The sequence below is a fragment of the Ceratotherium simum genome, chromosome 4 (genome assembly GCF_057802395.1).
Source record: "Ceratotherium simum simum isolate JZ-2026a chromosome 4, ASM5780239v1, whole genome shotgun sequence".
Classification (NCBI taxonomy): Eukaryota; Metazoa; Chordata; class Mammalia; order Perissodactyla; family Rhinocerotidae; genus Ceratotherium; species Ceratotherium simum.
In genome coordinates, this window is record NC_141903.1 from 34,238,143 (window position 1) to 34,378,926 (window position 140,784).

Genomic DNA, 140,784 nt, shown 5'->3' on the forward strand with positions numbered 1-140,784 from the left:
CTATTTCATGGATGAAGCAATTAGGGCACAAAGAAATAAAGTGGCTTACAAGAAGCTACCCAATCAGTAAGTGGCAGAGCTGGAGCTCAAAGCCAGTGTGGTTCCGGAGTCCACTCCTGGATATGCCACTATGTCTGTGCAGCTCTGCTCCACGAAGCTGTCTCAGGGCTCTGACCTGCTTTCCCATTTAATGTTTGAACCACACGATCATGCAGTTTATTATATTTTTTCCCTCATGAAGAAGCCTAAAATTACTAAATTTTTTCTCATTTCCCCCTTTAAAAGGAATTCTGCAATAGCCAAGAGGTGCAAGCAACCCAAGTGTCCATGGACAGATGAATGGATAAACAAAATATGGTATATATACCATGGAATAATTTTCAGCCTTTAAAAGGAAGGAAATTCTGACACATGCTACAACATGGATGAACCCTGAGGACATTATGGTAAGTGAAATAAACCAGTCACAAAAAGACAAATATTGTATGATTCCATATAGATGAGCTATCTAGAGTAATCAAATTCAGAGACAGAAAGCAGAATGCTGGTTGCCAGTGGCTGGGGGAAGGAGGAAATGGGGAGTTGTTGTTTAATGGGTATAGAGTTTCAGTTTTGCAAGATGAAAAAGTTCTGGAGATTGGCTGCACAACAATGTGAATGTACTTAACACTTCTGAACTGTACACTTAAAAATGGTTAGGATGGTAAACTTTATGTTATGTGCTTTTTACCAAATTAAAAATTTTAATAAGAAAAAAGGAATTTTGCCTTTGCGTTCTTAGCTTCTCCCCTCTCTTCTGCTAAGAAGCCAGTTTTCTGTCTGAGTTTTTGAGATGAGAGGAAGAGAGAGGCAACCGAGAAGCCAAACTGAGGTATCTGCATCAAAAAAGACTGAGAGAAATTTACTATAAGGAGGAGGAGAACAGAGGTAAAGTGAAGGCAAGGCAAGGCAGGTACCCACTTTGGCTGGTTATGGGGGATAGGGTGTTGGGGCAAAGAGATTTTTTTGTTAGGAGTTTCGAATGAGCAGTGGAGAAAGGTTTCCTGGTGGCAATCAAAGGAATGAGGCGAGGAGAATTTTAAGAGGTGCTCTGAGATCTGATGTGGATCCTCTGTGACATTCTTCTAGAGACATCCATAAAGATTTTAATTGTTTTTGGTTGCTGGACTTTCTTCATCTTTTTAAATATAACTCTGGTGAAAGAATAATAATAGTAATATTAGGTTAAACTATGTGGAATTGTCAATATTTAAGTTTTTGACCCATAAAAACTGCAATTTCATATGGTTCAGTGTAATAACTGATATGTATTGAGCACTTGCTGTGTGTGTCAGGCACAGTTCCAAATGCTTTACCTGTGTCAACTTACTTAATTCTCACAACAAGCCCATGAAGTAGCTGCTATTATTATCCCCTTTTTACAGTTGAGGAAACAGGCACAGAGAGGTTAAGAAAAGTGTCCCAGCTAATAAGTGGTTGACCTAGAATCTGGACCCACTGGGCTCCAGAGCCAATGATCTGAAACAGGTGGGATCTGGTTGTTATGTGCAAGTACTGAGCCAGGTGGTATGGGAATTGCAAAGACCAGTGAAATGCAGCTACCATTAATGGAGGTAAGACACAGCCTCAGATAATTAGAAGGCAGAAGACAGCAAGTAACAGGAATAATCTCAGCGAAAGCCTTGGCAAGAGATTCCACAAACATGGCGGAGGGAGGGCAGCACAACCTGGGAGTGTGGTGGTGAGGAGTGGAGTGTCTCTGGTGGGTCAGATGATGCACCTTCAGGCACAAGGGAGAGAGAAAAGTGTTGAATCCCCTGCCCACCACCCACCCCACTTGTGGAATTCGTCTGAGTGTATTAGATATCTATTGCTGCATAACCAAATACTCCACAATTTAGCAGCTTAAAACAACAAATGTTTTTCATCTCATAGCTTCTGTGGATCAGGAATCCAGAGGTGACTTAGCTGAGTGATTCTGTTTCAGGGTCTCTCATGAGTTTTCACTCAAGACACTGACCAGGGCTGCAGTCATCTGAAGGCTTGATGGGGTCTGAAGGATCCACTTCCAAGATGGCTCACTCACATGGCTATTGGAAGGAGACTTCATTTGCATAAGGCTGCTTGAGCATCCCCACAACATGGCAGCCGGCTTCTCCAGAGCAAGTGATCCCAGAGAGAGAGCAAGGAGGAAGCTGCAGTGTCTTTTATGACCTAACTTCAGAAGACACAGTCATCATTTTCACAATACCCTGTTGGTTACACAGGTCATCCCTATCCATTGCAGCAGGGGACTGCATAAGGGTGTGAATCATTAGGGGCCACCTTGGAGGCTGGCTACCATACTGAATTACTAAAATTCATTAAAATTTAATCATTAGAGCCTGGAGGTGCATGAGGGCATGGACTTTGTTTTATTCACTGCTGTTTTGCCAGAACCTAAAATAATGCCCTGCACATAATACAGACTCAATAAATAGTTTATAAATTAATGAAAAAGACAACCACGAGGAACAGGTGGCATTTGACTTGGCCCAGATGGAAGCATAAGATTGCTTGATTAAAGTCTGTAAAGTTTTGGTGTATTTTTTTTCTTCAAGGCAGATATCATTCATTTCACATAAATATTAAGCAGAAAGTGAACATTCCCCCATAATCCCACCTCACAAAGGAAACTAAAGTAAAAATGTCTGTAAAATTGAGATAAACTCAGCATCTACTTCAAAATGTATTACAAAGAGTCAATGAGATAATACTTGAAAAACCTTTAGCACAGTGGCTGGCACAGAATAGGTAATCAATTAAGTTGATCAAATCCTAATTATAGTTTAGTGTATGTCTGTGGCAGATTGCATTTTCTAAAGATGGCCATATTTATATATTTATTCCATCTCACATGGTCTTCTTATAATGGTACTGACACTCCTCACACAGAAAGATGGGGTCTATGTTCTCTCTCTTTAAATCTGGGTGGGGGCTTGTGACTGCCTCAATACACAGGGCTCAGCAGAAGTGATGCTATGTGACTTCTGAGGCTAGGTCATAAAAAGGATGCAACCTCAGCCCATCTTTATCTTTCACTATACTTGCCCTGGGAACCCAGCCACCATGTTGTGAGGAAGCCCAGGCCACAAGGAGAGGCCATATGTGTGTTCCAGCTGACAGCCAGTATCAATTGCCAGACATGTGAATAAATGAGTCTTCCTCTGATTCCAGCCCCAGCCTTTGAGTCTTCCATTTGAGACTCCAGACATCATCCCCACTGTACCTTCTCTGAATATCTAGCACACAGAAATCATGAGAGAGAAAAAAAGATTATTGTTGTTTTGTTTTTTAAGACTTTTTTTAAGAGCAGTTTTAGATTCACAGCAAAATTGAGAGGAAGGTACAGAGATTTCCCATATACCTCCTGTCCCCACACTTGCACAGCCTCCCCCATTATCACCATCTCCCATCAGAGTGGTACATTTGTTATAACACATCATAATGCATCATAATCCCCCCTAGTCCATAGGTTACATTAGAGTTCACTCTTGTGCATTCCATGGGTTTAGACAAATGTATAACGACATGTATCCATCATTTTAGCATCATACAGAATAGTTTCACTGCCCTAAAAATCCTCTGTGCTCCACCCATTCATCTCTCCCTCCTCTCTAACTCCTGGCAACCACTGATCTTTTTACTGTCTCTCTAGTGTTACCTTTCCCAGAATGTCAAATAGTTGAAATATCACATTATATAGCCTTTTAAGATTGGCTTCTCACTTAGTGATACACATTTAAGTTTCCTTCCATGTCTTTTCGTGGCTTGATAGCACTATTTCTTTCTAGCCCTTATTGTAATTACTGTTTTCAGATATTAAACTTTGGGGCAATCTGTTATGCAACAATAGATAACTAAGTATTCTTCTAGAATTTTCTCTAACTAGCCTCAGGGAAAAAAATGATATTTATTTATGTTTTCACTCATTCTTTCACCCACCTGTTAAACCCAACAGGGTAAATATTTGGCTTCAGACATGGCTAGATCTGGGTGGCCCAAATGACGTCATCAGGGCTCTGGATCTCTTTTCTGTTGGTTCTACTTTTCTCACTGGCAGCTCTAAGCTTTTGTGATTTTACAGCTGAAGATCCCAGTAAAAGACATGTATCTCCCCAAAATAGCAGCATAAACCCTGAGGAATATCTGAGTTATCTGCTGCAACAGTAAGTCATATTTTCAAATTCAAGTCACAGAGAACTCTACTAACAGTGGCTTAAAGTTTAAAACATAAGGATATTTACTATTTACTTAGAAGAAATCCAGAAGTAGGAAGCCCAGTGCCGGTCAAATATCAAAGACTTGAGTTCTTTCTGTCCTCCACTCTAACCTTATGCTTGTTGTCTCATGGTTATAACATGGCTTCCCCAGCTCCAGGCATCACATCTGCCTTCAAGGCAGGAAGGAAAGGGAGGAACAGAGAGAGTTTGTTTCTCAAACATGTCACTTTTCTCAGAAAGTAAAATATCTTCCCAGAAGCCATCCTTTTACTTCACTGGCCAGAACTAGTCTACCTGGCCACACCCTAACTGAGAGAAACTGGGAGAGTAGTTGATTTTCCAGCGTCTACAGAGAGAAGCAGCAAGTGAAAAGGGAGGCTGTGAATGGCTGTTGGGTTAGTATCTTCCATGTCTGCCCAGCCCTGAAACAATCATGGGCAGGGGCATGGAGGTCTTTAATTGGTTAGATCCTAGGTCAAAGGGTAGGGCCAGCTCCACCAAACCCACAGGAACCCCCTGGACTGAGCAAGACTTTTTGGGTATGCGGGCAGGGTGTTTGCCCAAAGCAAGAGCATATTCAAGAGTACAAAAACATCTGTTCACACCAGAGCTGCAGAGTGTTTCACTATATTGGATGAATTCATAATAATTCTTTTTTTTTTTTTGTGAGGAAGATCAGCCCTGAGCTAACATCTATTGCCAATCCTCCTCTTTTTCTTCCCTTTTTCTCCCCAAAGCCCCAGTAGATATTTGTGTTATAGTTGCACATCCTTCTAGTTGCTGTATGTGGGACGCTGCCTCAGCATGGCGGAACAAGAGGTGCATCGGTGTGCGCCCGGGATCCGAACCCGGGCTGCCAGTGGCAGAGAGCACGCACTTAACCGCAAAGCCACGGGGCCGGCCCCTAATTCACAATTCTTTTAATTAGCCAATTTTATTTCCAAAACAAGATGGGAGGATGGGTGTGGGTAACAGTTCAAACCCAGGCATGCAGCTGAGGAGCAAGAGGGGGCAGGTGGTTAGGGGAGGAGCATTTCCAGGTTAGAGAGTGGGCTGTAAGGAGGGTGGGAGAAAATAAGGGGTAATCATGGCTGGCCTAATAGTTCATCTAATGTTCGTAACAGCCACAAGAGGTCAGTATTACTGAATTTCCATTCAATTCCCGTGTTCCCGATACAAAAATTGAGAGCTGAAGAAGTTGAGTCATTTGCTTGAGTCACTCACTCAAGAACCCAGGATTGGTGGGACCAGAAGTCAAACCCAGGCCTTTCTGATTAGCCCCCCAGGCTGCCTGACTTCAGTGCTTCCAGGCCTCACAGAGGCCCTGCACTGGTTCCCTGCAGAAAGGGTAACTCAGAGGCGGCCAAAAAGGCCCAGTTAAAGTCACACGAGGTCACTCTTCCTGGAAAGATCGGAATGCAGCTGCTGCAGAGCAGGCCCACGTTATCTGATGTGTTTGGAGACTGGGGGTTGCAACTGTATCGTGAAACACCTGCAATCCCCATGCTGGGGTGAGATTTCTGACTTTAAAAAAAAACCACCCCACACACAAAATCACAACACTGAGGCCAAAGAACGTCCCTCCACTGTGAAGGTATTAGCTCCACCGCCCTGTCTGTCTCATCAGGGTCTCACTAGACTAAGCCCACCTCCATCCAACTGGTCTGGAGCTGCGGCTGGGCCCGAGGGGACAGGTGAGCCAGCCCCGGGAACTGCAGAATGTGGCTGTCCAGCTGTGGACGCAGATGGGGTATTTTCCCATTTCTGTAGAATACAACGTAAGTGTATGCAAGGAAGAACGATCTAGAATGTAGTCTAAACTGTTACCAATGGTCATCCTGGGGTGGGGAGTTGGGGAGACCAGGGACGTACCTTTTTCTCTAGTACATACTGCTGCAAAGGTTGATCTTTAAAAAAAAAAAAAAGGCAGAAAAAATCCAATTATATTTAAAACAAAAAAGTTGTAATATCTAGGTAAATAAATGACATCTAAAAAAGTAAAGAAACTGAAGGCAGAGCCAGGCCCAACCCGGGGAGGCTCCGTGGCGGCGTTTCTACGCCTCCACCCCCGCCCCACCTCCAGCACTAAGAACCCAGCCCGAGCCCCGGGCCTGGGGACTGCACTCCTGGGGGCGACCTGGGACCACCAGGTCTCCCTCCTCCTCCACGAAGCCAGTCTCCGAGCCCGTCTCCCACGGGCTGTTCTCCGGCCGCACGCCCTGGAGAAGAGACGAGGGTATGGGTGACCCCCGGCCGGGCAGAGTCCGCCCCGCCGAGTGGGCCCGCGGGAGGCGAGCGGCGCCGCGTGACCCGCCGCCATGTGACCCGCGCGGGGCGGGGCCGCCAGCGCCTTCTCCGCAGCCGCCGCGGGAGGTGTCCGCGTAAGTGGGGAGCGGGGCGAGAGGGGCTGGCGGGGACCCTCCTCGCGGGCGGGCGCGGGCAGGAGTCCGGTCGCTGCCCCACCCTCCGGCACCCCCGAGCCGGGACCCTGGCGAGCCGCTCGGACGCCCTCCCCAGGCGGGGCCGGAGGGGCGATGGGATGATCGCCATCGGGGTGGGGGAAACGCTCCTGTACCCCACGGACGGCCGACCCGGGCCCCTCCGCCTCGGGCCTTCCCACTTTGACTGACCAGTGCCGGGGGAGCAAACGGCCTCCTTCCGGAGCGATTACCTTGACCCCGTGTGCTTTGGGGAAACTGAGGATCCACAAAGCAAGGCCGGCCTGTGGGAGCACCCCTCTCTAGTACTGAAAGAGAACACACCTCTCCGGGCAGAGCCTACGGCCCCCACCTGCTCCGGTGGCCCAAGACGATCCCACACACGCTGAGGATCATCTACTGAGGAAGAGTCCATGGGTCGAGAATAGGGGGCGCGGGGAGGGCTGGGTCGAGCTACACGATACTAGCCAACATATTGAATCTAACTGTGGTTTACATGCATTCTCTCATTTAATGTTCACCATCGTGAAACTTGTCAGGTGGGTACTATTGCCCCTATTTTCACGTAGGAGAAAACAGGCTAGAGAACTTGGGTCCTTTGACCGAGGTCCTGCAGTTGGGAAATGGAGGAACCGAAATTAGAACCCGCTTTGGTCCCGCAGCAGCGCCTCCTGGTGGGCGGGGGAGGCACCTGGCCCAGCCTAATTCCTCTGTGAACTGCGAGTTACGGCCTCCCTCCTCCTGGCTCAGACAGCTTGGGGAGAGGGTGTTGCTGGGTGAGAAGGGCTTCTCCCCTCTCCGCCAACACCTGCACCCCCTTCTCCCTGCCCCTTACCACTGATTCCTTTTGTCACCGGCCCCCTGCAGGACAAGATGAAGCTCATCATCCTGGACCACTATTCTCAGGCCAGCGAGTGGGCCGCCAAATACATCAGGAATCGCATCATCCAGTTTAATCCAGGGCCAGACAAGTACTTCACCCTGGGGCTCCCTACTGGTGCGTTGTGGGGTGGAGAGGGTGCCATGCATGGGGGAGGGGGGGGTGGGGAGTGAGCCTTAGGGGCTTCTAAGGGGCCCAGTAGGTGGGCTCACTCAGCCAAGGGACTTCAAGGAGGCCTCTGAGGTACTGGTACTATGAGTGGAAAACTTCCCTTTCCCTGCCGTACAAAACAGAGGACCCCGTTTCCTTACGGGTTGGTTTAGCTGCTGCCTGCTCCTGAAGAATCCTGGAGTGGAAGGGATCTTGGTTAGGAGAAAGACCTGGATTTTTAGGCTACATCCTAAGTCAGCCCTGGCAGCCAGGGCTCCTTAACAAAATTAAGTCCTGATGCCTTAAGGCATACCTTTTATGTAATGAATTAATTTCTCTGCTGTCATTTGAGTGCTACTGGCTAAGCACCATCCTTGGGAGAATTGAGAAGATAATCACTCAAAGCATTTTCTGTAAGGCTTAATTAAACATGGGCCCTAAGTGAAAAACAGGCTTGGTTTTTTTGGGGAGAAAGTGAGAATGTTGCCTATAGGGAGGATATTTTGACCTCAGCTCCTCAAGGCAAATGTCCTGATAATTTCTTTCAGAAGTTGGGTGGATTTGTCCCAATGGCCTGTCCACTAGAGCAGGGGTTTTCATACTTTTTCTGTAAATGGCCAAATAGAATTTTACACTTCACTGGCCCTGCAGCCTCTGTTGCAACTACTTAACTCTGCCCTCGTAGCTCGAAAGCAGCCATGGACAATGCATAAATGAGTGAGCATGGCCATCTGCCAATAAAACTTTATTTATGGACGCTGAAGTTTAAATTTATATAATTCTCACATGTCACAAAATAATATTCTTTTGATTTTTAAAAACTTAAGAAATGTAAAGACCATTCTTAACTCAGGAGCTCTCCAAAAATAGGCCGCAGGCTTGATCTGGCCTGTGAGGTGAAGTTTGTGACCTTCACTCTAGAGGTTTGTGGGATCAGCATCTGCACGTACCTGTGAAACCACCGCCGTCTCAGGCCACGTGGGGGCTGCACTAACATCCTGTTTTCTGACTGTGGAGTGACCTTGGGTAAGAGTCTGAGCCTCTGCTGAAACCCCTCCCTAGTTCCCCATCATCTGCAGAGTCAGATGCAAGCTCCTCAGAGTGGCGTTAGGGGCCTCCAAGACCTGGCCCCTTCCTGAATGTCCTACTTGAACCGGCATAGCATTTCCATTTGGGTTCCTTGGAACATTCCTTCTGTGAGATGAAGCACCAGTCAGGATTCTGGGTGGAAACCACAGAAACCAACTCTGCCTAACTTAAGCAGAAAAGGAATTTATTGTCCAGATACTGGGGTGCTCACGGAATTGATGGGAAGCCTAGAAATTTGGAAAATGGACAATATGAAGCTCAAGGGGACAGGGAAGCTGTGTGGCTCAGGCCTGGCTAAGGCCATGTCACAGGGACAAGCTGATTATTTGGGGATGGGGCCTGCCACTGTCATTCATTCAGCAGATATTTATTGAATGCCCGCTGTATGCCAAGCTGTTCTAGGTGCTGGGGATGCAACCATGAACAAAAAGGACATAAATTCCCACCTTCCTGAAGATTTAATTGTAGTAGGAGAGAGATAATAAACAAATTAATTAGCAAAATATGGAGTATATTAGATGGTGATAAGAGGGAAGGAGGAAAATAAAGCAGGGAAGGAGGATAGGGAGTGTTTGGGCAGGGGTGGGGGGGCTTGCAGTGTTGGATGTGGTGGCAGGGAAGGTCTCTCTGAGCAAGGGACATTTGAGTAAAGGCCTAAAGAGGCAAGAGTGAGCTGTGCAGATACCTGAAGGAAGAACATTGCTGGCAAAGCTAACAGCATGTGCAAAAGGCCTGAGGTGGAATTGCCTGGAGCAGGATGAGTAAGGGGGAGAGAGGTAGCCAGGGGCTAGGTTATATAGAGCCTTTGTTATAACTGGTTATTACTCAGAGTGAAATGAGAACCTGTTGGTGGGTTGTGAAAAGAGTGACCTGATCTGAGTGAGTCTTTTTTCTTTCCATGTTTTTATTTTGAAAAATTTCAAATATTCAGAAAAGCTGAAAGAGTAGTACATTTACCTAGACTTGCCAGTTGGTAACATTTTGCAACAATTTGCCTTCATCTCTCCTGGCTCATGTTCTCTCTCTATATACACTCACACACACACACACATTTTTTTTTTCTGAACCACCTGAAAGTAAGTTCCAGACATCCTGATACTTTACCTCTAAATCCTTCAGCACCATCTCCTCAGAGTAAGGACATTCTCTTACATAACCACAATACCCTTATCATACCTAAGAAAATTAAAAATCATTCCACAATATCATATATATAATAGACTATATTAAAAAATTTTTCCTAATTGTTCACATTTATCTTTTATAGCTTTTTAAGGAAAATTAATACAGTGTCCAGTCAGGCTTCATGCATCTTTAGTCTTTAGTGGTCCTACCTTTTTTATGTGTTTTCTGACATTGACTTTTTTTTTTTTTTTTTGTGAGGAGATCAGCCCTGTGCTAACATCCGCCAATCCTCCTCTTTTTTTGCTGAGGAAGACGGCCCTGGGCTAACATTCGTGCCCATCTTCCTCCACTTTATATGGGACGCCGCCACAGCATGGTCGGTGCGCGCCCGGGATCCAAACCAGCAAACCCCGGGCCGCCGCAGCGGAGCGCGCACTTAACCGCTTGCGCCACCGGGCCGGCCCCATGACATTGACTTTTTAATGAGACTCAGCCGGGGAGTTTGCTAGCCCCTGGGGGGGGGGCGATCCTCCCTGAACCTGTGCTTACCCCCATCACAGCTGATGTTACTGCTTCCTGTCCCCACTCCTAGACAGGGAGCTCTTCCAGGGTGGCTGCTCTGTCTCTCTCTCCTCTGCATCCCCATCACGTGGCCCTGTGCCTCGCACATAGTAGTTTCTCAGGGAAAATCATGTCAGTAATTAAGTCTGACGTTCACTCAGGTCCTATCACAGTCATTTCAGTGTGCTGGCGCTGGGCACTCAGCGGTGAATGAGAGAAACACAGCCTGTCCTCCTGGAGCTTCCAGTCACTGGGGAAACAGGCTTAAACCAGCAATGATGGCAGTTAGGATTGCAGCATTGGGGTAGGACTTCAGATCTGACTTGTTTCTCCCAGATCTGACAGGTTCTCCTTGTGGAGCAGCCCTGCCTCATTCCTGGGCGCCCTCTGGGCTTCCAGGAGCTGGGGGGCTGAAGGGCATTCATGGCTGTGTCCTCTCTTGCAGGGAGCACCCCACTTGGCTGCTACAAGAAGCTCATTGAGTACTATAAGAATGGAGACCTGTCCTTCAAATACGTCAAGACTTTCAACATGGACGAGTATGTGGGTGAGTCTTTCTCTCTCAAGGTCCTTACCTGATTCCAGGAGAGTCGTACTCCTCCCCTCAGAGGCTCGGCCCTGGAGAGGAATGGGGACGTGTCAGGGAACCAGTGATGCTTGGTGATAGGCTCAATTAGCAATACCTGTCTCTTCCACGCCTTGGGGCTATAAAATGGGGCTAATGAAGCTGATCTCACAGGCTGTAAGCATTAAATGATGTAGCAGATGTGGAAGCCTCTCGTAGAGAGCAAGCAGTTAATACTCGAGTACCTCCTTCTCCTCTGCCTCCCCCTTAACTCCATGTAGTTTCTTTCTGGAACAAATGGTTGCAAATGGTGTCGTGGCTGGGGTGTGTCCCCCAGTGTCTGTGTCTGGACTTGCTCTCCAGTGCTCATCCTCCAGTGCCCTTTTCTGCTGGGTACACTGGGAGGGGCACTGAGACCCGTGTCCTTTCCACTGCTGAAAAGCTACACCTGGGTCTTCTGTCACCTCCCCCCTTCCACCGTCATTGTGTAACGGCTTCACTTTAAACATTCTTTTTTTAAAAAAATTGTAAAATACACATAACATAAAATTTATCACTTTAACCATTTTTACATGTACAGTTCAGCAGCACTAAATACACTCACATTGTTGTGCGACCAATCTCCAGAATTCTTTTCATCTTGCAAAACTGAAATTCTCTATGCATTAAACACCAACCCCCATTCCCATACCCGCAACTGCTGGAAACCACCATTTTTTTAAATTTTTTTTTTATGAATTTGATACTTTAGATACCTCATATAGGTGGAATCATATAGTATTTGTCTTCTTGTGACTGGCTATTTCACTTAACAAAATGCCCTCAGGATTCATCCATGTTGTAGCATGTGTCAGAATTTCCTTCCTTTTTAAGGCTGACATTAAACATTTTTTTTTTTGGTGAGGAAGATCAGTCCTGAGCTAACATCCATGCCAATCCTCCTCTTTTTGCTGAGGATGACTGTCCCTGAGCTAACATCTGTGCCCATCTTCCTCCACTTTATATGGGACGCTGCCACAGCATGGCCTGACAGACAGTGCGTCGGTGCATGCCCGGGATCCGAACCCGGGGCCACCAGCAGCGGAGCGCGTGCTCTTAACTGCTATGCCACGGGGCCGGCCCCTGACATTAAACATTCACTTTAAACATTCTTTTTCTTCTTGGCTGAAAAAAATTCTTTTTGGGAAGCCCTGAGATAATTCTCTCCAACCACCTGGTGTTCAATTTGGGGTTCAGGCTGAGTGGGGGTATAACTGGGGGTGAATGGTGGGGTTGGAGGCACAGGGTAAGGAGTGTGCTTGCTTCCTTTCCCAGATGGGCCCAGCCCTACTGACAGGTAGCTAGGCCACCTCCAGAGGCCCAGAGTGACCCCGGCCTCCAGCTTATGGTGATTCCCTTGTGAAAAGGAGATCAGAATGAGGGGATTCCTCAGGCCTGTGGTGTGAAGCTCTCTGGCTCAGTCCCGTGGTCATAGGTGGTGGTGGTGGACACTTAGGGACGCCAGCTCAGCCTATCCCGAGTGGCTGGGAGTCAGAGGGCTGGTGCCCAAGACTCCCTGATGAGCATTCCCCTGCGAGTATCTCTGGGGGTCTGGGGGTATCATGGCATCCTCCTTGAGAGGAAGGCTCTGGCTCAGCCTGGGAATGACTGAGCATGGCCATGGCCCCACAGGCCTTCCTCGAGACCACCCGGAGAGTTACCATTCTTTCATGTGGAACAACTTCTTCAAGCACATTGACATTCACCCAGAAAACACCCACATTCTGGATGGGAATGCAGCTGACCTGCAGGCTGAGTGTGACGCCTTTGAAGAGAAGATCAAGGCTGCGGGCGGGATTGAGCTGTTTGTTGGAGGTGAGCTTGACACTCTGCAGCATGTGTCCAAGCCAGACTCGGGGTGGTCAGAACACATAGGAAGCAGGACAAGACCCATGTCTGTCTCCCGACAGCTTCCTCTCTCTGTGCTATGATGTGGTGGTCATTTATTATCCTGGAAAGGCAGAGAGTGGGAGCCCTAGCTCCCTGCCCTGCCTCTGCTGCTCAGTAACTGTATGGTCTTGGACATCTCTTCCTGCACTTTGATGTGTTGTCTGTAAATTGAGAGGTTTGGATTTGGACTCTGAGGTTCTCTCTGTTCCGCAGTCTTAAGCTTTTATGGAACTTATCTAAACATTTACAATCACAGACTCGTATAGTTGAGAAGATTCCACAGTCAGCCCCTGCACACCATAGGTAGCCCGTTGAACCCCAGAGAAGTTTTGTGACTTGCCCAAGGTCAGCGGGCTGGAGCAGCAGAAAGAGGGTGGGGACCTAGGTGTCTCCCTCTCGGATTTGTGCTCTTGTTCCTACCTGGTCTGGTAGGTAGGAGGTCACCCAAAGGAGGTGAAATTGGACTGTCTTTTACTGCTCTAGATTTAACTCCTCTCTACTTCAACGTGGCGAGGAGGCAGCTCGGAGCACTTGTGTTCTGAGATTTTATGACCTTAGCAGCCCCATCCAGGCCCTGTGTGTGTTTTATTCACTGCAACTCTGTCCCAGCAGCAGGACCCTGATACAGGCAGGAGAGAGAGAAGTTAGACTTCGATGATCTGGGGAGGCAGAAGCTATTTGGTGGCCTTCTTACTTAGCTTTTTGAGGGTGGTAGCAAGTTAACAGTGGCTGTGTGTGCCTCAGACAGCAATGGGCAGGAGCTGAGGAGAGGGGAAGATCATATGCTCAAAGTGTACCTACCCAGGGGTGACTGAGAAAAGAGACACAGTTTTCAAGGATTTGACAGACCCCAGGTGGGGAAAGAGAGAGTGTCCATTCTTGAAGTTGGACCCCTGGGACTGACAGGGCTGCCCTGGCTCTCTCTCCTGGGCAGGCATTGGCCCTGACGGACACATTGCCTTCAACGAGCCGGGCTCCAGTCTGGTGTCCAGGACCCGTGTGAAGACGCTGGCCATGGACACCATCCTGGCCAATGCCCGGTTCTTCAACGGGGATCTTGCCAAGGTGCCCACCATGGCCCTGACGGTGGGCGTGGGCACTGTCATGGATGCTAGAGAGGTAAGTGCACAAGGGGTCCAAAGGCCTTCAGTGGGAGCTTGGACTTGTCTTTTTGTTGTTAATTTTAAATATACAGGTACCACCTGAATACATTTTTATTAAATATGAAGACATTATAAATAAGGCTAAAATCCCAACTGACCCTATCACTGTTCCTCCTTGCTTTTGGAGGTAACCATTGTCCCCAGGGTGAGATGACTCCTTTGAGCGCTGACTGCCCGGGAGGCCGCAGGCTCCCTGGCCTCTGCTTACGTACGCCTTTGGAGCTTCTCATAGGCAGAGAGGAGCCCCACACCACTAATGCCAGACTGTGAATTTGCACCTCCCCAGGCTCTGAGAGGGACCCTCTGGTTCCCCGCAGTTGGTAGAGGTCACTGTTTGAAGGGAATCCCCCTGCAGCCCCAGGATACTTGTGGTTATAGCCCTGTGCTCAGGCATTCATGAATGTGGAGAAGTGTGATTGAAATATAAGTCTCTTGACTGAATTTAGTAAGTTTTTCCCTAGAAAGTTGGGTATCATGAATTTTTTGTGGTTCCAATTTTCTTACTTTCATTAGAAGCATTTTCTCTTCCTTTCTGGAGTATATCCAATGGGAAGCAGCCACAGACATTTTAGCTTCAAATTTCTTTGCCCAAGTCTGTCAACAAACAGTGAAAACGGTTCCCTTTCTTTCTTTTTTTTTTTTGTGAGGAGGACCGGCCCTGAGCTTACATCCAAGCCAATCTTCTTCTTCTTCTTCTTCTTTTTTTTTTTTTTTTTTGCTGAGGAAGACTGGCCCTGGGCTAACATCCATGCCTATCTTCCTCTACTTTATATGGGACGCCACCACAGCATGGCTTAACAAGCGGTGCGTCGGTGCGCGCCGGGATCTGAACCGGTGAACCCCGGGCTGCCGCAGTGGAGCGCGTGCACTTAACCGCTTGCACCACCGGGCCGCCCCATGGTTCCCTTTCTAAAGTGAGCTTTTGTGAAATGAGCGATGGCACCAGCCTTCTGTTGGGTAACCTTGTATCAGGACTAGGGAGGCTGCTCTGCTGCTCTTGGCCTTGCAGCTTGTGAACACTAGGGTCCGAGGGCCCTCCCTGTGGTGTGAGGGTATCGTGATCTGGGAAAGGACCTGGGGCTGGAAATCAGGAAATTCTCTTTTCTAGAATGAGTTCTGGGGTCCTGAACAAAGAGTCACATTCTCTCTCTGCCTGTTTTCTCATCTTTTAAGAAAGGACCAGTAAATCCTGTTCACAGCTCTATGGTACAAGTGAATTACAGTGAAAGGAAATCTTCAGAGCTGAGTTCTTTACGGTCACTTTCCAGCACTTATGTTCTTGAAAATTTTAATTGTTGAAGGGAGTCTGTGCCTTTGTTTTATTTAAACAAAAAAACATTACCCCAAGTCACATTAGTAGGTTTAATACTCTGCACTGAAAGCGACCAGACTGTGGGGCACCCTTGTTGGGATCGACCTTAGGGGCCACACAGAGAACTCGCACCATTGCTTCCAAGGCCTCCTTGTAGGTAGTGCAGATTGGGACCCCTCTTTTTCAGATTGTGATTATGAAAACTCACCCAGCCTAGGACCCCCTGGGACCCAGTGTTAGAACTGTTGGGATAAGAGGTGTGGGCCTTTACATGGCACGTCTGTTGACAGGGCACTTTCACAGCCATCATCAAAGGTGCTGGGAGGCACTACCATGGGGTGGTCAGGAGCATGGACTTTCGGTCAGAAACAACCTGGAGCAAGTTACTTCACCACCACCCTCCCCCCGCCAGCCTGTTTCTTTATCATAGAACATGGGGATAATGATGCTTCCTAGCTCAGGCTGTTCATGGGATAAACCACACAGAGCACAGTATGTCACATGCTGACGACTTACAATGGTACATAAAAACAATAGTCCTTAGAATCGTTTGGGGTGGCCAGACTCGAAATCAATTGTCTGCACTCTCAGTTCTGCCCCTCCTTCCCCTCCGTCACGGGCTTGTTTTCTGATCCCCAGGTGATGATCCTCATCACAGGTGCTCACAAGGCGTTTGCTCTGTACAAGGCCATCGAGGAGGGAGTGAACCACATGTGGACTGTGTCTGCCTTCCAGCAGCATCCCTGCACGGTGTTTGTGTGTGACGAGGATGCCACCCTGGAGCTGAAAGTGAAGACCGTCAAGTATTTCAGAGGTGAGGGAGGGTGGCTCTGGGAGTAGGTGGCCAAGGTCAGGGTGTGCCAGGAGTGAGAAGTGAATCTAGCTTGCATGCTCGGGCCATTTTAATAAAAATCAAACCCTCCTATCTCAGAACACAGTCATTTCTCTTCCATCCATGACTGCAAGGGTCCATTTCTAGAGACCTGTTTGTTCTCAGGAAGAGGAAAGAAAATGAAACAAGTTGTAGCCCAAGGGCTATGTGCTGATCTCGCAGTGATACTGAGCCTCAGGTTTTTTCTTTCCAGATCTCATACAGGCCTTTCCTCTCTAGGCAAGGCCCTGAACCCACATGAGGATCTTATTTTCTTCTACTTAAAAAGGACACACACTGGGGCCGGCCCGGTGGCGCAAGCGGTTGGGTGCGCGCGCTCCGCTGCGGCGGCCCGGGGTTCGCTGGTTCGGATCCCGGGCGCGCACCGACGCACTGCTTTGGCAAGCCATGCTGTGGCGGCATCCCATATAAAGTGGAGGAGGATGGGCACGGATGTTAGCCCAGGGCCGTCTTCCTCGGCAAAAAAAGAGGAGGATTGGCGGATGTTAGCACAGGGCTGATCTCCTCACAAAAAAACAAAAGGACACACACTGCTTTATGCAAACCTATGTGAAAATCCTCCTTTACTGAGCAGGCCAATCAGGAATTTATTCTTTGCTGAAAAGATTAACCTTTTAATGGGCAACTCTCCTAGAGATTGAATTTATAGAAGTCCCATGGATTCTAGCATTCATTGGGAATAACAAATTCTTTTTCTGCTCTTAGGGTGTTTATCATTTGGGGCCACAGAGAAAAAGTGATGAGTATCAGTTCTAGGACAAAATTTGAGAGCTCCTGAATGTTATTGTTGATAATCATGGAACTTTGCCTCTACCTGCATTAACTACTTTGTGTTTTTAATGTTTTGTAGGTTTAATGCTTGTTCATAACAAGTTGGTGGACCCCTTGTACAGTATCAAAGAGAAAGAAACAGAGAAAAGCCAGTCTTCCAAGAAACCATACAGTGATTAGCCTGTGCTAATCCTAGTGTCAAGTACCTCATTGGGACAGGTCGGTCTCTCTGGAAATTGTCTTTAGGAGGACAGAATTGTATTTCTTTAATCCAGTATGGTTACTCCAGATAAATGGGTGAACTTACTGTTCTTGGCTATGCAGTGTGGAGCCTAGTCATAGAGTTTAGCTACAGGGAGAATGACTTAACTCTTAATCAGAAAAAAAAAAAATCACTCCATAATTTGGATGTCTGCCCCAGACAGATTAGGCGTTTTAACTTTTTGTTCTGCCTCTGACACTGTTCACGTGTACAACACACTCCCGTGAGGAATTTCTATTATTACATGCACTGATTCTCAATTGGGAGGGAGTTAGGGGCTGTGTATATCGGACAAAACCGTTTTGGAGTGGCTTGAGAGCCCCTCTTGAGCAGGCCTGCCCCTTATCTGAGAATCACTTCTTAATAAGGAACAAACTCTCTCAGTGTCTACAATCAATGTAATTAAGCAGCCCCTCTGGTCAGTAACCAGTGCTATGGAAAGAAAACTATCCCTTACTTTCCCCGATTGTTTTTTTTCTGCTCTCTTAGTTGACCTTTCTGTGAACTCAGAGGACTCCTTGGGGGAGGATTTGGGCGGGTGGAGCTAGAGCTTTTGCTGATAAACTCAGAGCCTCCAGGGGGACCTGGCACGTCAAACTCCTCTCCCTCAGGGACCCTCTGGCACTGGGAGGAAGGCGGAAACCCTTGTCCCACCAGAGCCCTGTGTTTTTGTTCTAAGGTCTCCCTGTGGCTCCTCTCTTTTACATACTCATTAATAAGTAGGAGGTCCACTGGGGCAGCAGCCGCGATTTCAGTGTTGTGTTCAGCCAAGGTGATGGGGGCCAAGGCAGGCAGCTCAATTATGAGTTTAGTCACAATACATGAGCTTCTGAAGTTGCCTCAACTTTCCCCACTTAAAGTACCCTGCCTTCTGACCCTCTCAGGTTCATGTGGTGTGGTCTGTTGTTCCCAGAACATCAGGAAATACAGCCCTTTTGCACCTTCGTCCTTCCCACCTTGTTCACAAGATGAGTCTATTGCTCTGGGTCCCTTTTACTCTCCTAAGCCTTCGTGGAGTGGATGCTGCCTCCTCCCTGTTTTTGTGCCTATTGGAAGCTGCTGCTGCCTCTGTTTCTGGGAAAGATCTTTCAGAGTCTGGCTCAGGCCTCTCTTTAAGTGCTGTGTTTGGTACCAGTGTTTTGTCTTTAGCTTTTATACATGATTGTGCCGTCATTCTGTTTTAAGCTAACGGATCAGTGGACTTGTTTACAATGTGATATTTTCTATTAAATCTAATATTTTCAAATAAAATGTGTCATTTGTGGACTTCCACCCCCAAAGGTCAGACAGTGGCCTGGGCTGACAGTTATATATTTTGGGAATAGCTAGTGAGCAAAGCTTCACACTCCTCACAACGGCTCTGCAGGAGGTCACGATCGGAGCATCTGCTGATCTGTCTTCAGTCACCAGGGGGAAAAATAATCAAAATGTTTCATGAACATGAAGTGCCTGTGTGACAAATGGTAGGAATAAACAGATGAGCAACAAATTATTGTGTTCTGGCTGTACTTGGGATCCAAACGAGGATACAGCTATTAAACAGAATAAGGCAGATTTGTGACCAGGAGGGATATAAAAACTGCAAGCTATGGAAAATAGGTTTAGTTTTTTGTTTTAGTTAAAAAAGTCAATATAATGGAACATCTTTGGTCAACGTAACCAAGTGAGGTACAAGTCTAAGTTGGAAGAAGGGTTAAATTTTTTAACAATTGTACTGAGATATAATTTACATACCTATAAAATCCACTTATTTTAAATATAAATTCAATGATTTTTTATTAAGTTTATGGAGTTGTACAAGTCCTCACCACAATCCATTTCTGTCATCCCAAAAAGCTCCCTACTCCTACCCTAGACCAGGTGATCACTGAGCTGCTACAGTTACCTTTTCTGGACATTTCATATAAATGCACTCATACAGCATGACATCTTTTGGGTCTGGCTTTCACTAAGCATAATGTTTCTGAGGTTCACCCATATAGCATGTAGCAATAGTTCATTCCTTTTTATTGCTGAAGAGTATTCCATTGTATGGATATACCGCATTTTGTTTATCTGGTAAAGAAGGGATTAAATCTTAAGTAGGTAATGTTAGAAAAAACTTTTATTAGAATGAAATGAAAAAGGATTTAGTGACGACAGCTAAACTGGAGATGCCTGTATGAACTCGGGACTTTAAAAAGATCTGTTTTTCCCAGGCCTGTGTTTCCCTGGTGGCCCAACAGCAGTGTTGTCCTGCTACAACCAGTTCTTAGGCAGATCAAGTGGGATGTACACTCCTGGACCAGATTGGGCCTCTGATACCACTCAGGGCTCCTTGGAGGGGAGCTAATTGTATGTTTTGGGGCAGGGATCACAGTGGGCCTGGAATATCTTGTTGCCAGAAAACAAGGGTGCTTTAAAAAATGTCTGAGGCAGTACTGAGAGGACAAAGGAGCCAGTTGAATGAGGCTCCCACTGGCAAGGGTGTGACAATTTGATCAACAAAGAAATATTAAATACAGCCAAGTGGAACAAGTTGAATCTATAAAACCTCAAGTCTGATACTCAAAAAGGAAAAAGATTAAGTATACATGGAGTTGTATTTCAGGAAGAGTGGATGGAATGTGCTTAAAGTTTTATTACATTTAGTAAAAAGTGGCAGCATGTTGATGTAAATGGGTGTTACCTCTTCTATTAAAAGTAGAGATGTCTGTTTATAAAAGTAGAGATGGATACAAGATCCTGGCCCAGCATTCCTCCCAGATATATCTACAGCTTACTTCCTTACTTCCTCAGGTCTCTGCTCAAATGTCATTTAGCAGAGAGATCTTTCCTGACCCTCCAATATAAAGCAGCAATCCTGATTTCCTATTCCCTTACCCTGCTCTATTTTCTCAGAAACATTTACTGTCTGACATGTATTTTGTTTCCCACTAAATGTAAGTTTCATGAAGGCAGACTTTTATTTATTTTTTTTTTTTAAAGATTTTATTTATTTATTTTTTTCCCCCAAAGCCCCAGTAGATAGTTGTATGTCATAGCTGCACATCCTTCTAGTTGCTGTATGTGGGATGCGGCCTCAGCATGGCCGGAGAAGTGGTGTGTCGGTGCGCGCCTGGGATCCGAACCCGGGCTGCCAGCAGCAGAGCGCGCGCACTTAACCGCTAAGCCACGGGGCCGGCCCCAAGGCAGACTTTTAAATACTGCTCTATCCTGTCCCTATCATTGCCTTGATATCTAGAAGGCACTCATTATTTGTTGAACTATAAGCCTGATAGATCCCCCCATGAGTAGTGATCATACACAATAACCAGGGGGAAATAACAGCATATGATAATGGGTTAGCCAATTGACCTACTGAGAAAAACTGACGTTGCAAAACTGATGCCTCTTTCCTGCGAACCAAAATCCTTACTGTGATGAGACGCTGGTGCAGCATGCATAAGTTTCCAATAAGATATATTGTGACAGAATACTGAGTTATGTAATAATAGGTAAGTAAAACAGAACACAGTAATTTGGACCTCAAGGGTGCCCTTAACACCAAATGGCAATCACACCATATTCCCCTAGTCTACTCAGTCTCCTCAAGGACTAACTGAAGGTCTCAAGCCTCCAGTCCCTCTTGCCCCAGCTTTTCTCTCAGCTGATGACCTTGAAAATAGAAGCAATCAGCAAGGAATTTTCACAAGCTCCCACCATCACACGTACCCACCTGCCAGCCCTGCCCTCATACTCTCTCTGCCTTCTTCCTGTTACTTGCTCCTTGGCCAGTTCCTCTGCTTGTGCACTAGATCCCATCTTCTCTTGCCTCCTTGAGGGCATTCTTCCAGCAAGACTCTCCTCTCTCATCTGTAGCATCAAATTTTCCTGGATCACTCCTATCAGCATACCAAACAAACTTTAAAAACAAAACTCGACCTCATCTTCCCCCTCCTGTAACAGCCTCATTCTCTGATCCCCTTCATAGCAAACTTTCCGAAGTCACCTATACTCTGGCTCTAATCTCTCTCCTCCATTCTCTTTCTTCTGGTATTCCCATTATGCATATGTTATACCGTTTGTAATTGTCTCACAGTTCTTGGATATTCTGTACCTTTTCATTTCTTTTTCTCTTTAAATGTCAGTTTGGGAAGCTTCTATTGATATACCTTCAAGCTCACTGATTCTTTCCTTAGCTGTGTTCAGTCTGCTGAAGAGCCCATCGAAAGCATTCATTTCTGTTAACAATGATTTTATTTCTAGCCTTTTTTTTTGCTGAGGAAGATTCGCCCCAAGCTAACACCTGTTGCCAGTCTTCCTCTGTTTTTTATGTGGGTCAAGACCACAGCATGGCCGGACAAGTGGTGTAGGTCTGCGCCCAGGAACTGAACCCAGGCCGCCCAAGTGGAGCGTTGCTGAACTTAACCACTAGGCCACAGGGCTAGCCCCTTATTTCTAGCATTTTTTGATTCTTTCTTAAGAGTTTCCTTCTCTTGCTTACATTACCCATCTGTTTTTGCATGTCATCCACTTTTTCCATCAGAGACCTTAGCATATTAATCATAGTTATTTTAAATTCCCAGTCTGATAATCTAAAATCTCTGCCACATCGGAGCCTGGTTCTGATGCTTGCTTTGTCTCTTCACTTCCTGCCTTTTAGCATCCTTGTAATTTTTTATTGAAAGCCGGACTTGATGTATTGGAGAACAGGAATTGAGGTAAACAGGCGCTTAGTATGAGGTTTTATGTTTATGTGGCTAGCAGCTAGGCTGTGTTTAACATCTGCTGTAAGTGTCAGAGGCTTCAATTCCCTTCAGTGTCCTTATTTTTGTCTCCTCGTCTTTGGGTTTCCCTAGAAACTCCTCCTTAAAATAGAGTTGGTGTTTTGCAGCTCTCTCAAGAGCTGTAATCCACTGTTAAAATCCTGGAGCCCTACTGATGGTATGGTATTAGGAAGAAGAGGCATTCTATAATCTTATGATTAAATCTGTTTTGTTTTTTGTTAGTAGGCTAGAGTCCCTGGGCTGAGACCTTCAGAAGCTTCTTAGCCTTTTTTTCCCCTCTTATGTGAGACAGGAAGGCTAGACCAGGGTCAAGCCATCCCATTGCCCTTCCCCTCTAGGTCAGAGAAGGCATCAGCCATGTAGTTTGCCCGAGGGCAAGCTCCTGCCATGGAAACAGAAAGCTCTAGGTGTGTTGCAAAATGGCTACTCTTCCCCTCCGCCTCACCTGAAGCACAAGGGGCTTTTTCTGCCATCTTCACTGTGAGAACCTGGGGGAACTCCTGGAGGTAAAACCCACGAAAGTGTGGGGCCCCTTAGACTAGCTCCCAGGTGTTTTTAACTCTCCAGCTAGTCCACACTAAGCCCCCAGCAACTCATTTAAATCCTGATTACTGGCTCTAGCAACTTCTGCTTTAGGTGAGCTGATCTGTATTTTCTACATTTTCCCGTCTCTCTAGTTTTTGTGGTGGTTTGCCCTGTGACCTCAATTCTCTGATGGATCTAGATGTAAGAAAAGCTGATTTTCAGTTTGTTCAGCTTTTTCTTGTAACGATGCCCCATTCTTTCTCACACGCCAGATTTTCACCTCACCTCCACCGAAACAGCACTTGTCAAAGTCACCAATGCCCTCTGCACTGATTGCTAATTCTTAGAGCTAATATTACTTGACCTATTTGCAGTATCTGACACAGCTGACCACTCCTTCCTTCAACTTAGGGAGGCTTCCAGGACATCACACTCTGCTGGGTTTCTTACCTTACTGGCCACTCTCTGTTTCCTTTCCTGGTTCCTCCTCATTGCCCTGACCTCTTAACATTTGGAGCACCCTGAGTCTCAGTCTTTGGACCTCTTCTCTCTATACAACACACTCCCTTGGTAATTTCATGCAGTCTCATGGCTTTAAATACCATCTATATGTTGACTCTTACATTTACTCCAGCCTGAGTCTCTCCCTTAAACTCCAGACTAGAATATCCAACTGCCAACCTAACATCTCCACTGAGATGACTACGGGGCATCTCAAACTAAACTCTTATAACTAAGTTCTTAATCTTCACTCGCAAACCTGTGCTACCTGCAGGTTTCTCTATTTTAACTACTCAGACAAAAAGACGTAGAAATCAACTCTGATGCCTCACTTCTCACATTATACATCCAATCTCTCAGCAAGTCCTATTAGTTTTATCTTCAAGGTAAGTACAGAATCTAACCACTTCTCAAGATTCCAAGTGCTGGCACACTGGTCCAAGCCACCTGCACTTCTTACCTGAGTTACTGCAGTAGTCTCCTAACTGGTCTGTTTCTACCCTTGCTCACCCTGCTCCCCTAAAACATAAGTCAGACCCTATCACACTTCTGCTCCAAGCCCTCCACAGGCTATCATCTCAGAGTGGAAGCCAAAGTTCACATAAGGCCCTAGGCAGTCTGCAGCACCGCCCAATCCCATCCAGCTCATACTATTCTCCCTTCCTTGGTCTGCTTCAGCCCTTACTGGCTACCACACTGTTCCTGGAGCCCCTAACATGCTCCTATCTCAAGGGCCATTGCCCTTGCTGTTCCCTCTACCTGGACTCTCTTCTCCCAGGTGTCCACAAGGTTCACTCCCACACTGCCAAGCCCCTGTTCAAGTGCTATCTTGATGAAGTCTTCTCCACTCTATAAAATTCCAACATCACTCTGCCTCCCCTAACTCTCTATTCCCTCTCCTAACCTCTCTCCATAGCACTTATCTTCTGATGAACCATATAATTTTCTTAGTGTCTATCTCCTTTCACCAGAATTTAAGTTCCACAAAGGCTGGGAGATTTATGTCTGTTTTATTCACTGCTACATTCTCAGCACCTAGATAAATGGTAAGGCGCATTGTGAAGTGCTCAATAAATATTTGTTAAATAAGTGAATGGATACTAGGAAATACAATAGGTTGCAAGAAATGGAATGGGATTGAGGGTTAAGACACACAATCACCTTTTAAATTTATATACATTTATGTTGTATTAATATTAGTTTTGTTCATTTGTTGATTCAAGGAAGGGGGAAAAAAAAAAGAGAGCCAAGTAAGGAAAAGAAGTAACTGTGCTGACTTTGTACTTAGCAACTTTGGCATCAGAATTTAAAGTTTTAAATGTGCACAATCTTCTCCAAAGAATCCTCTGGCTCAGAAAAATATGGGAATACTTGGAGTGGTAAATGTTTAGGTGACCTGAGTGATTGAGCAAAGACTAGACTGTGGATGCTGAAAGTCAATAACTATCATAAACATTTGTTAAGAACATCCTCAAAGCCAGCTTTCTGACCACAAACCCTCAGCCTGGTCTTGCTACCATCAGGAGTGACACTTTCTTACATAACAACTGGATGTCAACTATGGTGCAAGTACAGTTGTAAGTGGCCTCACAGTTTTGGTAACACTGCTGTTCTTGCCTTGCTAGTATCATTAGATACCATCCTACCCACCAATGTATATAACAGACTATAATGAAACACAATGAGGAAAATTAAAATCCCAGAAATAAACCTGCTTCTGGAATAAACTACTACTGTCAACCATTTACTGAATTTTTATAACATGAGAAATGCCGCCATCTGCTGGTGATGCTTATGATAGAGTTAATACTTGGTGGGAATCTCCAAAATTCCAGTCAAAATTTAAAAATTCCCTTTCAAAGCAGGCAGCCACATGAATGGCTTTATGATTATCATATATGATTAACTCTAATTTTCTCTTAACAAAAAAAATAAATAGTAAGTATATTAATAGATTTCTAATGTAAACTAGAACCCTCTACTACTAAAAATGACCTTGCTGACAATGCTATAAGTCTGGGAAAATGGTGGCCAAGTCTTTTCTCTGTATTTAAAAAATAAATGGAAAAAATAAATAAATAAATGGGACAAGATGCACCTTAATTGACAAAGGCAGGCCCTTAGGTTAGTACAGTCACAAGCTTAAAACAGTCACAAAAATCTCTATTTAAAAAGTTATTTAGTAGCTTATTCTCATTTAGCAGTTCTAAACCCAAACATTTTATATAAAATCAAGAGACACAGCCTCTTCAAACTACAGTTTTGGGCAGAATGAACTAGTAGTCTGCAAAGGGACCCTCTGCTCTCTTGTGCCTACCTAAAGGACCCGAGGTTCATGTCAATTTATGGCAAATTTCAGCCAACCTGTAAAAAAGGCCTTCATGAAATTAAGCTAGGTACAAAGTTCTTTGTTCTATCATATACTTTCTTGATACGCCAATCTTCCACAAGCTCATTTATTTCACAGGGCATTTGGGGCGTTACCCCAATCTTTCATTTTACTCAGAGACAAGAGTACTCCACCCAAAACTATACCATCTTAAAATCAGTTCATAACTCATGCCTCAAAAGTAAGCCTTTACTAGTCCTACTGTCTTTGTGAAAACTGAGGGGTGGAGATTTTGCACTGAAGGAACAACACTCAGATGAACAAACAAGTCTCTAAGACTAACACCTGTTGTGTTTTTTAAACTCATAAAGAGAGAAAACCCCTCCCATTTCTTTCATGAAACTGCATCAAGGCTTTTTTCCTACTTCCAGTACATTATCAACATAATGTGCAACAGCCTGAAATAAAAGAATCTCTAGCAAATATCAACTAGCTCATGAACTAAAGAACTTCTAAATGGCTACTACTGAAACAATATGAATTGAACTCCTATTTAATCACAGAGCCACTCTTCTCAGGTGTGTACTATACAATTAATTGTTTTGACTTCCATTTCTTATCTTAAACTTATTCTTTTTTTTTTTTTTGAGAGGAGATCAGCCCTGTGCTAACATCTGCCAATCCTCCTCTTTTTTGCTGAGGAAGACTGGCCCTGGGCTAACATCCATGCCCATCTTCCTCCACTTTATATGGGACGCCGCCACAGCACGGCTTGCCAAGCGGTGCGACAGTGTGCGCCCGGGATCCGACCCAGCAAACCCCGGACCGCTGCAGCAGAGCGCACCCACTTAACTGCTTGCACCACCGGGCTGGCCCCTTAAACTTATTCTTTTTGTGTGTGTGTGAGGAAGATTAGCCCTGAGCTAACATCCGATGCCAATCCTCCTCTTTTTGCTGAGGAAGATTGGCCCTGAGCTAACATCCGATGCCAATCCTCCTCTTTTTGCTGAGGAAGATTGGCCCTGGGTTAACATCCATGCCCATCTTCCGCTACTTTATATGGGACACAGCCACAGCATGGCTTGACAAGCGGTGTGTCGGTCCACACCCGGGATCCGAACCTGCGAACCCTGGCCGCCAAAGCGGGGCACGCAAACTTAACCATTACGCCACTGGGCCAGCCCCTCAACTTATTCTTTAAGTTAACTGTAGTTCTTATATAAAATGTGCTGAATGGAAGTCCATGAAACTACGTGGTTTAAACAAAATATGGGCCCTAAAACCTAAGTTCAGTTACGAGCCCAGGTAGAAGAGGAGGTGCTGTTCCATGCCTTTTTCCTGCTCACTTTAAGAATACGTGTTATACTCCAAATAAAGTTTTTATATGTGATCAGTTGCCTTGATGGCAGAACACATAGCAGCAGCAACTCTGCTCTAATTATAAGGCAATTTTTAAATTATTTTTATTTTTTAGATTAAGCATCCTCATTGACAATCCATAAATAGTCCTTGCTGACTCTTTGGATATACACACATAAAATGGTTAAAAGTGATTCCCCAATTTTCAATGAAAAGGTAGGAAAGAACATGTTCACGGCTGCAGCTGAATTCCTCTGTCTTCTTTTTCAAAAAATCTTATTTTGCTACCAAGCCACTCACCAAACCATAAAAAAAAGACAATTTTTCAAAAAGCCAACAAAACCCAGAAACAGGGATCTAGGTATCAAGCCAAAATTATCCCCCAAAACAGCACTGTTGCAAAAAAGGGTAGGAAGCCAAATTTCCATAACTCATTAGAGAAGACATTTAAAAGGAATTCAGAAAGTTAGGATTGGAACTACAGTGGTATGGAGTTCAAAAAACAGATAATTAAAGAAAGTTCATCTTGTTCAGTTTGGGAATATATTAGGCTTTCTCCTATTCCAGCAGAGGAAACAAAAATATGAGCTGCTGGAGTTAATATTAAAATTGTTCTTACCAGTGGAAGATAGGGTGAGAGTAAAGGGAGAGAATATAGAACAAAAGGTAGCAAAGACAAGTCGTTTTGAATTTACGCTAAACTGCCCAGGAAAGTTGAATAGGGCTGAAATTCTTCTGAACCAGTATCACTAAATTCTAGACTTGGCTCAAAACCAGTGGACTATACACCACTAATAAATATCAGGTGACCCACAGTGTTTGTGGTATTAACATTTTAAAAAAAATTATCTATAAATTTCTATTCTGAAAAGCAATAGAACAAAATGACACTGGGCCATCCAATCAGTTAGAGAGTAAAAGGCTTCCTCCAAAAAGAACTTAGCAGAAATTTAGGTTGGAAGGAAGGTAACATGGAGTAAATGAGATCAGGCTCTCGGTACAATTTTAATAAGGCTTCTACCCACCTCAGTTGTAAGGAGTAGTACTGAGGGGCCTCCCATAGAATGTCTAAGAGGGATGCTTCTCAGAGATAAAAAGGTGTATAAGTTTAACCCTTGACTCCTCACCTAAAACTTGGGGAAGAAAATAAATATTTAATTTTTAACTATTCAGAGCTTTGGGCACACTGTAATATTTAATATTCTCTAGTTTTCATTTTCTAAACCTTTGGCTTATAATTTTCTCAATTATGTTACATTGAAAAATGTATGAATGGCCTTAATCAGTAGTACACCACATGAAAATACAAACATTGTTCTTTCATATCTCCTACACAGAGTACCATATCTCCACAGTACTCTAAACATCCTGCAAAGTTAACTTTGTGTACTCGACAAAAGATTAGGGCAAACCATTCCACTTCCATATCTTGAGCAGTAGGAGTTAACTAGTCTTCAGTCTCATCTTCCTAAATATCTCCATTAACATCCACAACATGGAATAACCTGGAAGCATAAAATAAGGTACATTTTTATGCACTTGGAAGAAACTTAATATAATTTCTTTCCTTCTCTCAAAAATAGTTTCTGCACTCTTCTGATAACATCTTTGTATATCTTTTCCTCTCATTCCACTGAGGAGGGCTGAAATATGTGTCCCTCTGAACAAGCTGCCTTAAAGTTTATAAGAATAGCCCCTTTAGGATCCAGATAAACTCTCTAGGGCCAAGGATTAACAATAATGGGAAATGGGTATCACAGAACTGATACTCAAGGTATACAATATACAGAATAGGCCAAGATTGCGGAAGTCAGGCAATCTAGAAGAAATTGAACTCTTTCAAAACACTATAATTCTATTACGTGCGAATCACTCCATTCTATCTTCACCATCCTTGTACTCTCCATTGGTAGAATGTTTTATAGCTGCCAATTTGTTTCCCTTTCCTTATGTTATCTAAAATTTATAGTTTTCAACACTAGATTTCCAATGGTTCATGGGCAAAGCTTGTTTCTTCAATTTCTCTTATAGTTTGATAACACTGATGATTGTAGGTACTCTACAGATGCCATCAATTAACGCTGAAATTGGAGCTAATGGAGAACAGGATATTCACATTGTGCCAGGGAATCACCCCACAGATTACTTACTAATAACAAAAAAGAAAACTTACCTTTAAAATGGAACAAATGATAGAACTGAGCATTGTACTAATAGTGGGACAGTCTGACATTATGGTTCTAATGGGATACCCATCACTCCTCATGAAGTATTCTTGTCAAAAATGTCACTCTAAATCTAGTCAAACTTCAGTCTAGACTTAACTTCTAGTTTACAGCAAATAGAGAGGATACAGAAACAAGTTAAAAAGACACCACGGAGAAATAAAACTCTAGAAGGTAAGACGTTAAATAGGACAACTGGCCATGACTCTTCAAAAAGTCAACAATTTCCCTCGACATACAAAAAAAAGGTGGGCAAAAGAGACTAAAGAGACAGAACCAAATAAAATGAACTTGATTAGATTCTGATTCAATAAATCAGCTTTAAAAGATATTTTTGGGGATAATCGGGAAGTTTTAAATATATTTATTAGAGGATAATATGCCATTATCATTAAATTTTTAAAAGTGTTGTTATGTAGAAGAATTTTCTTGTCTTAGGAGATACATGCGGAAGTATTTAGAGATGAAGCATCATATCTCTAACTTAGGGTCAAGAAGTTCAGGAAAAAAGTTAGAAAACAAATAGAGCAAAATGTTATTAATTGTTCATTTTGATGGAAGGCATACTACTAATCATAGTCTTATCCTTTCAACTCTTGTGTATGTTTGAAACTTTTCACTATAAAAAGTTGAGAAGGATAAAAAAAGGAAATTTCCAGATAGTGTATTTTCATCATAAAACTCATTTTCAAGAAAATAATATGAGAATTCATATATGTGGGAAAATACATAAGGGAATTTTATAAACAAGCAAAGTACTTCTGTCTGTCTGCCTCCAAGCAAAACACTGGACTTTTGGTCTGCAAATCAAATACCAAAAACTGCTGCTGAGACCAGGGGATTACGTATACATACCGGTTAAAACACGGGGAAGCAGGATCATTGAAATGTTTATAAGGGCTTGCTCTGGAGAGAGAACTCATGCAAATCCAGCAGAAATACTGCATACAGCCAGTACATGTCATCTTGTTACATCCATCTAATTTCTGATGGGAAAGATAGAAAGAGTAAAATATCAATGGTGTAAAGCAAAAGAGAAATGCACACGCCAAAAGATTCAGTACAACATTCTCCTAGTCTTCTCCCTTTTCTCATGCAGAGTTGAGATAAACAAGTAACACACTGATAACTATTAAATGCTTACTCTTTTGCATTACAAGTAAAATACAGAGAATATTTAGCAAGTGTTCCTACAACTAGATACTTTTGCAAAATCTCTTTTGATAAAGAGTAGATACAAACCAAACATGTATAAGTGGAACATTTAGTTAGATTAATATTAAAATATTTGGATTTAATATGCGTGATTTTAAACTTTTTACATAAATCTAAGTAAATTTGGTATCAAGTCCTCCACTCTATCATGGGGCTGAAGCATGTCAGAAGTGGTTAAAGAAAATATCAGTTTCCTTAATGGAGTAAGTGGGGACTCACCACCAGGTTCAGTTCAGATATAATGGATTGAAACAGCAGAATCAAATGCAAAGATATATTTCCATTTTAAAACATATTAAGATTTTGTCACGAAGCAATAAATTTATCTGTTTATTTTGGCTCAGATTAATGGGAAAATGTCTCCATTTCCTAAGTGTATACTTGTTAAACAGATGTGTTAATTCCAGGATAAACAGTCCTGAGGAGTCAGGCTTAACTTTTCTTTATCATGCAGATGAGTTAAGAGTTGATTGTAACTCTAGAATGGCCTCCTCATAACCATTCAATTTTGAGGTGGATTATATAACATAAGAACAATTGTTACTGTATGAAAGCACTCTGAAAAGAGAAGTCTACATACATTTAAGGTCAATAACAATCTTTAGTAGTGAATTTGCATTTTCAAGTAAGAAGGTTTAATAAATACCAAAATGAGTTTTCTTAATTAGTCATAAAATTAATAGGCTTCTTGAGGCAATTGTAACATGCTTGCAAGTCTGTCTGCCTCCAAGTCTGCCCCAAACCTTTACCTCTATGGGAGTCCCACAACACGGGCAGCTCTTTGAGTTCTTGTCTAGCCACTCCTTACTTTCCATCTCTTCCAGTGCCTTCTGAATCACCCTCTTACCATACCTCTGTTCCAAAAATCTTTTAGTGTCCTCATCCGCTTGAAGGTACTCATTTTGTAAATCTATTAATTTCTCTGGAAAACGAAATGGAAAATTAACTTTTACACAACTTTGCAATGCTGACTAAAAACCATTAAAAATGGCCATAACCTTTGACTACTCAATAATGCTATTCCTGGGACTTTATCATAAGGAAATAATCCAAAGTAAAGTTATATGCATGGAGATGCATATAACAAAGGCAAACAAATTAAATGTCCAAGAGAATAATTATGTTGAAAGAGCCATTTAATGACATAATATTCAGCTATTAAAAACTTATAAATAGGGCCGGCCCCGTGGCGTAGCGGTCAAGTGCGTGGGCTCCGCTGCTGGCGGCCCGGGTTCGGATCCTGGGCGCGCACCGACGCACCGCTTCTCCGGCCATGCTGAGGCCGCGTCCCACATACAGCAACTAGAAGGATGTGCAGCTATGACGTACAACTATCTACTGGGGCTTTGGGGGAAAAATAAATAAAAAATTAAAAAAAAAAAAAAATTAAAAAAAAAAACAACTTATAAATAGGATGGCTACAACTAAATTAAAATACTCATTATAGAATCCAGTAAAAAGCATATTTAGGTTATAACTAGGTAAAAATTACACATGCACAGATGACAACAGAAAGGAATCCTCCAACTAGAAAAGTTGGACTTGGTAAAGGTGGTAGAATAATAAGTTATCCTTTTCCTTTGATTTTGACTTATTAATGTTGATATGTTTGTGTAACTAGTAGTATGCAGTTAAAAACTGACTTATCTAAGACACAAAGGTTGAAACAGACACAGATTTTCCACTAAGTCAGCATCATTCACCATTTGGTAGTAACAAGGCCTATCAAATAAACAAAAGCACCTTTGGCTTAAGGGCAAAGATGAACTGTTCAATTCTGCATATTAAAAAAAGCCAGTGAGGGGCCGCCTGGTGACATAGCAGTCAAGTTCGTGTGCTCTGCTTCAGCAGCCCGGGGTTCGCAAGTTTGGATCCTGGGCACGGACCTTCTCACTGCTCATCAAGCCAGGCTGAGGTGGCGTCCCACATAAAGGAACTGGAAAGACCTACAACTAGGATATACAACTACGTACTGGGGCTTTGGGGAGAAAAAAAGAAAAAGAGGAAGACTGGCAACAAATGTTAGCTCAGGGCGAATCTTCCCCCCAAAAAAAAAAAAAAAGCCAGTAAATAAAATTTACCACCCATAGGTATTGAAAAGTGCCTCCAGTCAACTGTTCCGCTTGATACTCTTCAATCTGACTGTTATTGTTCTATCACTTAACTCAAATGGAACAGGCAGCCATTCCCAAAGGCTTTACTTATAGACAAAAGGCTTTTGTTCACATTTTATCACCTTAATTTTTCAACACAATTAATTAGAGACCTCTCTCAACAATGTTCTAGTTATTTTATTAGTTTACCTTCCTCATATTATTTAGAAGTCTGTCTCCCTTTTTATGCAGTGGACATCTTCTGAGGGAGAATCCTATCTGCACTCCTTCCTTCACTGCTGAATCCTTTCTCTTCATCGGGCATTCCCATGCTCCATCATCTCTACTTAGGTGTAGCAGATATGTATCTTTTTATCCTGTCATTTTTGTGTGTGTGTGTGAGGAAGATTAGCCCTGAGCTAATCTGTTGCCAATCCTCTTTTTGCTAAGGAAGACTGGCCCTGGGCTAACATCCGTGCCCATCTTCCTCTACTTTATATGTGGGACGCCTGCCACAGCATGGTTTGATAAGTAGTGCATAGGTCCGCACCTGGGACCCGAACCTGCGAACCCGGGCCACCAAAGCGGAGCATGCGAACTTAACCACCACACAACCAGACCGGCCCCATCCTGTCATTTTTATACCTCTAATAATCAAAGCATTTTTGTGTTCTTAGACGTCTTAAGGAAAAAGATTATTGCTCTAATGTTCTCAAAACAATAAAATCGTTAGTATTTCATATATTTTACATGGTAATACCTAATATATACAGATATACAGATATAGGTAAACCTATATATAGGAGAGATTCCTTAATTTTTCTGAAGCCCCCCAAGTCTATCTTAGATTTCTTCTACAAACGCTGTGAAACACCTGAAACGTACTTCAGTCTCTCAATGATAAGGTTACAGAAGTCTAAAGTAAAGGCTTTTGTTATACTCTGGTGAGTTCTCCATCCCATCTGCCTGTATTTACTACAAGATTCTGCTCTAGGCAGCTGGAAATATCTACTCATTCTCCTCTCAGGGTACTTTCTTGGAGACAATGACACTGCTAACAGCAGCAATTAGTAACTACAGTAATAATGGTATTAATAATTACAATTTTGCATTTTATGTGTATTAACTTGCTGTTCTCAAACTATCTATGGTGAACGACCAGTTTTTATTCCCCACTCTGTCCAGGACCAATACGTTTGCAAAACAGAAAAATGAAAGTAAAAAGACAAAAAATATAAGCCTGAATTTTTATTAGATTTGACTGACAAAAACTTACTTCGTGAAATTGCTATAAAGGTTTCTAACCCTGACTCTCAATTTCTACATTAATCTTGTCACAGACCAGGATAACAACTGTAACAACTTTGAGTAGCATTCCAATAGTTCATTTCATCCTTACAATAACCCTATGAAGTAGCGATTATCGCATCCCTACTAGTCTGAGAAAAACTAAGCCACTGAAGTCCAGTTAAATTGATGTCGAGGGCCTGATTTCTCAATCCTTATCTAGATCGGGAATGGCAAACAGGTTTCACCTCCTGTGCCTACTTCAACAGACGGTGGCTTTCTGAAGCGTTATGTTGAGGAAGATTCTGAGGCCTCCGTGAGCTCAATGATAAAGCCCTTGATGACTGATCAGACATATGTGCCATGAAACAAGAGTGACAGCTTAGATGCTCTGCATTTGCCAACTGGGATCTACGTTATTCCACGTTCATAGGTAGACATTACCTTGCCATTCCTTCCCTGGAATGTTCCCCCCTGATATCTGCATGGCTTGTTTCCTTACTTCTTCAAGTCTTTACTCAAACCACTTTGCCAGTGAGGCCTCCTCTGGTTCCCCTAAGTAAAATCGCAAGCCCTTTCCGCCTTCAGAACATTTCAGATCTTGTCTCTGCTTTATTTTTTTTTCCTCCTTAAGCACTTAGCACCATCTGATATCCTTATTTATTTTGTTTGCCTGTCTCCCACATTAAAATATAAGTTCCATGAGGGCATTTGGCTACTACTATATCCCCAGAGCCTAGGACAGTAACTGACACAAAAATATCTGTTGAATGAACACTTCCAAATTGAACGATTGAGGTGATAAGTTTTTGCAGGGGGGGATAAGGAAGACAGTATTGAATTCACAGTTACAACGTACCTGCAGTCACCTTACATGGAGAGACCCCATGGTAGGTCAGTCTGCACAAGGTACAGAAGGCAAAATTGCAGCTGGAGCAGATGCCCATGGTGCAGCCAGGCTCCTGCATCACAGGCAACTGGCAGCATGGGCGGGGGCAGTACACCACATCTGCCATCAGGTCCAAGGTGGACTGGAGGAGAAGGCGGTCATAACGGGCAAATAACTCTGCTTCCACTAGCTCTTTGACCTGGAGGGAAATATAAAACACATAAGTTTGACAAATCCCCAACCAGTTCTGATCCTGAAGCGATCCTTAGAATGCTGGTACAAACCAGATGTACATGAATTAAAATCCTCTGTCTCACTTCAAAATCAAACCAAGTATGCCAAGTCTCCATCTTAACTGAGATGGTGGTTACATGGGTCTACACATTTGCCAAAATCAAGAAAACTGAACACTTTAAATGGGTACATTCATGCCTTAATAAAACTGATTTTTTTAAAAAAACCAAACCAAGCAGGCTGTCCTTGTGTTAAAATCTATAAATGATTTTGTTAACCATTCCAAGGACTATCCCTTCAGATCCCAACCTCACACAAAGACAGGCTAGTGATTCCCCAAGGTTGATGGGATCCTAGCAGATATATAAAGTAAATCACCAGAATTACTTTATAGTTACTTTTCTAACACTCATCCCTGCTGAGGACCACCCACTCCAAGGCCAGCAAAGGAAGTATTTACATTTGCTTAAACAGTAAAGTAAGACCATGGCATTCTTGATGGATACAGTGAAACAGCTTGTTGGCTGGTTCCAAGGCCTCAGAGTGCCCTATCAAGGAAGTTCCTGACATGGCTCCCTTTGTGAAAGAGAATTAGGAGGCAGCTGTCAGCAAAGTAAAGGGTTACCTGACCAGGAGTGGCCACTGAAGGACACTTGGGTTCTGGGCAGTTGAGGCATTGAACTTGGCCATCTCTGATCTGGATTTCAAAGTAGTCCTTCAGACAGGCTTTGCAGTACACATGCCTGCACTCCAAAAAGTACATGCATTCACTACCCAGCTTCTCACAGAAACATATACTGCACAGGAACAATTTACTATTAAAGCATTTTATCTGCTGAGCTTGATCAAAGTCCAAGATTTCCTGGATCAGACTTGACAATGATTCCACATCCTGCACAGCTCTCTCATCCACAACTTCCTCTTGATCTAAATCAGATCCAGCAGCTCCTCCAAAATCTAGCTCTGTGCTGGGAGAGGCTTGAGCTGTCCTTCTCTGCACTTTTTTCTGAGAACCCATCTTGAGCTCAAAAGGAGAGACAATATTCAGGTATGCTAGGGTCTCTTCCTTAAGAAACTGCATCCAGGCAAACAGGACCACGCTGCCACGGTGTTCTTCCCACAGGTTGTCTAAGTGTTTGCAGAGAGCAGATAGCTAGGAAAAAACACATGAGGATGCTGGTGAGTTTGGAAAGATGATGATGCGGTGAACTCTTGATTCCTCTTGAAATCTTTTTAACTTGTAAGTTAGGCCATTACACTTCCTAACAAAATGTTTTACTGCTGTGATAAACTGTGGGGCAAAAAAGCACCAATATTCTTATCAGAGCACTTCTTAAACTATTCAGCAACACCAACCACAGCAGAACACAAAGTCAGAAGCTAAGAGGAGTACCATGAAAACAAGAGAAATGGCAAGACTCCACAAGATGCAGAACTAGGTTTACATGTGAGCTACTGAAATGGAGGATTCTTTCTGTTCTTTATTTGTTCTTTGTTTCAGTATTGCTATATATCTCATGTAGGAGAAAGGGACCTAGTTCTAAAATGAACTATTTCTGTTCCTTTGGAGTTCTAACTCTGTAGGTACCCTGCAATAATGCTTAGAAAGAGAACAGTTAAAAAATACCATCCAAGTTTTAAAATTAATTCTAACTTTCAGTCCTATCAAAAAGCCAATTCATGGGAAAGAATCACTAACAGAATCCAACCTCAGAGTCCTTATTATTCACATTTAGAAGCTGGTTTTAACAAGCAATCTGGGCTTAGACCAGATCCTGGTCAATGGAGACAGGCTGACATTGAATCTGGTCATGATTACAAACCTTCAACGTGGTTTGGCAGCCACAGGGAAAGCTCATATTTCCTAAGCTAAGCAACCAAAGTTTAAACTATTGCAACTTTTCCTCCTTAAAAGTGGTCTGTTCAATTTGAAAGACAAATATAAGAAGATTTTCCACTAGAAATGTAAAATATTTGTAAGTAGAGCTCAGGAATTATAAGCAGCTTTTCTTTTTAGGTAAATATAAAAAATAAACCTTCCAGAGGCCAACAAATTTTGTAAATTTTAAATAAGTGAAAAAAGACCACCTTTTCTGCCCCTTGCTCTGCATAGTACTGTTCACTAAATCCTACATGGTCACAAACTTAAACACTTATTGAACTTAAACACTTATTGTGTTAAACAGTTCAAGACTGGACACCTTTTTCACACTTGCATGAATATGCTGATAAGATCAACCATGCTTCTGAGAAACCTGCTGAAATCTGTAAAATGTAATAAATACTAAAATGGAAGTTCTGAGTGCTGTTTGAGCCATGAAGTCCAATGAAAAAGCCATTCTCCTCCCTCTTTTCTTCTCCAGCCCCTTTTCAAAAGAGGCAGCTGGGATGCACATAAATGTGAGCGAAGGGGAAAGAGAAAGAGGAAAAGAGCAAGAGAGAGACTGTGTATGTATATATATTGGGGGAGAAATAATGGAAAATACTAGAAAACTAAACCCACTTCCCTTCTATCTACCAATCCCAATTCAGTGAAAGACAGGTCCATGTAGCAACTTTATTATCAACAGGTGAAATTCATAATGCCAAGGACTCAGGGCCCAGCAACAAACGAGAATTGAACCAACAAGGAACATAAAAGACCAATTAAAATGTCAATTATATGTACACAAATTTATTTGATAAAGAATCCTACTGTAATTTCACAAATGATGAAATGTAACACATAAAATAATAAACACCTCTCCTCTCCTCATACCCCCCAAAAGCTAGCAGTAAGTAGATGCTATTTGCCTGGAATCTGAAACTGCAACCACACACCCAGTTAATCCGTCTTTGTTTTGTGCATGTATGTGTGTGTTTGCACATATCCATGGACATAAAGTATCAACAGCTCTCTGGAGAAAGGGGACTATAAATATCTAAATAATTCAGGCAACTCTCGATGATCTAAATGTCAAGCAGCCTTGATAATTTTGGGCAAATAATGCACTATCTTGTATGTCTTGCCTCTGGCACAGATATTAGAATGTAAGGTAATATTCCTTTTTACTCTACTTGTATTATCCTCTTTTAAAGTTTAATTTTGTTTTTAAATCATAAGCTCAATTTTACAAAAGCACTCTCATCTAAATTACTGGACTGGGGGAGGAGAATGAAAACTACATGATCAAAAAGGAAAAACTGACGAGCTGTTCCTTGAGGTCAAGTAACTGACAGCTTTTGTCTTAATATACATCAGCCTATCAATCTTCATCATGACTTCCTGGAAAGCAGCTACTATTGATCCATTATCTATCGCAGAATAATAATTTATATTCAAGTTATATTTATGTCTCAATCAAGAGTTGAGGTTGTTACTAGAAAAGAATATATAACCCGCAGGAAATGACGGTTTATAATATAAGGTCTCAAGCTTTCATGAGATATCTACAAGAATCACACATATTTCTATTGTGTGCATTTATATCTGTGTAAGACCAGTCAACAGTTACTGTTATTAACATATACAGATCTTTAAAAATAAAAGCACTTATTATGTTTACTTAAAAATTATATTTTACTTAGGAAATTATTATAACCACATTAGCTCAATTTTAGTCCTCCTAATTACAATTAAATCTTTCATTTGAGGAATGGATAAGAAACTAAGGAAAAAAAAGTAATACCAACATCTAAGAAAAATGAGGACGACCCTATAGTCTCCATTATAATACAGATTAAATGGGAAAATGGTAAGAAACAATATACTTGATTAAAAATTACTCCTACTGCAATTCATAATGATTAATCATTCTAATTATTGCCATTCCTTTCTAAAACACATTTTCAATTCATTAACATTAGGATTCATGAAGGGAAAAAAATTACAAAATCAAAGCAATTTGTTCTTCATGCACTGAATTCAAGATCATCAAGGTAGTCTTCAATTAAAGATGATTTTTTAAGTTTTTAAAAATGGATAGGAGAAATTAAGTTTCGGGTCTAACCTGAGTTGGTGACAGCCATTTGCCACTAAGTGTGAATGAAGGTGGGGAGGAGGATGGATAATCTGGTGGCAGTTCAAAGTTCAGCACAAGTGGAGGCAGAAAGCAAATGGTGTATTCAAAGCCACTATTCGGGAGACACTCATTTGAATTGCCTGAACCAAAAACAAAGATGAGAAAGGATCAGCTGGTCAACACTTGAGTGTCCATTACTGTTGAGCAGTGCTCAAGAGAGACTTAATGCTTTAGCTGAGGGGATAAAAACCCTCCCCCAAAGCACTTTCTATTCTCTAATTTTAATTTTGTAGCCACCAGCTTAAAAAAAATCTTGTAAGCCTTTGAAAAATCTACTAAGCACCATGAAATTTATAATGAAGATACACAACTTACCTTTGTATACACTTTTGAGTACAATTCCTAACACTAATGAGCAAGTAATATACAATGTTTTCTGTTGTTGTTGTTTTATAGTAGATGATTAAAGACACAATCCAGAGAAAAGGATGTTTATTTCTATCAAAGTGCCATGACCTACTTAGACCAGTATGTGCCAACTACCCATGAATCATAGCTGAGAGAATTTGTGCCAACACAATGATCTCAGGATTGAGGGCAAGGTACAACACACAACACTTTCAAAATCAAAGTTTCATTTTAAATGATCACACTTACTTTCCTTACTCAATGCCTTTATAGCAGAAACATTTTGAGAAAGTGTGCATCAGTCTTCTGTGAACATTTGTATCAAAAGTGGCAGTTTTTTGTTTTTTTCTGAAGGAAAAGGTCACAGAGTAACAGCACGTTATGTGTTTGTGGTAGCTGAAATGATTCTGGAAACCAAATACTATTAACAACCACCACGGTACTTGAAAGCTTTCTAAGTGTTTTCACATATATTATTTCGTTTTCTCTTTTATTATCCCTATTTAATAGCCAATGACTCATGGCTAATGAACTGCTAGTTAGAAGACGATTAGGATGCATGAAATATGCAGGATAATATCCAAATTCAGTGGTCAAAAAGCCAAATCATACTGAAAACTGTTTATCCCCCCATCCAATTTTCAATTAAAACAGAAACATGCATTAAATCTGTAATACTACCATCTATCACTAATGCATATAAACACAAGATGATAAATAATTTAGCATACACTAAGAAATTGAGAATAACCTTTATTTAGAAAAATCTGTTTAAGAGAATATTATTAACTAACCGCTCACAAATATCTTGAAATTTTGTGGCAAGTCCAAATAGATCCTGGTTTCTCCACCTTGGACAGACTCTGCTTTTCTAAATTCATCTCCGTCATAAATACTCGCCAGGGCCAGCAATTCATCCTCCTGAGCTTCTCGGTCTTCTGACGACATTTAACTTTCTGAGGAGCTGAAGACAATCATTTCAATCAGTTAAGAATAGAAAAGGCACAGTTTGGAAAAATCTAGTGGCACCAAAAAAGAAAAAAATTTTTCCTCACAAACAACTACAAAGGATTAATCAATATTCTCACTTTTCTGCTAAACTAAAAATGACAGGCATATCTAATATTACAGTAGCTTTGCAATAGTAACAGCTTTTTCAAAAAGGATGGTTGTGCTGCTTCTAATTGCTGACTTTAGCAGTTAGGTATAGCTGTTTAAAAAAAAGCAAAATTAAAAACATTTTTAAAAAACAGGACAAATCACATATTACTTTGACTTGCCCACTAAACCTAGCAAAGTGCCTTGCCCACAAAAGGAGTCAAAGTATATTTGATACACTTCTTAAAAACAAATGAAGTTTAAAAATCCACAGGAATCTCTAGGGCAGGTTTTCTCTACCTCAGCACTATTGACATTTTGGAACAAACAATTCTTTGTTGTGGGAGGCTGTCCTGTGCATTTTAGGATATGTAACAGCATCCCTGGCTTCAACCTACTAGATGCCAATAGGGTATCTTTCCCTCAAGAGTTGTGACAATCAACAATATCTCCAGACATAGCCAAATCTCCCCTCCCTTATGGGGTGGGGGGGACATAAAATTGCTCCCCATTGAGAACACCCCGTTCTAGAGAATGTTACAGGGACAGATACTATTTAAGACAGTTAGACTACGGAGGAAGCAGCAAAATAACATTAAATTTTTGAAATACCACCAGATTTTATCAAATCAATTTTAAGATTTACTGTTATTTTGGGGAATGCTAAGAATAAAAATATGCTACAATTAAAGTGTGAATCAATGCTTTTTTTTTTTGGTGAGGAAGATTGTCCCTGAGCTAATATCTGTGCCAATCCTCCTCTATTTTGTATGTAGGACGCTGCCACAGCATGGCTTGATGAGAGGTGTGTATGTCCGTGCCTGGGATCTGAACCCGTGAACCCCAGGCCACCAAAGCAGAGCATGGGAACTTAACCACTACGCCACGGGGCCGGCCCTGAATCAGTGCTTTTTAATCACAGCAACTGAAAGATGCACTATAATTTCAGATAATTTAAATATGGAAAAAATATGTAATGAGAATCTATAAAAAATTACTTTAATAAAACAACAACAAAAAATTACCACTCTGTCAATTAAAATATTGGGCTATAATTGCACTTGCAAATATGCTCCCACTTGACTATTTTTTTTAATTGAAATGTGTAAAATTGAAAAGTTATGACACAGTTTTTCACATTATATAAGGTGACACTACAAAATTTAGACAAATTCATTTAAAATGATTCCATTTTCAAAAAACAATTTTTGTCAGCAGATGATAATGGTTCAGCTTAAGCTGCATCCCTATCCCAAATAGAACACAGTGACAGGTTCTATTCGAGGTCAGTTAGTACCTGTTAATAACAACTAGAAGAAAAGGATATTAACACTGTAGTCTGTAATTCAGTTCAGAATTTGGAATTCATGGAAATCCCATTTATTCTCCAGGCGGTGGAGATGAGATTGCTGAAGGTGGATAAGAGGCCAAGATGTGGAACTCATACTAGATATACTATAGAAATCTTGCCATCTGCAGAAAAAAAATACAAAAGATGGTGTTAGGACCCTCTCCAAATTTAAATTCTGAATTTCCATTATCACACTTAAACACATCCTAACACACAGTCAATGCTAATCTACAGCTGCATATTACTCTCCTAGGACAGCCCAACTGAGCCACGTGGTTATAGAGGCATCTGCAGGTCCCCAGCAATGAGAGGCCTTCTTATCTGACTGCCTTCAGCCCTGGGAGGAGCTTAGGAGGAACACCAAGCTCATATGAGAGGACAGCACACTGTGCCCCAAAACAAACATCATCTTGGGTTGTTTTTTTCCTCCTTTCCTCTTCTGCTTCTTCTACTCCTTCATTTCCTATCCCCCTCCAGTTTTCCCTCTCGCCTATTAGCAGTATACTTCAAAACAAAACAAAACAACAAAAGCACTTGCACAACACACACACACAAACTTTTAAGTTCTATTCTAAAGGCTTTAGAGGCAGGCTTCTTCACTGGGAGTGAGGGGGATGGGGTGGGTGGTCCATAGACGGGTTATGGAGAATCCTATGAACACTCTGAAATTGTATGCAAAAATATTATGTGAAACCATAATTTTTAAACCAGATTCCCAGATGTGTGACTCCCAAATGAGCTAAGAATGAAATACAGACTCAATTTACATTTATTGAGCACCTACTATGTACTGTATTTAGGTCCTTTCACATTACCTTATTTAATCTTAACAATCTTACCAGGCATAGTACATGGTGATAACACAAGCTTTTTGTTTCTTCCTGTTTAAACATTCATAAGTGAGGTGAGAGATGAATTTATAAAGTTTCTGGAGGTTAGTGTTCTCCATCTTGTCTGCACATTAGAATCACCTGAGGAGCTGCTTTTTAAAATTTCAATACCCAGGCTGTACTTTAGAGCAATGAAATCAAGCATCAGCACCTATCCAAGCTCTCCAGGTGATTCTAAAGCACAGCCAGGATTGACAAGCTCTACTCCAGCAGTGTTTCCCGTCAACAGCTCCTCATGCCCTACCCCATCAGACCCCAGCTTCTGAAGCTGCCACTGGGTCCCAACCCCTTAATTCATGATGCTGACCTACATTTCCTTCTGATTCTATCCACTCAGCCTTCAAGACCCACCTCCAAAGCCCCTATTCCTTGTAGAAATTTCCAATTAGACCTCGTTTTTCTCTAAACATCCCGCAAACTTTTTTACTGTAACTTTCCTGTGACATTCACATCCCACCTCGCATTACAGTAGTTTAAGAACTTGTACTTCCTCTCCTTCCAGACTACATTAGTTCCTTAAGGGCGAGGATCAAGTCTTTTGCATCTGTGTATTGTTCTCAGCATCTAGCACTGCCTTGCATTAGACACTAGAAAAAATGAGAACTTATTTCTAATTTTTGGGGTGAGATGCAGTGTGCTGAAATGGGGGACCAGAATTACAAGGTTCAGTTGCTGCTCTGCTACATCCCACTAGAAGCAGGAGACGTCGGTCGTCACAATAACAGCACGAACAGTAACAGTGAGCTCTTACCGTGTGTCAGGCATTGTGCTAAGCCCTTTAAATGCATTAACTCCTGTTCGAGTCCCACAACCCCAGGAAGCAAGTCGTATTACTACTTCCATGACACCGATGAGAAATGACAATTTAACTCCCTCTCTGGCCCAAGGTCACCCAGCTAATATTTAACTAAAGCTGGATTAAGACCACCCTGTTTCTTCATCTGTAACACAGGAACTAGAATAAACCCGGCGCCATTGGACGAGAGATATTAAGTTTAATATCAGTTCTGGCAAACCGGAAACCGCTACCCGAGTGAGGGAAGCCCCTCCTCCGCCGGGTATCCCTCCGGCCTGGGAAAATCCTACTCATGCCCCCAAGGCACACCCTTCGGACTTCAGCCCCGGAGTCAGCCGTGGCTTCGGGATCCGCACTGCCGCCGGTGTCTCCACTGCTCGCCACCCCGCGGGCCGAGTCGTTGTTTGTGCGACTCACCTACAACCGGGGGGCAGGCCCAAGCCTCGCAACCTGCCCGGCGCTGGGACAGAGGGCGCTGTGCGGCCGCGAGGGGCGGCCCCGGGCGTCCCGAAGGAGCAGGGCCTGGACCTTCTCCTTCCTCCTCCGAGCGCCCCGGCGGACCTCAGCCGGGCCGGGCTGGGGGCTCCCCGTCCCGGGTTTGGGGAGCTGAGGCCCACGGAGCAGTCCCGGCCCGGCCGCCCTTCTCTGCCTCGAGCGCCCGGAGCGCGGTCCCCACCGTACCTTCCGGCCACTAGGCCGTGCCGGGCCCGAAAGTTCCGCCCTTGCCCCAGGTTCCCTCACCGCCACTCTGGCCCAGCCTGCAGACACCCGGCTCCACCTGCGCGCCGCCTCTTCCGCCTTCGGAGCTGTCAGCTGAACGGGGCGGATCGGAGGGCTCTGCGCAGCCGCCGTGACCGCCCCCGTCCCTTGGTCGCCCCCTGCTGGCCGAGGCGGCGCCGCGGGCGCGACCACCGTCACCCCCACCACTGCCTGCAAGTCTTAGTATGCCTCTGGAGAAGTTGATGCATATGCAGATTCTGGGTCCCCGTGCCCAGGGGCCTCCTTTCAGTAGTTTTGGGATAGGGCCCGGGAATTAGAACTTTTACCAATCCCTGGAGGTGATCGTGAGGCAGCGGTCTACCTGGGGCAGACGCTCCCCTAACAATCCAGACCTGCTCCTCCACGTAGGCTAAGCAAGCCTCCTCTCCCTCCCGCCATCCCAACTACCTTCTCAGAAATGCTGCTCATCTTTCTGACACCTCCACTAGGAAAGCATTCACTCATTGTTCACACTGTAATAGTAATAACTACCACGTTTATGGAGCAGTTAGGATGCTTCAAACACTTTGCTAAGTGCTTTATGTACGTTTTCTCTTTATCATCACTATAACCTTATGATTTAGATACTATTTATTATCCCCACTTTACAAATGAGGACATTGAAATTTAGAGAGGTTCAAGAACTTACTGAAGGGCACATGATTATTGAGAGGCTGAGCAGGAATTAAAATTACATGCCCCCTACCTCATGCCATATACAAAAAATTAATCAAGATGGATCAAAGACCTAAATGTAAGAGCTAAAACTATAAAGCTCTTAGAAGAAAATGTAGGAGTAAATCTTTGTGAACTTGGGTTAGGCAATAGTTTCTTAGGTACGACACCAAAAGCATAAGCAGAAAAAAAAAAAAAGATAAATTGGATTCATCAAAATCAGAAACTTTTGTGCTTCAAAGGACACTATCAAGAAAGTGAAAAGACAACTCACAGAACAGGAGAAAATATTTGCAAGTCATGTATCTGACAAGGGTCTAATATTCAAAATATATAAAGAACTCCTGCAACTCAACAATAAAAAGACAACCCAATTTAAAAATGGGCAAAGGATCTGAATAGACATTTCTCCAAAAGAGATATACAAGGTCAGTAAGAACATTAAAAGATGCTCAACATCTTTAGTCATCAGGGAAATGCAAATCTAAACCACAATGAGAAACCACTTCACACTCAGTAGGATGGCCATAATAAAAGACAGATAATAACAAATGTTGGTGAGGCTGTGGAGAAATTGGAACCCTCATCTACCGCTGGGAATATAAAATGGTGTAGCCACTTTGGAAGACAGTTTGACAGTTCCTCAAAAAGTTAAACATAGAGATACAATAAGATCCAGCAATTCTACTCCTAGGTACATACCCAAAAGAATTGAAAACATATGTTTGAACAAAAACTTGTACACAAATGTACAAGTACATTTGTATATATTTACATTTGTATATATTTATTTATGTATAGTGTACCTAAATGTACACCAAAGCAGCAATATTCACAATAGCCAAAAGGTGGAAACAACTCAAACGTCCATCAATGGATAAATGGATAAACAAAATGTGGAATACCCATACAGTGGAATATTATTCAGCTATAAAAAGGAATGAAGTATTGATGCATGCTACAACATGGATGGACCTTGAAAACATTATGCTAAATGAAAGAAGTCAGACACAAAAGGCCACATATTGTATAATTCCATTTGTATGAAATGTCCGGAATAGACAAATCCGTAGGGACAGAAAGTAGACAGCCAGAGGCTGAGGCAGGAGGGCATGGGAAGTAACTGCTAATAGGTGTGGAGTTTCTTTTAAGGGATGGAAATAATGTGGTATTAAATAGTGGTGATGGTTTCACAATTCTGTGAATATACTAGAAACCACTGGCTTGTACACTTTTAAAGGGTGAATTTTATCATATGTGAATTATATCTCAAAAAAAATTTAGGTACAAAGCACTGTTCTCAACACTTAAGTGGGATGCTGAAACACTTAAGTGGGATGTTCTCAACACTTAAGTTGGTTCCTGCTTCTGGGAACCTTCAAACTAATGTGCCCCTAATGATCTAATAAGCTCCTGTGTCCTTCTTATCATATACTTCTCCCCACAGGAAAGCAACCTGCGGAGCTAGGGCTCTAATCCAAGCCTACAGGATTCTAAAAGTTTTCACCACCAGTGCCTCCCAGGCAGGACTGGCTTCATGGGCCAGCCACCTGTGCAGTCACACAGGACCCTGTGCTCAGGAGGGCTTCAGGCTTAGAAGGACCCTGCTCTTGGTTTAATGCTCTGCTATGGCCATCTTGAAATTCTTCATAATTTTCGAACAAGAGGCTCTGAGTTTTCATTTTGCACTGGGCTCTGCAAATTATGTAGCTGGTCCTGCACCCAGGAGATAAGAAAAACCAAGTGGGTAAATTGAGGCACTAGAGGTGCTTACCTGGCTGCCACAGAGGGAAAACCTTGAAATGCAAATAAATAATCATTCCTAATTTTCTGTACTGTCACAGAACAGAAACCTAGCTACCCCTGTAATAGATACCAAAACCTGAAACATACTCCTTAAAAATGCAAAGGAAGGAAGAAGAATCTCTGAAGCCATTCACTAATATCATTATTCTTGTTTAGCCAAAAGAAATAAAACCAAGAGCAAAACACCTGGCAGCCCTACCTCAGAGTGCTCAGAGGTGAGACCGTGAGTCCTGCCAGAGACCTTCCGATGCAAAAAGTGAGGAGCCTAAGAGTTAGCTCGGGAAATTCTCACAGAATCAGAGCAGGAGGTGAATTGTGACATCATGTCGTGACCTCGTATCAGATGCCACAGGATGGAGGGCAAAGAAGAGAGAATTTCAAAGCAATGTTAATAGTTTGGATGAATGTTCAAATCGGACTCAATATTTAGAGACCAGTTTTGAGGTCAGGATTGGATAAAGAGAGTTTTCTAATAATTTTTATTTTTTTGACTACATAAAAATAACAGACTTTCATGTCTTTGGTTTCACGTGCCTGAATAGTCTTTTTGTTTTTTTTGTGAGGAAGACCCGCCCTGAGCTAACATCTGATGCCAATCGTCCTCTTTTTGCCGAGGAAGATGGGCCCTGGGCTAACATTCGTGCCCATCTTCCTCTACTTTATATGGGATGCCGCCACAGCATGGCTTGATGAGCGGTGCATTGGTGTGGGCCCAGGGTCTGAACCAGCGAGACTTCGGGACGCCAAAGCGGAGCGTGCGCACTTAACCAATGCGCCACTGGGCCGGCCCCATCGTGTGCCCGAGTGGTCTTTTAAATTGAGCTTTCCCCATGTGCCCAGCCTTCTACTGTGTTAAGAACTTTACATGCATTGTCTCATTTGAATACCCAGGACCCCATGACTGAGGTAATTTTGTATCCCCATTTTACAGATGAGCAAATTGGGGCACTAAGAGGAGAAGTGATCTGACCCGTGTCATACAGTGGTGACAGACAGGATTAAGACCATTTCCTCATCAGTGTGACCCTCTCCTGTAGCCTGTAAGAGAATTAGAGTTTGTTGTAACAAATACAGAGAGAACAAAATAGTTCTGGCCTTAAGAATTAAAAGAGAAAGCCCTAGGGAAGTTAGGAATAAAGTTTATGACATAATGATAGGCGAGAATGAGCATACAGAGAGAGAGAAAGAGACCCGAATCAGTTGCCTGTCCCCAGGGACACTAGATGATGGAGTCTAGGGCTAGGAGAGGGTGGCGTGTGTGACCTAGACCTGAGGTCAGGACCCAGTCCATTGGGTTGAGAAGCAAGAGTGAGTCACAAAATATGTCTAGTGACTGTAGGGACTGGCAAGCCTTCCGTCAGTGCCTACACTTCTTCCCATCCGTTGCTGGCGTCCAATGGATGTCCAGAAACTTTGCTGAGCTCATCCCACCTGCTCAGTGGGGGCAGCCTCCTTTTCAATGGCCGCCACTCACAAGCACCCCTGAAACAAGCCTTGACACACAGAGGGGCATCAGTGTGGAGGGGAAAGCCCTGTCCCAGCTCTGGGATAAGACTGGAAAGTGGTGAGCCCCACCCCAGTACTATAGAAGTATCACTGAATTCCCACTGGTGTCTTGTCATTGTGTATTTGCTCAACATGTAGACCCGAAAAGGTTTACTATCATCACACGGGAATCTGAAAAATTGGTTTTTCTCTAAAATGGGGGCTTCATTCTAAAAAAGAAATTGGGAGCTACTACACTAAAAGCACGGTTATCAAGAACTAACACTGAGTGCTACCCACATCCCAGGCCCTGCTCTAGATGCTGTGTATTGACTAAGCTAAACCTTACAGCAACCCTATAGCATAGGTACTAGCAGCAGCAGCATCCCTATTTTAAAGCTAAGGAAATTGATCACAGAGAAGTTAAGTGACTTGCCACTGTCACACAGATGGTAAATTTCAGAGCCAAACTTTAAACCCAGGCCATTGGAGTCCTGAGCCCACATCATTAACTCCAATGCTTTGCTTACATCAAGTTAACACTTTGCTCAGGGAGAATGGTCAGTTGAGTGTGTAAAGATAAATAGCCAGATCACCTGCGCGATCAGCTTCCCTGGTCAGTGCGGTGCAAACAATACCTTAGGCCATCTCAGGTTTATAGAAAAACAGATTCCTAAAAAGGCTTGAGGTGGCTGATAGTACAAAATGTTTTCTGTGCTTCTGATGCAAGGTAAAATTTGATTTACAATAATAGGCACAGAATGATCATGTTTATACTTGCAACCTGGCATTTTATTATTATTCCCCTGAATAACAGTGGAAAGAGTTTTGTAACCCCAAGGTAACATAGCTCTGTAAGAAGGAAAGAGGGGTGAGATTTAGCAGCAGCTGCCATCATAAATCAGTGTGTGGCTGTTTCTCCTGGAGCTCCAGGCTCAACTCCTGGCTGTCATAAACTTCTGAAGGGAAGCCCCATGAGAATTTATGTAATGATGGGAAGACTCATTCTCCTTCCTGCAAGAACCTTTCTGAAGCAAGGTGAGAATTAGGTTCATTAGATTCCATGTGAAGAAAGAAAACCAAACCAATGGTTTAGAGGATGGGAAAATGTGGGTCAACTTCAGCTACTTCCCTTGCCAAAAAAAATTGACCTTGTAAATAGAGAACATGCTGAATTCCACCAAATAAATGAATGACAAGATGACTGACTAAATTAATGAAAGAGTGTGATCCCGGCTTCCTCCGGGGTGGTTCTTTCAGTGTGAGAACAGTTCGATTCTGGAGTCACCCAGAAATGATGAATACATAACAAGGCCAATCAACATAGTCAGCTTCTGAATATTCATGCACAGATGATGCTCCCAGTCAATATGTTTGATTTTTGTGTTTACTGATGGATTTTCAAATTCACTGTGTAAACCAAAAACAAAAAAAAGAAGAAAAGAAAACAGAAAAGAAACTTGTGTTGAGAGCATACATTACTTCTGAATAGGCTTGCCAGATAAAAATACTTATACTAAAAAAATTTCCATTGGTTATCTGAAATTCAAATTTAACTGCGTGCCCTATATTTTTATTCGCTAAATCTGGCAACCTATTTCTGGGCTAATAACCCTATGTAGAAAAGAGGGCTGAGGACAGTATCTTGGGGACAGGCCCACATCTGGGAGTCAGAAGGAAGAAAAACCAAAGGAGGAATCAGAGAAGCAGACAGAAGAGTCTGCAGAAGTATGGAGGGGGGACCAGGAGCTTCTGCTGAGCAGTGACACAGGCGCAGGGGAAAGTGGGGACCAGGAGGATGCTCAGTAAGAAAGGCCTGATGGCTATAGAGTTTGGTCCTTACAAAGTTGCTGGTGCTTCTAAGAAGTTGTAACTCAGTGGTTCTCAGCAAGTTGGGGTGGAGATGGGGTGCATGTCAGAATGACTTACAGAATATCAAAACTGAAATCTACATTCTGGAAGTAGCCTACTTCTCCTCTGGGGGTTGGGGAGAGAGGCATAATATATGAGTAACCCTTATCAACTCAGAATTTATGTAGTCCAGTTTTGGGGCCCTGATGTGGTTACTAAAGCACAAAATAAATTCTAAATATTTCCTAGCATTTTTCTTGAAAAGCGAAGGAGATCCATAGTTACAACCATTCATTCGAAAGTCCTTATCTTCAACCTACTTCCTTCCCAGCCCCTGCTGTTCTTTAGCACTCCCTCCATAATTTCCTGAACTTTCAGCAGTTCCTCTCCCCTATCTATTTTTCCTTTTATTATGTAGATGAATTAAGCTTCTTTTTCCAGCAAAAAGGTCCAATCAACTTCCCCAGTCCCTGTCCCAAATGATCTGAAAGATGAAGCCTTTTTGAAAGGGGGAGAAATGGAGCTGGCAATTATGAAATTCCCTTTGGCAGGCTGGGAAAGGGAAAAGTATGATTTTTCTCGCCCTGTTCATGGTATTTTGAAAAGCTTTCCAAGTAATTCTGATATCTGGCCCATTTTGAGAGCTACCACTCTTAAGCAAGACACAAAGCCTTTTCATTTCTTGAAAAGTCCTATTTCTTGGCAAATTTCCCCCTGCAGAGTGCATTCTTCTTTCTGTACTGGGCTCAGAAGGAGGGGACATTGTGTGGGAGTGGACCTCTGTCATCTATCCCAACAAAGTGCCATGCCAGGAGCAGATGACCCAGAACATCTACCTGAGTCTCCCAGTCAAGATTCCTGGCCAGACTGGCTCTAACTTCAACAATATCCTGTTGAAAAAAAAGAGGCTGACCTTGGGTGGTCCAGTCACCTTCTCAATCAGAATGATTCTGAAGATGAAGCTTCCCAGCTTCATCAAAGCTGCCTTGGTGGTGGTGACTGTGGCAGCTGCTGGGCAGATTCATGAGGAGCCATGGGGGTGGGCAGCCAGCCCAGCAGGACATTCGTAGTGTGAGGCATGATCTTAGCCTTCATCCAGCTGGCCTGTGAGTCTCCCAAGGGCCAGAGTCCCACCCTGCTGGTGTGACCTCTCAAGGTTCCTCAGGACTCCAGGCATTTTGAGAAGATCCTCTGACCCCCATCCCTCCCACTCAGCCCCAGCCCCTTCCCATAGCCAAGGACCCAAGTGTGAACAACCCCAAGGTTGAGCAAGACCTCCAAGCACCAACCTCAATCTGCCCTTTAAAAAAAATACATTTTGGACTTAAGGGAGACTGTCCTCGGCTGTTTTAAATGTATTTCAGAGTATCTCTGCAACTTCAAACCTATTTTCAAAACTCAGGGTGATGAAGGCTCTCCAGACAAACTCCAGTGACAGCTCCATTCACCCCTCAACATGTGGCTGCTAAAGATCAACTGACCCCTGCAGCCGGAAAGGAGGAGAGAAAATTACTAAATGGGGACCTCATTCCCACAAGTAATCGCCTGTAAAAAGTCTGGTGCCTTCTTTGCTGGCTTTGGATTCTTAAAGGGTTGTCTTAGCTTTATTCCTCCAATGTGAATAAAAGAAACAAACAACAACAGTGAAAACCATCTGTGAAATCCAAATTCAAACTTTCTCATGACCTGTGAGCCCATTTTTTGCATCCATGGTACCAGTCAAGGCAGTACACACACACACACACACACAGGCAGAACATATATATATATAGTGTGTGTGTGTGTGTATGTATATGTATATGTATATATATATATGTATATATAAATATATATATAAAACAATGTCCTTTCAAGAATTAAGTGTTAACACAGGTAAAATCATGAATTCTATAATTCCTTCGGTGGGCAGCCTTAACAGAAAGGACTGTCACCCGTGTGTAGCTCCTTCCCTTGTGCTCTTCTGCACAGCACACTCATCTAGAGCTGTGATATTTGTGAACCACAGGCACACACCTCCCTGCCTCTGTGCCTTTCCCCTGCCTTTGGCCACCAGATGGCATTCTGGAAACATTCTCAGCACTCGAGCTTCCTGCACCCAAGCTCCCCTGCGTAATACTCCCAACTGCCCTTCCCCTCTCTCTACTCTCTGTTCCCTTGCAATCCCTTTTCCAGGGTGCAGCCGAAGGGGCTTTCTGGAGGGCAAATCTGTGTGATCTTGGGCGTCACCCAGTCCTCGTGCTCAGCTTCTTCACCACGATGGCATAGCTGTGAGGGTGGCACAGGACGCTGTAGGGAAAGCGCTCGGGACAAGGCCTGGCACGTAGCTGCTGTTCTCATCATCCTGCCCAGAGACCTTCAAAGGCTCCCTACAGCCTTCAGGACAAGGTCTAAATCCCTTAGCTGGGGACCTCAGGCCCTCCAGGATCTGGCGCAGACCTCCTCCCTCCTCCCCACTCCCCACACACACCCTCTTGTAGTACCATAAGGAACCAGCTCTCCCACCTCCAGCCTTTGTCCTCTGCTCCCTCTGACTGCTTTGTCTCTCCCCTGCCCACCTTCCTCTGGCTCACTCTTTCATGTGCTTCAGGATTCAGCTGAATACCCTCCATGAGGAGCCTCCCCAGACCTCCAAGCCTGAACCCAGAGCCACTCCACTGGGCCCACTTCTTTCATTTTCCCCACCCCCACCTTAGACTGCAAGCCCCTTGGGGGTCACTTTTTCTTGCTCACTGCCTTGCACATAGTAGGATGAGTGAGGGCCAGACAGCGAGGCCACCATGCAGGCTGACTGTCACCAGAGGGCAATGAACATACCACATGTCTCTGAGCTCTGAGGAGCTGCTGAGCAGCCAGGAGCCTGGGGCCTGCGCTGGCTCCCTCGAAGCACAGGCAGCACCTGCTCAAGGCCGAGCTGATGGAGCCCTAGGAAATGAGGTTTCCTGGCCAAGGAGGCAGAGAAAAAAGTGAAGGGACAAATGCAAGACCATCTTCACCATTTGCATATGAGGCATAAAGCCTGGAAAACAATACAAAGTAAAATAATAGTCCCACATAATGAGTGCTTTCTCTGTCCAGGCACTGTGCCGAGCCCTTGCATGCATCATCTCACTGAATCCTCACCACAGACTCACGACATGGTGACAGCACACTCCACAGGGAAGGAAAACGAGGCCCGCAAGTCTCAGAGCTTGTGAGGGTTCTGCCTGTCTCCAGAGCCTTGCGTGGGAAATGGCCCCGTGGATTCAGGCCCCTTGCTGTGGCTCGACGGGCTCGGTAAGAGGGTTGGAAACCTCCAGGAGAGGAATATGGGGTGAAAGACGGTGTGGGAAAGAAAACACAGAGGGGAAGGGAAGGAACGCAGAAGGCGCTTAGGCCAGGGAGGTCCCTCAGCCGCCCCTGTCCTAATGGCCACCGGCCTCCAGGCCAACAGGCCCTGATTGGGGTTACTTGTGTTCCAATGGGCACCTCCAACCCCAAGGATGCAGCTGCAAACACCCATCTAGGGGAAGCTCGCCCTTAATTCCTATCACTTCAAATGCTTTAAGGCCCTGGACTCAGCCTCGAGGTAGGGTGCAAGGCTGGAGGATGCTGGGGGCAGCAAATTGAGGAGGGAAATGAGAAGCCACAAGCTACCTCAAAGGCCACCCAAGCCAACTGCCGCTTGCCCCCTTCCTGGGCCTCACCTTGTGAGGAGGTGAATGGGAGGGAGGCACACCTTAAAACGTCCAGGAGGAGTGTCGGGGGGAGGGGACAACAAGCAGTGATGCTCAGGGACTCTGTCAAAAACAGCAGTGGGGAGAGAAGAATTGGAGGAAGAGGGGGAGAGGGGGAGGAAGGTGTGGGAGAGGGAAAAGTATAAAAACCTCCAAGACAGAGGAGGAGGAGGCTGGGGATTCCCCCAGACAGGGGCTCAGGCTGGACCAGATGCAGAGAACAATGGGCCTGGAGGCTGGGGAGCCGGAAGGGAAGGAGGAAGGAGGCCACACAGTCAGGTCTGAGAAGTCCCTGTGCTTCAGGAGCCAAAGCCATGGGCACCCTCATCGTCTCAGGGACTGCCCCAGGGCCAGTGCAAGAGCCAGAGGCTGCCACAAGGTGGGACGAGCTGCGCAGATCACAACCCCCACTGCTAACAATGACGTCATTGCCTGTGACTCCGGGCTAGACCCTTCATGCACCACTTCATTTCATCCTCACAATTTCCTGCTGAGAGGGCTACTATTCTTATCCCCATTCTAAAGATGAGGTGGTGGAGGCCCAGAGCGGTGAAATGAGTCGTCTCACAGGACCCAGCTGATAAGTGGCAGAGCCAGAATTTGAACCCAGGCAGTTTGCCTCTGATGGCCTCTCTTAATCACAGCTGCTTCCCATGAGACAAAAATGGGTCATCAGGAGAGAGTCAAGACTGAGAGGTAGATGAGTGTGGGAAAAAGACAGAATGGGAGAGGAATAATGGGGAAAGATGGAAACAAAGAGAGACGAGGAAGGGAAGAGAGCCGGGGAGCATGGTTTGCCCAGGAGGGGCATCAGGCCGTGTGCTGGCAGGCAGGGGCTCAGGACCTCTGCTCGCTTGGCCGCACCGGGGCTCCCTTTCCCTCAGCAGCCGCCTTGCTTCGTGGACAGCACCTTCCCATCCGGCCAGAGACCCGGCTGCATCCTCCTCTGTGGCAGGCCTCTCAGCTTCACGGGAAGTGCTCTTTCTCTAATTGGCGTTGAAACTCACAGCCCTCCCTTTTCCTGTAGGTGGGGTTTCCATAGGAAAAAGCTGCTTCTCTGTTTCCTCAGGCTAGCAACTGTTTGGAAGTCAGATCCTCACATCCTGCTCTACTGGGTCAAGTCTCTCTTGGACCGGCTCTTGTCCATCATTTGCTGAAGGAGACCGACGTGTGCCCCTCTGCAGGCAATTTTACTTCATTGGTGCTTGGACCTCTCAGATCTCTTCAGATGAAGATGTCTTTGCCTGGGAATCCTGCTAGTTTCATCATCATCTAATTATGGGACGAGGCTGTGCCAGCAGGTCTGGGGGCAGGAGAACGGGGCTAATCAGGTCCCCCAGGAAACACTGGAGGACTTGCCCGGCCTCTGAAGAACTCTAGTGGTTTCTGAACCTAGCTCATTCTGGCGGTAAGCATGATGCGACTTCTGCCACTTCTGCTGGGGCTTTTGGGGCCAGGTGGCTACTTGTTCCTTTCAGGGGAATCTCAGGAGGTGGCAACTCTCACTGTGAAATACCAAGTGTCAGAGGAAGTGCCGTCTGGCACGGTGATAGGGAAGCTGTCCCGGGAACTGGGCAGGGAGAAGAGGCGTGGGCAAGCAGGGACTGCCTTCCAGGTCTTGCAGCTGCCTCAGGCACTGCCGATCCAAGTGGATTCTGAAGACGGCCTGCTCAGCACAGGGAGGCGGCTGGACCGAGAGCAGCTTTGCCGGCAGCAGGATCCCTGCCTGGTTTCTTTTGACGTGCTTGCCACAGGGGATTTGGCTCTGATCCACGTGGAGATCCAGGTGCTGGACATCAATGACCACCAGCCACAGTTTCCCAAAGGCGAGCAGGAGCTGGAAATCTCTGAGAGTGCCTCTCTGCGCACCCGGATTCCCCTGGACAGAGCTCTCGACCCAGACACCGGCCCCAACACCCTGCACTCCTACACCCTGTCTCCCAGCGAGCACTTTGCCCTGGATGTCATCGTGGGGCCTGATGAGACCAAACACGCGGAACTCGTGGTGGTGAAGGAGCTGGACCGGGAAATCCACTCATTTTTTGATCTGGTGTTAACTGCCTACGACAGTGGGAATCCCCCCAAGTCAGGCACCAGCTTGGTCAAGGTCAATGTCCTGGACTCCAATGACAACAGCCCTGTGTTTGCTGAGAGCTCATTGGCACTAGAAATCCAAGAAGACGCTGCCCCTGGTACTCTCCTCATAAACTTGACCGCCACGGACCCTGACCAAGGTCCCAACGGGGAGGTGGAGTTCTTCCTCAGTAAGCACGTGCCTCCAGAGGTGCTGGACACCTTCAGTATTGATGCCAAGACGGGCCAGGTGATTCTGCGTCAACACCTCGACTATGAGAAGAATCCTGCCTATGAGGTGGATGTCCAGGCAAGGGACTTGGGTCCCAATCCCATCCCAGCCCACTGCAAAGTTCTCATCAAGGTTCTGGATGTCAATGACAATGCCCCAAGCTTCCACATCACATGGGCCTCCCAGCCATCACTGGTGTCAGAAGCTCTTCCCAAGGACAGTTTCATTGCTCTCGTCATGGCAAATGACTTAGACTCAGGAGATAATGGTCTGGTCCACTGTTGGCTGAGCCAAGAGCTGGGCCACTTCAGACTGAAAAGGACCAATGGCAACACATACATGCTGCTAACCAATGCCACACTGGACAGAGAGCAGTGGCCCAAATATACCCTCACTCTGTTGGCCCAAGACCAAGGACCTCAGCCCTTATCAGCCAAGAAACAGCTCAGCATTCATATCAGTGATGCCAATGACAATGCACCTGTGTTTGAGAAGAGCAGGTACGAGGTCTCTACTCGAGAAAATAACCTACCCTCACTTCACCTCATTACCATCAAGGCTCATGATGCAGACTTGGGCATTAATGGAAAAATCTCATACCGCATCCAGGACTCCCCAGTTTCTCACTTGGTAGCTATTGACTCAGACACAGGAGAGGTCACTGCTCAGAGGTCATTGGACTATGAACAGATGGCCAACTTTGAGTTCCGCGTGATCGCAGAGGACAGGGGGCAGCCCCAGCTTGCATCCAGCGTCTCTGTGTGGATCAGCCTCCTGGATGCCAATGATAATGCCCCAGAGGTGATTCATCCCATACTCAGTGATGGAAAAGCCAGCCTCTCGGTGCTTGTAAATGCCTCCACAGGCCACCTTCTGGTGCCCATCGAGACTCCCAGTGGCTTGGGTCCAGTGGGTGCTGACACACCACCACTGACCACCCAAAGCTCCCGGCCATTCCTTTTGGTGACCATTGTAGCGAGAGATGCAGACTCAGGGGCAAATGGAGAGCTCTTCTACAGCATTCGGAGTGGGAATGAAGCCCATCTCTTTGTCCTCAACCCCTACCTAGGGCACTTGTTCATCAACATCACCAATGCCAGCAGCCTCATTGGGAGTAAGTGGGAGCTGGAGATAGTGGTAGAAGACCGTGGCAGCCCCTCCTTGCAGACCCGAGCCCTGTTGAGGATCTTGTTCGTCACCAGCATGGACCTCTTGAGGGACTCAGCCCGTGAGTCTGGGGCCCTGAGCACATCGGTGCTGACGGTGATTTGCCTGGTTGTACTGATGGCCATCTTCGGGTTGATCTTGGCTCTGATCATGTCCATCTGCCGGACGGAGAAGAAGGACAACAGGGCCTACAACTGCCGGGAGGCCGAGTCCACCTACCGCCACCAGCCCAAGAGGCCCCAGAAACAAATTCAGAAGGCAGATATCCACCTCGTGCCTGTGCTCAGGGGCCAGGCAGATGGGCCTGGAGAAGTTGGGGAGCCCCACAAGGATGCAGGCAAGGAAGAGATGATGGAAGCTGGCTGGGACCCCTGCCTGCAGGCCCCCTTTCACCTCACACCAACTCTGTACAGGACCCTTCGTAACCAAGGCAACCAGGGATCCCTAGCCGAGAGCCGAGAAGTGCTGCAGGACACTGTCAACCTCCTTTTCAACCATCCCAGGCAGAGGAACGCCTCCCGGGAGAACCTGAACCTTCCTGAGTCCCAGCCCGGGATGGGCCAGCCACGCTCAAGGCCCCTGAAGGTTGCAGGAAGCCCCACAGGCAGGCTGCCGGGAGACCAGGGCAGCGATGATGCCCCACTGAGCCCACCAGCCTCCTCAGCAACCCTGAGGCGGCAGCGGAATCTCAATGGCAAAGTGGTCCCTGAGAAAGAGTCGGGTCCCCGTCAGATCCTACGGAGCCTGGTCCGGCTGTCCGTGGCTGCCTTCGCAGAGCGGAACCCCGTAGAGGAGCTCACTGTGGATTCTCCTCCTGTTCAGGTAACTCGGGTGTGGGCAGCTCTCTCTCTGGTCACCCCTGGACCACCACCAACAGCATCAGACACCCCCATTACCCTCACATTCCTCCTATTCATTCCTTAGGCTCACCGGGCACTTTACGGTGCATTAAATGCAGTGGTTGGCACGGCTCTGGGGTCAACACAATTTAGCTGTGTGATTTTGGGCAACTTACTTACTGTCTCTGAGCCTTAGTTTCCTGATCTGTAAAATAGGGATGATGGTAAGAGCATCTGCCTTGCAGAGTTGTTCTGAGGATTCAATCAGTTAAAATCTGATCAAATTTTTCCTATAAAACATTTACTCAGGGTGCCTGGCACAAGTAGATACAAAGCAAAGGCACTGACTAAGCAAGATTTGGAGCAAGGCTGCCTGAGTTCAAATCCTGGCACCACCTCTTCCTAACTATGACCACAGGGACCTCACTCTGTTGAAGATGTCCATGTTAACAGCACCCATCTCCTAAGTTTGCTTGAAGATAAAATGAGTGCCCTTAAAGCCTCTAGAATAGTGTTTGGCATGTAGTCGGCACTCAGCAAATGATTACGATTACTTCTGCAAAGCGCATCTCCATCTCCACCTGCCCTCTTCCCATCTGGGCAATGTCCCCATGAAGTGGACTGGCATGGGCATCATTGCCTCCAGGCTCAGGGGCTGCATTTGACTTGTCTGAGACCCCAGAGCTTGCCAGCTGGCCATGCGGAATGGGACAGCAGAAATAACCTTCGAATTTGGGAGTTTGGCAGATCTGGGTTCAAATTTCGGCACAGCCGCTTAGGAACTGGGAAACCTTGGGCAAGTCCTTTAACATCTGAGCCTCATTTTTCTGATCCATAAAATGGGGATTATGATGCCAGACTTACCCTGTATCTCCCTCCCATGGGTTTGAGGATTAAATGGGATGATTAAGGACAAAGTGTCTAGTGACCTGGGATTCCCTAGACACAAATGAGAGATCTTTTTCAGGGATGGTGCCTGATCTCACACTCATATCCGCTCCACCGCACCCCAGATAAGTTTTCCTGCGCCAGGCTGCTCGCTTAAGGCACGCTTCTGTTTGGCCAGGCTATTGGCTCAGGTTTCCTGTGGAACAAGGACACGGCTTCCTTTCCCTACCCCCTCCCCAGGAAGCCACCTGGAGACAGACTAGCTGCTCTCTTAGGAGTCTTGCCCTGGGCTCTATGCTGCCCCAGAGGTTGCCCAGAGCCATTCATTCATTCACTCATTCATTCATCAAATGCTTATTGAATGAGCTCCTTGTGCCAAGCACCGTGCTGGTTGTTGGTGAACAGAGACAGTAGAAGGCAGGCACTGCAGGTGTCCCCACTGGGGTCATGGAAGGAAGGATGCCCAACTGGGATCAACTTGAGGGTAAGAGGCAGCTTGCCTAATGCTCATGTCTTTCCAGCAGCAGAGTGCCACAGTGGAGTCAGATCTAGGTTCAAATCCCAGCCCTGCCACTAATTGCTGTGGAGCCCCTGTGAGCCTCAGGTTCCAATCTGCAAAACGGGTGTGATGGTATCTCTTCCCTTGGGTTATTGTCAGAATAAATGAGATTATATACCACCCAACAGTTATTAAGTGCTTATCATAAGATCTATTAATCAGTGATTTATATGCTTTCCCTCATTTAATCCTCATAACCACAACCACCACATGACCTGGGCCTCATTATTAGTCCCTTTTTACTGCTGAGGAAACTGAGGCTCAGAATGCTTATGTAATTCCTCGGGCCACACAGATGGGAACTGGGGCAGGGGCAGGTTTAGGATTTGCATCCGAGTCTGGCTGACTCCCGAGTCTGGGCTCTAACTGTGAAGTGACCCTTAATGAACTGCACTCAGCTCAGGGGGTGGCACTCTGGCAGTGCCCCTGAAATATCAGCTGTCACCTGGGAAAAGGGTGGCAGGTGCCTCAGGAGGGCTTCTGGGCCTGGGCTGGGAGGTGGGATCTGCCCTGAGGCAGGCACTGGGACCCTGCCCCTCCCAAGTCACAGTGAAACCCCCGTCCTGACCGCCTCCTCTTCCAACTCTCCTCTGAGGTTGGCACTTTCTGTCTTGAGCTGCTCAGAGGGGCAGAGTGGGCTTCTCAGGAGGAGTGGGGGTGGGCCGAGGCAGAGGCAGTGTTTCCAGGAGTAACAACCCAATCTCCTCGCATTTGCAGAGCATTTTAAACTTTCAAACCACCTAATTAATCCTGACAAACCTGTGAAGAAGGCTGGGCGGGTATTTCTAGCTCGAGCTTAGAGATGAGGAAACTGGGGTCTGAGTATGTCTGAAAACCTGCCTGACATTACACAAGCTAGAAATGACCTTGAACTAGAACGCAGCCTCCCAAGAATTGGTCTGTTGCCTTCTCCCTTACAAGGCCTTGCAGGGTCTGGCCCTGACATCTCGCCCAGCCCCTGCCCCATTCTCCTGCCTTTCTGAAACTCCCTTCACCCCTTGCCCAGACCCTCACCCTCCCTCCACTTGCCAAACTCCGGTGGAACCTAGGGGTCTCAGCAGAGGTGCCTAGCATGTAGTATGAATTCAATAGACATTTGTAGAAATAAAGGAATAAACTCCCCCTCTACCACCCCGCAACTTCCTCCTTGCTCCAAGCTGGGTGAGGGGCCCTCCTCTGCTCCCACAGACCCCCCTCCATTCCCAATCTGTTGCAACCCTTGTAGTAACTGCTGTGCCCTGTCTTCCCTGGCAGACTGTGAGCTCCTTGAGGGCAGCGACTAGGCCTTGTTCTCACTCTTATTCTCATTGATTGAATGACAGGATGAAAAAATGAATGATTAAATGACACCATTTTGCCTTCTCTAAAACATAATCTTACATCTAAATTGGCTAAATATTTGAATACTGCTGAAGAGGGGAGAATAACTCTTTAAGATAATCCTTATCGAAGTAATAATGAATTTATGGTCAGGAAATGCCTTTTCACCCCCATCCCACAGATTCCACCAGGAGCAGATCACTTAGGGGAATGAGAGTGAGGGGTGGGCCCAGAGGGTCCCCATTCTCCTCTCAGACACCCAGGTCCTGTGGTAACATGGCAAAGCAGGGAACCTGCACAGGTCCCTGCCTCTGTCACATCACCGCTCACCATCCCCCATCTGATCACACAAACATCTGAAGCTGGAGGAAAGACTATAAAAAGAAAGCACGGCATTGAGAGAAACATCCGGCGAGGAAGTGTGCTGGGTCGGAATTGTGTGGAGTCAACAGATTTTTCCTGTCTTGTAGCAAATCTCCCAGCTGCTGTCCTTGCTGCATCAGGGCCAATTCCAGCCCAAACCAAACCACCGGGGAAATAAGTACTTGGCCAAGCCCGGCGGTGGCGGCAGGTAAGCAGCATGTAGCCCCCACAGGCTTCTCAAGACCCCCAGCAGCCTGCCCTCCCCCCTGCAGCTCCTGCGACCTGAGGAAGGGTGAGCTCATCCCAGACTCTGCTCCCCTGGGAGAGTGCAGCGAACAGCATCCATCCCTCCACCCCAGGCAGCTCAGTCCTGGAGCAACGGTATTTACAGTATTTACAGGACCCAGAGTCACTAAGGAAATGACTTCATTCCTGAGGCTCTGACTGTCTGTCCTCTGATTGCAGAGGTGCTGGGTTAAGGGCTTTAAATCTGTAACTTTCGGCTTTCTTTCTCTTGACCCTTAAACATAATATGAGGGCTCCTGGCTAAGGACATGGGTGGGTGAGTGTGTGGGTGTGTTCCTTTGAGCTCTCCTAGAATTAAAGAGACCTCAAGAGGACATCTGATCTAACTCCTTCATGTTACAGATGGAGAAACTGAGGCTGTAAGTAGTTTGATCCAACCCAGCTATGTAAACTTGAGGAAGCCAGATGAATCCTCAGGGTCTTGGTTTCTCATCTGTAAAATGGAGGTCATCACTTCCTTGTAGCGATGGGGTAAGGATTTAATGATCAAATCTAGTCTAAGCCCATAGTCAGTGCACAACCAATGGTAAATCCTTTCCCCTTAAAGTGACTTAGCTCAAGGTCACACAGCCAGTGAGTGGCAAAGCTGGGACCAGCCCCCAGGGCACCTGACCCCTAGTTCAGTGCTCTTGCTGTGACAACTTGTAGCTTCTCCTTTGTAAAGATGGTGAGAGGTAACATAGAGTGGCAATGAGTACACACACTCCAGAGTCATAGCCTGGATTTGAATTCTTGCTTTATCATTTAATCTATGGGGACCTTAGGCAAGCTGCATAATCTTCACAGGCCTTGGTATTCTCGTCTGTACAATAGGGATGATAACAGGAGAAGTCCTTACAGATGTGAAAGGTTTGATGATAAGGTGCATATACCTTGCAAAGCATAAGGCCTGACTCAAGAGTAATTGCTCAATAAACATTAGTTGTCATTACTTGCAAACTTGTCACCTCCCTGCTTATCCCTTCATAGCAACAGAAATGGCCACAGTAAAAAAGCAGAAAGGACCCCTAGGCCTTAAAGGCCCTCAGAGAGCCTTCCTACCTGCTGGGATGAGGGGCCTGTCCCGCCATGCTGGGGAAATGCCTTCTCCCAGGTGACAAGGAGGGCTTATGAGAGGGAGGGGCCATGGTTGAGACAGCAGGAGACAAGGCAGTAGATTCTGAATAGCTTTTGGATGCCTCACCTCAACTGCATCCCCTACTGACCTGCTCTTCTGGTCTGGGATTTGGACTCAAATAGGGAGGAAGGAACATTCAGTCACTCAGTCCACAAAGCATTTATTAAGCACCTACTATGTGCCAGGCCCTCTTCTCAACACTGGTGAGAGAGCAGAGAATGACACAGACAAAAATCTCTGTCCTCACTGGAGCTCAGACTCTGATGGAGGGATGGAGGGATGGATGGATAGATAAATGGATGGTTGGATGACTGCATTGGATCAACTGAAGTTTACTAAACTCCTACTGTGTGCCAGGCAGTGTGAAAGAATAGGAGGGACAATGGTGAGTAATCCTATCAATGCCTTCACAGTCACTTCTGTTTGCTGAATGCTTACAACGTGCTGGGCACTGTGCTAAGCTCTTTACCTACAATGTCTCCTTTTATTCTCGCAACACCCCATGAGGTGGGTGTTATTTTATTACCCTCATTTTACAGATGAGAAAACAGACTCAGAGTAGGCAGGAGGGCTGGGATCAAACAAGCCAGGTTGATCTGACTCTGAAGGCCAGGCTGTGGATCCAGTTCCCCATATGGATGAATGAATGCTGGCATGAATAGAAGAATGTTCATGAGCAGGAATGAATGAATCCGTGTGTGAATTTCCTCACTCGTGGACTGGGTTGTCTTTCATTGCAGGAGTGCAATCCCAGACACAGATGGGCCAGGAGCCAGGACTGGTGGCCAGGCAGAACCAGACCAGGAGGAAGGGCCCTTGGACCCTGAAGAGGACCTCTCTGTGAAGCAGCTGCTAGAAGAAGAGCTGTCGAACCTGCTGGACCCCAACACAGGTAGGGACTCCTTAGGGTCACCCCGACCCTGCTTCTACCTCCACAGTCCCCTCATGTCCCCAGGCTTCAGAGTTCTACTCCAGTCCACCGCTGGGAAACACAGCCATTCTATTTCTGGGGAGGAATGAATATCAGCAATATTTTACTTCCCCTGAAGCTCCAGAAGGTCTTTGCTTGTTTAAAAACCAGATTCCATTTTGATTATTCATTTTAAAAATCATCATAAAAATAGCGAACAATTACTGAGCTCTTGGTGTGTACCAGGTACTGGGGGAAGCATCTTATACACATTATCTCAGTTAAGCTTCCAAACAGTCCTTGGATGCAGATATTATGAGCTCCAATTTAGAGATAAGCAAACTGAGGCTCAGAGAGGTAAGGAGCCTGCCCAGAGTCATCCAGCTCATCAGTGGTTGAAGGGAGCCAACCTGGGCCTACCTGCCAGCCGGAGACCTCTCCTACTTCCTAAACCACTCATCTGCATTTCTTTGGTGTGTTTAAATATCCTTTTACCCTGAGAACTGAGTCAACTCTTTAATGTGCTAACATTTCTAACTGAAACAAAAAGAATTTTCTCTAGAGAAACAATTAGTTTTGATAATAAATGCATAAGGTGAACTTTCATTCAAGAATCTGCTAGCTGCTGGCCCTGCTGTGGACACAGGTCAGCCTCCTTTAGGTAACAGGTCACACGTCCGGCCATCCCAATGCTGTGCTTTTCTGTTTCTGTAGTTAATAATCTATTTCTCATCTGGATATATCCCGTGTGCTCCATCTGGCTGCAAACACACTGAATGCAAGGCAGGGACTTCCCTTTCCTTGGTTAAAAAATATAGCTAACGTTTATTGAGTGCTTTCTATGTCCCTGTTCTAAGTGCCTCATGAGAAAATCTTATGAGATAGGGACTATTCATTATCCTCATTTCATAAAGGAAAAAACTGAGGGGCAAGGGTGTTTAACAATTTTCCCAAAGTTGCGCAGCCAATGATTATTAACACAGGTAGTGTGGCTCTAAATTAAAATTAAGTAAAATGAAATCTAATTAAAATTAAGTAAAATGAAAAATTCAGTTCCTCAGTCATACCAGCCACATTTCAAGTGCTCAGTGGCCACATGTGGTTAGTGGATATTGCTTTGGACAGCACACATATAGAAAGTTTTATAGGACAGCACTGTCTAGATCTAGAACTATGAGGTCCAATATAGTAGCCACTAGCCACACGTGAAAATGGCTGGTCCTAATTGATGTGATATAAGTATAAAATACTCTCCAGATTTTGAAGACTTAGTACGAAAAAAAATGTAAAATATCTCATTAATAATTTTAAAAATATTGATTATGTGATAAAATGATGATATTACGTATTAAAATATTTTAAAAATTAATTTCACCTTTTCTTTTCTTGGCTACTAGAAAATTTAAAATGACCTCTGTGCTCACATTATATCTCTATTGGCCGGCTGTGGGCTCAGTTCCCACGTGGTCCTGCTTCCCCGCAGCACAGAGGGCAAGGAGCACAGAGAGGCCGTAAGAAGTGGGAGGATGAACAGGGCAGCAGGGATAGAAAAGCCCATGCTGCTCACAGGCTGGACTGCGATGGGGCTACTGGGAGTGCGCCCAGCACTGGGGTCTTGGCTGCATCAGATAAAAGCCCCACAGGATGTGATGATGACAGTATTTTACCGGCTGCATGAGCTCAGCGAATCCTCCTAGCAACCCGACAAGATGAGTACTACTATTTCACCACTTTATGAGAGAAAAAGGAGGCTCAGAGAGGTTAAGCAATTTCCCCAAGGTCACAGTGCTCATAAACAGCAAAGCTGGGAAATCAAACGCTGGTGGGCCCAGTGCCCACCTGCTGCTGAGTGAATTCCCCATCACTTTTCAGCCATTCTCATACACCCCAGTGATTTTCTCATTCTAAGCCTCATTCCTTCTGAAGCACTCTGACCCTTATACAAGGAAAGGCCTGCTTCTGTAACACCAAAAGAGTTCCAAACGTATTATCCCAGAGTCTCAGGGAACTAAGGTTTACATTTCCCAAATGTCCAAGGTTAATATTTATGTTCATTCAATCATTCAATAAACATTCACTAAGTCCCAGGCGTGGACTGGACCAATCGGGACGGGGCCTGACTCTGCCTCACAGCCTGCACAGTCCCACACTGACAAGGCAAGACCAAGTCTCATTTATCAATATAAATAGAAGCGATTAGCTGTATTTTGGAATAACTTTTCCAAATTACAAGAGTAATATTTGGTTAATGTAGAAAAATGTAGATAAACAAAAAGAGAATGAATCACTTCCGCCTGGGGGTAATTTCAGTTAACACTTTGACATACCTCCTTCCAATCTTTTCTTCTCTGCACCGATTTTAAAGTGGCTCACCTTAAGCAAACATTAAATACGTGTTAAAGTAGACGTGCCTTATTTTTTTAAAAGACACAGTTTTTTAACCATAATACTTATACTTTCTTCCCTCTAGCTTGGCCTGGGACTAGTTTTTCAAGATAGAATTTTCTGTTGAAGAGATGGGAAAAGGAGGAGTGTGATGGTGGCATTGGGGATCTAGGGGACAGTTTTTCACAGCCTGTCCCTTTCCTGGGGCAGCCCTCAGGCAGCCAGCCCCTTTGCAGCCTTCCTCTAGGCCAGGGTTTCTGGCAGCTGGAGAGGTGAAGGTTGAGGAGTTGAGGGCATGGGCCAGGTGGTGACAGTACAGACCTGGAAATCCCAGAGGCCACAGGTAGGCACCTGGAGCATCCAGGGGCAGGAAGAGTGGGGAGGGTGGTGCAGTCACAGGGGCCATCAAAGTCATCAGGCCTTGGGTCAGATCCAGGTTGTGTTGCCTGGTAGATGTGTGACTTAACTTCTTGGAACTTCAGTTTCCTCATCCTTAAAATGGGATAATACTCTAGACTTCAGAGGTTTGTGTGGTGGTTAAATGAGATAATTATGGAAATTGCTTGGCTCGGAAACACTTAATAAGTGGTCACTATTATTATGAATATGAACAGAAGGCAGCACGAAGCCAGGAACTCTAGCCTTGGTTAAGAAAAGGGATTTTTACCCCCCATCCTCAGCTCGTGGTGCCCTGAGGGAGTGAAAATCCTGGCTGTACAAGAATGGGGGGAAAGACACCTAGACCTGAAACACACCACGGACCGGGAAATTCTTTAGAAAGAGGCCAATTTCTAATTCTAGGCCTTCCTTCTCCTCCTGCCTCCCCCGGGCTCGGCTCACGTGGGTACTTCAGTCAGCCGCCTTCCTGCCTAGCGAGCTTCCCTGTCAGGGCCTCTTCCTTCCCGTCCCGCTCTGGTCTCCCCATCTGTCCCCCGTAATTTCCCTTCCCTCCTTTGTCCGGTGCCCTTGCCCTGCCCACAGCCCCACCCTCACCCGCCCAGCCCTTCCCTAGGTCCAGTGCTCACTGCGTCCCCTCCTGCCCCCGCAGGCCTGGCCCTGGACCGCCTGAGCACCCCGGACCCGGCCTGGATGGCGAGGCTCTCTTTGCCCCTCACCAGCAACTACCATGACAACGTGTTCTCCCCGGACGCTGCAGCTTTGGAGGAGCCAAAGACCTTCCAGACATTTGGCAAGGCGGCAGGGCCCGAGCTGAGCCCGACAGGCACGCGGCTGGCCAGCACCTTCCTTTCGGAGATGAGCTCGCTGTTGGAGATGCTCCTGGAGCAGCGCTCCAGCGTGCCCGTGGAGGCTGCCTCCGAGGTGCTGCGGCGGCTCTCCGTCTGCGGGAGGACCCTCAGTCTAGACCTGGCCACCAGCGGGAACTCAGGCACGGAAGTACAGGGGGACTCAGGTAGAAAGAAGGGGACTGAGGGCAGGACCGGCAGCAGCAGCAGCAGCAGCAGGGGCCTGTAGATCCAGGAACCGGGACCCCTGGGAGAAGATAGGGAGCCCAGGCCCTGAGGATCCTGGTACATGAGCTGGTTTCTAAAATCTCTGAACTCAGTGACCAGAGATGGCTGGAGAACTTTAGGCTGACTGATGCTGCCCCACAGAGAGGGCAGGGGCCTCAGGACTAACAGCTGGCTGACCAAAGCAGCTCCTTGTTAGGGGCTGGCTCTGCCTGTGAGTTTTTTGGAGAATGGAGACAGTTTGTGGCTGAGATAAGTGTTTGCTGGCAAAACACATGTAGAGCACAGAGGGTTGGTCCTCTTGTGGAGCAGATGCCAAGGAGTGTCACAAGCAGGAAAGGATGGCCTCGATGCATAGTTGAGGGCGGGGGCTAGATCCTGGAGTGCCAGGTGAAGTTCTCGGACCTACTAATAAAGGAAAAGCAGTGGCCGTTCTCCTGTTTGCACCTGTCAAGAGGGAGGAGGGAAGAGGAACAGAGTGAGAGTTCTTTGTCGTTCAGTCCCTGGCAACAAGGTCATGCTGGGCCTGGACAGGAGTGGGGCACGATGGTGCAGAGTGTCAGGTATACAGTGACAGACCTGTGCTCTTGACCCCACTCCTCTCCTGCTGCATGATCAAATAATCTGCCTCTCAGGTGGAAAATTAGGGCTCAGAAAAGTGTGACTATTTACAGAACGTTTACATGAGCCAGGCACCGGCCTTACAATAGGATTTAATTTAATTTCCCAACAACCCTGGGAGGGAGGTGTTATTATCCCCATTTCACAGACAGGGACATGAGGCTTGGAGAGGCTGACTGTCTTGGCCCAAGATCAAGAGTAGAAGCAGAGCCTGGATCTGGACCCAGGTTTCTCCAACACCAAAACCCACGCCCTTGACGTTGATAGTAGACTGCCAGCCAAGGAAAGAAAAAGAAAAGCCCGCAGAGGTGAGCTTTTTCAGTAGTGGACTTGTCTGAGCTCCCATCAAGAAACACCGTTGAAGAGAACATTTCCAAAGCCGCTCAGACCTGCACGTCTCTGCACTCCCAAATGCAGAGAGAGAGGGACTGGGCCCCGACCTGATGCAGGCCTGGGCCTCTGCAGGCTCCTGGCCTTTCCCAGAGAGCAGCCCTTCAGGTACAGAAGTCATCTTTCCAGACCCACCGTTCGTGGGTAAATCTTCCTCTGTCACGGCAGGTTCAGGTCTGTGAATTCAGGCCCTAGAAGACAGTGTGTGAACTGGGTCTATGAAATCGACACTGACAGCAGCAAACCTTCCAGGGGAAGAGGGAGTGAAGAAACAGCAAATATTTTCCCAAGGCTCAGCCTTATAATTTTCTTGGAAATTTCCAAGCAGTCATTCAGCTAGCTTCTCAATAGCACGGGGCTCTCCTGGACACTGATGGCAGAAATTCCTCTCTCTGTTCCTCCTTTTGTCCTCCTGTGGAGCTCAGTACTCATGTTTACTGTCCACATAAAAGGGCCAATATAGTCCCAAGAGATAAGGAAAACCATAGATAATGAAAACCATACGTACTTGGATGTGGCATGACATCATTATTCCATTATTCCATTTCACAGATGAGGAAAATGAGGCTCCCCAAATTAAGTACTTCAAGAGCAGGGCCTCTGGGTCTCTGATCACCTCACTTCAGGCCAGACTGATCTCTTTACCAGATCTGTGATTTTCAAGCTGTTGGGGTCCCCAAGTCAATGAGAGAAACGAGGGGAGACCAAGCAGGCAGATCTCCAGCCTGACCAGCCAGGTGCCAGGCACACAGTGACACTCAGTGAATACTTGTTGAATGGACGAGTGAATGACAAATGAGTCAATAAGTGCTTCAGCGTTCCCTTTTGTCTGTATTGGAGCTACAGGTAAGACTGCATTAAGAAAAAAAACCAGTTCTGTTATGTGATGCAAAGTCTGAAAACCACAGCACTAGAGCAGACACTGCCGACCCCCCAATTCCTAGTGGATTTTCAATGCAGAGCTGATGTTGGGAGGGTGAAGAGAAGAAGAGGTGGGGGAGGAGGTGACCTAAGGAGCATGGAACCATGGCTGGAGACTGGATCAGGGGATACACTGGATCGCGGGATACACTAGATCGCTGCCTCATTCTAGTTCAAAAGTCCTACATCTGTAGTCCCCTGAAAACTAGGCAAAACTTCATGCACAGGCATTTTTCTAGGCAGAAGATACAAAGTTCTCATCAGATTCGCAAAGGAACATGTGACTTATGAAAGGTGATGTAGCACTGCTCTAAGTCACCATCTAAACCTCCACAGACATGGACAATTTTAGTCATCAGGAGTCTGAACATTTTATAGCCAAGGAAATGGCAAAACAGAGAAGACTGACTCCCAAAACCACATGGCAGGTTTGTGGCTGGGCTCAGATCTGGATCTGGGATTTTTATGAAGTTCTTTCTGTTATATCAAGGGTTCTTAACCTGGGGTCCTTGGTTGGGCTTCAGGATCTATGAACCTGCTGAAATACATGCAAAATTGGGAGGGTGCACATTTTTCTGTGGAAAGAAGTCAGATTCTCAAAGGAGTCTATGGCCTAAATAAGATGAAGGACCACTGCAATCCTTCAGGTCAATCCTCAGTTCTGCCTTCCCCGCAGAATCTGGAGAACACATGGGTAGGGCTGCTCCTGTTCTGAGCAACCAATCTTTGATCAGGGGTGAATATATGTGAGGGTTGGTGTTCTTGCCTGCACATGCAACCCGTCCTAGCAGGCTGACACCAGCCTTTTCTCAATAACAGGCTGAGAGTGAGACAGTGTATATGGTAACAGAACTGAGTGTGCTGAACAGGAAGGTTACAGCAACTTCTCGACATCGGCCAAAATGTCAAAGCTGAGACTTTGGACATGCTTGGAACAGTTTCCCCGAAGATGGGCTCTGTCCCCTGGGAGACTGAGGGAGCAGGCAAGTCAGCAAGCACTCAGTTCAATGTCGTCTTAATTTGGAAAGCGCAGAGGGACATTTTTTATCAATAGTCAGCCGTTCTCTAGCACCAGGAGTGCAATGCAGTGCTCACTTGGAGCCTGGGGGCAGCTCAGTGATTGACAGGCAGCCTCCCTGTCTGTCACCCAACTTCAACTTGGCAGCTCACTGACCCTACCTCTCCTCTGGCTGAAACAAGAGTGAGATGGCAGCCTCTACGAACCAAATCCCAAAAAGGAGAAGACAGGAGGGGGGTGGGAGAACTTTTAGCACAGACTTAGCCTGGCACATAGTGTGTACCTAGAAAATAGGTCAGCCTTTTCCAGCTCCTACTAAGTATTGGGTACAATGTAATGGGTGGGAGAAGTAAGGAGACATGATCAGAAACTCATTCAACAAACATTTTCTATTCATTGAGCAATTACCACATGTCAGAAGCAGCACTAGGACTAGCAGTGGGGGGAGGGGTATACAGATTCATTCAACAAATATTTAAAGCACCTACTATGTGCTGTTTGGGCTTGCTGCAACAAGTGTTGGGTGGAGAGGGGGCAATGCATAGAATCATGCATTCAATGAATAAATGTTTACCGGACATTTACTGAGTGCCCTGCACTGTATTAGCACTGAAGATAAAATGAACCAAACAGCCTTGTTCCCACTGTAGCATCAGGGCTCCCTGAAAACAGCATCTCCAGATAAGGAAACTGAGGCAGCAGAGCCTCGCACAAAGGTCTCATTGCTGAGGGCACCAGGCCCCAAACCTTGGGTCACCCTGTATCCTGACCCAGTCTGGCCCTGCTGACAGGGCCCACCTCCCTTCACATTTCCTTTCAGGGCACTGACGATGAGTCATTAATATGGGAATTTTAACAGCAAAAGTGCAGCAGTTCCCCGGTCTGCCAATGAAGCCCATCCCCTGGGGCTGATGGAGACTGAACAGCCAAGGATTTTTGGTCCTTTGACAACATCTCTCACGACACTTCCATCCTTCCCTTTCCACAAAGAGAGCTTAAAAATATCCCATCTTCATGTCTGGCATCCCAAATTGAATCAGTACTTAACATGTAATGACTGAGGGGGAGGGAGAGGTGCATCTGGCCATCAACACAGGAGTTCCCGGACTGTCAACTGCCCCTCAGCCCGGGCATGGTCAGGAGGAAGCAGTAATCACAGAACCCAAAATGACAACAGGAGGGGAAGAGGCTGGCGAGTGGGGCTCCACGGGAGGGCGGGAAGTGACATCTTACACAGAGGGTGCCCCAGGAAGGTTCATCGGCAGTCTGCCGGGAGCCAGGCTCTGTGCTCAGCTTAGGCTGGGAAACATTGGGTTAACTGGGTTCTTGACTGCAGGGACTTCTTGGAACTTTGAACATGCTGATGTGCATTGTGAATCTATAAAAAGGGGATGTCTAGTGCAGCATTTCCCAAACTTATTTGACCACAGAAACCTTTTTTTTTTTCTTTTTGCAGAAGGATTAGTGCACTGCACAGCTTAAAAACCTGAGCTTTAACCAATGTGCGTATTCAGCCCCTAGCTGCACGGGGCCTTGTGCTAAGTGCTGAGGGTACTGAAATACAAAGAAGACAAGGTCCCTGCTCCCAAGGAGCCATCTGTGGGAGGCAGCCACATGAGGGGACCAGTAGGGGGTAAGCCAGTGTGAAGGGCAGCCCTGGAAAGGGAGGAGGGGGCATGGGAGGCGCTAGAGCTAGAGGAAGCTTAGGGCTCCAGCAGTGAGAGGAAAGCGCTGGGAAAAGCATGACGAGACCACTAGAAGTAGGGGAGAGAAATGGGTGGGCAGCAGAGAAGGAAATGTGGACCCCCCCCCCCAATTCCTCCCATCTCTGAACTGGCCAAGCTGGCTGGTCTTTCCCATTTGAATAGTCACTAGGGAGTTTAGTCTTCAGTCCCTCCCACCCCCTACCCTCAACCACATCTATGCTATTGAACTTGGGCTAACATCCAGAAGCTAGGGAACAGCTATTCACAAATTCAGTAATTGGAGTCATTAGCGTTGACTCAGAAATCATTTTTTTCTAAGTCTCTCTCTTAGAGAAGCTTTTAAGACCCTTTAAATTGGTTAATGGAGAGTTTAGAGATGAGGATGGAGCCTCGGCTTTCAGCTCCCCCTGCCCGTCTCCCCGGCTCTCCCCAACACACTCAATGGCAAGAGTGATGAGATAACCCAATATCAGCTTTATTAAACTGCCATCCATTTCTGGCACACTCTTCACCGAGGAGGATCACAAAATCTACACTCTCCTGCTCCTAGACTCCAGGTGCTCAATCTCCATTTACTCCCTCACATCGGCAGGACGATAACAATGCTTTCACACAAAATTACAGTGAGAACAGGTGAAAAAGCCCTGGGCCAGGAGTCAGGAGGCAGGTCCTCTCCGGGTCTGGTGACTCATAAAGCCATGTAACCATGGGCATCACTCTGCCTCCTCTGGCCTAAATGAGCACCAAGGTCCTTTCCACAGTGAAATGCCCCACATCAGCCCTGTAGGGTGGGAGGGCAGACACCACTGCCCTTGGCCTACAACTGAGGAGACACGGCAAGTCAGGTCACTGCCTCAAGGTGACATGGCCAGGACCTGGGTCTTCATACACTTTCCTCTTCTTTACTGTTGTGGGGCAGGTGCTTAAGGTTCTGTGGGAAGGTGGGTGGATAACTGGCCTCTTCTTTGGGACTCAAGTTGCGGTATCTCTCTGAGAACCCACAGGCTCCATCGTTAGGGCTGAAGTGAGAAGGTCTGAAAAAGTCAAGCAGATACATCAGGCATTTAGGCAAGAAACTCCTTCCTTCCAAATCAAAGGTCAGATGGAGACAATCATGAATCCACTGGGGATGAACAAAAGCGAATGTTGGAGCTCGTCTTGGGGACGACCTGATCCAGTGTTTCCCAAGTTTAGCTGTTCATGGAACCACCCTCATAATTTTTGCCACCTCTCTGGATCTGTGCTCCCCTTTATGCAATGTCACAATGTTTTGCTTTAAATTGATTCATTATTTTTAATATCTGTGAAACTATAATGCGCTAGTCACATTTTTACATTATATATTAAATATACAGCCACTAAAATAAAAAATAATCATTTGAGTACCACTTAAAATCTTCTTGAGAACCACCAGAGGTACACACATCAGATGTTGGCAAAATGTGATGTAGTCTCAGCCTGAGGAAACTGAGGCACGGGGAGGGAAGGTAAGGGATTTGCACAAAGACAAAGGCTAATGTGAGGACTAGGGTCTCTGGACCATTCAGTAGAGTTTTTCATAGGTCACTGAATGAATCCTTTCTGTGCACAGACCAGAAATAACTGTGAGAGTCTCCACTGCTCATCTGTAAGGCTCCCGACTAGGGGAAAAGGTCAAAGTCATTTATTAGCCATGCACTTGAACTTGCTTGAGAACCTGAGCTCTCACTGGAATTTCCACCCTGGAAAGGGATACTGACACTCTATTTTTGTTACCATCCAATGCCTTCCCTGCCTTCCCCTGCCCAGCGCAGTGAGAGGTACCAATGACTGTGTTTTATCTCACCTTAGCCAAAACCCAGTCTGACGAGACTCCTTTCCAAGGGGTAGGGGTGTGGTGGGATAGCCCTGCTGGGGGCTCCGGGGCTGGCTCCAAGATGCCCACTTCTACAGAGGAGGCCAAGGTTCCCTGTGCTTGAGGCGTGTGGGAGGCGTGAGGCTCCTGCCAGCAGAGTGTTCAGGCTGCAGAGGGAGGGGCTGGAGAAGGACTTCAATCCTGTAACTGCCAGGCTGCTGGGCCCTGGGGCTGCGAGGAGAGGTGAGAACAACTCTTACTCATACCGTATTCTTGGATTCCTACTTTGGAGCAAGGACTTCTTAAAGGACTTGGTGTCCCCTGGCATTGTTAACCCAAGCCAGCCTGAGTGACTCAGGGGTGAGCCGGGCTCTCAGAGACTGCACTGAGGCAGTCTTGGGATCTTGTCTCTCTTGACACATCATCAGAGCAGCTACCATTTACTCAATACCGACTGTGTGCCAGGCTGTGCTAAGCCCTTCAGAGTCATCTCACTTAATCCGGTTGTAAATCGAATGAGTAAGGGACTACTAGTACCCTCACTTTCAGAGGCGAAGAAACTGAGGCTCAAAGACATGGAGTCCAAGTTCAGTGACAGAGCAGGGGTTAAAACTCAGGTATGTCTGACTAGAAAAGCTCTGCTTCTTACCCATCATTGGGGCAGGAAATGAAAAGGAGATCAAGGGCTACTGCCACCCCTTCTCTGTTACAGGGTACTGAGCTCAGGAGAGGGACCCTGCTGGCTTTGACTTGCGTCTTTACCTGCTGCCTCCATGGAAAAGAGGGTCCGCAGCCTCTCCTGGGCGGGCTCATTCCCCAGAGCTGCTGAGTGCCGGTAACATCTCACAGCCTCTCCCAGATTCCTCTGCACACCAAGGCCCGTCTCATAGCAAATTCCCAAGTGGTACCTGCTTTGTGAGTCCTACAGGAGAAAATGGACAGACACACAGATACGCACACAGGCAGGAGTGAAGAACTGAAGCGCGGAGGCAGGAAGAAGGTGGAGCAGTCAGGAATGCTACAGCTTCATCTGCGCAGGGTCAAGGCCCAGGCCCAGCCCTCCCTGGACCAAGGGATGTCCACTGTGAAAAGCCAGAGGCCCAGAGCTCGCCCAACATAAAGGAGACAGGGATGCCCCCACCCAGGGAGATTCCAGCCAGAGCAGCATGGGAGGGTCTCTCGCTGAGGCTGGTGCCCAAAGTCCACAGAAGTGAAGGCCACCAGGAGTGTTCAGCCCAGCTACGGGAAACCTGGAGTCAGGCTCCTACGTTATCCTGAATGGGCCAGGAGCAAGGGTGGAGGCGGGCCTCCCAAAGGCCCTATATGCCTTCCTGAATCTCTGCTGAGGGGGCTGCAAGGCAAACCTTACAGAGAAAACGTTTCTCCTCCTCTGAAAGGCTAAAAGGCTAATCCCCTTGCCCATGGCTCTGGATCCTCTCTCTCCCCTCTCTGAGAACCATGCTCCTTGGAGAGACAGTATCAGGAAGGGGTTAGGAGCCCAACTGGTACAGCCAGACCGCCTGGGTTCCAGTCTCGGCTCCACTACTTACCAGCTGTGTCACCTCAGGCATGCTATCCTACATCTCTCTGCCTCAGTTTCCTCATCTATAAAGTGGGCATAATAACAGCACCTACCTTACTATGTTGTCATGAGAATTAAATATTAATATATGAAAAGTGATTAGATTAGTGTTATTATTATTTTCATACCTTTAGTTGCCCACATCATTAATCTCTCCCTCTCTACCGGAATATTTTCATTATATTCAATCTCCCAACTTAAAAAAGCAAAACACTCTGTTGATTCCCAACCATAGTCTCATTTCTCTTCTACCTTCCACAGTCAAATTTCTGGAAAGAGGCCAAAGTCTATGTAATAAATAAGGTGGACTCATGGCTACCAGCTGGCTTAGAACACAGCACTGGACATTCATGAGACCAAACACCTACCTTGCAACACTGCACAGTACCAACCCAGGAAGACATCATGCCCAGTGGAGTGGCTGAGTGTGAGGACTGTGCCCCAACACCATGTTCCATAACATCCCTTTATGCATTTCTCCTCCAAGCATGTTGGCAATCAAAGCAGGCCAGGGTGCCCCAAGGCTTGTCTAGCACACAGACGTGAGGCCCACTCAGCTCAAGGAAGGCTCTGCGGCTCTTTCAAGGAAAGGCAGGCACAGAGGCAGGTACTGATTGCTGAAGACACTTTGGGCAACATCAAGTGAAAAAAGAAAAGTATTCTGATGCCCCAAGAGTTCAGTGAAGCTATCAGTGTATTGGTTGGAAAAGAAAGGGAAGCAGCAGCCCTCATGCAGGGAAATTCTAGTCCATGCACCTTGCTCGCTTTAATGCAGTGCTTCTGGTCATTCAAGATGCAACTGAAAAAATATACTAAAAAAAATGCAACTCAAAAGAATACACTTGAGGAACACAGCCAACCTCAGATGCCTTCTTGGTGATTCTTAGTGACACAAAGCTCTGAGATTTCCTGCATTAAAATTACCTGTTTAACTGAATTCAACTGACAATTTTTTCCATCATATTAGTTATAAACATCCCAAGGAACTAATGCTCTGTGGAACAAACTCTGGGTCATGCTGCCTGGATGCCCCCACTTCATGGACAACCAGGCACCCCCACCCCCCAGAGTGCTCCGTGTCTTCAGCTCACATGTCTTCTGACCTCCCTGGATTATATCACCTGTGATGATGCAGCTTTCGCGTGTACCGCTTACAATGTGCTTTCACACCTGTTATTTAGTCAGATTTTGATCCTTACAACAACCTTGTGAAGTAGTAGACAGGTAAGGCAGGCATTATTATCCTGACTTTAGAGATGAGGAAAACAAGAAGTGACCGGCCCGGTAGTGTGCTGGTAAATGTTTAACAACTGGCTCTCCAGGGGAAAAAGCCCTGCTTTGTAGCATTTGGCAACCTCTGTGGTGCAAAGACTCCTATCATAGCTGATTTTAAGCTACTAACAGCTCTTGCAGGCTGGTGTGAGCCAGCTCCAGCATACCAGTGGACCTGCTCAAAAGTCACACAGTAAGTCAGCGAGAGTTAAGGCCTAAAGCCGGCCCAATGCTCCTACCAACTGTCTCCAAAGCACCGGAAAACTCGGCACCAGTTCCAAAATCCCTTCCTTTATCAGACTCAATCCCCAACATGCCTGGATACTGGAGACCTCATACCCCATTGTTGGCTGCAAGCCAAAGGTATTTCACAGCTCTCTGCTCATCCAGGTATGGCTCCTTGGTGAAAAGGACCCCGAGGAAAGCTTGGGCCTGTGGTCAAGGAGGAAAGAAAAAGATACCTTGGTCACTGCCAGGCCCCACATGCCCCAGCCACCTAGGAGAGACCCCAACAATGGCACTCACCTCTCTCAAGCCTGAATCTGCAGCATGTTTCAGCATGGACACTGCCCTCTGCCCCTCAGGGTCCCACGAGGAGGCTGGGCCTTGCAGCAGGCACCTGGCATAGCGGTACTGAGCCAGGCTGTGGCCCTGGCTGGCAGCCAACTGGTAATAAAGGGCTGCCTGGGGCAAAGGGAGAAACACCCAGTCAACTGGTAACTCTGTAAGCTGGCTTTTTCTTTGAGTGAAATTTTAAAAAATTATTTTAATTAAATAATACATAATCATTATAGATTAGTCAGAAAATACAGATGAGCCAAGATTTTAAAATACAGAAAAACCAAAAATAGAAACACAAAAATCCCAAGAAATCCTGTCTCCTGAAGATCATTCTGTTAACATTTTTGTGTACAGCCTTGCAAATTTCTTCCCACATATATAAGTATTTATATATATACACATATACATTATATATACATTCACACACATATATATAAATGTGTATGTGTGTGTGTATAGGGAGAAAGAGAGAGAGAACTACACTTGCTGTTTTGTAACCTATTTTTTCACAAAACAATACACCATGAACGTCTTTCCCTGCCAATAAATATAGATCTAGCACATGCTTTTTAAGGCCCACATAGATGTTATTAGCCAATTCTCTATCGAAGGAACTTCAAGTTGCTTTCCTTTTTTTGCCATCATATACAATTCTAAGAAATACATTCTTACATATAACGTCTTTGTGTACTTATCCTACTTTTTTCGAAATAACTAATCCATTCATCCAGGTAACATTCTAGGCCCTGAGGATATAGCTGCAAAGAAGAAAGACAATGTCTCTGCCTCCCTGAGTTTTAAGTCTAAATTCCTAGAAGTTAGGACCTTCTTTCTTATTTTTCCCTCACAGCTGGGAGAGAAGCCGGACTTTCCCTAAGCCCTGCTCCCTGCTCATTTCTGGACGTCACTCCGGGCAACACAGGGGACAGGGCTGGGGCAGGGGAGGAGGTGCAGTACCTTGTCGAGGTCCCTGGGGGTGCCTCTGCCGTGCTCGTGACACAAGCCCACGTTGTACTGTGCCTTGCTGTAGCCATGGTCTGCTGCTTTCTGGAAGTAAGAAAAGGCCGCCGTGTAGTCCCCAGTCCTCATGTTCTCTGTCCCTGTAAGACAGCACAGGGCGTAAACATAGCTTCCTCTGTGAACTTCCCCACCTCCTCGGCCAGATACCCACAGGCTCCTTCCTTGCTTTTCTGAGCTAGACACTTGGCACATATTTCCATCCTCTAAATGTTCTGCTGGTTTGCAATAGACATCAGGGGGTTCTGTCCTCCTATACACCATCCTCCTCTTGGCAATAGCACCCTGACTTCCCTTTGGGAACAGTCCTCCCCCTTGCTGTCAATCAAGGTGCCTGTCTTTTTCCCAACCAACGAGACCCTCTCTCAGGAATCTGAATGTTGATCTGGTTGCTACAGCTTTTCAGGTTTATTCTGACGGCAGCACTCTGAAGACACTCAGTTACTGCCCCCTGGATCCCTGGAGCTTCTCTGATTCCTCTCCTTTCTGAGGCTTGGTAGGTCAACAGATCCCAATAGACATCTTTTGTGCTTAAGTTAGCCAGGGTGGGGTTAGGCTGCTTGTAACCAACGAAACCTAACTGACATAGCTGATACTGTTAATCTTGCTTTATAAGGAAACTGTGAGAGATGATATAATAGAGCCGAGACCTGAACTCAGGTGTGTTCATCTCCAAAGCCCATGTTCTTTTTATCATTCAAACCAAAAGGAAAACAGGAAGGAGCTGGGCACAGCCAATTCTCAACTCTAAGCCCTTGTCAAGCTGTCTCTCCACCCTGGGATATCTTTTTCTGCCTCCCACATCAGGCCTCCCCATCCTGTTTCTGCTCTGGAAACTTCAGACCACACTCAGCCTTTAAACACTCTTTTGGCACTTTCTGAATACATAAGCCTTTTTCTATGAACTAAACTGTTTCAAGAGTACAAGCCCTGTCTCCTCAATTAGACTGTAAAATCCTGGAGGCAGAAGCAGAAAAAGAATGTAGAAGAAATAACTTTACATGGGGTGAGCTCTATACAAATGCAAAATATGATTATGGCTCACGCTCCCTTTGTATGCTGTCACAGTGCTTAGCACTTGCTGAATAAATGAATATATGAATGAAGGAACGGGCAAGAAAATTCTCAGAAGAGACTGTCTGCCCATCAAAATCACAAAAAGCTAATGAGGTGGAAGCCAGGTTCCATTCAGTCAGCAGTAAATTACAGTCGCCTCCCTGCTGCCTGAAAACTCGCCGTCCAGGGTTCACAGAGCCCTCTGTCCTTGAAAAGACTCAAGAGGGCAAAGGACGCCATCCTGTCCCCATTCCCTGCACTGGCTCCCTGATCCACCTACTCTTCTCGGTCCTCTGCCTCTAACGGAGACCAAGCCACCATCGTGTTTTGCTTGGCCATCAGTAACAACTCCAACCAGTCTCCTGTTTCCCCTCTGGCATTTCTACAATCCATATCTGTCTACACAACAGCCAGAGAGGTCTTTGAAAAAGTAAATCAGATCATGTGACTGCCCCCCTTCCCGCTCCAGCATAGAACCCTCCAACAGCTTCCTGTCTCACTTAGAAAATCCACCCTCCGCCGTGGCTCAGAAGGCCTCACCTGATCTGGCCTTGCCTGCTTCTCTGACTCCACCTCTTTCTACTCTCCCCTTGATCTCTATACTCCAGCCACATTCACCTTTCTTTTGTTTCTTTAACAAGCAAAACTCAATCCTGCCTCAGGACCTTTGCATTTGCTGTTCCCTCTGCTTGGAAAGCTCTTTCTCCATATGGAAACGAGACTGGTTTGTTTTGCCATCCTTTCTGCATCCTTAGCACAAGGATCTTCCCATCACTGAGGGCTTTCAAGTCAAAAGCTGCTCCTTGCCCAAGTCACTAACACATTCCTCTGTTTAATTTCCTCTATAATATTTATCATCATCTGAAATTCTTTTCTATTTGTTTGCTGATTTATTGTTTTTCTCTCCCTCAACTCACATGTCAGCTCCATGAGACTAAGGACTTTGTCTTGTGAATCACTGTATCCCCAACACCTAAAATAGGGCCAGGCAAAAGGTGAGTGCTTAATAAATTTGTAATGAATGAATCCCAGCCTCTCACCCACCTGCCCACTAAACTCCAACAGATGAGGCTGCAGGTCTGGGTCTCGACATTCGAAAGCCTAAAAGTTACGCCAAGTCACTGGCGGGGCATCTGGAGCCTCCAGATGTGGGTAAGAGGTTCCTATTGGTGCACTTGAGGGCCTGCTCCAAACCTCAGGAGCCTGTTCTTGCCTAAGCATGGCAGAAAATGCAAGGTGTCCTCCAAGATCTATTTTCTCCTTCTTACACAGGAACAGAATTTTCAGGTAAGCACCTGGTCATTCAGCTAAAGACTACACTTCCCAGTCTCCTCTGTGACTGGGTGTGGCCATAAGCCTACATTCCGGACAATGATATGTGTAACTTCTAGGTTGGGAAGGAGTGGTCCTGTAGCTTCCCCACCTTCCCCCTTCCAGCTGGCTAGAATTTGGACATGAGGGCAGGAGCTGGAATAGCCAAAATGGACCCTGAGATGGAAGCCAGTTTTAAGAATGGCAGAACATTTGAATAAGAATGGGTCCCTGACACCACTGTGCCACCACACCAGATTTGGTCTACCTACCTGGGAGAAAATAAACTCTCTCTTGTTTAAACCACTCCCTACCCTGACTCTATTTGACCAACCCCATACCCTTTCCATTTTCCCATCTGCTGCCTGGAGGCAAGGTCTACCCAGTTACCCAGGAAGTTGAAAGCGATGGAAACGCTGAGCTGGAAGAGCTGCTGAATGGAAGTCATAGCTTCCTCGAGGGGAAGAGTTTTTGATTTATCTTGTTCCTAGGAAGGAATATAAAGACTCATCATGGGACAGTTCACTGTGATTGCCACCTGCCCAGGGGAAGGTTATGGGGATCCAAGCGGCCAAATCTGGATAATACCTGCTTTTCACCAGTGGGCTGAGGCAGGGCTGGTTTTGCCTTGGACTTGAAGCTACTGCTGGCATGCAGGAAGCCCATATCACTGGGATCTGCAAGGAGAATGGCCAGCACCCAGCCAGGGCAAAGGAGAAAGGTGTTATTTCTCCTTTTCTCCCACTCTCCCAGTCTACCCAGCCCCTCCATTCAGCACCACTGCTAGAAACCAAAATAATTCCAAATTGCCCCAGAAAGCATGGGGCCTCACAGGAAAGATTCCCTTATCTGGCATATGCAGCAACAAATGTCCATCTGCCCAACTCCCTACCCCTCCCCTGGCCTTCTGCTGATTCTGTGAGGTGGGGACATACCTTCCTCGGAGGGATCCTGAGGACCAGCTGTTCTCAAGGAGCTGTGTGAGGGGAGACTCTCAGGCTGAGTGGAGGGTTCTTCCTGGCCCAGCCTGGGTTCTCTGAGGCCAGTGTGCCTGGGAGCTGGACCATCAGGGCTGGGAAGAATGTGCCTCCGCAGCGCTGGAAAGAGCCAGTAAGAGCAGTCACGTCAGAATGGGATCAGTTCAGCCTGCTCGGGCTTGACTGAGTCCTCCCTGAGGTTTGGGGGACCAAAGGAAGAATTTGGGAACTTCTGTGACACCTCCTTCCCATGCCTCCTCCTCCATTTCCTTTGCTGGCCTCTCTCCCTCTGCATGGGTCCAGAGGGGCCCACATTTATGCTAATCTCCCACCCTAAGCAAAAATCACTCCTCTGCTTGAATTCTTTCAGTGGCAGCGAGGCGTCTACTTCATTCACTGCTGTAGCCCCAACACCTAGCACTGTGTTTGATGGTAATATTGATAGTGATTACAATCATAATAATAATGACAAGAGCTTAAACTAATACTTACTGAGTACTTCCTATATGCCAGGCACTGCTCTAAATCCTTGACATGTATTAACTCATTTAGTCCTCCCAAGAAACCTATGGGGTGGGTATTATTATTACCCCATTTTATAGATGAAGAAACTGAGGCACAGGGAAGTTAAAAGTGACTCCTCCAAGGACACAAGACTAGTATGCAGCAGCTCTGGGACTGGAACCCTGACAAGCTGACTCCAGAGCCTTAACCATGGCACATAATAGCTATTCCATAAAGATTTACTTATTAATGAAGGACTGACCAGAGAATGACCTAACTGGCTAAGGGGTAGGCAGGAAACCACACCCAGGATCTAAAGTGGCCTGGACCGCTGTGGGGCTCCCTCCATGGAAGGTGAGGGGAAGACATGGAAGACACTGAGGGGCAGGTGTGGCCCACACCCTGGGTGGATAGAACTTCCTCGCAGTCCCCTTCCTCTGACTTCAGATAGGAAAGGCAAGGAGCTGCTGATGGCTCTTTTCCTGAGGTGTGTCCAGAGATGCTTCCTGGCCCGGAGAAACTCCCAGCCCAGCTCTCCTGTCCCCAGGACTGAGAACTCACAGGAGCGCGGGTGCCACAAGGGAGATGAGAGGAAGTGGTCCAGGGGCCTGCGCCAAGAGCAGCGCTCCACTCGCAGAGGTCCTGCTGGCAGGTTTGTCTGGAAGTGGATCTGTCTCGCCAGCTGCAGGGCCAGCACGGCCAGAGTGCCCTGGGAAGACAGCACATCAGGAACACGGCTTTCCACCTGTCAACTCCTTCAGTCTCAGCCTTCAGCTCAAACACCGCTTCCTCGAGAAGGCATTCCTGCCTCCTGGCTGGGGCAGCTCCCCCACTACATACTCTCACAGCACCCAAGCTTCCTCTCTGGAGCCCTGATCACATTGGTACTTAAAAAATCATCTCTACATTATTCATCTAAGGTTTGTCTCTCCTGTTAGTCTCTAAGCACCATGAGGGCAGGAACTACATCTGTTTTGCCAATGTATCCCCGGCGCCTAGTAGGGTGCTAAGATATAGCACTAATAAATACATGCTGAATAAATGCAGGAGCAAGTGACTGAATAAACAAGGTCTAAGCAGGCAAAAAGATAACGTGGGAAGTTGGGGCTTGGCCACAAACACAGTGACAGGCCAGAGTTCCCCATCAGGCTCACTCTCTTTCTCTGGCCTGGCACAACTCCTCCCTTCCCCCTCACCAAGCCACCCCACCACACATGCATGCACAGGTAGAAGCTTGTTGAAGATGTCTCTTCTCTGACAGGTCTGCAGAGGACCTAAGCTAGCTCCCAGCCCAGTGACTGTTCAGTTTTCCCAGTCCCTTCCTGTGTTGTGCAAATACTTATTTGTTGCAACTGTGTACAATGGCAAACAAGATAGACGCCGTCTCTGCCTTCACGGAGTTTATATGTTCCGTGAGGGAGACAGACGAAATCCAAGTACACAGAAATAAATACAATAACTATAAATTATGCTAACTGCCCAAAAAGAAACAAATCAGGGGTTTACATAGAGCATAAAAGGGAGGCCTGACAAGATAGGGAGTCACACATCACTCTGTAGGGAAGATGTGTGAGCTGAGGCCAGAAGGAAGAGAAGGTGCTGGTAGTGTCAATAAAAGGGACACGTATCCACGGCACTGGGGACACCTCGTGCTCAGGCCCTTTCACATGGGCAGTAGTGACAAAGCTAAGGGATGGCATAGGGACCCCTGGGATCCACGCCCAGTTTCTAAAAGGACTCACTGTGGGATTGCCCTAGGGCTCAGAACTTTGACAAAATGAGAAAACGCTCCCCTCTCCATGGTATGTTACACCCCCAGTCCATGGCTCCCCAGAGAGAAGTGCCCCTGTCATGGAGACATTCCAGGCTCAGCTCTGCTGATGATACCAGTTTACAGACAAGACAACTGGGGCTCAGAGAGGTTAAGTCACTTGCCCAAAGTACAAAGCATGAAAGTGATAGGGATGAGATGTGACAGACATGAGAGTGTTGTGTGTGCCAACTTCATTCAGAATACCTTACAAGCAGAACCTGGAAGGCAAAGATTCTGCCCTATTAGACCTAGTGTTCACTATTGAGCATTTGACTTTATAGATCAGATTCAACAAATATTTATTGAGCAACTACTATGGGCCAGGATCTGTACTGTGTGCTTTTACAAGCCATATTAGGTGTAGCGACCAAGCTGCAGAGCATGGTACCTGAGAGCAGGAGCTTCAGAGGAAAATCTGGTTCCTCTAGTTAATACCTGTGTGACCTAGGTGTGTTACCTAAAGTTTCAGAGCCTGAGTTTCCTCATCTATAAAATGGAGATTATATTTCCCTTGCAGGAGTTTTGTAAAGATTAAACAAGATAGTACATATATAATACTTCACATTAATCAATAAAATGTTAGCTATTTAGTATCATGTATTGTAAGCTCCATGAAGGCAAGATTCGTATCTACGTTGTTCTCCACTATGTCCCTAGTGCCTAGCAGAAATGGCTGGCTCAGAGAAAGTGTTAGATAAATGTTTACTGAATGAAAGGAGGAATAAATACATGGGGGAAGGGGAGTGGCATTATCTCCCCAAATATGCTCCAATGCCATGGGTTACTCAGATTTTGAGTGTGGGCACAGTAATGCCCTAGTCTTGTTTCTAGGCTATACTTCCATGCAGGATCACTCTTATCCACACTGAAGGTCAAAGACAGAACTGGGGAAGCCTTACCCATGATATGGCATCCCACAAGGCGTTCGGGGAGACACGGGCAGACATCCACTGGAAGGCATCCTTCCATCCATGGGACTTTGGGCCCCTGCTTGTGCCTGGGCCTGGGCCATGGGGGCCCGACCTAGATGATGCAATAGAGGCTATCAAGTTCTGGCCCAAGTAGGGGGAGAGGGAGGCCACGGGAGGAGATGGGTGATGGAATGGCAGTATCTCACCTGTCAAAGCTGGGCACGGGGACCAGCAGGGTGGAAGAGGTAGCCTGAGGCCCATCTGGGCTGGTGGACTTGGGGGTCACCCCCCGGAGGCCGGGTCCCAGCAGACGGGGAAGAGCTGTGCAGAACAACAAGGATTAGTTACCTGACATGAACAGGATTGAGGCAACGGCAGCCCCACCAATCTTCCCTCTGACCCTTGACAGAGCCCCACCCCAGGAACCCAGGAATCACTGGCATCTGCCTCTGCAGCTACACGTGGGAATCTTTTGCCTCGTACAGATTCTAGGGTGCCACCTCAGAACTAGTAAACCAGGATCATTCAAGGTGGAGCATCTATATTTTGAAAAAGCTTCTCAGGTGACTCTGACGCCCTCCGCGGGCTGACAACCACTGTTCTAAAATGACACAAACTCGCTCAAAGTTTGGAGCGCTTTGTCTCTAAATTCCGTCTCTTTTCATTGGCTCTGCCGACTCCACTGGCTTCTCCGTATTCATCTTTCATTGCCTCCCCCCACCATGTCCTGCTTTTGGCTCCTCCTCCTTTCAACAGCCCCACCCATCTCCTTGGCTCTAAGCTCCACCGTCTTCCCACTAGCTCCACGCACCTTCAAACGCCAAAGATCCCCTGGCTACTGGGATGTAGCCCCGCCCCCTAAGGCCCCGCCTCTCCTGAGCTCCAGCCCCGCCCACTATAGCTTTGGCTCGGTCCTCCCGCCCGCTGCGTCCTCCAGTTCGGAGTCTCGGCTGTCCCCAGACGCGCGGCTTCGAAGCCCCTTACCTCGGCCCAGGAGTCCTGGGAGGCGCCACATGTCGTCGCCAACACCATAGAGAGCTCGCAGCCGAAAGAGCGAGGCCAAACCACGACACGGCGGCTAGAGTGGCCGCCGTGGCGCCCTCCGAGTGGCCGAGTCCCCAAGGAAGCTCTCAGCCAGCCAATTAGAAAGGAGCCCAGCCGGAAGGACGGCGCCCAGCGAAAGGAAGCGGGGGTGCAGGCGTGTTTAGCACTGCCGGGGAGGTGAACTGAGACAAGGGCATGGGCATGTGGGCCCGGCTTCCCGTGGAGGAGGTGTCATCTGCTGCCCGCGCAAGAATGGGGCGAGCGCGCAGAGGCGGGGGTCCTAGGGGGCGAGGCCGAACCGCCTCAGAAGCGTTCTCGAGAGGCCTCGGTGGCGCAAGAGGACCTTGCAGACACCGTGGAGACGCGAAAGGGGAACAGTCTTCCCCAGGCCCGGAGGCTGGAGGAGGTGGGAGTACCCGGGCCCAGTGGGCGGAGGAGAGGATAGGGCCCCACGACGAAAGCGCGTAGTCCGAGCTTCCGGTCCAAGGCCACCTGCTTGCAGATGGGGGCCGGGCCCTACTGGGTAGGCGATGAAAAACCGCAGGCAGGTTTCTGATTCCGGGGATGCAGCTCTGGTTCAGCTGTGTCTCACCGTGTGGCCTCGGGCCGACCCCTTTCCCTGTCTGGTCTTCAGTCTGCTCCTGATGATAGGGTCAGATGGAGAGATCTCGACTGGTTCTTCTTAGTTTGACAGGAACAACTTGAGTTGCTGCTTTCAAAATACCTAAGAGGAGACCCCTCCCCCACACACACCTGTTAATCAGAGCCTTCATCTTCAAAGCCAGCCAATGTTATCTATGTGTTCTTTTGTTGGGGAAAGAATGGTTCCTCTTTCACCACACTTGAATCCATAAAATAAAGGAGCTCAAAATCAAATGTAAGCTGCTTAGCCTTCCTCCTCCTTTCCCCCAGGTACGTGACTTCTGGGTAAGTCGAAGTCTCTACCTGGGGTAAAAGAGTACTGTTGTATCTACTTTTAGACCCAGGAATGCGATATAACTGTTGTATTAATTTGTTCAACAATTTTTGAGCCATATGTCAGCCACCATCCTAAAATCTGAGAAGACAGATGAGTTAAGATCATTTGTGGCCTCCAGGAACACATGGTCCAGTGTTTTAAGAGTGGCCTCTGGAGTTCCACAAATGGTTTGAATCCCAGCTTTCTTACTTCCTAGGTGTGTGTTCTTGGGCAGTTTACCTAACTACTTTAAGCCTCAGGTTCTTCATCTATAAAATAGGAAAAATAATACCTCATGCATTTGTTGTGAGGTTTAAATAAAATAATACATTTAAAATGATGGGGCTGGCCCCAGTGGCATAGTGGTTAAGTTCGAGTGCTCTGCTTGGGCAGCCCGGGGTTCGCAGGCCGATCCTGGGCGCTGACTTACACAATGCTCATCAAGCCATGCTGTGGTGGCATCCCACATACAAAATAGAGGAAGATTGGCACAGATGTTAGCTCAGGGACAATCTTCCTCACCAAAAAAAAAAAAGAAAAACTTAAAAAATAATGAAATGTTTAGCATAGTTCCTGGCACATAGTAACAGCCTAATAAATGTTAGTTGCTATTAATTGCAGTGGTAGAGGAGGTGAGTGGGCAAAGGTAATAGATATGTTCCAACAGAAGCATGAGCACTGGGTTATGGGATACCATGGAAGAATTCTGGAAAGTAGTTGCATTTGAGCTGGACCTTTAAATATGAGTAACAGTTTGCCAGCTGGAGAAGGGAGAAAGGCATTGCAAGCAGAAGAAACTGAATAAATAAAGGCCCGGAAGTGTGAGTGTTGGGAAACTATTCAGAAATATCCTTGCTTTGGGATTTGGGGCACCCACCTTTCACATTCCTTGTGTTGCTGCCTCAAGATAAAAATAACTAGCATGCTGGTTTTGTTCTGTTCTTTCTCTTGGGACTTCCGTACCCTTCTTGCTTTCAGCCGGTCTGCAGTTCACTTCATTGCTCGAGGCTGGGCCACACCCAGCTCTTCAGTGATGACTCCCCAACTGTTTGAGCCCTCTCTGCTCTCCGCTTTTCCCAATTCCTGTAGCACTTACTTTCTTACCACACACTTTAGCAGTAATTATATGTTGTCCTGTTATTTATTTATCTCATTTGTGTAAGTGTAGTCTCCTCAGTTCTCTCCCTCAGGGCAGGGATGGCATTTTCCCATTTTACGTCCCACGTAGGGCTTGACATAAACTGTCAGCCCACAGAAGATGTTCAAACAATGCCCGTTGACTGGACACCTTGTGCTGCTGATGATTACAGACAAGAGCACCAGACCCCAGTCATGGGATTTATCGATTTGAGTGGAAATGTCTTCATTCCACACACAAACATTGAGGGCCCTCCGTGATTGAAGCTAGTTGAAAATTTTCGAAGAAGATAAGGTGTCTGTTCCCATATGTAAAATGGCATTATGACGTCTCTTGTCCCTGGAAGCCTGAGAACGCTAAGAGACCACTTGTGTGAGGGGTAGATGGTGAGGGCAGCTGGAGTCCTCCCTGACACACCAGATCACCTGTTCAGTGTCACCCAGAGCAGCACCATCGGGGATGGCAACTGTGTTCCCTCGCCTGTAGCTTTGCCTGAACTTCCAGGCCAAACCGTCGGCCATCCTCTTCTGTTCCCAAGGTTGCTCTGTGTTGTTGGCTTGTGGCCCAAAGTCAATTTGACTCAATCCCTCCACAAAGGGAAGCTGTCTAACTTACATTGGGAACTTACTGCCCAGATGTCCAGTTAATCACCTTTGTTGAGGCCACAGTGTACTCACCACAGTGAGTGTTCTAGACATTTGTCGTTGCCTTTGTTTTTGTAGACATTCTTAATTTGCATTAATCAAATATATGAGAGCTTTTTCTGTGCTGGAGAATGTTCCGAGTATGTCACAATTTTTAAAAAATGGATGTGGTCCCTGCCCTCACAGAGAAAATAGTCTAGCAGGGCACTAATTCAGTAGACAACTAAAATACAGAATGGTGTTTTAGTTATTTATTGCAGCATAACAAACATTCCGAAATGTAGTGGCTTAAAACAATCATTTTATTCTCTCTCAGAGTTCTGTGAATTGACGGGGCTCAGCTGGGCAATTCTGCTGGTCTCACTTGGGGTCTCTCATGAGGTGGCAGTCAGATGGCAGCGGGGCTGGAGTCATATGAAGGCTCAACTAGGACACTGGAAAGGCTGAGCCTCTTTCCTTCTCCCTGTAGTCTCAGGGCCTCTCCAGCTGGGTAGCTGAACTTAAATAGCAGCTCAGAGCTTCTAAAAGTACAAAAGTGGAAGCTGCCAGGCTTCTTAAGGATAGGCCTGGAACCTGCACAGTATCACTTTTCCTGCACTCTGTTGATTGAAGCAACTCACAGAGTCAGCCCAGAATCAGTGTGGGAGGGGAAGACACAAGGGTATGAATACTGGGAAGGGTGGTTTTTTGGAGACTAGAAAGTGCTTTAGTGGGGAAAGTACAGGGTGCTATGGGAACACCCAGGGGAGGCTCGTAACCTGGGTATGGAAGTCAGGAAGACTTCCTGGAAGCAGTGACATCTAAACTGATGAACCTGAATCACGAGGACTGGGAACTAGCCAGATGAAGAAGGGAAGGGAAAACACAATTCAGGCGGGGGAAACAGCTGGTGCTATGTCCCAGAGAGGCAAAGAGAGCACAATTGAAGATCAGTGTGGCTGTAGCTGAGGAGGCAGCGGGGGCTGGAGGGTAGGGAGTAGCGGAGGGGGTAGTATGGGATACTGATAGCCCTTTAGTCTGGAGACGTAAATGGGACCAGATCGTAAAGTCTTGTAAGCTCCCCAAGATGTCTGGACTCTGTCCTGAGGGCATGGAACATCAAGGAAGGAAGCAGGGGCATGATCAGGCCTGAAGGATCCTAAAAAGGCTATTGGCTGATGTGTGGGGGTGGGTTGGAGGGGGCCAAGTCCTCATTTTCTTTTTTTTTTTTTTAATTTTTATTTATTTATTTTTTTCCCCCAAAGCCCCAGTGTATAGTTGTATGTCATAGTTGCATAGCCTTCTAGTTGCTGTATGTGGGACGCGGCCTCAGCATGGCCGGAGAAGCCGTGCATCGGTGCGCGCCCGGGATCCGAACCCGGGCCGCCAGCAGCGGAGCGTGCGCACTTAACCGCTAAGCCACGGGGCCGGCCCCAAGTCCTCATTTTCATCCTGTCCCTTCTAGCCAGTGACCTCACCTTCGTCACTGAGAAGGCTGAGTCATCACCTCAGCAGTGACATCAGTTCTTTTTGCTTTTTATTAGTGGGAATTTTTATTATACAAAATTACAACCTCCTTTGTACAAGTTTTTGTTTTTGTTTTCTGGAGTTTTTATTTTAAAAAGTACATGTCATGGAAAGCCTTTTACCCGGTAGGATCTGGACATGAGGTTGGCCAGGTAGTCAAACAATTTAAACCTAAGTGTGAAGTGTGTTAAGGAAGAGCCTGCCTCCCAAGAGCACGGTGTGTGCCAGGCTCAGCGGATATTACCCCTCAGCTGAGTTAAGCGTCGGTTAGAAGAGCGAGCCTACCCTCGTAAAAAGTCAAACAGTACTAAACGGCTGATAACAAAACCCAGCAGATCCCTGCTCCACCCAGCTCTCTACCCTCTAGCCCTACTCCCTAGAGGCAACCATTTTCAACTCTTTGAAGTTTCAGAGCTGGTTCTGGAATTGGACTGCCTGGCATCCAACACAGCCCTCCCACTTACCCAGGTTACCTTGGTCATGTGAACTATCCTATCTTTTACCTCAGTTTCCTTATCTGTAGGATGGGAATGCTAATAGTACCCTTCTCATGAGATAACACAGATCAATTGCCTGGCACATATTCAGTAAATGGTGATGATGAAGAAGGATCTAACTTGAGAGCAGCTGTGGGTACAGCTGTGGATGTTGAGTTGCGCGCTATACAAATAAATCTAAGGCATGAATGTGAGTTAGAGGAAATGACAAGAACATAGACTCCTTTGGAGAGGTCTGTCTCTTCCCTTTGTTCTAAGGCCAAACTGTGTTTGCTCAGTCCCATTCCCTTCCTCTCTTTTTGAGAACCTTATGTCTATAATTATCCTGACGCTCACGCCAAAGCACACATCTCTCTACTAGTTTTTTTCTTTCTGCCTATGAAATATACACAGGCCTTTCCTATCTTGAGGGGAAGATTCTTTATTTTATCCTCCTGCCCTTCTCAGCTACTATTCTGTTTTGTTCTCTCTATGGCCAGATTTCTTAATTGAGTAACGCACATACTGCCTCCCATTCCTTCATGACTCCCTCACTTTTCAACTTTGTCTCCCAGCTTCCATCGCTGTTTTTCTGACTCAGCTGTCACTAGGGTCATCAAAGACCACCTCATTATCCACAGTGGGCCTTTGCTCAATCAATCTGCTTGACCCAGAGCACTTGACTCAGTTGACCATCCACTCCTTAAATCTCATGTACGAAACTGCCTCGTTATCCCACTGCCTTATTTCTGTCAATCGTATCATTTCCCCAAGCATTCAGGAAAGAAACCTTGAACTCAGGGTTGGCTCAACTCCCTTCTCTGCCCTCCCCCACATTAGTTTAGGCTCTTATTGCAAATACTAGAAATTCATTGAAGCTGGCTTTTTAGAAAAGTTTCATCAGGATATGGAGGAGTAGGGGGACATCTAATGGACCCCAAAGGCAGGATGCAACTGGAACCCAGGAAAGACCAGGACTGTAGACTCAGAGCTAGTGAAGTAAGTCCTCTCTTTAGCTCTCTTTCTGGATTTCTCGTGATCTGCACAGATACCTCAAAGGTGTCAGACACTCCCACATCCAGCTAGTCACCAGGTCCTGTAAAAATTGCCATCTTTTGAGTCAGGCCCTTGAATCAGTCTCCTTCCCAGCTTCCCTTGCACTGCATCTCCCTGAATGTTTACCTCCTGATCATTCTGTGTCTGTCATTGCTTCTTCCTCCTCCTGACCCTGAGTACAAGCATTGCCCACCTTTCAGTTCTCTGCCCGTTGCTCTTTTCTTGAACTCCATTCTGTGTCGTTGACTCCTAAACGAGAGTAGAGTGGTTAAGAGCTTGGGTTTTGGAGTCCTAATGGGCTGGGTTTAACCCCTCCCCCTGCTTTGTAGTTGTGTGAACTTGGGAAAGTTACTTAAATTTTTGAAGCCTCAATTCCTCATCTGTGAAATGGGGATAATACTGGTACCCTCCTGACACAGTGGATATGAGGATTCACTGAGCAATCACCCGTAATGTGCTTGGTTAGCGTAGTGCCTGGTACACAGAAAGGACTCAATAAACGGCAACAATTATTAGCCTTACCCTGTTCTCTTTCCTGAGATCTAGTCTTCTATCACCTGCTAGACTTTTCTATTAGATGTCCTGCTGTGACCTCAGATCCACCTGTCAGAATTCTCCAGACACTGCTGGAAGATGCAGCTTTCTGAGAGCTGGAGGGTGGGGGGACTTGAAAAAGAGGGGTGGTCTCATCAAATCCTCGAAGGAATCCCCCACATAACCTCAGCCAGGCCTGAGCAGAGAAGACTCAGAACAGTTCCCCTGTGTGCCTCCAAACCCTGTGCAGGCTGACTCTTGGAATGCAGGTGGGCAGGCAGGGCTGCCATTAAGAGAGCAAATGGAGGATGTGAATCCAACCTTTAAAAAAAAGCCCCAGGGGTGGAGAGAGGAGATGTAGCAGGATCCGTGGAGCTTCGAGGTGGGTGTGAAAGGTGAGAGCAGCACCCTCGGGGCGCTGAGCCTGCTAGGCTGGGGCCTCCCTCAAGCGCTAGGGATTTGGCAGCAAGAAACCAGAGGCGCTCCTGTTTTTAGCTGAGCTGTTGCAGGTCCCCTCCGCCGCCCTGTTGAACACTCCTCATTAAGCTCAATGTGCGGAGCAGGGTGTATAGCTTCCACCTGCCCCTCAGCCCTGCGCTCCCACCTCCCTCTCTGCTTCTGGGTGGCGGCATTCTTAGTGGTGGAACACTGTGAGGGGCCCGCTCTCACCCAGTGCAGAACGGGGTCTTGGGCAGGGAGGGTAACTTAGCTCTTTGCTCTGGGGCGGGGGCCAAGTAGTTAAGAACTGTGGCTCTGAAGCAGAATGTGCCCCTGTTCAAATCCCACTCCTGCCTTTACTATCATGGTGACTCTAGGTAAGTTGTTTATCCTCTTTATGCCTCATCTCTACAATAGGAATGATAGTAGGCCTATCTAATAGTTGTGAGTTTTAGTAAGATAATGCAGGTAAAGTATGTAGCTTAGTCCACCTATACTGCCTGGAGCTGAGGGCCCTGTCCTTGTAGGAACAGCCATCCCCATTCCCCACACACACCCTGACTGCTGTCTTCACCCCACCTGTGTTGTCCTTTGTTTACCTGTCTGTCTCTGCCATTGGACTGTGAGCTCCATTAGGTTAGAGATAGAACTGTAGGGATCTGTGTCCTTGGTGCCCAGCATAGATCCTGGCACATAGATGAGCTTAATAAACACATGTTTATTGTTGGAAGGAACTGGTAAAACAATATAGAAGACTCAAGGCTCCTTCTGGACTCAGAATCCCACCATCCACTCTGGGTCATTCACCACAAACAGAGGGGCTAGGCCCGTCACTGTCCTCGGGCCTGGAGATACCACAGTGAATGCAGTAGGATAAGCTCCTGGCCTCATGGAGTGAACTGTCTAGGGGGTGATGGATGTTAAACATGTGACAAAACTGATGATACACTACAACTGAGAGCATTGCTAGTAAGAAGCCCAGGCTGCTCTGAGAGCACAGGGCAGAGACTACATTTGGGGGAAGGGAGAATCAGGGAGAGTTTTCTGGATGATGTGACAAGTAAACTGAGGCTGAAAGAAAGTGTAGCCTAAGTTGAAGTGGAGGGTGGAAAAGAGCCTTCCACGCAAAGGAAACAGCACATGCAAAGGTCGTGAGACTGAAGGGAACTAGGCTACCATTAGAAGACAAGGTTAATGTGGCTGGAGCCCAATGATGGAGGGGGTCAGTGGCCTCTCCAAGGCCACAGAGTTGGGAGCATGGGTTGTGAGAGCCTTGTAGCCTATGATGAGAATTTGAGCCTTTATCCTAAGGATTATAGCTAACATTTATTCAATTTTATATAAATATGCACTGTGCTAAGTACTTTACGTGTGTTTTCTCATTTACTTTTCACAACTCCCCTAAGTGGCTGGTGGTATTGTTCCCATTTTACAGGTGATGAACCCCTGGCTCAGGGAGGTTAACTTGCTCAAGGTCACAGAGTTGGCTGTGGCAGAGCTGGGATTTGAACCTAGACATCAGGATCCAATGCCTGCCCTCTTAACCCCTGTGAGGCCCAGCCTAAGAGCTAAGTGCGTCTTTGATCTGTGCTGCACGTTCCTCAAGGCCTAGGTTCATCTTTCGCCGCATGTCCCCATCCTTCTCCCCGGAATTGGGGGAACCGTCGCAGAGGCTTGCTCTGGCCAGATGAGCTCCGTGGCTGTGGGCCCTACTGCGGGCCGTAGCGGCCACCGAGTCGCTTGGCCGGCCCCCCACCCACGTGACGAGTCGGGGCGCGGCGCCGGGGAGCCGCCGAGCGCGGCCGCAGTGCGGTGGGCGCGGGTGTGCGCGCGCTCGCGCTGCCGCGGCGGCTGTGCAATGTGGAGGTAATGAACCCCAGAGAGCCGCCGGGGGCTGGGAGAGAGGGGCGCCCCTCCGCGACCGGCAGGGGGCTCTCTCTCCCCGCGATCCCGGGGCCGGGCGCCGCAGCCCGGATCACGTTCCCTCCAGCCTAGAGGGGGAAAACAGAGTTCATTTCTGATTAAAAAATGACTATTTTTAAAATGGGCTTCATTCTTTATTTCTTTCTGTCCTCTCCCAGGGCCAGAAAGAGGCGGAAAGCGACACCGAGAATCCATTCCAAACGAGCAGCCAAGAGGAGACGCGGCAGCTCCCAGATGTTGATATTTTGTTTTTTGACATAAATCTTTGCACTCATATGGGAGTTTTCATTGATTCATGTTCCCATCTGCTGAATTTCCTTTTATTTATTTAATATGGCTTTTTGGGGAAATCTTGCTCCGAAACTCTGGAGGAGCATAAACTGTGGCAACCGCTGCAGCCCCTCCTCCTTCCTCCCAACCTTGGCTGCGGGGGAAGGGAGAGCCAGTGGCACCCTGCGGAGAAGGCTGCTTCACGTCCTCATCTTGGGGAGCAGGCGCCCGAGGCCCGTGTTAACGTGGCTGTTCCCCTGCTTGGGGCCTGCTCCAGGCTCTAAACCCGAGAAAGACACAGCATGAGAGAGAGAATCGAGGCACATTGAGTTTCTGTTCCTTCTCCTCCCTGCCCACCCACAATAGCGTGTTCCCTTCACGCTAAAACACACTTACTCTCGTTTTAACAATTTGGAAACCAGGACACATCTAACAGTGGCTGTCTGCATTAAATGTGTAGAGTATCTCCTCCTACCCTGACTCATCTCCCACACCTCCAACGCAGCAGTGATTCTTGCTAATTAGGAATTTCGACTCGGGAGTCAGACTACCTGAGTTTGCACCCTGACTCTACTTTGTATAGTGAATTCTTGAGCAAGTTAACTTCTCTGAGCCTCAGATGCCTCATCCGTAAAGTGGGGATAATTATTATTTCTTTCTTAGATAGAGGTACATTTTACAGATAAGGAAACTGAGGCTGAGAATAGTTAAGAGACAAGCCCAACTAGAACAGAGCCAGGACACACTCCTAGGTCTTTCTGATCCTCATCCTTCCCACTCCCATGCCTTGTTCAAGTGCTCGTCCAGGATTCCCAGGATAGGCTATCTGCTTGGCAGAAAGGGGGTACCCTTTTTACCATGAGGCAGAAGAATAGACTAGAAGTTAGTGGTTCAGAATGTCTGACACCTTCAAACAATATCCATTCAACTTGGAACGTAGACCCAGATTTGAAAGGACCTGGGGGTCATCTCATTGGGTCTCCTACCTAATCCATGCAGGCTTCCCTGACAGGTACAGAGAACTCAGCCCCTTGCAGGACAGCCCCTTCTATTTGAAGATGCCTCTAGGTATTAGGAAACCCACAGACCATTGAACCAGACCATTGGAATGTAAGAAACCAAGATTTCCACAGACCAAGCCCCTTAAGACCTATTGTTGCTAAGGTCCAAGGCTATATCTCCAGTCCAGAGTAGAATCGAGGGATTACTCAAAGTGTGAGGTCATTCCATAGCACCATCCTTTGTGAAGCATATACTGAATACACATTCCTTCCCTATGTGTATCCCATCCAGTCCAAGCTTCTCTGCATGTGCTATGTGGGACTCTCCTTGCAGGGCAGGATATGGCTGCATATCTGGGACTCGATGATTTGGTTCTAAGCTCACCCTGTAGGTGCACATGCCCTTAACCCTTCATTTATGCATGCTGTTTTCTGGAACTCCCATGGGTGGTAAGCAAACCTGATGTCTCTGTATGTGCTCAGTGCCTTACAGGAAGTAAGCTCTCAAAATATGTTTATTGGAGACAAATCAGATTGTATACAAGAGCATGTCTCTTCACTTTGCCCAACAATACCTAGAATAAAACTATTGCCTTCTTGAACTAAAGCCTACTCATTGGCTACATGATTTATCCTTGAGATTACCATGAGGTAGAAAAGAAGGGGAAAATTATTAGTCAAAGTAAGCAGGACAGAAACAACCCCAGAAATAACGGGAGAGGGAGGGCAATACTTTGTAGTGAGATGGCTAATTATCCACCAAAATCCATCTTCCCCTTCTTCAACAGAATTGAGCTGGGACGTGGCTGTCCAGTCAGGGTCTACATTTTCCAGTGTCCATCCCAGCTATGTATGGCCAGGTGACTAAGTAAAGGAGTGATATGGACCACTTCCGAGCCACGTTTGTAGAAAGAACCTTACACATACATAAACCCTAACACATGCTCCCACTCTTTCACCAGCTGGATCTCAAACATGGCAGCAGTCTGGCCTCAACCATGCACCCCAAGACAAGGCTTTAGGGTAACCTTGGTTTCTTCATGACTGTGGAACAGAACTGCCTGCTGATCTGAAACACTCTCTTCAGAACATTATATGAGAAAGAAATAAACATTTATATTTTTTAAGCTACTGAGTTATTACTGGCTTTCTAGTTACAGCAGTTGAGTATACCTTAATTAAAGCAGAAGGTAGGTAGTGAGCTGGTTAAGAGCATGGGTTTCAAAGTTAGATTGACTCGGTATATGTCCTAGCTCCACCCTCTGGGAGCTGGTGACTCTGGACTACTGATGAACAGTCCTGAGCCTCAGTTTCCTCAACAGTAAAATGAAAGGGATAAATATAACACTTCGCACAACCACTGTGAAAAACAATATTTACGCTTGTCCATTAAAACTGAAAATACTTATAGTCTATGATGCAGCAATTCCATTACTTATTATATACTCTAGAGAATTATGGACTCACGTACACCAAAACTCATGTACAAGAATGTTTGCGATGCCCAAAATGGAGAAACAACCCCAACATCCATCTATAATAAATGGAAATATATATTGTGACATTTCATACAATGGAATGTACAGCAATGAACATCAATTAACTTTGGATACATGAAACAACATAAGTTAATTCCACAAAGATTCATGCTAAAAAAAAAAAGCAAACTCAAAAGAATATATATTGTATGATTCCATTCATATATAGCTACAAAATAGACAAAACTAAACTATATGATTTAGGATTGCATACATGGGTAATAAAACTATAAAGCAAAGCAAGGGAATGTTTATCACACATGTAATATATGTAATAATAATACATAATATATTAATATAGGAAACAAGTGTGTGTTAAATGGTTCATATACACTTTTTAGACATCTTCTGTGTATCTGTTATATTTCACAATTAAGTTTGTAAAACATCACTCACCTGGTAGGGTCGCGTGAGAATTGAATGAGGTAACGCATGTAAAGCTCTGAGCTCCGTTGCCTCGTGCACAGCATGTGCCCAATGGAAGTGACTTTTTTCGTGTTGAGGGAAAGATCTGGGGCCTTGGAGAAGGCCACTTAATTAGCCAATGATGAAATTAAGAAAAGCTCCTAGTTTTTCCTTTGCAGCACAGAATTCCTTTGTGGTATTCTGTGTGCAAGTGCATATGTCTGGCGGACGGGTGATGGATTTAGGTTAATTGACAGTTATAAGCTTAGTGCAGAGTCAGAAACTTCACTCTCCCCCTCAGAGTGGAGGGGAACTCTAGGGCCCTGAATGAGAGGAGTAAGAGCAGTGAGGAGAAATTACATCTGTGCAGGCCCCATATGAGAGGTCCAGACAACAGGTTCCAGCCAGTCCCCAGATGTCTCACCTACACCCTCTTGGCTGCCTCATGCTTCCTGCAGTGTGGCAGAGGCCTCAGAAGTCAGCACAGGTGACAGTAGGATGGCCCAGGCCCAGCTCTGTGACAGTGAGGGAAGCCATTCTGCTGACTGTGTGCTCTAAGGCACCATAGAAGCAGCCAAGAGTAAGAGCAGACACCCAGCCAAAAGGCGCTGGGATCAGCCAGGAGGCCAGGGAAACCTGGCCAGAATCTTCCAGCCAGGAGATGCCAACAAGGGTGTGCACCTCTGCACGCCATGTCCGAGGGTCTCAGAACCGAGACTGCTATGCCCAGGCTTGGCCATGAGCTCCCTAGATATGTCTCCCCAAAGGGAGTCCAGTTTGGGGTACTGGGGAAGCCTCCTTTCCCAACCAGAGTGTGCTGATGTCCACACTGGGGGCTGATACACTTCATCACGTAGTGGAAGTCATGGAGCAAAGGGAGTTTAAACCTTCGACCCACCACGTAGACTGTGGATTATTGGGCTAGAGACTCCTTAGGATTTTCCCCTTTTGCTCTGACCCCTTCTAGTTAATCCAATTCGCTAATCCCATACACCCTACATAGACTGAGCACATGTAATGTCCAGGTGCTTTTTCTAAATGCTGGGGATGATATGATGAATAGGGAAAACATGGGCCCTGCCCTCATAGAGTTTGCAGTCTAGGGGAAAAGAGGTGCAAGATAAGGAATTACAATTATGAGGTATGTTACAAAAGGAGAGGCTCAGGATCTAGGGAGAGGATCAATAGGACATTTAACACAGTTCAGTGATGTTTCTCAAAATATAGTCCATAGACCACCTGCATCAGAGGCACCCTAGGTACTTTCAGAAAATTCAGGGCCGGCCCAGTGGCTTAGCGGTTAAGTGTGCGCGCTCTGCTACTGGCGGCCCGGGTTCAGATCCCGGGCGCGTACAAACACACCGCTTCTCCGGCCATGCTGAGGCTGCATCCCACATACAGCAACTAGAAGGATGTGCAACTATGACATACAACTATCTACTGGGGCTTTGGGGGAAAAAAGGAGGAGGATTGGCAATAGATGTTAGCTCAGAGCCGGTCTTCCTCACCAAAAAGAGGAGGATTAGCACGGATATTAGCTCAGGGCTGATCTTCCTCACAAAAATAAAAAAAAGAAAATTCAGATTCTTGGGCCTCGTGCCAGATGTACTGGCTCTGAACATGAGGCCAGGAATCTGCTTTTTTTAAATTGAAGTAAAATTTACATAACATACAATTAGCCATTTAAAAGTATACACTTCAGTGGCATTTAGTACATTCACAAGGTTGTGCAATCATAACCTCTATCTAGTTCTAAAACATTTTCATTACTCCAAAAAGAAATCCCATACCCAACAAGCAGTCACTCCCCCTGTCCGCCTCCCCCATGTTTTGGCAAACGCTAACTTGCTTTCTGTCTCTATGGATTTACCTATCCTGGACATTTCATATGAATGAAATCATACACCATATGACCTTTCGTGTCTGCCTTCTTTCACTTAGCACAATGTTTTTGAGGTTCATCCATGTTTAGAATATATCAGTACTTCATTTCTTCTTATTGCTGAATAATATTCCATTATGTAGATACATCATATTTTGTTTATCCATTTTTCCATTGATGGACATTTGGGTTGTTTCCACCTTTTGGCTATTGTGAATATTGCTGCTATGAATATTCATGTACAAGTGTTTGTTTGAGTACCTATTTTCAGTTCTCTTGAGTATATACCTAGGAGTGGAATTGCTGGGTCATACACTAATTCTACTCTAAGGAAATACCAACCTGTTTTCCACAGCAGCTGCACCATTTTACATTTCCACCAACAGTGCACACCGGTTCCAATTTCTCTACATCCTCGCCGACACTTATCATTTTCTGGGTTTTTTTTTTTTTTTTTGATATTATGAGGTGATATCTCATTGTGGTTTTGATTTGCATAGTAATCTGCTTTTTTTAAATAAACTTTTTATTTTGGAATAATCTTAGATTTGGAGAAAAGTTGTGAAGATAGTACAGAGTTCCTGTATATCTCTCATTCAGTTTCAGTTTCCCCTACTATTTCGTCTCACACCACCATGATACTTTGTCAAAATTAGGAATCTGCTTTGTAGTAAGCAGACACACACAGTGACTCTCACATGCACTAAAGTTTGAGAGCCACTGATCTAGGGGTCAGGAAAGTCCTTCCAGGGAAATATACTTCAGCTGTTACTTGAAAGATGCATATACATGAGTAAAGGGAACGGGGTGTGATCCAGGCAGAGGGAATAAATGGTGCCAAAGCCTGAGGGTAATAAAGAACTTGGAGCGTTTGAGGATAATCATAATAGCAATAATAGTAATTTATTGACACTTACCATATGCCAAGCACTGGTAAGCACTTTAGAACATCATTTTACTTAATTTTTCACAACAATCCTATAAAGTGGGAAATGTTATCATCTCCATTTTATAGATGAGGTAAATGAGACTTGAAAGAGAGAAATAACTTGCCCAAGGCCACCAAACTATAAAGTGGCAGAGGCAGAATTTGAACTCAGATCTTTCTTTTCCAATTCCTTTTCTCTCACCAGGCCCCAGTAAGGTTTAATCACCTGCTTGCAGCAAGAAGCAAAGCCTTAACCCCGTGCACACCACCCGCCATTCCAAAGCTGTTCCTTACTGTTATTTTCTCTCATTGAACTGATGGTTGTTGAATGAATGCATGAATAGAAATAAGTAGCATTAGCAACAATTTGCAATTATATACTTATTCATGTGTTTATTTGTTTAATGCCTCTCTCTCTTGCTATATTGTCAATTCATAAAGGCAAGGAGCCACAATGTGTGGTTTACCTAGTACCAGTAGATGCTTCCTAAGCATTTACTGAATAAACAAAGAAAGATAGGAACTCAATAAACATTTTTTGTATGTTGAATGAGTGATTTTCATATTTGAGAAAGAAGAAAATGAAACAGGTTGTTGGATGTCGTTTAAGACATTAGCTATAGGTTCCTTCTCTCTCCAGCAAAAACCTCAACCTCACTTCTCCCACTGTCACACTCCATAGAAAGTGCCAGTGGGCTTGATTCCTCAGAAAGAGATACAGAAAAGACCTTGGTCTAACCTAGGAAACATCTCCTTCACTATTGGGAAGTTCAAATCCTGAGATGCGGTGGGAAGTCTGTATTCAAGAATATCATCAAGAAGAAAATAGAACACCATCCTAACAGCCTCAGAAAGTCAACTGCCTGCAAGGAGGGAAGGGGACGCAGTGACCTCCCCAGCCTCTTGCCATTCTGGGATTCTGCTTTCCATTGTAGCACCAGAGAGCTAACAGAGTGACCACAGTGCAGGTGATTATATAATTGCTCCTTATTTCCCCTGGCTTCCCCAGTGTTAAATTAGCTTTATGGCAATACCACATTGGCAGCTGGGATGAATTATTGAAGCTCACCCACTGCAGTGGGCCCAGGTTCCACTTGCTCTGTAGAATGGAGGTGAATGTAAGCATATTATTTCTGTTGCCTTGTTGCGGTCAGTACATTTTCAGTCTGTTGTTAATATGAAGGGACTCAGCCCTGAGCAGCAGATAATCCCAACCACTGCTTCTCATGAGATCAGTGGAAACAGGCATCATGGGAGGGGAGGAGCACACAAACACATCTGCTGGTCCCAAACTCACAGGGGCTCTTAGTTATCACAATTTACACTATAGCTCCCAAACACCTATTCATACACACCTAAGCACATACAGTCAACATTCTCACACATGTATGCACATGTACATTCAAAGTCTCAATAAAGGTACACTCACCAGGCACCCAGGACCAAAAATACAGAAGGAGCCAAGATTTTAAATAATGATTTTCTAAAAGACTATGCAAAGTTTAAAGCTTCTTCTCCCCTACCTCCCCTACCAATGCTTCGCTAGTAGGGGTGGCTAGTTTGCCCCTGACACTTGGTAGAGATGGATGATCTGAGATGTCCAAGGTCAAGAGCGGGGAACTCAACTGCTGGGGCTCCTATGTGTGTATGGGGGAAGAGTTTTCCTTCTCTGCTCTCCCCCTACCCCGCCAAGAGCTGGCGTTCCCTTGATTTAAAGATATGTTTCTGCTGCTTGGCCCAGATGTCAAAATTATTAGTTATAGCTCTGCATTTAAGCATCCACACCTGCACTGACATTCACAGTCACAAACGTGCATTTACACTCCTACACACACACACACACACACACATACACTACATACCCAGAGATAGGCATCCTGGTCACGCGGTTTTGTTTGAATGCTGCTGAGAAGTCCTCCTGACCCTATCAGCTGATCACATGACTCTCAAAAATCCCACCATTAAATATTTATCCCTTTGGGAGTCCCCAGTTAAGAATCAAATGCCTCTGGTCAAAGCAACACACCATAAAGTTATCATCTAACATTTTGGCAGAAACTTACTCTGCCCGGGGCACCTCCCCCTCCTTGGCTGGCTGACTTATTCATTCTTCAGGTCTGATCTGGCCTTCCTTGCCCATTCTCTCTTCCCCCATCTAACAAGGGAGGTTAAGTTCCCCCATATCCATTCTCATCACTCTCTGTCATTTTCTTAGATTCACCTATTATAACTGTAATTAAATGATTATTTGTGTGATTATGTTTGTATAATTTGTGGTCCCAGTAGACTGAGAGCTCCAGCTGGTTAGGGGCTGCCTTTCTCTCTGTTCTTCACTGTACCCTCAGTGCCTAGCATAGTGCCTGGTACATAGTAGATGTTCAATAAAATTTAAATCAAGTTGGAGGGTTTGAGGAAAGGAGCGCAGAGGAGAGAAAGGGGCACAAAAGCAGATAGTTCCAAACTCTTGATCTTAGGCCTCTGAATATCACTGTCTCTCCCTTCCTCACCTGCCAGAGTAACAGTATGTCCCCTTCCCTGGGGCATGTTAGGATGCCCAATGGAACCACACAGGGACAGCACTAGGACTCAATGGGACAGAGATTTCTCAGATGGAGGGAACAGGCTTGAGGGGCATCCTGGCCTGGTCTCGCTCCCCACTTCTCCAGAATGTGACTAAGAGCTCATACTTCTAGAGCAAGCCTTGTGTGAGAAACCCCCTTTTCTAGATGTTTTCTGGTAATTAAGATGGAAGATGTTTGTTGCTGAGAACATATGGTATTGATAATAATGACAAAAATACCTTCAGCTACCATTTATTGAAAGCTTACTATATGTCAGGAACTGGACTAAGCACTTTACACATATTTATATATAATTATTTCAATGAATTCTCCAACCATCTTGTGAGGTAAGTACACATTATTCCCGTTTTACAGATGGGGAACAAGCTCAGAGAGATTAAGTCATTGGCCCAAGGTCACATGACTAGGAAGTAGCTGAGCCAAGACAGGACTTTTGAGGCCAAGCTTTCACCCACCAGGATATACTACCTTCCATTTTAAGCCCATGAGGAGATGCCAGCCCACCTCTTATCCCTAGACTTTCATACTCATTCAGCAGACATAAACTGATGCCATTTATGAACTTGGGATTTATTTGGGATCTCGGAAGCTGTCACTGTTTTCTTATCCTAAAAACACCTGAACTTGGCTCCTGATTCCTGGAGTCAGAGAGGAGGAGAGATGCCAAAACATCTGGAATTGCAGAAGGAAGCAGATATAGACAGCTGGAAGGTGTCAGTTCCTCGACGTTCCCCAGCAAAACACTCCTGGGCTCAGGCCCTCCTGCTTGAGAGATGGGCCCACTTTAGCCTTCCCTCTGTATTTCTCTTCCCCTAGTGGTGATCCTGGGGGCTCATTTTAGAATGGGTAGGTCTGAGGCAGTGACAGATGAGCCATATAGGGCCACACAAACCAAACCTAGTCAGTGTGAGGAAGGAGCTGCCGCTGAGCATGGGCCCTGTTTTCTTGGGACTACACTTAGGCCCCTGCAGTACTGTGTACAGCCCCTTCCAGGAAGTGAGAATCATCTTGGACATTGGGTCATGGTCCCTTCTTTCCCCCTCTCTCCCTAGTGCACTGACTTCAGCTTTGCTCCTCCAGTGATTAGCAGAGCCTGAGCTCCATAGCTCCAAATTAGGTCTGGAATTAGTTTAAGACTACTAAGATCCCAGACCTCATGTGACTGAAATTTGGTCTGTCACAAACACTTTCTGGCTCATCCTTTCACCCTGCATTGATCCTGGTGTTATCCCCTCTAGTCTGTGAACTCCTAAAGGGCAAGGTCCAAATTAGTGTTGAATATGGTCAATTGGCACGCATCCTCCATTCCTACTTTCTTCTACTGTGTTACAGAGACTAGAAAGCTAGAACACACTTCCTTGACTCCCTTACAATTAAGTGCACTTGTGCGACTGGAAGAGGCCTTCTTTCTGCTATTTTGGGCTTTCTGCTGGCAAGCAGAATCCTGGAGACATGAGATTCTCCTGTAACAGCCATTCCAGTCTCCTAGTCTTTTCTTCCTAATTCCTAGATGGCAAATCTCTGGCACTGTGTTCTTTAATTCAATAGTTCCAGTGTGGCCTTTTGAGCCCCCATCTTTCTTATCATGTATATGTATTTGCCCTCCTGGTATTAGCTCTCTTGGTACAGTTTCTAGGAGTCCATTCCACAAGTCTTTTCAATGTTTTTGTAAGCACTTAATTCCCTATATTAAATTTCCTTCACTTTAAAATACCTAGAGTAGTTTCTGTTTCCTGCACTGAATCAAGCCCTCAAGAAGTTATGAAATGACTTCTTGGAGAAACTAGGGGGAAAAAGCCAATATGGTGAAGGGTAGGAAGCCAGTTGGGCAGAGACAAAAATATGTTATCATGAATCAGCTTCGCTTACTGACAATCAGCAGGCTTTCCCACTCAGAGTGTAAAAGAGATAGAGGCAAGCAGAGCAGGTAGGTAGGTAGGCAAAGAAATAGACATATTTCAAGGGTTGTATGGCTTATACATAGGGTATAGACAGGCAAATAAGCACAAGTTCAAATGTGGGAGTTCAGAAGTCTGCTATAGACCCACCATTGAATGGGAATTAATGTTTGTGACCTTTAGACACACACATACACACACACACACACACACACACACATGGAATGACTCAGGATTCTCTCTCCTAGTTTGAAAATTCAGCCCTTTTATTCACTATGATGGCCCCAAATGGGATGAAGAATGATGTAGAAGGCAAAAGATGCATGAGTGTTAGGAGGATAAGAATCAAGGTGAAGTGATAAGACTGCAGTGAAAAAAGAATGAACGGACCAGGAATAATGAAGGAAGAGCTGGAAGTAGGTGGGAGGATATAATGGGAGTGAACTTAAATTGGAAGGAGGGAAGGAGGTGAATGAAGGGGTATTTGAGGGTAGATAAGCAAGAAAACCAAACTCCTTCCTTCTGGATAACTTAATCTCTATTGCACAGTACCTAGAAAATAGTAGGCATTAGATATACATTTACTGAACTGAAGAACAAAGTTAGGGAGAACGGGGGAGGCAGGATCACACAGGATGGGGTATATGTGTACTAATAACCACTAACATTTACCAACTTTTATTGTGGGCCAGGCACTCTGCTAAGCACTTTATAAGCATTATCATTTTAAATCCACATAAGCATTCTATGAGGCAATTATTAAATTATCACCATTTAATAGATGAAGAACCGACGCTTGCATAGTTTAAGTAACTCATCCAAGGTCATACAGGTAGTAAGAAGCAGAGTTAGGATTTGAATTCTGACTTGTCCAACTTCAAAACAAGTGTTTCTCACCACTACATTATATGTATTCCCCTTTGAGTCAAGGGTAGGTCCATGCCCCTCCCCACACACAGAAGTTTAGAGGAGACCCCAAGGGACATGGTCCAAGACCTGACCTATCAAAGAGGAGAGGGCCAGCAGAGGGGGGATGGAGGCAGGCAGCTGGGCCAGGCCAGGCCCTCTGTCTGGGGAGGGACCATATTAAAGCCTCATCTTCAACAACACAAAGGAAAACAATTTGAAACTTAATCATCTCCCAGAATTATGATCCCTCCCCGCAGCAGGGAGCACATTAGCAGAGCTGAGAAATGATAATTCAGCAGCCCCCCAACCCAGCAGGGAGGGAAAGAGAGGAGGAGGGAGGAGAGAGGGAGGAAAACAGAAATAGAGGCAGGGGGAGAGATGGGGGGAGGGAGAGGCACGGCCTGACCTCTCATGGTTCTTTCTTCTGCAGAGTCGGAAACAGAATTCCAGGGGAGTGGCCTGGTGGCACTTGACCCTTTGATTCTGCTCGGATAGGGTAAGGGTCAAGCTGCTCCCTTGGGTCGGTTCTCAGCACCGATGGATTCCCTTGTCCGGAGCTGCATTCATGCCCACCCAGCCAGGTGTCGTTTGTGGTCTTAGCCTGGGTGAAGGAGAGCTCCCAAGCCCCCAGGGCTGGTCCTGAGCACCCTCTTGTGCGATGGTACCTAGGCGAATCAGCGGTCCGTCAGGACCCGAGGTGCTGGACAGCTCCCAGCCCCAGAAAACGTTCTCCGGAGTGAGCCGGAGGGGTGGGGCGAGGCTTCTCCCGCGCCGCGGCAGTTCCCACCCTCGGGAGAAGCGCGAAGGCTTCTGGGAGCTAGTGAGGGAAAGGGCTCGGGGTCCTGCAGGAGTCTCGATGGAGATCTGGTGGGGACCTGGAGACTGCAGCCCTGGGGGCAACTTCTCCAGACACATTCCTTCCTTCTGAGTCGAGACCCTCCACTGCCCCCACCACCCCCCGCCGGGGACAATGGTGCCTTCAGCCCCCAGAGATGAATGGGGCCTTTGAGAGCCGCACGCCACGGGGTCAGCAGCGGCCACGGGGTCCCGGGGCTGCCCAGCCTCCAGAGCACGGAGCCACTGGGCTGAGGCGAGTGCGGAACTCTTGGGGGAGGGAAGGTATCCTATGGTCCCCGTCTTAGAGACTGGTGGCTCTTGGGAAAGAGATTCATCTAGGATCAGGCAGGTCCTGGTAAAGAAGGATTTTTTTAGTGGGGTGGGGAAAGAGGAACCCCCCTCCCTATGTCAGGGGAGGAGACAGTTTGCCCCCTCCTCAGGAGGCAGCAGAGCAAGCTGCGTGGGGACAGAACCTACCAAGCTTTTGCTACCTCCTCTCTCCCCTCCCCAAACACAGAGTCTCACCCTCCCTTTGGATGAGGTAGCTTCCTCCTTTCTCTCAGTGCTCCTGTCCCTTCTTCTGGGGCTGCCCCTGAGGTCTGGTCCCTCCTCCCTGCTCCTGTCTCCCCTCCCCTTCCCGCACTGCACAGACTACCCGGTTTCTATGGAAACAGGCCCAGGAAGGCTCTGCCTGGAGGCCAAGGCCACTACTGCTCTTGGGGGGAAGGGGGGATAGGAATTGAAAGTGAGGAGCAGGAGGTGAGTTCCAGCTATTCCCAGAAGGGGACGGAGACCTGTTGGGAGTGAGACTTTCACTGTTGGGGGAGGGGCATCAAGAAGAGGAAACGGAGAGACGTAATCGAATGATGTGATTGAGGCAGAGAGGAGGAGCTTCTTGTTCGTCCGGTTCTCATTGTTCCAGACTTCTAGACAAGCCCCCTCAGAGGGGAAATTAGTGGGTGAAGGGAGGCAGGTAGTACCAAGAGCTCTGCCCCTTCCTATTTCACATGAAGCTCTATCCTTTCACCCCTCCACTGGAGAGAAGGAGGCCCCCAGGAAACTAGCAGGCGCCTAGAAACAGGAGGGGAAATTGGAGTGGGTGTTCAGGGCTGTTCAGGAATCTCCCCTTGGGCAGCTGGAGCTAGAGGTGGCCAGAGGCTCCCTCCTTAGTACCTCCACTGAGGAGCTGGGGGCAGTCCTGGAGACTGCAGCTTCCGCCTCTCTCTCCATCCTGTCTCAATGTTGGGGTATGAAAAGAAGAAAGTGGAAGTGGCCAGAGCAGGGGTTGGGAGCAGAGAAGGTAGAAGAAGCCTAAAGAAGGAGGGACCAGGAGACGGATGGGTGGGTGCAGATGTGTGTGGCTAAGGCAGAGGGGGAGCTTCTTAGAGGTTTGACTGACCCTCTCAATGCTCCCACCTCGGGCAAAGCTGCCTCTTGGGCAGCGATCATTGGAGATCTCAGAGACCTGGGAGAATGTGTTGTGGGGGTCCCTTGGGAAGGGGTCTCCCAGGTTATCAGAAGGTTCAGCAAAGCTTCTCTGGGGAAGAGGGGGGTGTGAAATGGGTCCTTTGGAAGCCTAGGGTTTCTTGGACCTGAGCCATTGGCTCTCCCTTGGCCTTACCCCCCAACACAGCCGTTTTGGTGTTTGCTTATTTTGGTTATTTTATTTTTTTTTTTTTAAGATTTTTATTTATTTTATTTTTTCCCTCCAAAGCCCCAGTAGATAGTTGTATGTCATAGCTGCACATCCTTCTAGTTGCTGTATGTGGGACTCGGCCTCAGGATGGACGGAGAAGTGGTGCCTCGATGCGCACCCGGGATCCGAACCCGGGCCACCAGCATTGCAGCGCGCGCACTTAACCACCAAGCCACAGGGCCGGCCCATTTTGGTTATTTTTTGATCAGATATTTTGGCGCTGTGCACACTGCCTCCTGTTGCCATGGCATCCGTGACAGGGGCTGAGGCACCGTGAGAAAAATACCAAAATTAATGAGTGAGCGAAAGTGCAGCCGAGAGAAAAACAAGGTTAAAAAAAGAGTTAAAACAGTAATGAAAACAGGCTTCCCAGTTCCACAGCAGAGCAGCTGCTGAAGCCTCCCCAGAGCAGCAGCCCCCGCCCAGCCTCAGGCTCCCGGCATCTCCCAGACCTCAAGGCAAAACTCGCCTTCCCCCACCCAGCCAGCCACAGACGCAGCAACAGCCACTTGGGAACCGTCCCAAGCACAATAGTAGATCAGCTCCCATCTCAGGTAGCATTCGGCCTCCCAGAACAGCATCTCAGGGAACAGCTTCTCATCTCCTAGGCAACTGAGTCTGGGCTGCGGCCCCCACACAATAGTGGTCTAGCTATATTACCAGGAAATGGCCTCCCAGCTACACTTGAGCTTCAGAGCTATGGCTGCAGGCATAACAGCATCCCAGCTAGAGTCCTGCACACAGTAACAGCCCAGCCACAAGCCTGGGAAACAGCATCTTAGCTATAGCCAATCCCCAGTATGCTGTCATCACAGCAATAGCTTCAGGACCAATAGCATCCCAGCTACAGTCCTATACACAACAGTAGCTCTGCTCTTATCCCAGGTAACAGCCTTCCTCCCAGGTACAGGCTCCTAGCAACAGCCTCTCATCTCCTAGGACCTAGGCAATGGATCCAGCTACAGCTTTACCTATGTCATAGGAACAGAAAACAGCTTCCTCGCTATAGCCAGTTTCAGGTGTGCCAGCCTCACACCTATAGCTTCAGGCCCAACAGTATTTCAGTTACAGCTCTCCCCTCAACAGGCACACACTAACACACACACACACACACACACACACACACACACACACACGGCTTGGCAACAGCCTCTCCGGTAATCTGATTTTTCTGGCTATAGCCTAGGCACACCAGCATCATAGCATCACAACAGTTTTCCTAGCTGCAATCAGAGGCAACAGCCTTTCTGTTACAGCGCCAGGCCCTACAGCATCCTAGTCCTCTTAGCCACAGTCCACCCAGGTACACACATATCACAGCAAGAGCCTTAGGCCACAAGCATCCCAACCACTCCCATATCTGGCATCCCCCAGGCTCCAATCCCTGGTCAAAGGCTCAGCTGGAATCTCAGGCACCATCAGTTTCAGGAGCCCCTCAATGCTCTACTTGCCAACCAGGTCCTCCTCCCAGTTTGGTATCAGGCCAGGAGCCTGGCTTCTCTCCTCTTCAGATGCCACCTCCCAGTTCCTGCCCTTTGCCTGCCTTCCTTCCTGGGGAAGACAGCCCCATCCCCCTATCTGCATTGCCCCAGGCTCAGGTCCCCACAGATCCCAGCCTGTCAGCTGGAGTAGGAGCCAATGGGGGGCAAGGAGAAAACTGGGCACACCCTGGTGTTGCCCTGGCCCAGTTCTGCTCCTGCCACTTGGTGCAGGATTTGGGTTTGATGGTGACGGAGCAGGGAGGACGGAGGAGAACATCTGGGAGATTAGCATTTCCTGCCCAGCGCTGCGGTATCTTGCTCAGCCCTGAGCAAGGAAGGAGAACAGAGGAGCCTTTGAATGGCTCCCAGCAAGCAGACTGGGGAGGGTTTGCTGCAGTGGGCAGCGGGCACACGCTGGGGGCAGGGAGGCTGGGGCAGCTCCTCTGTGGGAGATTTCTTCTCTCTGGGCCACTGATTCCTTCCTTGGAGCTGTGATCAATGATGGGGAGAGTATGAGTTTTGCAGGAGACAGAGAGAAGCCACTTATAGGACAGATCCTCCTTTCACTAGCTCACTCCATCTTCCACCCAGAGACCCCCACCTGGGCTCCTGGGGCTGAAAGCTGGGGGAGGGGGCAGAGGGGAAATAGAGCAAGGCCCAGGCCAGAAAGGGAGTCCAATTGAGGAGGGCTTGGGCAGTCCTTGCTTGCCCTCTTAGCTGACCAGAGATCCCACCCTTACCCTGAACAGTGTTCCACAGAGAGAGGCTAGGTATGAGAAGGGGAGGAAGCGGAGGAAAGAAACAAGGGATAGAAGAGTGGTAGAAACAGGGAAAAAGGGGAGGACAGGGAGGAGGAGGCAAAGGCTATGGCAAATTGAGGCCCAGCAACCAGTCATCCCACGGTAGGCTTTTCCACACCCAGCGCCAGGCCTTGCCAGGGACAGCCTTCCTCGTTCTTCTGACCTAGAACACCTGCCTAGGACTGTTAAGTGGTGCAAGGTGAGAGATCGTCTCGAACTGAGGCACTTGGGAGCCGGGGGTTCCAAACCCTGAGCGCAGGAAAGGGAGTTCCCAAGCTGCTCAGCGACCTCTAGATGGCGCCAGAGAGCCAGAGCTGAGCGGGAGAAACAGTATCGGAGTGTATGACACTGCGTGTGACACCGTGTGTGACTCGGTGAGTGTGAGTGTGACAGGGAGCGTGTGGCACTACGAGGGCGTGTGACACAGGCCGTGACACTGCGCGGCCTCGCGGGGCAGGGACCCGTGTGACTCTGTGTGATTGTGTGTATGTCACTGGTAAATGTGCGGGGCCACAGCTCCCTGCCGCCCTGGGGGCAGGTGATTGCCCGACCCTCGAATAGCCCGAGCTCGGGCGCGTCACTTCATCCTCACACTTGTATATCTCCCCCGTCCTCATTCTAGAGGACCCCCGGGTCCCATTACCCTCCGCCTCCCACGGTCCCCTCCATAGCCCCACCCCCACGGCTTGCTGCGGCCGCCGAGGCTGACCGCTCTGCTGCTCCGGCCAGGGGGGAGGGGTGGACTTCGCCCAAGCGCAGGGGGGAGGGAGGGCCACACGGGGTGATCTGGGGGTCTGGGCGGGAAGAAGGTGGATCTGGGGGAGCAAATGCCCAGAGAAGAAGGCACTGGGGGAGACACTTCCCCTGCCTCGACTTTCCAGGGGGCAGGATAGAGTGCTTGGATAGGATAGGACAGGTGTTTGAGGGTAGGAGGGGAATTCGGGAGGGGTCCCAGATGGGGGCTCGGGTGGAATAAGTATAAGGTGAAGAGCCAGGGAGGGGGACAGCCTGTGTATCCGGGCCCCGGGGAGTGGGGAGATAGCACAGGGGGGCTCCTAGCTTTAGGGAGCGGTGCTCGGGGGGGTCCCCTCCCAGCGGGACCCGAGCGGTCCCCAGCTCCACCTCCCGGCCCGGAGGGGGCGCGGGGAGGCGGGCGGGAGGCGGGCGGGCGGGCCAGGAGGGAGGGGGAGGGAGGGGGCGGGCCGGGCTGTGCGCTCCGCTCGCTGCTGGCTCCGCCGCCGCTGCCGCCGCCGCCTCACACACTCGGGGAGCGGGAGCGCGGCGCGGACGCGAAGCCGCCGGGGCTGCTGCGCCCAGAGCCAGCCGGAGCCGGAGCCTGAACCGCAGCGCCAGCCCGAGCCGTGCCGAGCCGCAGCCCGGGCCGGGGCCGGTGGCGGCTCATGGACAGCAGGGCCGGCGGCCGGCGCTGCCCCGAGGCGGGTAAGAATTCCGCGGCGGTGGAGGCGGCGGCGGCTCCCGGCCGGGAGCGGCCATGGCCAGCGGGAGCTGAGGGAGGGGCGCTCAGCGGAGCGAGGCCATGGGGGCCCAGTCGGTGCTCAGCGCGCCGGGGCTGAGGTGGGGGAGGCTGGGAGCTTGGAGTGGGGGTTGCGGCCGGGGCACCCTGGCCTCCAAGGTCCGCGCCGAGAAGCCGAGTGAGGAGAGGGGGTGCTGAACCGGACCCCAGTCTAGGTATCCTGCACCCCGGCGCGCTTAGAGCCGCGGGGATAAGGGGACTCCAAGAGCGTACGGGGTGGAGATGGTTTGGGGGATGCGCGAAGCCCATTTTTGGGGGGGGCGCTCCCCGAGGACGAAACAAGCAAGGACCCTCATCGACAACGCACACACACACACTTGTTGGGCGACGAGCTCGGATCACTTAGGCGCTTCCAGCTCCCTGCTGGCACCCGGAGGGCCAGACCACGGACATATGTCCACGTATACATACATCTGTACATATGTGCACACAGACATACCTCCTGCACACCAGCGCCCACTGGGGCACCCTCACTAGCTCAAAATCCTCTTCAGCGTCTGCACGCTTAGCAGCACGGACACACAACCCGTGGCCATACAGAGCAACAGAAAACAACGGGTGTGACATTTGGCGACGTGGACACACAAACACAATCCCGGTCACTCATGTATGAGTACCACAGCCACAGTTCGCCAGATGAACACTCAAAACCTAGCCTCACACACACATATTCCTTTAAGGAACACACCCCAACATAAATCATGTTACCCACTCCTTGGCCAGAACATAAGTACACATCACGGGTCTCGCTTACACCTCTCCACTGCACCCACATAATCACACAACCCAGTGTCTCAGCACACGCCTTGCCGGCACACACCCTAACACAGTAAGTAGCACCTACAGCAGCGCCTCATGGTCACAAACACAGAATCCATTGCTTCACATATCTTAACACTGGGTGTCACACACACCTTGCACCAACAGTGTCACATTACACCTTGCAGCGTATACACACACACACTCTGTCCCTCTCCCTTGGAGGCCGGATTCCGTCGGGGAAAGCCGCCTGGGAGCCCCTAGCGCCCCTTCACCTTAATCACGACATTGTTATTGTAAATATCGGCACAGCGGGAACCCTAGGGGCCGGCCGGACCGGCTTCCCTGCCGGCGCTTCCCCCACCCCCACTCCGGGGCCGGGCTGGCCGGGTATTCCCGGAACAAGCTGGACCTGGCAGGCCGCGCCATCCCTCCTGGGCCCCAGGGCCCTAGGTCCCTTTGCAGAGGGTGTAAGCCTAGGGCAGTGTTTGCGACCCTTTCGGACCATTTAGCTGCGTTCTCTTTGCCATCTGGGTCCCCAGCACACCTGGGTCCCTCACACCTGTGTCCCTCTCACAGCTGGGCACCCCTGCCCGGGGTCCTGGTTGCAGGCCAGAGACGTGTGCGCGGGCAAGGCCCTAGGGCCAGAAGGGAGATCGCGGCACGCTCAGGAACAAAATTGGTAGGCGAGATGGACTGGCACCCCTTCCCCCCCCGCCCCCCCAGCTACTCTCGGTAGCTCAGACTTCTGGCCTCAGTTTCCCCGGCACTGTTCGGCAACGATTCCTACTGGCAGGAAATATTCGGGGCGGCGTTGAGGTCTTTGAGGACTGAGCGCGGGGCAAAGGCCCCTTTTCCGCCCGCCGCGAGAGGGTCCGTTTCAGGAGAATGTCCCCTCCCGGCCGGGCTCGCTGCTTTGTGATTCCGGCGCCGGCTCCCTCCCCGCCCCCTCCCGGCGCCCGCTGCGCCGCTCCCGCCGACGCCCGCTTGCGGGGGACCTGAGGCTGAGGCCCTGATGCGAAGGAGGAGGGATTCCCCGCGGCGGCCCCCGGGGCGGGGGGCGCACAGGGACCCACTGGCCGGGGCGCGTTCTCATGGTGCCGCGCCCCCGCCTCGCCTGGAGCTCGCGGAGGCCCGGCGCCGCCGGAGTGGGGGTGGGGCCGCCCGAGCCCGACGATGGTGGAGGAACAGCCGCCCTCCCCCAAATACACCTCCGCGTCCTCTGGGAGGAGACGCCCCGCCGCTGGGTGTCTGCGGGGAGCGCCCGCTGACCGCGGCCGCGTAGACAGGGGGTTTCCCCTGCCGACCGAGTCCAAGACTTCGTGCCGGAAGACGGAGGGAGCCTTCCATTACCTGCTCTGGGCCAACCCTCCGTAGCTGCCGGGAAAGAGGGCACCCAGAAGATGTTTGCGACAGCCCAGAGGTGTGTGTGTGGGGGTACTTTCTTGACGAGGGGGTCTGGGAGGATTGAAATCTGTGATTACAACTAGATCAGGGCACAGGGTGGAATCGAGGGAAGAGGGATGAGAAGCGCCTCCAGAGATGGACAGGGTCAGTGTGGGAGGGGAGCAAGTCTGGTTTCAGTTCTGGCTGCGTTTGGTTTGCCCCCCGTCCCTCACCCACCCAATTTGAATTCCAGAAGGGACTTCGGTTGGAAAGGCGTGTCTTGCTGGTCGGGCGTTCTCCTGGCAGAGGGGCTGCGCGAGATAGAGATAGTGAGCTAACTGCTGGGAAGAGTGGGGTGGAAGGGCCCGGAGAGGGCCTGCAAGGTGGGGAAGGAGCTGAGTGGGAATCAGGGCTGGGGGAGAGGAGATGGAGGAGGCCCTTCTGATATGGGGTGAGGGCTGCCCCTACCCTGAGCAAGAATAGTTGGTGCTGCAGAGCGAGTCTTTCAACAAGGTATTAAGCATCTTCTATCTGCCAGGACCCATGGTGGGGCTGAGGATGCAGAACAATAATAAGATACCCACCCTCCCTGCCTGCATTGGTCTCCCAACTGGCAGGGGATTGGTTCGTTTATTTATTGAACCACTGAGCACCTACTGTGTGCCTGATGCTGGACATCAAATGCTCTTTTCAGTGATTGAAAGATAGACATAGATATATAGATAGCTGTCCTTCACAATGTAATAGACCTTAATGCATCAGATCTCATTTAATCCTCCCAAATAGGGAGGATTTATTATTTCTGCCTCCCAAGAGGCAGGATTTATTATTTCCATTTCACAGTATGGAAATAGGTTCAGAAAGGTGAAATCACTTGGCCAAGGTCACACCGAGAGGAAGTAGTAGAGCAAAGGTTTGAGCCCTGACAATCTGACTCAAGAATGCAGGTGCCTGGAAGCCCTGCAGAGGCTAATAGAGGGTTGTGGAAGACAAGGGAGAGGAGCTGAGGCTGTGCACTTGTTCGCTGTGGGAGGCCTCTGAACAGCTCCACCCCACACAGCCCTGCTTGCTTACCCTCCTCTCCTAGACGTTCACTTTGTTGCTTGGTGTTTTGTGCCCACGGTGGTGGTGACTGTTGTGTAACAGTGCAGGGGTGAGGGTAGGGAGTCAGAGCTGACCTGGTCACTGAGACAGCTGCCTCTGTGTTTCCTCTCTGGCCACAGCAATCAGCAGGAAGTCGACCCTGGTCCCTGAGGTGGGCTGGAAAGGAAGGCTCAGGTGAACCCTCACCATTGTCCGCCTCCCTCCCCAGATGTTGACACAGATGACGTTTTCCTTGGCATTCCCTGGACTCTGCCCCCTCACACCTCACTGTGCTCCTTAGGCCTGAGAAGAATGAGTCACTGTCCCTGCTGAGGCTCTGGCTTCTCAGTCCTGGGTGCCCGTGTTACTAGGTGGAGGTAGGGACACCCTTGCCAGGAAGGCAGCCAGTACCTGGGGAAGGGCAGATAAGGCACTAATCGCTTCAAAGGCCGCCGTCTGGGACTGATGACTCCTGATAACCAACCACTGGGACAAAGTTCAGGGATGGTGGTGGCAGGGGTGAGGAAGGGCCCACCTCACTGCTGTTCCTGGCTTCTCTGACTCTCTTCCTGCATCCCTTGGGCCTCTGGGTGGGCAACAGCAGCCTGAGAGGCCTGGGGTTCTGCAGTCCTTGAACGCTAGGCCCTCTCTTTCTCTTTCCCTCCTTGCCAGGCAGGTCTGGCAGCCCAGGGATGGTGTGCGTGTGTGTGGAGGTGGGGGGTGGGGGGTGTGAATGGCAAACATCATATTCTAGCCTCCATGATTTCTGTTGATTTCCCTTTCCCCCATCCAGCCTTTCCCCAGACTCTGGGATGTGAAGAGGCATTCTTATTTCTCAAATCCCGACTCTTCTGCTTACCACTTCTGTGACCTAAGACAATTATTCTTTTTGAGCCTCAATTTTATCATCTGTACTATGGGGAGTGGTGTAATAATAAATAGCACCCATTTCAGAGGGTTGGAAATATTAGATGGGATAATATATGTAAATGTAGTAACATCTCAGGGAGCGTTAGCTGGGACGATGATGATAGCGATGACAGTGATAATAATGTAAAAAGTGATGATAATAGAGTTTGCACTTTTTTCTTAACTCCAAGGACCTAGGTATCTCAGAGTTGTTCCCAGATGGTCTAGGACCCTTGCATCCTGCTGTCTCTACCCTCCTGCTTGGGAGTTTCTTCAGGTCCCTCCTCTAGAATCAGAATTCCTAAGGGTGGGGCCAGATAATACTCATTTTAAAGGAACTCTCCAGGTACTTCAAGGGCCTAAACTCTCTTCAACTCTTGCCTCTACTCTGGGTAACCCTCCTCCAACCTATTTTCCCCCCAAATTCCTCCTACCTCCCAGGACCCCCCTCGCCATACCTTCCTTGCCTTCAATATTCATCTGTGGTTCTCTTTCCAACTTAGAAGTTGGATACCACAATCGTGTCCTGACTCCTCTGCTGGCTGAAGGTAAGGGATCTCTTAAAGGTGACAGGAAGAGTGAGAGAGAGGGAAAGAGAATGTGTGTGTTGGAGGGGTGTCACAAGCATGCTGTATTTGTGCTGCCTGGGAGGCCTGAGGGGTTAGAGCCCAGAGCTGTGACCCTGAGATGGGGAAGGAAGCCCCAAGGCGGTGGCTTAATCTGTAGCTCTTGGAGTGGCCACAAAACAAAGTCACCTTGACTCTGCCAGACCATGGACTTCTGAATTTGTACCCAAAATTTGTGGGCATTCATTTTCCTTGGAATAATCTGCTCCATAGTTTCATAAAATTCATGTAGAGGGATGTGGCCCAAAAAGGTTAAGAATCCTCTAGGGAGCGGGTGGAGGCAAGCCGTCACTGCCCCATTTCTCCTCTTTGTCAGGTTTAGGGTAATTCCCATGTAACCCCCACCATGCCAAGACCCATGCACGAAATTGGTGCGCACAATGATCCCATGTTGTGTGTGCTATGGGGGGGCGGGGCAGGATGAGGTGCCCAGAAGGGAATGAGGTTCTTTGGAGACAGGTGTGTTTGGGTTGGGGCTTGATGGTAAGATGAGCCCTGTGCCAGGTCCGTGCTGGTAGAGGGGAAGTGGCTGGAGGGTAGATCCAAATGGAGCATCAGATAAATTCCTCCTTCTTTTAAAGAGACTAAGATTGCAGCTGGGAACAAATACACACACTAATCTTATAACGGCCTCACACACCTTGAGCACATTAGTGCCGAGGAGTGACCAGGGAGGGGCTATGCTTTGGGAAGGCTACTGGAGGAAGTGATTCCTTGTGTGAGGAGTCTGTGCATTCAGTGAGCATTTGCTGAGAGTCTCCTATGGACCTAAATAGAAGAATTAAATTTGACTCCAGCAGCTTCTCAGTGGAGTAGGGGGAGTTGGGTAAGGAAACAAGCAAGGACCACACAGAAAGTGCCAGGAGAGGCTAAGCCTGGGAGCTAAAAGAATCAGTCATTTAGGAGCTCTTACTGAGGACCTACTGTGTGCTGGGTCCAGGATGGGGTCCTGAGATGGAGGGGTAAACAAAGCAGGGGCTCTCCTGCTCAGTCTTGTAGGAGAGACAAAAATTCACAAATTATTTCCCAAACAGCTGTATAACTATAGTTATGTGCCGCATAACGACATTTCAGTCGATGATGGACCACATATACGATGGTAGTCCCATAAGATTAGTACATGGAGCCTAGGTGTGTAGTAGGCTATACCATCTAGGTTTGTGTAAGTACACCCTCTGATGTTCACACAAGGATGGAATTGCCTAACGACGCATTTCTCAGAACATAGCCCCATCGTTAAGCAATGCATGAATGTACAATCATAAGTGCCTTGCAGGAGCATTTGTTGAATACTCACTGTGTGCTAGGCATTTAGTCCACATGATCTCAAATTCCCTAGGAAATAGATAGTATTTTCCCCATTTTACAGATAAGGAAATTGAGGCTCTAAAATCATTTGCTCCAGCTCTTGTAGCCAGCAAGTGGGCAGCTGGGGTTTGCCTCAGACTGTCTGATGTCACAGTCCCTGCTCTTTTCTACCCTGCTGCCTTACATGTGCCAAATGGGCACAACCAAACAACGCTGACAAATAGTCATTGAGTTAGAATCATTCTCAGCTCCATGATGGCAGATTGCTTCTGTCTTGTTTGCTGCTGTGTCCCTGTGCCCAGGACAGAGCCTGGAATGTTGTAAGTGCCCAGTAAACATTCCTTAAATGCATGAATGAGCACCTACGCTAGCTCTGTGAAGGTGCATGAGTGGGGGATGGGGGATGAGTGTAGGGAGCCCTGTCCCTTCCTTCATGATGTTTGGCATTTGCCTGGAGAGGCAGAGAACATAGGAATAGGTGCACAATGCTGGAGCTGAACAACACGGGCGGGCGGTGTCCCGGGCAGCACAGTGATTCATTGCTGTGGGATTAGGGCAGACAATAAGTAGCTGTGAGTTGGAGGAAAGAGAGGTCACTGTGGGCTGGAGGGGCCTGGGAAGGCTTCCTGGGGGACTAAAGCCTGCCTTCCTTGGGGTGGGTGTGGTCTGTGACAGGGCTTTGGGTGGGATTTCCAGGTGTGGGGCAGGTATTCCAGTGCAGGTGGGGAGGTGGGGAGAGGAGATTGAGCCTGAGCCCTCTGCTGAACGTGCTGGACCAGAGACTTCAGATTTGAATAGAGGGGCTGGGATTTGAATAGAGGGGCTGGCCGTGGTTTTGTTGGAGAGGAGAAGAGAGTCAAGACTGGGACAGTAGCTGGCAGGTCTGGCTGGGGTCTGCAAATGCACAGCCTCACAGCAGGGGGAGATGGGCAGAAGAAGTGGGCTGTTGTGGTGATGGGGGGTGCAGCTTGTGGTTGGCTAGGGCATACAGGGCTCTAATTGGAAGGATTTAGGGGTGGCAGGGAGAGGCAGGTATGAGATAGGACTGAACAGGTTGGGGGGGAGGGGCCAGGTGTGAAATAGGGGCCGGATGTTTGTGGGAATAGGGGTCAAATAGGAGTCAGACAGCCTGTGAGCAGGGGTGACGGGGAGTGGTCAGGGAAGGCTGGTGGTGTCATTGGTAGCTCTGTCCCAGTTAGACCTGCTGGGCTCCCTATTGCTAAGGACAGGCCAGGGCAACTCCTAATGCCAATTCCAGGGCTAGTCAGTCCTGACCCCAGTCTTGACCTCTACTCTCTTCTCCCACACACCTGCTGGTATCTCTCCCCTTCTCTCCCCCGAGTGGAAGCAGGAGAGGGAGGGGAGGGGAAGCCCTGGTAACTGGTATGTGCACACGTGGGTGCGGGCTCAGGGGCATGTGTGTTTGGGGAGGTTGGAGAGGGCTAAGACCTACTCCTCAGCCCTAACCATTTTCAAGCCTTGATTGGTGCCCAGTTCAAGCTGGTACTTCATAGTGATGGGGGACACTGGGCACTATGGGGGATTATTGTCACAAAAGAGGGATTTGAGATGTCGTACTTCATATGCATACACTGACTTGCCATCTCAGAAGAGAGAAAAATGAGACATCATCCCCTCTCTTTCCAGCCAACCCGAGTGGCCCTCAGTGTGGGCAGTAATGATCCAGGGTCTGGGAAGTGTAAGTTGTGCCTGTGTCTCTTTTCTACTGTGTATATGGGGGGGCTTGAGGCCTCACCCTTCCACTTGCTGTCTCTCCCTATCTCAGTATCAGGGTAATTACCATGGGTGACTAAGGCAGGATGCTGGTGAGAAGGAGGTGTTGGGCAAAGCACAGCAGAGAAAGGAGGGAGGAAAGGAGGGAGTGTCGGTGGGTCAGGGCGTTTCATGGGCGGGCGCTGCTCTAGACCTGTTCCAGCCCCTTACCGGCTCCTCCAGCTGGGGCAGACATCACTGCTGCACCCAGCTAAGGCTGAGACTCAGGGTTCTGGGTTCTGGAATCAGGGTTCTGTGCTGGGCCTGAGCTCTCCTGTGGGGGAGTAGTATGTAGGTGGGAGAGGGAGAGTGGGGGCTGGCTCTGGGCAGCTCTCAGGGCCGGGTTCCTCCCAGCTGACCACCTGTTTTGCCTCTTTCCTTTGCAGCCCTTCTGATTCTGGCGCCTGCGAGGATGGGGCCCCTGAGGCCCAGCCCAGGCCCTGGGGGGCAACAATTGCTGCTGCCCCCCTTCCTGCTGGCGCTGCTGCTCCTGCTGGCTCCATCCCCAGGCCATGCCACTCGGGTAGTGTACAAGGTGCCAGAGGAACAGCCGCCCAACACCCTCATTGGGAGCCTTGCAGCCGACTACGGTTTTCCAGACGTGGGCCACCTGTACAAACTAGAGGTAGGCGCCCCGTACTTGCGGGTAGATGGCAAGACAGGCGACATCTTCACCACTGAGACCTCTATTGACCGCGAGGGGCTCCGTGAGTGCCAGAACCAGCTCCCTGGTGAGCCCTGCATCCTGGAGTTTGAGGTGTCTATCACGGACCTCGTGCAGAATGGCAGTCCCCGGCTGCTGGAGGGCCAGATAGAGGTACAGGACATCAATGACAACACACCTAACTTCGCCTCGCCAGTCATCACGCTGCCCATCCCCGAGAACACCAACATTGGCTCGCTCTTCTCCATCCCCGTGGCTTCGGACCGCGACGCTGGCCCCAACGGTGTGGCAACCTATGAGCTGCAGGCTGGGCCTGAGGCCCAGGAGCTATTTGGATTGCAGGTGGCAGAGGACCAGGAAGGGAAGCAGCCACAGCTCATTGTGATGGGCAACCTGGACCGGGAGCGCTGGGACTCCTATGACCTCACCATCAAGGTGCAGGATGGTGGCAGCCCCCCACGCGCCAGCAGTGCCCTGCTGCGAGTCACCGTGCTCGACACCAATGACAACGCCCCCAAGTTCGAGCGGCCCTCTTATGAGGCCGAGCTGTCTGAGAACAGCCCCATAGGCCACTCGGTCATCCAGGTAAGAAGCCCCTTCATCTAACTGTGAGGGTGACCCACCTTTAGAAATGGGAGCCCACCCTAACCTGGTGAGCATTCCCTTCACTTAGTGGGGAAATCGCCAGGATCCTATAGTAAGACCTCTTCTCCTCAGCCCCAGCCTAGTGAGATCTTCTCACAAACCCCAGCCCACTCCAGCAGGTGATATTATTTCCCTCTGTCAACCTGATTAGGTGACAGTGACATAGCATATGAACAGTAATCCCCCCATCCCCAAGGCAGACTCAAGTTGGAGAAACCTCTGAGCAGTGAAACCCCCTCCCGAGTCAAATGATACCCTCCTCCCCAGCCAAGTGAGCCTAGTTGGAAGTAGAATCTCTCCAGAGATGAGAATATCTTCCCAACCAGGGGCGCTTTAGCCAGATGAGATTTTCCTGAAGCTGTAGGACAGAGCCTTACTTTGCCCCTCCCTGACAAAGTCAAATGAGACCATTTTAGCCGGGTGAGTCCTCAGAGTTCTAGAAGACTGTACTCAGATGTCTGTACACCTGCTTCCTCCCCTAGACACGGGGCGCCCATGGGTTTGGGGTGCTTGGCACGCGGTGGGGAGGTTGGTTGCCTCTGCTGAAGTTCTCAGCACCCCTCTCCATGGGAACTGCCCCAGGGGCTGGGCTGCTTGGTCAGGCCAGGGCCTGGGAGGGAGCAAAGAAAGCGAGCATCCTTGCAGACGAGTGGGCGTACCTCCCGTTGTCATCTCGGCCCTGGCCTCCTGCCAACCCCAGCTCCTTTCTCCTTCCCCATGTGCTACAGCTGGGTGTCTGTGATGTGAGGGAGCTGAGGAGGGCTCAGCCTGCCCTGCACACCATTACCCATCCTGGGAAACCCTTCGTCCTACATCCTCAAAACTGAAGTGGGGCATGGAGAGGAGTTTCAGCCTTTTTTTAAGAGGCTGGTAGACTGGAACCTGTAGAAGAGAGACTGAGAAAGAAAAGAGAGACAGACAGTCGGGGATGGGAATAATAATAGCCTAGGTGCCAGGCACTGTTCTAAACACATAATGTGTATTGTATCATTTAATCCCCACAGTACAAGGTAAGCATTATCCCCATTTTACAGATGGGAAACTGAGCCCGTGAGAGATTAGGAAACTTGCCTGATAGCACCTAGCTGATATGTTTAGATCCCACTTTGGCCACATCCAACAGTCTGGCTTCAGAGCCCATGTGTGTAACGGCTACAACACCTCCCAGTAGGATGAAGCAGGAGAGTGGTGCAGAGATGAGGCTGCAGGCAGACAGGGCAGAGAAGGGAGGATGGGAGAGAACCAGCAGTGGAAAAGAGGCAGAAAGAATGGAGCAATGATGAGAGGGAGGCAGAGACAGAAGTCAAGTCATAGACAGAGACAAAGGGAGGTAAGGTGGCAAGAGAGGCAGATAAAAGCTGGGTGACCAATCTAGAGACAGGAAGACAGTGGGAATCATAATGAAAAAGTCAGTGATAGATAGATAGACTGAGGGTGGGGGTGAGGGCGAGGAGAAACTGTTAGATGTTGGTTCTCGCAGCAGGGAGCACAGCCCAGGGTAGCTGGGAACCCCCACCCAAGTGTCTCCACTGTCGAAAAAGTCCTGGCAGGAAGGAGAGGAGACTAGCAGTGGCTGGAGGGCCCAGTAGGTGTGGTGCCCAGCACTGATTTCAGGGATGGACAGATAGGAGGATGGATGGATGGATGGACAGACAGAAACTGGGGTAAATGCTATTTAGGGAGCACTTGCCATGTACCAGGAAGTATTAGGCACTTTAACATGTATTATCCTATTTAATCCTCACCACAACCCTGTGAAATAGGTTCTTATTATCCCCATTTTACACATTTGTAGACTGGGGCTTGGGGAAGTTAAATACTTGGCCCAAGGTCACATAGTTGGGAAGTGGTGGAGCTGGGCTTTGAACCCAGGACTCTCCTGCTTTGCTTCCCAGAGACTCTGCAAAGTTATGCCTGTCCTATCCTCCCTCTTCTACCCCCACCGCCATCACATTCTGTCTGGCTGTGATGTAACTCCAACGTTCCTGTTTCTCCCTGACCAGTGGTACCTCATCGCAGTTCCCACCTGGTTCTTGTCCTATTGCCACCCATGTTTGTATAGAGTTGGGCTGAGTGTGTGTCGGCATTGGCGTGGGAGGGCGTGCCCACTGCAAAGGGACAGATAGTTCATTGTTTGATGCTGGGAGCCCAGCCCACTGCCAGCAGGCTCTGTGGCTTACACCAACCCCTCCCTCCTGGCCACAGGCTCTGCTGGATTCCTCAAGTTGGTGCCTAGCCAGCGCCAGCCCAGCTGGGAGGGGAAGAAGCTGCTGAAACAGGTTTCCCCGGTTTGACAGAGCAGTAGCCTGTCTGGCTCCCTCTGACCCACATCCCTACCTAGCTGCTTTCAAAAGAAATTCCCTCACCCGCAGCCCCCAGGTGGGCATGTGGGTCTCCCCTCGAGTGCGAACACACACATGCACAAACACATAAATCTCACATAATCACACAGTCTCACACAATCACACACGTTTATGTGCATGCATAGTATCCACATATGTCATGTATACACACCATCTCTACCCCTCACACCTTTCCAGCTCTTCAGAAGGGTTGAAGGCCGGTTCAGTTGGATGGAAGGGCTGTCCTAGTTGCTAGTTGGATTCTCATCCACATATTTGGGTGGACTAGCACAAGAATAATAAGTAGAGTTTAATTCTGCCCTGTCCCATCTCTAGTAGCTGCTTGTAGCCCTGTTGAGGATTTGCAGGCTGCATCTGTCCTCTTCAGGGAAATAGATTGGTAATGTCTGCCACAGTGTCAGGACTGGGGAAAGGGCAGTACTTGTGCTGCTTTTGGAAAGGGTGCCACATTAGACTCATCGTGTCTGCCATGCTCGTTGGAAAGGCAGCACTGCGTCCCTTAATTTGCTATCCCCACACTAACCCATCCCTGTTTTCCTCCTCTGCCCTTTAGGTGAAGGCCAATGACTCGGACCAAGGTGCCAACGCAGAGATCGACTACATGTTCCACCAGGCACCCGAAGTTGTGAGGCGTCTTCTGCGACTGGACAGGAACACTGGACTTATCACTGTGCAGGGCCCCGTGGACCGTGAAGACCTAAGTACCCTGCGCTTCTCAGTGCTTGCCAAGGACCGAGGCACCAACCCCAAGAGTGCCCGTGCCCAGGTGGTGGTGACTGTGAAGGACATGAATGACAATGCCCCCACCATTGAGATCCGGGGCATCGGGTTGGTGACCCATCAAGATGGGATGGCTAACATCTCAGAGGATGTGGCAGAGGAGACAGCTGTGGCCCTGGTGCAGGTATCAGACCGAGACGAGGGAGAGAATGCAGCTGTCACCTGTGTGGTGGCAGGTGATGTGCCCTTCCAGCTACGCCAGGCCAGTGAGACGGGAAGTGACAGCAAGAAGAAGTACTTCCTGCAGACCACCACCCCACTTGACTACGAGAAGGTCAAAGACTACACCATCGAGATTGTGGCCGTGGACTCCGGCAACCCGCCACTCTCTAGCACCAACTCCCTCAGGGTGCAGGTGGTGGACGTCAATGACAACGCACCTGTCTTCACCCAGAGCATCACTGAGGTCGCCTTCCCTGAAAACAATAAGCCAGGTGAAGTGGTCGCTGAGGTCACTGCCAGTGATGCTGACTCGGGCTCCAATGCTGAGCTGGTTTACTCTCTGGAGCCTGAGCCGGCTGCCAAGGGTCTCTTCACCATCTCACCTGAGACTGGAGAGATCCGGGTGAAGACATCCCTTGATCGGGAACAGCGGGACAGCTACGAGTTGAAGGTGGTGGCAGCCGACCGGGGCAGCCCCAGCCTCCAGGGCACAGCCACTGTCCTTGTCAATGTGCTGGACTGCAATGACAATGACCCCAAATTTATGCTGAGTGGCTACAACTTCTCCGTGATGGAGAACATGCCGGCGCTGAGTCCAGTAGGCATGGTGACTGTCATTGATGGGGACAAAGGGGAGAATGCCCGGGTGCAACTCACGGTGGAGCAGGACAATGGTGACTTCGTTATCCAGAATGGCACAGGCACCATCCTCTCTAGCCTGAGCTTCGATCGGGAGCAGCAAAGCACCTATACCTTCCAGCTGAAGGCAGTGGATGGTGGCGTCCCACCTCGCTCAGCTTATGTTGGCGTCACCATCAATGTGCTGGATGAGAATGACAATGCACCCTTCATCACCGCCCCTTCCAACACCTCCCACCGTCTGTTGACCCCCCAGACACGTCTTGGTGAGACAGTCAGCCAAGTGACAGCTGAGGACATTGACTCCGGTGTCAATGCTGAGCTGACCTACAGCATTACTGGTGGCAACCCTTACGGACTTTTCCAGATTGGGTCACATTCAGGTGCCATCACCCTGGAGAAGGAGATTGAGCGGCGCCACCATGGGCTGCACCGCCTAGTGGTGAAAGTCAGTGACCGTGGCAAGCCCCCACGCTATGGCACAGCCTTGGTCCACCTTTATGTCAACGAGACCCTGGCCAACCGCACGCTGCTGGAGACCCTGCTGGGCCACAGCCTGGACACACCACTGGACATCGACATTGCTGGGGATCCAGAATACGAGCGCTCCAAGCAGCGTGGCAACATCCTCTTTGGTGTAGTAGCTGGTGTTGTGGCTGTGGCCTTGCTTATCGCCCTGGCAGTGCTCGTGCGCTACTGCCGGCAGCGGGAGGCCAAGAGTGGCTACCAGGCTGGGAAGAAGGAGACCAAGGACCTGTACGCCCCCAAGCCCAGCAGCAAAGCCGCCAAGGGAAACAAAGGCAAGGGCAAGAAGAGCAAGTCTCCGAAGCCTGTGAAGCCAGTGGAGGACGAGGATGAGCCTGGGCTGCAGAAGTCCCTGAAGTTCAACCTGATGAGCGATGCCCCTGGGGACAGCCCCCGCATCCACCTGCCCCTCAACTACCCACCAGGCAGCCCTGACCTGGGCCGCCACTACCGCTCTAACTCCCCACTGCCTTCCATCCAGCTGCAGCCCCAGTCACCCTCGGCCTCCAAGAAGCACCAGGTGGTGCAGGACCTGCCACCTGCAAACACATTCGTGGGCACCGGGGACACCACGTCCACGGGCTCTGAGCAGTACTCCGACTACAGCTACCGCACCAACCCCCCCAAATACCCCAGCAAGCAGGTAGGCCAGCCCTTGCGGCTCAGCGCGCCCCGGCCCCTGCCCCACCCCTACCACGGGGCCATCTGGACCGAGGTGTGGGAGTGACAGAGCAGGTGTATCAGGCCTGCTTGCTCTCCAGCCTATGGGGGGGGCCAGCCCAAGCAAGGGTGGGAGGTGGGACCAAAGATCTGGGGCTGCTGAGGCCTCGGTAATGACCCTGCTGCCTCACCTAGGCTGAGGGAAAATTAAGGAAGGCTGTGCTCTGTAGTCTCCTCTCTGCCCCCTCCCCACTGGGAGAGGCCTGTGACTTGTTAAATCCCATGACACTGGACCAGCTGGTGGGTCTTCCAGGTGGGGGCTGGTGGACAGGTGAGCAGATGTGTTTGGAGGCAGAAGTGGGGAGGGAAGTGGAGAAGAAATCTATTCCAACCTGGGTCTCTAACTGAGACCAGCCATGGGTGCTTCTCTAGAGGGGAAACAGGGGGACCTGGGGTCCTGGTGGGTAACTAGGTGGGGATTCTGTCAGGGAGGGGGGCATCCCCATTTGTGCCTTCTGTGTGCTATGTGTCACCCTCTTCCCCACCCCAGGCTCTTGGGGCTGGGCCCTGGTTCCCCTTCCCCAGTCCCAAACACTTATCCCTGACAATAAAGTTCTCTATTTTTGGAGTTTTGGTTTCTTATTTTCCTGGAACTGAGAGAAGGAGTGAGAGAGACTGGAAACAGCCCTTTGTCCTTAGGTCCTGACTCAGTTTCCCCATCCCTTCTCTTTGTCCCTTCCTACATCCTAGACCTGCCCTTCTACCCCCAACCCTATCTTAAATTACTATCTCCTCATCCACCTCCAGGTCCATGTCCATGTCAGAGAAAAGTGCCCTTCTGAGCAGCCTTCAAATGGAGGTGTGTGGCAATGTGTCCCCTCATGCCATGTTTATGAGGCCTTCTCCCTAGGAGTGACACCCTTCCCCAAGAGAGGGCAGGTGGGGGTGCCCCCAAGTCCTGCCCTTTCTCCGTTGGCTGAGACTTGACCTTTCCCATCTGCCTGCATTGAGCAGCCCCTGACAGAGCTCAGCCCAGAGCACCTGTAGGGGTGGAGTGCAGACTGCCTGCCTCAGGTGTAGGCAGAGAACCTCTTAATTCTACCAGCCACCTTCCCTCAGGGCAGGATCTTCCCAAGTCCCTTCCCCAGCCTCTTCATCCCAACACCACTCAAAGCCCAGCAATTAGCCAGCTTTGCCCTATGTCTCCCCACCATGATCACCAGCCTGGGTTGCAGAAGGGAGGGCCCAGAGAGAAGGGAAGGAATCCTCAAGTTCTTTGGATTGACCTGCTCTGTATCCCCACTCTTAGGGTGCTCCCTGCTGACCGGGCTGAGTCCCGCCCGCTCCCTTCCCTTCCTTCAGCTCCTTGCTCTGGCCACCCTGGGCTGCTGGCTCTCACTCACTCTCTCTCTCTCCGTCTCTCACTTCTTACTCTCCTGGGTCTGCCCTATCTCTGACTGTGCCTGAGGGGGAGGGGGGCTAAAGTTTGGGTGAGGGGCCTTAGGTCCTGGGGGAGCCTCTGAGGCCAGAGGCAACCTGTCTCCATGGTGACAGAAGAGGCTTGAGACACTCCCAGGAGGTCCAAGGCGCCAGCTCTCTACTCCAATTCCGTCCACAAACTCCCCAGTGCCCTGGGGATACCCCCAAAGTAAAAACTCCTGGGGGCTTTGGAGGAGTGGGGGCATGGGGAAGTGAAATCTAGTTTCATTTCATTTCTCCCAGACAAATAAGCATCTCTAGGGTGACCTCCAGCAACTTCTGACCAACCATTCTTTCTCTTTTGCTCCTATCCTCGCTGGCGCCGCCTCTTCTATTCCTTTACCTCCTTCATCTGTTTTTCTTTCCCAAGGTCTGAGGGAGTATCCCTTACTTGGCTCTAGTCCAACCTATCCATGGAGCCGTGTTGAATACCTTCTCCCAACATTTGGATACAACCAAACCACAATACCATTGTCATTATCGAAACACATGGGCCGAGTTCCTACTGTGTGCTCATCATGGCACTAGACCCTGAGGAAAAATGGTCATATATGTACAAGACACACAAGTGAAAAGTGAGGCAATTGAGAGTCTTAAGTGTTGAGTGAGAAGTGTCAAAGTAAAGCTTTCCCCAACTTGTTCCATTACTACTTCTGCTACTACAGTACATGCTTGCATTTTTTTGAGTCCTTACTAGGTGCAATGTACCATGCTAAGCACTTTATATGAATTAGCTCATTCAATGCTCATAACTCTGTGTGACATAGGTCATTATGATGCTCATTTTACAGAAGTGAAAACTAGTTAGCAATGGAGTCAGAATTCAAACACAAAGCATCAGGAAATCTGATTTCCAGAGTCTGCTCTTATCCATTATGCTATTAAAAAGGGGCTCCATGACAAAGTTAGTCTTGGTAGTAGAAGATCCACTATCACATCAGCCTATTAAAGGCTCTGCAAAGCCTTCAAGAAAGGGGGACCCTGTTAAATGTTGTATAACTCTGGGTTTTCCAAATTTATTTGACCGTAGTGCCCCCTCCCTTTCTTTGAGGAACATAGTATGGGAAAACTTGCACAGGCCATGGGAGTGGGCTCCTGGGAGGAGAATGTGAAACTTGAGCCAGCTCTTCAATGATGAGCAGGAGCTGGGCAGGAGGTTCACCATGTGAACCAACTCCTGAGGCAGAAGTGAGCATGACCATATTGGAGACAGGGAGAGGGCAGAAAGTGGAGTATTCTAGTTGGAGTGGAGGGTGTGGGAGAGAGCTGAGAGATGAGATTGGAAGAACTAGATTGTAGGTGACATGAATGCCTTGCAAAAAGTTCCTTAAGGGGAAATAGGATCCCCTGAAAGCTCATGAGCTTTGGATGAACTGAGTTTTAGAAAGTTCACTGGACTGTATGGTGGAGTTAAAGGGGATAGAGGTGAAGGTACAGAGTTGAAACTCTAAGGTCTGAACTAAGATGGTAGCAATGGGGATGATGGATGGATGAATTTGGCTGAGCTTGGGGAGAAAAGACCCACAGGACTCAAGGGATAATGGGATAAGGGGTAGGGATGGGGAATGAGGGGAGAGCTACCAGGATTCCCAGGCAGACATCATCCTTCTGAGTTTGGGCAATGGGATAGTGATGAGATCATTGCCCATCCAGAAGCTGATAGAAGAAAAAGAATTGGTTTCAGACCTGTTGACTCTGAAGTGCCAGTAGGGACAGCCAATTGGAAATATCCATCAAGTATCTAGAACTTCAGGACTGGAGTTTGAGAGAGATTTTGGATCTGGGCTTTTCAAGATTTGATAGTCATAAAATTATAGGGAACGTTTAGTGTCAAGTATAACGAAACCCTCCATTTTACAGAAAAGAATCATAGGACAAGAGACCGAGTGACATGCCTAGTAGGCAGGACTGAAGCCTTCGATTACCAGGTGTGGGATCTGCAGGGAGGGAGGGCTGCTGGCTAACGTCTTGAAAGAAAACTGCAAAGAGAAGCATCTGACCATCAGACTGCCCTGCACCCCCCAGACCCCTCCTGGAGCCTGTTCACTTCAACAACAGGTGGACGATGCTCCTTTATAACCTCCCAGCCCCAGATGTCCAGGTCAATTTTGGGACCTTGTCTGTCATCACCCAGATCCTTCAGTGTTTTGGATCACAACATGGATCCCAAGAAGGGTTGCCTATTCCTGAAGATGGGGAGAGCCAAAGTGGGAAGGCACTTCTGGGTTATCTTCCCGTCAGCTCCAAAGCTCCTTGTCCTGACAGCCTCTCCCACCCCAGTTACCTTCAGTGGGATGGAGATTGTGTGGGGGTACCAGGAGGGTGGGTCTGCAAATCTGGGACTTCCTCCTCTAGCCATCTTGATAACCTCCTATTGAGGGTTTTGGAGTAAAGACAGCACCGGCAGTCTTAGAGGATTGGAGGGAGCCTGGAGACTCATCAGCAGGGCCCTGGGCCTGGGCTGCTGCCACTCTGGCCTCCAGGGGCCCTGGGTCCGCGCCCTCCACAACTCCTCATTTCTGGTTGGCAGGAAAACCAGTGGCAGTCCCAGGTGGGTATTTGGGTGACTGGCTGCTTGTGCCAAGTGCCAAGCTGAGGTTGCCAGGTTCCTGGGATGATCGTTAACCCATGGCAGGCTCACAGGGCTGTCACAGGTCTACTCCTCCCACCACAGCCTCCAGTCTAAGCTTCTAAATCCTGGCTCAACCAAGCTGGCAGCCCCTCCCAGAATTTCCTTCCTATTTCCTAGAAGGAGTCTCCATTACAGGCCAGCCTTCCTAATCCCTGGAAAGATGAAGGCCAGGCCCCTCCCCCTCTGCCCAGGTCCTCTTGGGCCCTGCCCTCTACAGATGATACTGTTTCCTGATCTGGAGGATGGAGGTTTCCATTGTTCTACCTCCCGACTCCCAAGGTGCCCTGGTTTGTTATCAGGCTCCCTTTCCTTCTTCCCTCCCATCTTTTTCCACTCCCAGGCCTCTCTGGAGGAGAAGAAGTGGGGAGATTCGGGCTGAGTGGGAGGGAACTCAGCAGGGAGTCCTGAGGCTGCCTAAAGCATTATAAACAGGGGTGAGAAACAGAGGAGCAGAAAGAGGTTGGCACCTCATTGGATGGAGGCAATGGGAAGTTACGAGCAATGAGACAGGTGAGGAGCTGGAGTTTAGGGGGTGCTGTTTGGAAATTAGGGGACTGTTTGGGTATTGGTGAGCCATTTTGGAATTAGGAGTATATACTGCTTTTAGGGATCTGTTCTAGAAATTGGAGGCTTGCTGGTGTTTAGAGGCTGTGCTGGAAGTAGGGGAGTTGGCTGGCATTGTGCTATTCTGGTGTTGGCTATTCCGGAAGTAAAGGGAGGCTGTGCCAGTCTTGGGAAGCTGTGCTGTACAGGTGGTTTTACTGGATTAGGTTTATTGTGGTGGCCTGGGGGCTCTAACAGTTTGTGGCCTGTGCTATGTTGGGACTTTCCGTGTGTGGTCTTGGCTGTATTGGGAGCTGTGCTAGTATTCAGGGGCAGTCCTCTACTGGGGTCTGTGCTTTCTGGGGGACTCTGCTGTGCTGGGGAGCTGGGCCTCTTGGTTGCTGCTGAGGCCTGGGGGCTGGAGGCTCTGGGTGGGCCTGGCTGGGGCCTGGAGTGGTGGTGGGGCAGGCTGGCTGGCCGGCAATGACACTCCGTCTCCCTGCAGTTACCTCACCGCCGCGTCACCTTCTCCGCCACCAGCCAGGCCCAGGAGCTGCAGGACCCGTCCCAGCACAGTTACTATGACAGTGGTCTGGAGGAGTCTGAGACGCCGTCCAGCAAGTCATCCTCGGGGCCCCGACTCGGGCCCCTGGCTCTGCCTGAGGATCACTATGAGCGTACCACCCCCGACGGCAGCATCGGAGAGATGGAGCACCCCGAGAACGGTGAGGGGCATCAGCATGGTTGGGGCACCCCGGGAAGGAGTAAAGCCCAGGAATGGTGACGAGACCTTAGAAGTACCCTCCGCGTATTGAGTTCTGGGTGTGTGTTCAGCGGTAATCAGGTGCTGAGTGCTTTCAGGTGTATATTCATCGAATCCTCACAACCACTCTCTGATCTGAGAACTTTATTGTGCCCACTTTACAGTGGAGGAAACTGAGGCTCAGAGAGGTTGAGTCACTTGCCCAAAGTCATCCATAGGAAGGGACAGAGCTGGGAGGGATTCAACCCCAGGCCTCTCTGACTCCAAAGCCCTTGCATCTGGCACTATATCATGCACTCCCTGGGCACAGGGCCCTCGAGACTGGTTGCCAGGGGGCTCAGGTAGTGGTGAGGGAACCTTGAGGTAATGTGGGTCCCTTAATAGGGTCAGAGGGCCTTGAGAAAAGGGAGGGACCCTGGATGCTATGAGCAGCTCAGAGAAGGGTATGATGATCCCTTGCAGGGAGAAGCAGGAGAGAGTTTAGCTGAGGAAAGGGGGTGGGCAGGTCTGGGGAGGGGAAAGGCTTGTCTGGGAGAGGTTTGGAGGGTGATGGCAGAAGAGATCTGGGCCGGAGCAGAGCTCAGCGAGGGAGTGGATGGTGGGTGTGCTGTCAGTTTGTGAGTGTGTGATGTGTGTGCATGTGCGTGTGTGAAGGCATCCATGGTGGCCTGTGGAGGGGGAGACTGAATAAGCTTTCCCTTAGGGGGAAAAGACTCTCCAGCTTGGAGCTGTCCTGGGGTCTTGCCCCCTCCCTCAGTCCAAACTCCCCCGCCCCCCAAAAAGATGAAAAGTTCCACTCCCCACTCCTCAGGCACAGGGCCCTTGTCAGACCTCCCAGGCTCTAGGTCTCAGAATGCCCTCTGCCCCCGCCCTGCCCCTCCATGCGCGATCTCATGCCAGTCTCGTCCTTTTTGTGCCCGCGCAGAGCCGGCTGGCCGGAGCAGGCCCTGAGGTGGAGTGCCAGGTATGTGGGAGCTGCTCTGGGGTCTGGGGTCTGTGGGACTCGGCCCAGCACCCAGCCCCGCCCACCCAGTGCCCGTGCTCTGCTCCGTGCCATGTTGGGTCTCCCAACTCTGCCCTGAGCTGAAGAGCCTTGGTGCTTTGAGGGTTAACAACAGAGCTGTCCCCTCCTCACCTTGCACTGGCAGGAGGCCAAGGCAGAGTGGGTGGTGCCAGGGGAGCCCCCGCCCCAGACAGTGCTGCTCAGTCTCATCCCTGAGGGGGGGTCACCACCTTGTACTGTCCCCGAGTGAGGGCGGGACAGGGGCAACTGTGACAGGAAGTGCTCATGGCCCAGCCGTTCCCATGGAGACCCCCCGCTGCCCAGCAACCACACTGGCTACTGCTGATGTCAGGCGGCCAACTCCTGTTCCCGTGGGTGTTCTGGGCAGGGAGCCGGGGCAAGGCCAGGGGTGGAGGTTGGTGTAGGGGGCCAGAGTGAGGCGGGGAGGGGCTGCATGAGTGTGCTTGTGGGTGTGTGAATGTGTGCTCCTATGTGAACTCCCCACATAGAAGCTTGTCCCCTCCCCTGGCTTTAAAGCAGGGCATCGCTGTCCTGGGGTGGGAGGGTTCCAGGACAGCTGGGAGCGTGGTGAGGCTTGAGGGGGTTCAGAAGAAGGTATGGGCTCACCTTTGTCTGAGGATAGAGATGCCCAGTATAGATTTGTGTGTCCGCACCTATCTGAGGGTAGGGGGGTGTGTGTGTGTGTGTGTGAGAGAGATTGTGTCCTTAAATGAGGATAGGGGTTTCCTCACCCCTCTCTGAGGGTGGATTTGCATGTCTGAGCCTGTCTGGAGATAGATGACGGAGTGCGAAGATGAGTTGTGTGTTTGTGCACCTGTCTGAGGGCAGATTCGGTGGGTGAGGCTGGAAGGAATATGTCTACTTAAGGATAGAATGTGTGTGTGTGTTTGCATGTGCGCACTCAAGAGCGAGCGTGCGGTGGATGGTGGGAGGGTGTGGGTACCTGTGAGCTCAGTGGGCAGGGAGGGGCATGCACCCCTGTTCTGAGGCAGGGTGTAGGCAGCAGTGGGAGGCCATGGAACGGAGCTTCGGAAGGCTGCCCTGCCTGACGACTGTCCTCCTCTCTCTCTGCTGCAGACTTGCGCCCTTTGCCTGATGTCGCCATGACGGGCACATGTACCCGGGAGTGCAGCGAGTTTGGCCACTCCGACACATGCTGGATGCCTGGCCAGTCGTCTCCCAGCCGCCGGACCAAGAGCAGCGCCCTCAAACTCTCCACCTTCGTGCCTTACCAGGACCGAGGAGGGCAGGAGCCTGCGGGCGCCGGCAGCCCCAGCCCCCCGGAAGACCGGAACACCAAAACGGCCCCCGTGCGCCTCCTGCCCTCCTACAGTGCCTTCTCCCACAGTAGCCATGATTCCTGCAAGGACTCGGCCACCTTGGAGGAAATCCCCCTGACCCAGACCTCGGACTTCCCAACTGCACCCACACCGGCATCTGCCCAGACGGCCAAGCGTGAGATCTACCTGTGAGCCCCTTTCTGGCCGGCGGCCACCCCCCGCCCCCAGCCGCTGGCCAGCTCCCAGATGGGCCCATTCCCGGGCCCCCACTCCTGACCCCTCCAGCGTGGACTTCCTGGCCAGGGCCCTGAGTAGGGGGGAGTACTGGCCTCATGACCATGCTGGCCCTTCCCCGATGCAGGGTCCAGGTCCTCTCCCCTCACTTCATCCCCCAGGCCCCGGGAGCCCCTTCTTCCCCTTTATGGGGCTCCCCCCAGCTAATGCCCAAGAGGGCTCCTCTACAATGACTGGGCTCCCTTCCTTCGACTTCCAGGGAGCAACCCCCTCGCTTTGGGCAGATGGTGGAGTCAAGGGTGGGCAGCACACTTTTAACTCATTGTTTCCCGCATGGCCGACCAGGGCGGGGATAGGATGCCCCCATTCCAGCCCTGAAGCAGGGCTGAACTGGGGAGCCCCTCTCCCTGGGAACTCCCAGAGGAAACTCTTGCTTACCAGGGGTTTCCTGAGGGGCTTTTGTTACCAAAGGTGGGGTGGGGGTGGGGGTGGGAGTGGGGCGGAGGCCTTGTCTTCCGGTACTGCTCCTGGGCTGGCCCACCTGCCTGCCATATGCCCATGCCTGGTCCCATCTGGGCCCCTCTTCCCTGCTGGTCATGCAGTGTCTGTATATAAGGACCTTGGAATGATGTCCCCATTTCTGCCTGATTTGCAACTTTTCTTGTTGATGTTGTGTTGTCTTGGGGGACCCTTGGGGGGGGACCTGCCCTGTGCCCCCTCCTCCCTGCCGCAGTGCCCCCCACCCCAGGCCTCTATTGTTCTATGTTGTAAATACCCCTGGGGCTGTGGCAGGTCGGGGGTGCAGGCCAGGGAAACAACAGGTGGGTGGGGGTGGGGAAGGGGGTAACATTTGCCTATCAGCAGAGCTGAGCTTTTATTTAATTTTTTTTAAAAATACAAATCTCTATTTTTTTGGAACTGTTGCGCTGTGCCCTGGGGGGGATCCCCGCTCAGGCTGGCCCCCCACATCCAGATGAGCATCACAGAGGGGCCCTGAGGCTGTGGGGGACAGCTGGACAGGGGTGGGATGACTGTGCCTCTGGCCTGGTTGGGTGAGTTGGGAGCAGGAAGGTTTGCTCAGGGGGTGGCTGGTTGCTGCCCCCAATAAGGGGGACCTGCCCTCTGCTCCCTCCCTGCCCCCTACCCCCCAGCCCCTGCCATGACTGACCCGTCAGCCTGTAAAACCACCATTGCCTTGATCTCAGGGGGTGGGAAGGGCTGCCTCAGGGCACCCTGGGCTCCAGGCCCCCTTCTTCCAGTTGGGCTTCCCTTTGCCAGGGTGAGGGGTCCCATGGGGGAGGGGGTGGGGAGATTGGGGGCAGAGAAGCCCAGTCAGCCATGATGAGGTGGGATTCCTTTCTTCGCCTCAGGGGGCCAGGGTGTGAGGGGCATCCTGCAGAGCCTCCATCTGCCACTGCGGCCATCTCAAAGCTTCAGTCCCTCTTCCTTCCAGAAACCCCCACTGCCTTGGCCCATACCTCTCCAGCTCCCCAGGGGCCCAGGCTGGGAGGCTGGAGACTCAGGGTATGGCCCTTGCTTGACTTAGTCTAAGCTTAGGGGGCGGCCCAAGGGTGGGAGGGGTGGGTACAGGCTGCTGGGTCGTCTGGTGCCTTTGGGAGCTGTGCTACTGGGGTCTTGACTCCTGTAACCCCAGAGACCCCACCTCAGCCCCGGAAAAGCCAGGGGGCTGAAGAATCACCCTATTCTCTGCTCCTTGCCCCTAACTTGGGGTAACAGTGCTAGGAAGGAGAGCATTGTTAGGCTGGTGGCCCCAGCACACACAGCCCTTCTATGGAGGGCAGAGGGTAGAGTGGGCTGGGGTGGCAGCAACCAGGTCTAGGGGTTGGCCAAAGGCTCCTTTCCCTGGGGGAGGCCCAGGAAGTGGGCTGGGGCTTGTTAAAGAGACAGCCCCTTCCCCCTGCACAAACGGGGCAGGTGCAATAGTGGTAGAGCTGGTAACATGAGGTGCCCAGCTGGTGGGGCAGTGGTCTCGAGGGCTGTCCTGGGTCCTGGAGGTCAGGATTCTGGCAAGAAGATTGTATGAGGCCCATTTGCTTGGTGGAGAGGGTGGTCCAGACAGGAGGCATTCCTGGGATCAGTGGACTCCCCCGGAAGCCCCTGGTGGCCTGGGCACCCTGCTCTGGTCTTGGAGACCCCTGAGCACTGAGTGGAAGGGAAGAGGAGCATTTTGCACAATGGAGAAGCCAGAAGGAAGGGGGTCGCCCAGATGGCTGGGAGGGCTGAGAAGCACAGAGGAGGAGCCCTTCCCATAGGCGAAGGCAGAGCCCCTGGCCCCCTGGTTGGGGTCGGGGTGCTAAGTCTGTCACCACTTGGGCACTCGAGAGGTGAAACCAAAGGTGGGCAGGGGATGGGTGACAGCACTGGGGCCACCCGTTGGTCCTAGGTCTGTGAAGCCCTTCCCCAATGCCTTGTGTCGCGTACAGTTTTATGTACAAATAGGCGACATTTGGCCAGAGGAGACCTCCCTCAAACCCAGCCTGACCCAGTCAGTGTCTTCCTAGAGGGGACCTAGTCGGTCCCCACCCCCCTACTTCAGAGCGTGTCTCTTGGTAGGGGGAGGGTATATGGGGACATATTTCTCTCCTAGGGTCCCTGAAGTGTGTCTCACATCCCAGTGGGAGGGTCTCTGGGGCATCCCTCACCTCTGGGGACTCCTTAGGTCCTATCTCTCCCCTTGGGAGTCTCTGGGGGGACATGTATTCCCACTGGGGACCATGGGAGCATGTCTCCCCCCTACCCAGGCTCTCTGAGGAGCCTGTTTTCCTCCCAGGATTCCTGGGAGTACTTAGGCAAGTCAGTCTTGGGTCATCTCTCTTCCCAGGGAAGGGGGCTATCTCTGAAGCATGTCTGGGAAGGGATGTTTCTGGCCCTCCCCCATCTCTCCTCTGGGGGTGTCTCTGACCTGCACTTTGGGATGAAGACTGGGCAGCTAGCTCTGAGTTGTCTTTTCTCCTAGGGGCCTGGGATACTCTCTCTCCTGAGGGCCTGGCCTCTGGAGCCATTTCTTCCCTGGGTGGGGGCTGTCTCTTGGTGTTGGGAGGGCTTGTGTTGGCCATGAGAAAGTCTCTTAGGGGGCGTCCCCACGCGGGACTTCTCTGGGAAGGGGGGACTGTGTCTCGCCCATGGGGTTCTCGGGCGGGTGTGTCCGCCCATGGGGAGGAGGAGACTGTGTCTCCTCGGGTTATCTGAGTGGGGAGGGGGGCCGTGTCTCTCTCGTGTGTTGGGGGTGGGGTTCGGGGAGGGGGGTTTTGGGCTCGTCGGGTGCCCGCACTGGGGTCGTGTTTCTCTTGGTTCGTGCCACTTCCCACCGCCTCGCTCCTCCCGGGAAGGGCCCCCGCTCCGCCCCCACTTCACCCCATCCCTGGCGCTGCGAGCACAATCCCGTTGATTTGTAATGATTTCTGTCTCTTTCTGTCTTTCTCTTTCTCTGACCTCCTGCCCCCTCCCCCCCCCCCGCCGCGAGCATGCGCAGGCACCGCCCCCTACCCCCTCCGGTTCGGTTCGTTTCCGGTTTGTTTGCTGAGCTGTCAATGAAAGACCCGTGTAATTATTCCTGAGCTTTACAATAAAAGTGTGAAAACCGGACCCCACTTAGCTTCTTCCAGGTCCTTGGGCCTGCGTCCCGGGGAGAGTGGGGGCTAAGTCTGGGGTAGAAGCCTTGGAGGGCACCAGGGGACGCGGTCGAGAGGGACCGAGACCCACACTGGGAGTAATCGGTGCCACGCAGGGATGGGCTGGGGGTGGGGCGGCAAGAGGACGCAGACTGAGGACCGACATCCACTCCGTACACCTCAAAGTGCCCCAACCCGATCCGCTGGGCCCGACCTGCTCCAGGCGACCCCATCCCCACCAGGAGCTGAGGTACAGGGTAGGGATGGGGGAGGGGGTGTGCAGCGCTGGGGAGGGTTCCGCTGTGCTGCCTTCTTCCATGGGGCATGTATCCATTCCCGCTCCCCCCTCATTTGGCAACGAGGATGAATCGCGGAACTGGATAGAAGGGGAGGGAGACATCTGTCTGTCTGTCGCTCCCTCCCACGTTCAGAACGAGGGTTGGAAGTCGATTTAGAAGACCCGAAAAGGTCTCAGCCCCCGTCTCCGACTGCGCTCCCCTCCCCCCGCTTCCAGGCCGAGCGGCCCGGGCCTCCTCTGTCCGGCTCCCGGGTAAACACCGGCTCCGGAGAGGTCGGAGAACAGAGACCGGATCAGCCGGTTTCCCGGCCCCGCCCCCCGGGCGCCCCTCCCCCCGCGTGCGCTTCCGATCGGCCGGCGTGCCCCTTCCCCCGCCCGCGCAGCGTGGGCCTGGCTCCCGGACCCGGGGTCGGTTCAGCCGCTGGGATTAGCCGAGCGCAGGGACTAATCCTGGATGAGCCTCCGTGTAAACCCGGATCGACTGCGGGTACGGCGGGGTTCGCGAGCGCCCCTTCATCCATTCCCATACGCGGGGCTTCACAGGGCCTGGCACCCACCCCCGGTCCGCACGCTACGTTCGGAGACAGGTGGTTGGATCTGCTGTGAGGGACGGGCTGAGGGGCTGCGGTGGGGGATGAAGAAAAAGACACCTCCAAGATCAGGCCTTGATCAGGCGCCCCCGAAGCTAGTGTTGAGGGTAGGGGGCGGGATGAGGGAAAGGAAGGTCAAAAGCCCCTTTGACAACCTCTGAATCCACAAGGGGTCTGGTCAGCTCCCCGGGCTCAGTGTGCAACCCCGTGCCCCCACCAATCCTCCAGTTACAGAATCACAAACCCCTCTACCAGTGGCCAGGGTGACCGGCCCCTAAGCTTGATGGCTCACCTCCTGATAGAGGAGATGCTGAATCAGCAGGAGGGCCCCACATAATCCCCACCCCTGACTTGGCCAGACAGTGGGGGTGAGGAGCTCCTCCTGTTAAGGCCAAGCCCTGGGAAATATGTCGGGGGTCAAGGGATTTGGGTACTAGAATCTGGCCCCTGGTTGGTTCACTCATTCTACAAACATTTCCTGAGCCTCTTCCTTGGAATAGCCCAGCACAGGGTACTGGGACACCCGGAGAATGACACACCGTCTTTATGGGAAAGGCAGACAGGTAAACAATGACCACATCATGTGTTCAGCCCTCCCCTGAGTGTAAATTCCATTCCGGCTGGAGAGCCAAAGGGGGGTCTCCTCCAGCACAAGTCCAAAAGGCTTCCTGGAAGGGGTGTGCCAGAGCTGAGTTTCAAAGGGCAGGTAGGGAACAGCCCACTGAGGAAGGGGTCGGTATTGCAGGTGGAGGGCGTAGTGCGTGCAAGGGCTTGGAGGTGGAGGAGGAGAAGGTGAGGTAGTGTAGCGGGGCAGGTGAAGTTGGAGAGGAAGGCAGGGGCCGGGATTAGAAGGGCTTGCTTGTCAACCTAAGGAGGGAAAGAGGGAGCCACTGAGAGATTCTAAGCCCCTGAAAGAAAAAGTCAGATTTACATTCTTTACAGATTCTAACTGTCCTACTTCCTTCTCTGCCCAGCTTTCTCTGGGGATGCCTGGGTTGGGAGTGGAGAAACCCACAGACAGATAGCAAGAGGAACCAGATGCAGTGTAGGTTAGGAAAGCTGGTCCCCACCTCCTTACATCACACCTGGAGTCAGAGACCTATATTAAAAATCTGGCTGGACCATTTCATAGTGGTATGGCCTTGGGCAGGTGACGGAGCCTTGGTTTCTTCATCTGTGAAATGGGGATAATAATGCTTACCATCACGAAGGATTATTGTGGGGCTTCAGTGAAATCCATTTGTCCACTCTTATTTAACACCTACTGTGTGGCCAGCCCCATGCCAGGTGCTGGCATTACCACACTGAATTAGACAGGCATGGTCCCTCCTGTCTCCTGGAACTTACGTTCCCGCAAAGAGGACAGACAATAAACAAACAAATGAGATAATTATAGATTGTATAAAAGTGCTGTGAGGGAAACAAACAGTGGGACATGAAGGAGGATAACTGAAGGGGTAGAGAAGGGGCTGCCTTACTCACTGTGGCCCTGAAAGCTTCTCTGAGAAAACCTGAAGATTTAGAGCTCAGAACAGAGCGATCCACGTACAGGAAACTGCAGCTGCCAAGGCCCTGAGATGGGAGATGGCAAAGAAGTTGGCCTGATTCCTCTGAAATGCTAAGCTTCCTGAGGACAGGAACCTAGGTCTCACATCCCCCAATTTTTTTGAGAAATACTGGGTGAAATAAATGAAGCGGAAGGGAATTTCTGGCTTGCTGGTCCAACCTCTCCACCCCCATCCCCTAGAGTGGTGGTGGGGGGCCAGGTTGCTGGCCTCTTATCAGTTGGC

General features: G+C 48.6%; 5 protein-coding genes and 1 long non-coding RNA gene across 14 annotated transcripts; 4 read left to right on the top strand and 2 right to left on the bottom strand.

Moving 5' to 3' along the window:
* Positions 1-6,477: 6,477 nt before the first annotated feature.
* GNPDA1 (glucosamine-6-phosphate deaminase 1) lies at positions 6,478-18,650 on the top strand. 3 transcript variants are annotated; one of them, XM_087429632.1, is made up of 8 exons: positions 6,478-6,643; positions 7,568-7,697; positions 10,951-11,052; positions 12,742-12,924; positions 13,934-14,118; positions 16,114-16,288; positions 17,217-17,356; positions 18,284-18,650. In XM_087429632.1, exons 2-7 carry the CDS (start codon positions 7,574-7,576, stop codon positions 17,315-17,317), a joined length of 870 nt encoding a protein of 289 aa, XP_087285758.1. In that variant the 5' UTR covers positions 6,478-6,643; positions 7,568-7,573; the 3' UTR covers positions 17,318-17,356; positions 18,284-18,650. The 3 variants fall into 3 exon arrangements, with proteins under 3 accessions (XP_087285758.1, XP_004420106.1, XP_087285757.1); XM_004420049.3 differs by lacking the exon at positions 18,284-18,650 and having other exon boundaries at positions 6,479-6,643; positions 17,217-17,513; XM_087429631.1 differs by lacking the exons at positions 6,478-6,643; positions 18,284-18,650 and adding an exon at positions 7,221-7,239 and having other exon boundaries at positions 17,217-17,513.
* An 8,290-nt stretch (positions 18,651-26,940) lies between these two features.
* RNF14 (ring finger protein 14) lies at positions 26,941-44,023 on the bottom strand. The gene is made up of 9 exons (XM_004420051.3): positions 43,766-44,023; positions 41,609-41,784; positions 40,008-40,177; positions 38,794-38,945; positions 35,430-35,957; positions 34,541-34,769; positions 31,051-31,223; positions 29,942-30,072; positions 26,941-28,366 (listed from the first exon to the last, which is right to left on the bottom strand). The coding sequence occupies exons 3-9, from the start codon at positions 40,159-40,161 to the stop codon at positions 28,330-28,332; spliced, it is 1,404 nt and encodes a 467-aa protein (XP_004420108.2). The 5' UTR covers positions 40,162-40,177; positions 41,609-41,784; positions 43,766-44,023; the 3' UTR covers positions 26,941-28,329.
* A 10,932-nt stretch (positions 44,024-54,955) lies between these two features.
* PCDH12 (protocadherin 12) lies at positions 54,956-67,269 on the top strand. The gene is made up of 4 exons (XM_087430295.1): positions 54,956-57,931; positions 61,186-61,286; positions 63,245-63,393; positions 66,845-67,269. Exons 1-4 carry the CDS (start codon positions 55,052-55,054, stop codon positions 67,267-67,269), a joined length of 3,555 nt encoding a protein of 1,184 aa, XP_087286421.1. The 5' UTR covers positions 54,956-55,051.
* A 5,106-nt stretch (positions 67,270-72,375) lies between these two features.
* On the bottom strand, positions 72,376-85,892 carry DELE1 (DAP3 binding cell death enhancer 1). Its single transcript, XM_004420053.3, has 13 exons — positions 85,744-85,892; positions 84,966-85,080; positions 84,748-84,871; positions 82,597-82,744; positions 81,490-81,651; positions 81,143-81,231; positions 80,945-81,041; positions 78,128-78,270; positions 77,135-77,293; positions 76,949-77,041; positions 74,518-74,677; positions 73,747-73,986; positions 72,376-72,955 (listed from the first exon to the last, which is right to left on the bottom strand). Exons 1-12 carry the CDS (start codon positions 85,772-85,774, stop codon positions 73,748-73,750), a joined length of 1,560 nt encoding a protein of 519 aa, XP_004420110.2. The 5' UTR covers positions 85,775-85,892; the 3' UTR covers positions 72,376-72,955; position 73,747.
* Positions 85,893-85,952: 60 nt separating this feature from the next.
* Positions 85,953-94,750, top strand: LOC147917237 (uncharacterized). The gene is made up of 2 exons (XR_015551938.1): positions 85,953-86,209; positions 94,635-94,750. It is a non-coding gene; the product is annotated as an uncharacterized LOC147917237 (long non-coding RNA).
* A 17,231-nt stretch (positions 94,751-111,981) lies between these two features.
* Positions 111,982-134,949, top strand: PCDH1 (protocadherin 1). Of its 7 annotated transcripts, XM_087429635.1 has the most exons (6): positions 119,771-120,007; positions 120,468-121,330; positions 124,307-126,502; positions 131,679-131,898; positions 132,862-132,900; positions 134,038-134,177. In XM_087429635.1, exons 1-5 carry the CDS (start codon positions 119,929-119,931, stop codon positions 132,885-132,887), a joined length of 3,384 nt encoding a protein of 1,127 aa, XP_087285761.1. In that variant the 5' UTR covers positions 119,771-119,928; the 3' UTR covers positions 132,888-132,900; positions 134,038-134,177. The 7 variants fall into 7 exon arrangements, with proteins under 7 accessions (XP_004420111.1, XP_087285763.1, XP_087285760.1 ...); XM_004420054.3 differs by lacking the exons at positions 119,771-120,007; positions 132,862-132,900 and adding an exon at positions 111,982-112,143 and having other exon boundaries at positions 134,038-134,949; XM_087429634.1 differs by lacking the exons at positions 119,771-120,007; positions 132,862-132,900 and adding an exon at positions 112,484-114,419 and having other exon boundaries at positions 134,038-134,949.
* Positions 134,950-140,784: the final 5,835 nt, after the last annotated feature.

What these genes read in the sequence shown, in the direction of transcription:
- GNPDA1 (XM_087429632.1), top strand. Translation starts at nt 7,574, where the DNA reads ATGAAGCTCATCATCCTGGACCACTATTCTCAGGCCAGCGAGTGGGCC. An exon ending in CACCCTGGGGCTCCCTACTG is followed by an intron (nt 7,698 to 10,950) that starts GTGCGTTGTGGG and finishes CCTCTCTTGCAG; the next exon opens with GGAGCACCCCACTTGGCTGC. An exon ending in CAACATGGACGAGTATGTGG is followed by an intron (nt 11,053 to 12,741) that starts GTGAGTCTTTCT and finishes ATGGCCCCACAG; the next exon opens with GCCTTCCTCGAGACCACCCG.
- RNF14 (XM_004420051.3), bottom strand. Translation starts at nt 40,161, where the DNA reads ATGTCGTCAGAAGACCGAGAAGCTCAGGAGGATGAATTGCTGGCCCTG. An exon ending in CAGTGGCCACTCCTGGTCAG is followed by an intron (nt 34,770 to 35,429) that starts GTAACCCTTTAC and finishes ATTTCCCTCCAG; the next exon opens with GTCAAAGAGCTAGTGGAAGC. An exon ending in GCTTCCCCGTGTTTTAACCG is followed by an intron (nt 28,367 to 29,941) that starts GTATGTATACGT and finishes TTATGCTTCCAG; the next exon opens with GTTATTCCATGTTGTGGATG.
- PCDH12 (XM_087430295.1), top strand. Translation starts at nt 55,052, where the DNA reads ATGATGCGACTTCTGCCACTTCTGCTGGGGCTTTTGGGGCCAGGTGGC. An exon ending in TGGATTCTCCTCCTGTTCAG is followed by an intron (nt 57,932 to 61,185) that starts GTAACTCGGGTG and finishes CCTGTCTTGTAG; the next exon opens with CAAATCTCCCAGCTGCTGTC. An exon ending in CCTGCTGGACCCCAACACAG is followed by an intron (nt 63,394 to 66,844) that starts GTAGGGACTCCT and finishes CTGCCCCCGCAG; the next exon opens with GCCTGGCCCTGGACCGCCTG.
- DELE1 (XM_004420053.3), bottom strand. Translation starts at nt 85,774, where the DNA reads ATGTGGCGCCTCCCAGGACTCCTGGGCCGAG. An exon ending in CTTGTGGCACCCGCGCTCCT is followed by an intron (nt 81,652 to 82,596) that starts GTGAGTTCTCAG and finishes GGCTCTTTCCAG; the next exon opens with CGCTGCGGAGGCACATTCTT. An exon ending in TCAGGATCCCTCCGAGGAAG is followed by an intron (nt 81,232 to 81,489) that starts GTATGTCCCCAC and finishes TTCTCCTTGCAG; the next exon opens with ATCCCAGTGATATGGGCTTC.
- PCDH1 (XM_087429633.1), top strand. Translation starts at nt 119,929, where the DNA reads ATGAGACATCATCCCCTCTCTTTCCAGCCAACCCGAGTGGCCCTCAGT. An exon ending in TAGGCCACTCGGTCATCCAG is followed by an intron (nt 121,331 to 124,306) that starts GTAAGAAGCCCC and finishes TCTGCCCTTTAG; the next exon opens with GTGAAGGCCAATGACTCGGA. An exon ending in GATGGAGCACCCCGAGAACG is followed by an intron (nt 131,899 to 134,037) that starts GTGAGGGGCATC and finishes TCTCTGCTGCAG; the next exon opens with ACTTGCGCCCTTTGCCTGAT.